Source organism: Gavia stellata, chromosome 22 (assembly GCF_030936135.1).
Source record: "Gavia stellata isolate bGavSte3 chromosome 22, bGavSte3.hap2, whole genome shotgun sequence".
Taxonomy (NCBI): domain Eukaryota; kingdom Metazoa; phylum Chordata; class Aves; order Gaviiformes; family Gaviidae; genus Gavia; species Gavia stellata.
In genome coordinates, this window is record NC_082615.1 from 9,183,078 (window position 1) to 9,327,256 (window position 144,179).

At 39.5% G+C, this 144,179-nt stretch overlaps 2 protein-coding genes across 3 annotated transcripts; both read left to right on the top strand.

The window, feature by feature from the left end:
• Positions 1 to 34,162: 34,162 nt before the first annotated feature.
• On the top strand, positions 34,163 to 103,716 carry ANKFN1 (ankyrin repeat and fibronectin type III domain containing 1). Of its 2 annotated transcripts, XM_059828311.1 has the most exons (17): positions 40,464 to 40,649; positions 47,907 to 48,117; positions 52,662 to 52,856; positions 54,331 to 54,444; positions 68,711 to 68,808; positions 70,352 to 70,442; positions 74,236 to 74,343; positions 80,935 to 81,034; positions 82,960 to 83,092; positions 83,711 to 83,827; positions 87,562 to 87,777; positions 89,908 to 90,074; positions 91,480 to 91,630; positions 93,422 to 93,590; positions 97,062 to 97,228; positions 100,554 to 100,773; positions 102,920 to 103,716. In XM_059828311.1, exons 1-17 carry the CDS (start codon positions 40,464 to 40,466, stop codon positions 103,714 to 103,716), a joined length of 3,240 nt encoding a protein of 1,079 aa, XP_059684294.1. The 2 variants fall into 2 exon arrangements, with proteins under 2 accessions (XP_059684295.1, XP_059684294.1); XM_059828312.1 differs by lacking the exons at positions 97,062 to 97,228; positions 100,554 to 100,773; positions 102,920 to 103,716 and adding an exon at positions 34,163 to 34,266 and having other exon boundaries at positions 40,448 to 40,649; positions 93,422 to 93,613.
• Positions 103,717 to 132,999: 29,283 nt separating this feature from the next.
• NOG (noggin) lies at positions 133,000 to 133,859 on the top strand. Its single transcript, XM_059828304.1, has one exon. The coding sequence runs from the start codon at positions 133,000 to 133,002 to the stop codon at positions 133,669 to 133,671; it is 672 nt and encodes a 223-aa protein (XP_059684287.1). The 3' UTR covers positions 133,672 to 133,859.
• The last annotated feature ends 10,320 nt before the right edge of the window (positions 133,860 to 144,179 follow it).

The following is a 144,179-nucleotide window of genomic DNA, read 5'->3' on the forward strand; positions in this document are numbered from 1 at the left end:
TCATAAACACCTTGTTACATTTCCCTTTGAAATTTTATTTTGATTTTGATTTTGAAATTTAATGATCAAACACAGCAATCTGAAATCTCATAGGCTCCTTTGCAAAATCTTGGCCTTTGAACAACAGTGAAATATATGGGTTATTTCCTGGTCTGACTTTTGGCAATGGCATAGTAGTATATTTTTGCAAAGTGAGATGTTTCTCCCCAAATTTGAGCACCTAGTAACATCAGTCTTCAGTGATCCTCACAGGCTGGCAGGAAACACATAGTGTCACAAATGTGTCCTGGTCATAAACATAACAGCATTTGCCTGTGCATACTGTGCAGGTTTATCTGGATTCATCAACTCTAGTGAATTGGAGAAAAAGAGGTCTTACTCACCTATGCCTGCTTCTGCACCAGGTAAGGTTAATATTGCAAGACAAAAATTGTTCTAGCAAAAGAAAAAGGAATGCTTTCCATTGCAAAATTGGAAACATCAAGAGAGAAGAGAAAAAGGGAAATAACCAAATAGACTAGACTTGTTACCAGTCCTCTGCATGAAGGAAAGACAAAGGAATCTTTCTACCCCTCTTCCCCAGTTAGGTAAGACAGATCAACCAACATTTGTTTTTTATCTTGTTATCTAATGAAGTTCTATAGGGACATGTCTTTAAATGGAGCTGGGAAACAGGCAGTTCATCGATGGGTTCAGTACCATCAGGTGACACTAATCCATGACTCATAAATGCTACCACGCTATTACTACTAATAATAGCTTCTACATAGCGTGTCAACCTGAGCATCCCTGTAGTCATCCCCAGCTCCATCTCCTTGGAAATCTCTTTGCAGCACTTCTTGTTGAAGAGGGGAAGCTAACTTGGAGTTAACTCCGTTTATCAGGAATGGGGTAGTGCCCCTTCATTAGGTCATGCAACAAACTCATAAAGAAATAAAAATAAATCTGATTTTCATTCCTAGTTTGTTCCAGACAGCTTCTTTTGTATAGATGAATGTTGTGGTTCTTTTTCCAAGAATGATGTGGCTTGATGGGATGGAGAATGGTATCTTTTTAGTTTACATGGAAATTGCCAAGAAAAAGACAAAACAAAAAATGTATTTTCTTAATTTAGAAGTCACTCCAGGAGGCTGATTTCTGAAGAGCATAAACCTCTGCCACATCACTTTACTGTGCTTTTCACAACTGATTAGAGAAGATAATGCCAGAGAACTTTAAAGAAAAAGTAAGAAAAACACAAAGTCATGAACTGGAATAAGAATGAAAGCTTGTCTGTCATCTGTAAATAAATTATCTTAATAGTGGAGTGTTCCTACCATCCTTTTCTCTTTCAGGGCAAAACTTAATTCAACATTGCTATTTTCCCAGTTTTCTCCCTTGAAAAGTTGAGCTCTGAATCTGGCTAATACCACAAAATCTTTTTTAAATTACATCTCTGATGTTGTATTTAAAGCTCTTCCCCTTTCAGGTGTCATCTGTCCAAGATACTTCAGCCCATGCCTAAATATAAGCAGACGAATTAATTGTGCTGAAATGGCTGTGTGAATTCCCATTCATAAAGAAAGACTCATGCTTTCAAGTATCTTTTTTAACTGCATCTAAAATCCTCAACCATTATCAAGAAATCTGCATTTCATAAAATATATTTAAGTATGAAAAGATTGTTCCAAATTTGTTTTCAGAAATACCTGTGAATTCATGGTTCAGCCCTTTGGACTTCACTACAGAAGGTATTTGCACCACTTAGCTTAGGTGGAAAAATGGGGGGCCCAGACACACCTCATTGGAGGTACGTGACATCCAAATTTAACCAGTCTCAGTTACTCTGAGATGCTTGCCTCACTGCTTTGACAACAGAGGAAGCATTTACTACTGATGTAGATACTTAAATTGAAGGCAGGGTGACTGTCTTTTCCTCACTATGTCTTCCAACAGAGCTAACAGCATGGCATTTTGATTAAAGGATTATCTGACTCTCAGGTAAGTACTTGTTACACTTTAAACTTTTATGTCATTGACAGAAAGACTCTGCCTGATTAAACTTAAGTGCATACTTTAACATTTTACTGCATAGAAGGAAAAATGTCTTTCCATACTGACTGAATGCAATAGGAAATCCTAATGTTGTGTTACTAACTGCTGTGGTGATGCTCACCTACTCGATCTACGAAATCAGGATCTGGGTCAAATTTTGTCAAAGTTTTATAGCCTAGATTTTCACAGTTTGCAAATGGTGGAAATCTGTTGCTCTGAAACGTCTAGCTTGTTTTTCAGGCTGTCAAAGCTTGGAAGTTCAGACAGACATTTGGCTGAGAACCCAAAACCTGAATTTTTCGCCAAACTGGAAAATGAATTGAGTTTTACTTGTCACTGTGTATAATCCTGATACTGACATTTACAGCAGAAAATATTCTTTTCCTAGCTAGAATTGTAAAGCTTTTAAAATAAGGTTCTTCAACTTAAATACCGTGACGTCTGTGAACTTCTGCCAATTTTTAACAGCAAAATCATTGGTTCTCTGGAAATAAATAGTACAGGCTTCTTGATAAACCACTTTTGACTCAGAAATTTCCAACTTCCTCATTGTGATCAATAAAGGATTCTTCAACTGGCAGAATAACTTCCCGTTATATATATGCTTTCTTTACACACAGATTTTGTTGACATTAGTGGACTTTGTATGTGAAACAATACTAATATACAGTGGAGAAATGTCCTGAACAGCAAGAACAATTTTTCAGTAATTGAGTTTGCATATAGAGTAGTGGAGAATTTGCATGGTTACAGATGTTGTAGAAGGTTAAATATAAAGGGACTGTTACCTGCAGGAATGAAATCTTGTCAGCTAGTTGGAAGACTCATGAGAAGGAATTTCCTGTTGTGGCCAATTTCATCTCTCCTTCCTCCGCCCCCATTACGTCTTTGCTGTGCCTGCTTCTTCAGCTCTATCCGAATATATTTTCACTACGGCACATTTAGTTATCAATCAACGGGAATCTCAGCTGCTGTTGTGCTTGGTGGACAAACTGTTCTTTCTTTACACTAACAAGGAATGCCTGAAATAGCCAGACACACAGCACTGATTGATGCAGCTACAGTTTATACACCTAGATTCAGACAGTCTGAAACTGCCAGAATTAATGGCTTATTATTAGAAAAATACTTCTGCTAGACTTCTAATTTAAAACCATTTAAATGTCTCAGGCATAATCACTGAAGTTTTAGCTCATAGCTTGATGGTATGAATTAGACACAGGTCTGCCTGTCTCAGGTGCGTTTTCTCTTAATGTTTTTGTTGTTTTAAGGTTTTCCTGTATTTCTAGGATGTGATATCTGCGATTATCAAGATTGATGCACAACTTTCTATAGATTACATTATGTGTCTGACTTACATCGCTGAGCAAAAGAGAAAACTGTCCCTCTTCCACTGAGTCAAGCCTAGTCCAAGCAGGGTCTGGATCTCCTGTAGAATACAGCTCCCACTTTTCATTTCTTGTAGATAGCAATGTTCTGGTGTTAACTTCAAAGAGGGAAGAATAATTAAAAAGTGAAATGCAAACTTCCCCACTCCATAAGCTACAAAGAAGGGGAAGAAAAGGACATAGCAAACAGCATCAGAGATGTGAGCTGTTTCTTGCTTATCACACTAGTGAAAAGCATTTAAAGGCTCTTGCGATGAGCATGGTTCTAACAGGCTGACAGTATAAAACAACCAAACTTCAAATCAGGTAGAATTTTTAAAGCATATTAACAGTCTGATTTGTGGGAAATTACAAGAAAGATTATGGGATCCCAAAAGTTTAGGACTGTAAAATGTTGTTGCACAAACAGAAAATGACCATACATTTTCAGTTACAATCTTGAACTATCTGGTTAGCTCAACTCAGTGAGTGCCCACTGCTCAGGGAAACACCAAGCGGCCACCCCCTAAAAGGAATCTACATTTGCTGTAGTGTTGGCAAAAGCAACAACTGCTTCTGCTCCTGGACTTATACTATGACATATAACAGAATTAAGGGCTTCGAAGAGAATGTGTTGGAAATGAAAGGAAGGTACTGAGTAAGATGTGAGAGGAGTAAGATACCAGACAAACAGGGACACATTCTTACTGCCTTTGACTGTGACTCTTAACCTAATGGTTAGCCTTTCTGGTTTATATATGAGAGTTTAAGTTTGTGACTGGCTTTCGTAATGAAAATGAACCATGATTTAAAGCTCAGGCAGCACAAAATGCAGAATATTGAGCTATGGGAAAACTGTCCAAAGGCTGTATTAGTACTGAGTGCTCAAGAACAGTGCATGGGCTGCCCAGTTAAGTGAAATCAGAAAACATGAGGAACTAAAAGAGGATTGTGGGTCTAACTGAGATTCAAAGCATAAGGCTCTGTGTTGTCTAAGCAACAGTCTGCACTCAAAATAAGCTATCAAACAGACCTGGATATTCTCATCACTGAGTGTGTTTTGTAATGTGCAATACAAAGCACCAGGATGCCTAAGCAAGGACAGTCTCTTACCTTTTGCTGAACTGTAAATGACTATAGCTTTGCCACCTGTGTTAATACAATACTCTTCCTTTGTGTTACTGTGTAAAATTGTAAAAGCAAAATTATCAACACACTTAAGGAAGCTTTTAAGTGATGGAGTTCTAGTAACTAACTACAGTAACTTTTCTGGGAATACTCAGCATTTCAAAATATTTATGAAGGCTGATGCAAATACTTATTTATATATCACCTGCTAGATATATTTTTATCTCTTCTGTTGTAGCCTAGTCAATCAGAACATCTAGTGCTTAAATCAGGTCAAGCTTTTTGTGAATTGATAAACTAAAAAAGGTGGTGTATGCTGAAAAGCATATTTTTTTCATTAAAAAGTTTATGCTTTAACAACCATCAGTGCTGTTAGTTTAGCAGTCATCTTTTAAAAGACACTCTTTTTCATGGTCCGCTATCACATTCTCTAAGTCATCAGTAAAAAAAAAAGGTTTAAGCACTATTACATTTTCCCTTTTGAACTAAATATGTGCTATTCATCAGCTTTCAAAGAGAGGAAGGACTTAGAGGCTAGCTAGGGGGGAATCGGGACGCTTCTATGTAACCTTGAGAACATGTGAGGCTGCATCCAGGGTTGCCTGTGTACTGTGGACACACAATGTCAGCCTGCCAGCTTGGTTGGAAAAACAGATTTTTTTCTTGCTCTTGCAAAGGGCATCTTTTTTTTTTCCAAGCTAGACTCCTGGTAGCTGAGCTCAATGTGTTAGTCTGCAGAGCACAACAGCAGTCTTCGAACACTGGTTGTTATGCCAGACCATTGTTCCTTGGTTTGTCAGAGCACTAAGTCACTCTGTAAATATACATGGGGTGTTAAGTATATGTCTGTTCTCCTTCTACAAGAGCTGCTTCTAAAAAGGGTTTTTTAGCTTGAGCAGTGGCAGCAAAAACACAGTTAGTATTGATTTCGCAGGTTATCCAAGGCAAAGTCTTGTTTTGCTTTCTCTGGATAATTTGAGGCATCCTTTATAACCATAACTTTCAGACATCCCTCAGAAAAGAAAGAATTTTAGAGCCTTTTTTCCTTGCTTTTTTATAAAGTGAATTCAAATATAAGTCCTTTATATTTAGCCCTTCTTGGTGAATCTCAATATACATGCTGTATTTAAATAAAACATAGCTTTCTTTTCTATTTATTTACATTTCTTTTGTTTCAGGAATAAATTCATAATATAGTCAGTTACAATACCAGAGTACTTTTTTTTTATCTGGCTCTGGGTAGTTAATATACTTTTATACAAATTAGGGCTAAATTAATTATATGTTTGCACTAGGAACACTAGGACCATTTGCACTCTCATTGCACTAGGAAGGTCATGCAAGGACATATTTCTTATTTTTATTTAACATCCCAAATTTTATTGACTCAGAGGCTTAAGGTTAATAGGCATATTTATAAATATACCCACATCAATCTATATTGTGGCTCTCAGTAAGTGCTAGAGAGGAGTTGTTTGCACAGGAAGTTAAGATAAATTAACTAAAGATATGATTTTAAAGTATATTAGTTAAAGTGCATTAAAGCTTGGTGTGAATGTTCTCATTCAGAAGTAAAGTGACTGTAGTTCACTTTACCTTAATGCACTTTAAATTCACACCTTTCAGCTAATTTAGCTTTACTTCCTGTGTGGACAAGCCTTAAGATTGTTCCCATTAAATGGCTGTGCTGAGCTTTATTTTCTACTTCTTAAATGCAAACATGTAAAATAGTCTTATGTTCTAAAGAGACTACGTTTTAAAAAGACATTTTGTTATGAGTTTTCCAGTTATGACATTTGCTTGAATGGGGTATTTAGTGGTAAATTTTAGGATAAAGTATAATATTTTTTTTTTTTTAATTTCAGGTATGAGATTAGTGAGAGATAGAAGGTATTTATCCAAACAAAAACCGTAAGACACTATGAGCAGCACATGAAACTATGACAACTCTTACTCAGTGAGTCTGAATTATTTTCACTTGGGAATCTATTGGAGCAGAATAAAGATAGTTTTAACTATTTTTTCAGGATTTCTGAACTTTCAAAGCTCTGGAGAAAAGATGCTGTACGTAGGCAAATCAACTCACCAGCCCATACATAGTGACTTTGATGCTTTGAGGATGTGTGAAACTTGCAGTGGGGAGACATACACACATAGAGCTCTGCCCTGGAAACCTTGTCACTAACATGGCAGTGCACAGACATCTTCTGTTTAAAAAACCCTATTTCATCTCACTATTTAGCAGTAATTTTGGTATAGGTATTCCCTTTTAAAGATGGATGTTTGATGATTATTCATTAGAGTGTCTTTGTGTATTTTTGGGTACTTAAGGTATATAAACTAATCACCCTATTACTCAGCATAGATTTTTCATTCATTTAGATTTAGGTTTGTATCCTTTTATCCTCATGTTTATTATCAGATAAAAGATAATTGTTCTTCTCAGTTCTATTAAAAGCTGTATATTTCAAGAAACTGAGGTCTTCACACAAAAGCTTTTGGTTTCCAAATTGTTTAATGTTATTTGACATGTTAGGCTCTTACTAATGTTGCATATTTATAATATCAGGGATATAAGCACAATTGACCTAACTAGAACTAACTGAAGTCTAACCCCTATTATGTGAATTTATCCAGTCTACTTGTAGCAATATTTACCCTTCACAGAACTAGTGCTTCTGCAGTTACCTGTAGGTTGTTGTCAAGCACTGTACAGAGCTGGGTGATCTAAATGCATTCAACTGAAAACAAGGATGTGAATTCGTGGTTGGATCTGCAAAGTGTTTTGGTCCCAATCCAGCAGCCTACCTGAGTTTCCACTTAATTTTTAAGTACTTAAGTGGTCTCATTGTTTTCAGTGAAACTACTTAGACTTCTGAGGGGTTAAAGAAAATCATGTGCTTAATGCTTTCCAGGGTTAAGACCAGAATGCTAAACACATTTTAGGGTTTAGTGCTATGCATTTTACTCTGTCGATGACATGAACTTTAACCAGGGAGTGTGTGTTACATTTGCCAGCTGTTATCCGTGGTGTTCTACAGTTTGATCAGAGCTGGCATGTAGCTCAAAAAAGACTGTATGGCAGCTGATAGTTAAGTATGTGTGTAATAAAAATTGTATTTTTTGGTCTTCAGATAATGGTGAAAAAGCTCCAATTCTCTTTCATACTCTTTTCCTCATTTGTCTTATCGTTCACATTTTTTAGGAAGTGGTAATACAATTTTTAGATTGGTCTTTATTCACTGTATTCACTTTGAACATAACTTCTGTTACCTTTTGGCATTGTTGATAAAAGTTACAAATTGTTTGAGAAAATTAAACTCTCAAGTACCAGTAATTCCTGATGGCCTATTCCATAAAAATCAAACCCTATGTGAAATAGAAGAATAATATATGAAATGGTAGGTTTAAAAAATGGGTAAAGAATAGTAGATAGATATAGCAGTGAGATACACTGCCAGAGACCAACTTTTCCACACACTTCAATAAGTAAGATAAAATATATTAATTGGTGCTTGAAAATATATTTGTATCTGATAAGTACTAGAAGATTTACAGAGTACAAAGGAAACAAAAAGCCTTTGGCGTCATTAATGGTTCACATATTTGTAAGACTGTTTTGCCACTGGGAATTATGATAATAATGTCTTCTGTGAGTTTGACAGTTATATGTTGCCATCTCTTGAATCATAAACATAGAATATCATGGAGGGAACAGGTTTTAATAAACATAGGCAAGAAGCATTGTACAGATATTATTTGTGTTACAGGATCACTCACCTACAGGCCCTATTTTATTAGGTATTGCATGTAAGAAAGCAAGCTTGCTGTGCAGACAAATGATAGATGAGGGTGGAAGGGGTCAGAGAAACAGGAAGCGACTTGGTCATGGTCATATAACAAGAATAGAAACGAAGTCTCCTCACTCCCAAACCCAGCATGTTATCCAGTATTCCACACTGCTTCTCCATCTATATGCTTAGTTATGTCTTAAGCTCAACCACTGCTTGAAATTTGAGCCCACCTACCCTGGATGTGACAATAAGCACCAGGTTTTAAGTAGGTAAGTTGAACATGCAGGTATAGTAAATTACTTAGCAAGTGTATTATCAGGTTTCTAGTTATTTCATCTGCAGAGACCATCATTCCAGTTGTATTTGAGCACCAAAATAGCACATTAGGCAAAATTAATTTGGCACAAATAGTGAGTTTATCATCTCTTTGTTTCCTCTGTACGCATGATAGGTTCAAAGTTGCACTTCTGGTTGCTTCACAGACCAAAGTGTTGTGTGTGGTAAGGACTGTAAACTAGTGGTCTCTGCAGCCAAGCTTTTAGATTTAGGAATGATTGTCAAAGGAAGCCTCTTTTCAAGCTGTTTTAGCTTCAGGAAGAATAATTAACTTGTACCAGCTTTTAAGCTTAAATCATAAGCTCTGTGGACTCTTTTCCCTGGTATGCCATGTTCATCTTACAGTAAGTTGTCTTTTTTGTAAAAAACGGAAAGTCAATCATATTGTTCTGAATTAAACATGCAATTCTATGGCAAGGCTGAATCCCTTCTGTAGGGAGAGGAGGAGGAGTGAGATTGCTTCCTTTATGCTGCAGTGGGAGTGTAGCAAAGGATACAGGGAGAGAGATGAAGTATCCCACAGCTACAAGAAACATTGTCCATGTTGTATATATATGCATTATCTCACAATTCCAGTATGAGAATGTTTAGCTTGTTGTGCTTTGGTCATACATCAGACTAGATACAATTGACAAGTTTTAACGTTGTAGTCATTACAGTGACTCAAGAATTTCAATTGGGAAACAATTCTTCACACTGGAGTTTACTGAAGAAGACATATGGGATACCACACCTCCAGATTTTCCTCCTTCTGGATAAAAACTTTAGCTTCAAAGATTTTGCCATATTCAAACATTTATCTAGGATTTCTGGTAACACAGCAGGCCGACTGGAGCATCAGTGACTGTGATCCATGCGGCTGTTGTAGTAAGCTGGTTCTTTCAAAAAATGTTTGAGTAAGTGCACATGCACTACACAGTTGCTGTCTGCCTGCAATAGATCTGACACTTTCCGGAAGTTTTGGACAGACCTGCCCTACCACACATGTGCTTTCAATTCAGGCTGCACTCACTCAGTAAGTCAAGTCTTTCAGGAAGCATCTGACCTGCTCCACAAGCTCTGTATATTTTTTCCCTGCATGCACAGATTTGCTCTGTTACTCATGTGCACAACAATTATACCTCATACAGTAGGTCTGACATGATGTTTTCAAGGTGTTGAGCTGGCTGCGCAGGTGTTGCACGGCACATCTGTAAGTATTTCAATCTGGACTTATTAAAGAAACCCCAGAAGGTTATGTCTTATGTTTAGCTGAAACAGTTGCAATAACAAATAATTGCCATGGCAGAACACAGGGGACTGAATTGTTACTGTATGGACGGAACTAGAGATGAGGGAGGGTAGAAACACCCCAAGTCAACTCTGCTGTCAGAGAAAGTGCTTCTGGTACTCCAGCCTTTATGTGCCTGTGCCGTACAGTAACTTCAAGCATGCATATTAATCCAACGTATTTCATCAGACTAGGCGATCTGATCAGGAACAGTCTATGCAGCACTTGTGCACTAGGTCTGATGACTTGCAGAAGTGTTAGTCTTACCCTGTATGTGATACACAGATCATATTTGCACAGGGCAGCCCTGAGTATAGACTCATTCATAGGCTGTAGGAACACAAATCATAATCATGCTCTACAGCCATAGTGGCTTTGAATATTTGGAGGAGAGTTGCAACTTGTTCTTCAGTTGCAGTTTTGTTTAAAAATTACTTTTCTTCTGAAATGCAGAAGAAAATTTGCTCCTGAATTTCCATAGAAGAAGAAAGATGACCTTTATAAGTATGGTAGATTATTTTAATAATTGACAGAAATAAATTGCATTGTTTAGTCACTCCTATGCGTGGTTTGTTCATACTGCATGTCCTATCAACGTATCAACTCAACTAAATTTTCTGTCTACAAAAAGAGTATGGCCAATATGTTCAGATGTGGCTGGTTTTTACTTGTTTAAAACTTCATTGTCTGCCCTTTCAAGAATTCATTTGCATTAGAAATTACACTTTTGTGCAAATTGTTGGCAGATAATAATTACAGCTTAAACTGTCAGAGAAAATACACCAAAGCTATGGTTCTCATATTTGCATTCTGTATACCTTCACTGTCCACCAAAGCAAATTAATTACACTGTGTTTCTTTTGTAAGTCAGCAGGAGGTAAATTGGTATGGTAGAAATGAAAGGGAAGAGTCTAAAAGAAAATTGCCAACCAATTTATTAAGTTTTCATTTCTCCTTGCTGCATTGTTTTGCAATATCAAAGCCTGAAAATTAAATGCTTGCCATTGCTTTGGGCATTGTCCTAGTGCTGCTGGCACGGGAACTGTTGGTGGTAAGTGAAAATGTCAGATGGCTTTTTGAATGGCAGCTAAAGGGTATGATGAGGACTTAAAAAATCTGTTTCCTTTAATTTCTAATGGGCTTCATAATTCATTATATTTAAGAGATATTGAATATCATGGCCTTGATTTACTTTTTTGAGGCTTCTGGTATCTTGGCCTTTGCACGTGGGGGGAATCCATACAAATTCTTTCTTTAAATAAAATCCTTTCTTTTGCGAAAGTCTGTACTCCATAGAAATAACCTGGGACACCTTCCATCATATTCAAGGGACTTTAGGCTTGGGTTTATATATATATAAAAAGTGCAATGTTGTAAGTGCATGTATCGCTCCTACTCTTTACACCTGTCTTTAGATTAGAGAAGCTGAAGAAACTCATTACCGAAGGATGAGGAAGCAGCATAGTATCTATATACCGAGAGTGATCCAGTCCCTTACCCACATCCTCCCCTCAATTCCTTATTTATTACACCTCTCTTGGCTCACTCGGTTATGATTTACCAGAGTTCACAGATCTGTGAGAATACAGGTTATCAGTAATGCAGCTGCAATCTTGCAGGTTAAATATCGTATCAACATCCTACCAATGCTTCTACCTCTAGAAATTCACCTGGAAATTAAGTTTTGTGCACCACTAACCGGTCTGTGAGCCTTTGTTGATAAAATTCAGGTGACCTGTTTTTCTCTATTTTGAATCATATGGTCTCTAGTCCCAGTGAGAAAAATAAGAATAGTGACATCTCCTATTATTATATATACAGCAAAAAAATAATAGCACTTGCTTCAAAATTCCTGGGGTAACACAAGCAACAGGTCATCTTGAATGGTATAAGAATTTTTAGAGGTGAATAATTGATTTTGAATTGAATCTTGTCTAATATAGAAAAAAAACACACCCAAACTGGAAGGTCTTGGAGCATTTCAAAAACATTTTGTTCCAATATTTCTAAATTTGAAAGTAGAGGGGAAATATATTTTTATTTTCAACCCATTGTGTAACAGGTATAACAGTAAATATGAACTTTTCATAAGAACTTTCACTGAAATTTGATATTTCAAAGAAAAAGAAAATTAAAATCATCAATACAGCTAAACATTTTTCTGTGCTTGAGTAGCTTTAAACAATAACACTCAAAACCAACCATTTTAATCTCTATAGTGTTGACTTTCAATTATATTATTTCAGTTTGCTGAGCAGATGGTGTGCAGTAATAAAAGGGGAGTGACACAAGGGTTGAAAGGAGCTGCAAATATTAGTAAAGCATTTTATTTTATTTTATTTTATTTTATTTTATTTTATTTTATTTTATTTTATTTTAAGGGGCAAGTCTGTGGAGTTCACAAAAGTCAGGTATGTTGGTTCCCTTGTATGCAATAATTCCGGTTCCTTCGTTGAAGGGGTTAAAGATCTGACTCTGATCTGAACCTTCAACACAAGTGCAAATTGAAAGATGTAAATCTGGTCTCACAAGTCTAGACATAACTGTCAGCTACTTTCAGCCATTGTTCTGTATTGATTTTTTATGTTCTTAGTTTTATTTAATGAACAGGTTATTTTTCCCTTCCTCTGTAATTCTGACCTTATTCAGCAGAATCTCACTCTGCAACTCCCCTTTAACTTTCAAAAAAATCTCTTCCATAACAGGTTCAGAAAGCAGTTTCCTGAGAATTTTTATGAGGATGTTATGAAAATTAGGGTTGCATTTTTGACCCCATTTAATCTCCAAGCATCTGGCTTGCACTGTTCTGTTTGGTGATGTTTCTTTCCCCCAATATGACTTTGATAAATACTTTTGGTAGGCTGCTTACCCTTTGCAATTCAAAGCATTAGAGTTATTTACTACGCTCCTGCAAACTTTCCTATTGTTTCCACTGTCCTTTGTATCAAATAAGTTGGAGACCAGCACCAGCTTTGTAGCAGATTGATTATGTGGCTGTTGATGGCTGCTTCTTTTGGTAGTTTTGAATTTCAGTTCAGAGTAAGAAAAACTGTGCAAGTACTATAAAATTATATCTTTCTTGCTTTTATTTTCCCTTTGCACATGATGCTTTTATTAAGATGATATACTATTTTTATTTGCCATGAAATCTTAGTTCTACAAAACTAATTTAGTTCAGATGGCAATACTTGACATACGAATTTTTAAGAACTTTGATGTCCTACAGGACAAAATTCTTTTCATGCACCTTTAGTCGATGAGCAGTATTTTTACTGTCAGTAATATTTTCTTTTTTTTTTTTGTAGCATAGTAGTACCCCACTGTGAGCAGATACCCATTGTAGTAGGCACTAAACCAACATTTATTAACAGAATTCTTGCCCTGAAGAATTTACAGTCTGAACATGAACATATAGAGGAGAGGAAGGGAAGGACTGTTTATTCTTCTTTTACAGAGGAAAAACTTGAATGCAGGAACATGAAGGCTCAGATCCACAGAGATATTTAACTGCTGTTGAAATCAACTAATTGATTCAAGGTCCATGATCACTCTCTGTATAAGTATCAAGAGGGAAGACACCAAAGTTGGATATACACTTCCAAATAAAAATACTGGAAAAAAATCAAGATAATATAAACTAGCCACAAATATATATGTTTACATATGGTAAATCAAGATGTTTCCATCTATTGGTGGAAAATATTCTTCCAGCATGAGTATTGGCAGTAAGAAACCCCGTTACATTCATGGAAACAGTGCTCTGATTATCAGAGAAAATTAAGAGGCGTCTCAGGTATCTAGTCAGTGAGATCTTGGAGTTCTTTCTCCTTGAACATTAGAGGCTTCAAAGTTCATTGACACAGACTCATGATTGAGTGGAGGCTTTGTTTGTTCTATTACAGAGTTATAAACACATAGTTTCTAATACTTTTGTTTAACATGGGAAATACCCATTAGAAGCACAGAAGCTGTATGACATGTACTGTGTTTGCTTGCAACGAAACCTCTTGCTGATCTGCTAGAGCTCTTCGGGTTTTGATCTCTACTCAGTGGATGCCCCAAAACCAGAAGATAGCCTGTAGGACTATAAAAATAAAATTCTGAAGTTTATCTAGGGACTTGTATAAAAAGCCCTTTTGACTGAGTAATCTTAGAAGAAGACTTAGAGAAGACTCATTGAAACTATACACTCGAGATGACAGGAATACTTGGGAACCTGGTAATCTATCTGGTTATGCCAGCCAAAAAACCAGGTCAAATACAATGCTTGAAAAACAAAAAATATGTATAAGCTTTGTTGTTTGCTGTGCCACTTACTAGCAGCCAAACTGATATAAGCGAGCTTATTCTCTGTAAAACAACACTAAAATTGAAATGGCATCATTTCATTGAACTATCCAAGGAAATGCTGTATTTTTAAGAAAATTAAATGCTTCATAATTTGTGAGAAAATTAACTTTTATTATTCACTTGACATGGATTATGGCATAAAAATAATTAGATAATTTGAAGATCTGTGCAAAATCTTAGAAGTTAAAGTTTTCCTAATAGCAGTTCACTTAAGACATATATCTATATTTAGCTTACAGATAGTTCTGTTTCAAAGTTAGGCGAGGGACTGCTTTTACATTGTCTCACTCGATAACAGAAAATCCCCAATAATTAATGCCAGATCCTCAGCTCTCACAGTTTCATTGAAACCGTTAGGTCTATGCCAGTTTACATCATTTGAAGATCTGACCCAGCAGGTATAAAAACGAAAATGGCAAGGCAAAAAAATATGAGCAATTTGATATCAATAAAAATGTGCATGAGGTCAATGGGGACAGAGCCTTTTCAAGTTTTCCTTTGACTTTTTTATCCTAAAGAAGAACTTTTTTTTTCAGTCATTGAGCAAGGTACTGTACAGCAAATGATAAATTACAAAAGAAAATAATCTGTTCTAATAAAACCTGGGCAGAGGCCCAAGTATTTGTTCCTAAAATATTTATTTTTCCCCAGCTGTATTTATGCTTGAATACAGTGATGTTTCTAAAGCAAGTATTAAAAAATGTAACATCTTTTGAGTAAGAAACTGGTTTTAGTTATGCACATTTCCAAAAAAAAGTTCTCCTTTTTCAAAATTTGAACTTTGACCTTTCTGAAATCTCACTATCCCAACTGACAAATTCCAACTGTTTTCGTTTGACAATGTTTGCAGAAAAAGAAGTATCAGTTCAGAAGTCTGAATCAAATTTCTGACACAGAAAGTTAATCATTTGTCCAGAAAAGAAACTGTAATAGATCAGAGGACAAGTTAGTTTCTCACTTTGAATAGCAAATACATTCAATAGCTTGTATTGAAATTATTGTAACTATAACTTATGTCTGGAAAAGATATATTAATAATTATTTACCAAAGAAAAATTAAATCAGAGACAAATATAAAATTTGCTGTTAACTCAAAGAGGGGATGTTTTCTTTTTATTTCACTGTAGCACTGGTAGAAAACCTCAATAAAAAATTGTTGTAAGGAAAATTACAGTTTAAATAATGAGGTTAGTGAAAAAAAAAAAGCTCAGACCTGAGACCTGAATGTAGAAAATGTAAAGTTTGAATTTTACTGAGCCACAGGGAGAGAATATTGTATTAAGGAGTTGGGTGTGTAGCCCCACATGTGATTAATTAGCTGCACCCAGGTGGTGAGATAAAAGAACAACAAGCAGCTTAACTGAGAGAGAGCTGTAGGGAATAGGGGGCTACTGTAGAAGTGCTGGGTCAGGGAAAGGGGCTTGCTCTACCAGCTAGATGAAAGGCCTTGCTGGGTACACCTGCTGTGTAGACAGCAGCAGAAGCCCTTGGAAACAGAGGTCTTAAGAGAGGCCAGACAGCAGGATTTCGTTTATCTGTTTTCTTTATTGATGACCTGTGTTTGAACAGTAAATATGTTGCTTAGAGGAGGATACAGTGACGCTAAAGATGCTTCATTAAAAAGTGTGACTGGCTTATACCAGAGTGGGGAAACTGAGGCAGGAATGTTGGAAGGTGGAGCTGTTGCTTGTATTGCAGTGAAGTACTGTTTGGTTCTGCTAAGTCTGTTTCTGACTACCCCCTCCAGCTTTGCTTTGCCTTTGGAGTGTGTTGTGAGCAGCAGAACAACCTGGAATGTTCTTCAGGTCTCTTACTGAAGGTGAATAACAATGATAATACCGGCTCGTAAAGAGCTGCCCAGAGCATCTGGGAACAGAGAGTACAATAAGTGGCTCCTATGGAGGAGAAGTTCCTTGTCCAGAGTGGTTTGGGTGTATGCTGGGGCCTAGCCTTGTTATAATGAATGGAATACACGGAATCAAAGTGAAATTCTATATGGGACAAGAAATGGGGTGGTCTTTATAGCAGGGTGGTCTTAAACTGAGGTTTAATGTATGTACAATATACAAACATTTTTGACAGACCATTAACACCTATAATCTTGTAAATATTTGCAATTTTCTAGATCATAAATATAGCTGCATAAGCAGTTCTTTCAGGACATCATTTATACTCCATTAAAGGTTAATTTACAAGTTAGTACCTTATAGAAAGAAGATATGTGTACTTTTATGTTAACTTTCTGTAAAGGGAGACTGGTGTCTCCAGCAGCAATTTGTAATTCTCCTGTGACGCTCCCAGTGGCACTATTCAAAGCGCTATTTGAATTCTTTTCATCAGCTCATGTTCACAGCAAACTTAATCTTCTGTTTTGAAGACAGAGAGGGAAAGAAAAAGAAAAAAGAGCAAGATCTTAGGTCTTCTGTCTGCGTTCCCAAGCATCCAACTGTTTGTTTAAACAGTCTCCCCTGACACACATTCTCATTTGTCACAGTGCTGATGATACCTGCTGCTGTATCTTAGCCCAACTTAACTAGCTTGGTTGTGCTAGAGTCTTGGTTGTGAAGGGGGGCAGGGAGGAAGGAGGTAAATAGAAGGGGATTGACTCTGTGGGCTATGACTTTATTCACTGTAATGGCATTTGTGCTTTCAAAAGATCAAAGGCCAGAAAAAGGGTGGGGGCAGGGGGGGAGAAAGAAAATTGTTCACTGTAGACCTAGTCAGGAGATTTCAGAAGTGCCTGTGAGAAATTAGGTGCCTCCCTGTACATTTGATCATCTAACTTTGAAATCCTGATGAGAGAGCTTAGAGTAAGATCTGAAGAGAAGGGAGAATAACCACTCATAAGTTAGGACTATCGGGGAAGAATGAACAAGGAAGGTGCCAAATTTAACTGATTTTCATTTATTTTATTTTTCTAAATTACAACTTTCCTTGTTGAGCCTGGTAGTTAAACAAACGAGTGGCTTTAAAATTGCAGTTAGCTGCAGATATACAGGAAAAAAAGAAATCTGTTGTAAATGAATATACATCATTGTCAGTTATTGGGATAAAAGAAAGCTTTCTCAAATGGTATGGCATGAGTTCCTACAATGGTCTCTGTGGGTTTATTCACCTTCCATAGGATTTCCCACAAGGAGAGATGAAAGCTTTATGCTTGTTCCTCACTGTGTAGTATATGTTTATCTTGTTATTCATATCTTAATAGCATAAAGATTTCAGCAGCATTTTTCTCCTGTGTCAAGCTACTGTGCACATTGCAGAATGTTCCAAGCTTCTGTTTTTCATATATTGAGATTCTTTCAGTTGGTTTCGTACACAAACTGAAGGATGGTCGTTACGGTGCATTCACAACACACTAAATAGGAGCTAATTGGGTATTCTTATTGTACTGTTTTCACTGGAAAGCTCTTTATAAAAATTGAAGCTTTTATCAAAGCAGAATGATATCAACACTTGGGTAATTTTCTCAGGCTCAGGACTGAATTTCTGAGTAAGGTTTGCAAGAACTGGAAGCTTTGACCATTGCACATTAAATTTGTGATTTTTCCAATCCATACTTACATTTTCTTCTCTGAAAGAGGTAGATCAAGGAGTTATTTAAAAACTTGCAGACTGGCGAGGAGAAGATGGAACAAGCTTCCTTCTTACCAGGTTAGTGATCTAATTGCAACACTATTGACTCAGTCCAATCTATCAGAAGTGCTCCACTTGTTTTGAACAATTGCTTGTTGTCTCAGAGATGAACTTTCTGAGGTACTGCTTGTAACTTCAAACCAGTTTTTCTCTAGTTTTAAAAACATGTCCTTATTAACCCAGTTGTACCTCCAGTGTTGAATGAAGTAACTGCCTTCTTGAGGCCTGAAGGAATTCACATGCATTTTAGTATTAAATTCAGCAGAAGGACTTCTAACGTAAATGTAGCTGGAGCTGTACCTGGCTCTAGGAGATATCTGGTATGCCAGTGACACTGCTTTGAGTCCTAGTGTCATACACATGCTTGGAAATCACTGCATTTTGCATGACCAAGGAGACATCTTTAACTGTTTTAACAGGAACATCGATCTTGATGCCGAAGAGCAACTGTGTGGTATGACATTGCTGATTAATGCCATGTGCTGCGTGGCACAGGAATCCCAACAAGAGGTTGGAGAGGGGCATATTAAAATGGCAGAATGACATAGGTCAGTCACAAGTCCAGTCAGTGCCCTTATGAGGCACAGAGACGGTTGGTTGCTCTATTAAGTGGAGTGCTGGGTTTGCATATACATATAAAAAAAGTGGGTTTAATTTATCTTGTAGTAGTTACCATAAATAGCCTTATTATAGTTGAGGTTGTAAGTGGGTAGGCAAAACAAGTAATCATAAAGAAAAGTCTAAAATGTCTCATTCACTAGGGAACTCATCAAAGAACTGTTTCTTCCTACAATCACTAGTAAAGTGGCTGTGGTGAAAGAACATGAGATTTAATGGCTGTGTAAGTGCTTTAATATAATTTAGCCTTAGAAATCAGTTAGCCTCAGTGTGTGTAAATCCCTTCACTATTTTTTGGTATTGGGCCTGCTTGTAGGTCTATAGCTGGCCATGGCACACTTGAGGCAGCTTAAAGAAATATTTATCTACATTAAGAAGTAGTACAAGTATTTCATGAGGGCATGTGCCACTCATCTTGCAATCTGTGAAAGGACTGTCTTAATTGTTTTTCATACCTCCTGAGATAACTACCCTCATACTCTTCAGAAATAGGAAAATCTTCTGAAGAAATCCTTTCTACTACCCTTTTCCCATCCCTGCCTTTAGCTCTAGAAATGTGCAGTCCCCACCATACTAGTTGTGACCCTGCCCTTAACTCAGAGGGTCTTACTTCATCTTACTCTGTCCTGTGCACAGCTGAGGGATGGCTGTGACTGTAAGCTTTGCTCCTGTAGCAGCTCTGTTCATGCATATAAAGTGAAGCGTGTGCTTGTGAGTTTGTGGGATCAAGCCCAACACGTTTGCTGTTGGCCTTCATCTCCCACATCTCATATATAAATTTACACAGTGGAAGCTAGATTTTACAAAAAATTCATGAATAAGTAAATATATGATTGTCTCAGTATGTGAAATCTTCCTGAATTCTTTGGGTTGAATCCAGATTTGCACAAGTGCAGAGCTCAGTGAGAATGTAGGCCTCGCTGATTATAATGCCTACTCATTTAGCTGCTCAAATAACATTTACCTCTCTAAATTTTACAATAATTTGTGGAGCCTTTAGGGTCCTCTAGAAATATTAATTTAACCAAAATTTTAAGGTTATAAAAGCCTAAAAATGTAGATAAAGCAGGATTCAGTCTATTAATTTTGTTTCCTATAATGGAAGCAATTTCAGCTACCTTAGAAACTTAAAGGAGTATCTGTTAATTATTAAATTCACAGTATAAAATTTTAGCAGACTTGCTTAGAATTGCATGAAAACCTGTTTTGTTATGTAAATTGGTGCAAAAATATGTTCAGTTGCCTAATCTTTGAAGTAGCGATATGTCACACAGTTATTCAGGAAGCTTTACAGAAGGTTACTTGAGGACACCATTAATGTGTAACATCTTTCTGCTGATAATTTTGTATGTTTTTTTCATGAATGTGGCTCTTACATTTATCAGACTAATATCTTTTTCCCTTTTCATTTAAAGGGTGGTGAATGGACATAAAAGAACAGGTTTTATTTTCTGTTATGAGGGAAGGGAAATGTGCCAATGCTTATGAAGTTACTGTGTTATGGTTTGTTTATGACATAATTAAGTAAAAAAAAATTAATGTTTTTATCTAGACATTGATCAGAAAGGCTTTATTCCTGCAGTAGCAAAGTTAATGAGATATTAACCAGCACTTTGCAGTTTGATCAGAGCTGTCATTCCACAGTACTATTTTGCCAATCCTCCAAATTACTACTTTTATAGTAGAGTGTTAGTGTGAAAGACGACTTTCATGTTTTCCTGTCACTTCTAAAAATGCTTTGTTATAATTCCAAATACAAGAAAGAGACTTCATTATTGCAATCAATTTCTGGGTATAATAAGTTGTCATTATATTGTTTTGCTTTAACTAGCTTGTTGCAAATTGACAGTACAATATTTTTCTGGGTAACAGTCACTTTATTTTCTGAATAATAGTTTGCATGAATTGAAAATACCGACAATGCTTGCTGAATGCACCAAGCTTCTGATCTTTCAATATAAAGCATAAATAAAAGGAAGAGCTACCAGAGCAGTTTATCTCCAATCCCTCTCTGAAGCTGTGTATTTCACAGGATTATTGTCATGAAGGTAACCATCAAAGCAGTGAGAAAACCAAGATCCTGGTTTTTCTAAGAGTGAAACAATCTAACAGTTATCTAAATATTTGCTTTAGGAAGTCTGATGCAACTTTTAAGAGTCTTCTATTACCTTATAACCAGACAGCACAGAGGTAATATACTGGAGCATCTTTAGATTGTAATAAATTGTTGCTAAATGGCAACAGAAAACTAAGTTGAACTGTTGCACAGATTTCTATTTTATAAAATCTTTTTATTAGTCAAAAGCTACTCTTTGTCCATCCATGTATAATACTTCAGCCAAATGACTGAGATTTTGAAGGCTTTCCAGAAAGGCAAAATGCCTGGTATATATACATACTCTAGCAGAGATCCTATGTTGTTTATTTATACTTTCAAGATCCAATAAATCAGAGTGTTGCTTTCATTGTTACATAAAGTCTTTGTAATTGTGCTTCATTTAGCTTTAGGAAAAGCAAATTCCTATTTCCTCTGTCACAGAATATACCTAATGGGGATGGTGTCCTATTTTTTCAGCTGTTTACAAACTGCTACTGTAATTGAAGAACTATGATCAGGAGTTGCTCTTAGAAGTCCTGTGTATGTTTTCCTTTCCCAGACCCTGTCACAAACCCATTCTATAAAGATAAGCATTAACTTATCCTGGACCATTTCTTCTTTTAAAGTTTTCACATTGAATGACTCAGATGCACATCTATTGGGACTTTTAAAATGATTTACCACAATAGTCTCTCTTTCTTCTACTGACTGATATTGTAACAGTTTAAACTGGTGAGAATTATTTATCTAAGAGTATAACTACTCATAAGACAAGGGATTATTCCATCACTGAAACTACATTTTCATCTATTTTAGTTTCACTATAACCTATTGTTTGTCTATCTTTTGGTACCAAATTAATTTTCAGTGTGTCTTCCTGCCTTGGCCTTTATCTTGGAAGACTGCTGTAGATGCAGTAGTAATTTCCTATAAGACTTCTAAGCATCTGCAATTTTTAAACAAAATGTGTTTCAAGATTTTAAAAAAAAAAAAAACCCTGTCTCCAAAACAGTAATAGGTGGATGCTGCATGTTTTGATTCCCTGACAGCTGCTTATTGTTGCTACAATGGTAACAGTGGAAGTTAAAAGACCCTTTCCACTTTGGTGTCCAGATTTCATAACAGATGCCAATAAAAGAACATAGACAGATGAGTTGTGGTTAATAGGAAAAAGTTGCAGAATGTTCAACCTCTAGTTAAGAAAAGCCTTCCATGTCTTCTGTGCTGTCCAGCAAAAGAATTAAGCCAATCAAAATAGACTCTTGAAGCAATTGATTGGCCCAAGTCCTGTTGCAGTTAACAGTGGTCAGTAGCTTTGGATGGTAATTTATGATCCATTTGTCATTTGCTGAGGCTTTTTTGAAGGTATTTTTTGCATCATTCATTCTTAATATAGTATTATTTTCAGAACAGTGCAGATAATGGAAATGGCATTTTTTGACCTCTTTTAATCATGACCTGTCAATTGTAAAGAAAGGTGATATTTTTTTTTCCATTTGTTCCTGGATTAATAACAGTGTTCCTGTGTTATCTGAAATAGGTGAAATTGTACATCAGTGCGCTGCCTTGTCTTCTTGGAGGCAGAGGTGAAAATGAGTTAATATCTTTTTATATAGAACTAGTGGAATAAAATTCCTTTGTAATTACTTTCAGGCTTCACTGACTTTCATATTTCACTCATAAGCTTAATTTTCTCACCCATCTGTGTATGTTAGTCAGTTGTATTAATTATTGCATATTGAAAGACGCTGCTTGATAATTAGTTGGTTGTGTAATTTGAAGCAAATGCTGTAGTGAATTTTGTCTTTATTCAGAAATCATCAGCAAGCAGTTTTCTCAAAAGTACTATTTACAGAAAATTACTTACCTGGTAGTTATACTTGAGGAAATACAGTTATTCTCTAATCAAGTCTAAAAAGCTCCTTGTATGTATCTAATATTTTTTTAATATATTCTGACTCTCTTGGTTGCTTTTTATTAGATGGACACATACTGTACTGAAAATTACTATATCAATAATCCACTTTCTGCATTGCTTTTCAAGGAAAGGAAAAGTTTGAGTTTTCTCTGAGAAGTCATCTACTTTTATTTTATTGTTTGCTTGGAAATACAGTTCTGATGCTTCTTTGGATAGACAGATAGATGAAAGAAATCAAAAAGAATTTACTCTGCTTTGGAGCATGCATTCTCAAAACCACGTCTTGCAGGCAGACAACTTTTACTGCAAATTCAAAACATACCACTGCAATCCTAACTATTTCATTTTCTTGCATACTTGTGATCAATCATTTATTTCCCACTTCACATTTCAAATATATTTCTGATATGCAAGTGGCATTTAATTTTTACACTGTCATCTACTGTAAGCACCATATGCACAATTGGAAATATTGTCTGAGCTTAGAAATAGCTTTCTTCTACATTTTGACAACTGATTGACAATGTAGAACAGCAGTAGCTCAGTACTGCCAAAGCTTGTTAGGATTGGTGTTTCTGTTGTGATTATCGGCTTTTAATAGTTGAATCTAGGGTTGAAGGAAGTAGATATTTCTCATATGCAGTGAGGTTTCATATCTGTAACCTATTGAGAGACTCTCCCTATCCAAACCTACAATCAAAGAGCTAAGGAAGCTTAGAAACCATCAGATCTTTAGAAGATATCCAAAAGGCATTAACTTAGAGGGGTGGTTATTGTTTACTAGCAAAAATAGGAGCCCTCATTATGGAATGAAGATCGTATTTCATGGAGCTGTGGAATGTCACTTAAAATTAGAGAAGATTCATTTCACTCTAAAGCCTGAAGTCATTTTTTGAGGGCTGTATAAATGATTCTGGCTACAGTAACCAGTTGTATTATTCTTCTTACTATTGTCAAAAGCCTACTGAACAAGATGCTGCATATTAAAATCACATTCAGTTGTTCATAATAAGTTTTTGGAAAAACTCTGACCAAAATTTCTATTCTTAACAGTGTATAACTATGACTGCATTATTTCTTTAAAGTCATATTAGAACTATCTGGAATTCTATGAATCATGTTTTTTCTATTACTTATATTTAAAAAGTTAAATTCTGGTATAAATAGAGGAAAACCTAGGCAATCTTTGTGGTGGGCTGGTACTATTAAGCTTGTATCTGTGGTTTTTCCAATGCTAGAAAACATAGCTGCTTCACTTGTCTTTTTGTATTCTCCCAGCACAACTTGTATCTGATGTATCAGAGCATTCAATTTCTAGATTGCCTATCAGTTTGTATTCTCAGGAGGCTGGTAGTTAGTCGTGGATTTCTCACCCTTCTAAAGAATCATTCTTTAAGGACTGAACTTGTTTGAACATGCTTTTTAAGTGTCTGGATGTTTTTCAGAAAACAGGAAGTTGTGTTTAAACTGTGAAATTGTGATATAATAATGGGCTCAGTAATCAAACTTTGATACTTTAGCTTGTTGCTGAAGTACAGGTTCACTTCTTAGTGTTAAGCTGGTTTTAATATAGCCTTATTTAAAGAAAAAGATGGCATCATTCACTGGCCACTAACTTTATTCTAATTTTATGATGTAATCTAATCTATGGGCTTTTCTAACACAAGTATCAGTGTAGCATGTCAGTAATTTTAAAATTCAGTTCCATGGTAATTTTTTGAAGTGGGGGGTTTAAGTCAGATGAGCCAAGCTTGGACAAAACTCCAGCATTTCTGTTAAGCCATATGATAAGGTATTAATAGACATAGGAACAATATTAATGTCCAATTCTAGCTCTGCCACAAGTACACTAAGTAACCATTGGACAAATCACTCTCCCTACTTTCCTTTTCCTGTCCTGTCTATTTGCTATCCATTGACCTTTGAAGTATTGGTACTTACAACAAAACATACATTTTTCACACTGACTTCAGTACAGAAATGTATCTGATTTTTCTGACAGAATATTGTAAAAGGGATTACTCTGTCATTGAATGCTTCTTTTTTAAAAATTTAAAATGGAATTTTTATGGTTTTTTATGGTTGCTCTTAATCTATGATTCAAGGTTGAAGTACTTCTTACTGGCTTGACTTTTTCCCTACTCTGTAGTTCAGTATTTCTCAAGAAAATTCACCTTATTTGTATTGAACAGTAGGCAACAGAGCCATCTGCACCAGCAATTCCAGAAAAGAATGTTATGATTCATGTTTAACACTGCTTCTTATGAAGTGCAGCTGGAATAATCAATTAGACCTTCTGTTTTTCAGCAAATTCATCTGAAAGATGAAGCAAGACAGCAAATTCATCCTGCATACTGATAGTGGGTAATTCTCAATTTCTTTCTAATTGGGGCCCCTAATTAAAACCAAAATATGTAGCTTTATTATAAAGTACAGGCAATAGAAAAGATCAGGTGCTCCAAAGTATTAGAGCACAAGATTTTCTGTTAGAGGACTGAATAGAATAAACTATCGTCCATCTGAGAATCTCTTAATACTTGACAAATATTGGTGATTTAAGCTTCACAATTACCTATCAGCTGTATATTTAATAGATCAGAAGCTGAGGAAAGAAAATTGTAACATATCTAGGACACAGTGAGGTGTCCATATTCATATTAAAACTGGTACTGCTGTCTGGGCTTCTTGAAACTTCAACTTGTTCATTAATCTTCAGGACTTCCTTTCTCTTCTTTAAGAAACAGGTTATTCTACCTAAAAAGCTGTTGCTATCAACTTTTAAATTAATATACCATAACAGAGTAGAAATGGTTTTGGTTAATAGCACCATAACACATGATTGTGGTCATATTTTAGGAGATCAACAACATGCCACCAAAACACAGGAAAAATAAGTGCTCAGTTTCTGACCAGGGTATGCATATTTGCCAATACTGCTCAAATAAGTGCAAAACCAAAACTGATCACAAAGCAAACTTCATTGCAAATACATGGCTTTGTTGCTAGCTGAGTAGCAACACCGGATGTTGTATGGAATCTGTTGCAATAATGCCTATTTGGAAAAGCAGGTAGAGGCCCAGAGGCAGCACTTTACCCAGAATGGTATCTTCAAAGAGGCAAATTATGTTATCAGTTGCAATCATTTGAAAGATTGGCATTGAGTGAAACAGTGCAGAATATGATCTAAAGCATATTATCTACCAATCAGAAAAAAGTCACAGGAAAGAAATTCAAAACTATTCATCGGTGTGATAAAACCGCATGGTTTTGTGTTCGCTTTTTTCTTTATGGTCAAGAAGAACACCTGAATTAAAACCTGTGGGCATTTTTTCTGTACAAGGGCTCAGGTGTCATATTGATCAGTGATATTTGAAGGGTTATTCTCTTACCAGCACTTAAATATCTGTAAGATTTCAGTTGGACCCAGTGTTGCCTATAGGAGAGACTCACTGCATTACCATATAAGATACTACTTTTGTGCAGGTTTGTAGGTTACTCATATACAAGTTATCTATGAAATACATGCATACAAATCATGTCCCTTTAAAAAAAAAAGCAGAGAAAAGGCACTCAGTAAGAGGTTTCACATTGTGTGAATTCAGTTAATTTTTCCTTATAGCACCTCATAATTTTTCTGAACAGAGATCATTAATCATTCCAAAGTGTGTAGAAGTTTGTGCGATAGCTGTAAGACCACCAAACTCTGACCCTGGAGGAAATTAATTCCTAAAGGTGAAAAGCAAGTGTTTTCTTAATTAAGCCACCTAAGCTGCCTGGTTTTGCAAATATTTATTAACTCAATTCAGATGAAGTCAGATTAGCACTTCTAGCTGCAGAGAATGTTGTTTCATTGGACCACAAGTCCTTGTTTTCAAATCAATAGTCAAGCTTTTAACACAACAGCAAATTATTCTCCCCATCTGCCTCCTGTGACAACTGTAACAAACATTAATATCTGGATGGTGATGTACAAACACTTTCTAATGACTTCATTTATAAAAATATAGGTAGTAGTTATTTATAATAGGCTGTTGGCGTGTTGGGTTTTTACACTTTTTGAAGTTAATTTTTAATATTCTTTTCAGTTTGCTGCATGTAACTGAAACATAAGTGAACATGTAGATAACAAAACAGTCTTGATATAGTAAGCTTGTAGGGTATGTGAGCTTGGTATGACAAAGGCTTTCCCAGCCAATGTCTATGTACTCTAGAACTAAAAGTGGTTTCGTATGAGTTGAAGAACAAAAGATACTTTGAAACTTGTCCCAGTGGGAGACTGAACCAGCTCAGAGTGTGACTTAGAGCCGGCCATGCCAGTGGTACTACTTAGGGTGGATCCAGGTACTTGCCAGAGTGCTGTTGTGTGTTGTAGGCACCTTCTGCCCTGAGATTAACCAGCACTGTTCTTCCTGATTTAAGGATGAGTGAGAATGAGTAAAGCATGTCCCAGATGGCTTATTAACAAGATGGAAGTTCAGAGACTTTCGCTAAGATATCATGATTTGGCCTATACCACAATCCCTCATGAAGAGGGATTGGTTTTTTAGTCCTGAAAGGAATAATAATTGGCTTGAAGGCTGCATGCCAAGTACTTTGCTAAGTCAGAATTTGAATGTGGGAAATAAAACCAAGAATCTCATGGTCTGAATCAGATCCTCTTTGACCTGCTGGAAAACAGAATAATGCTTGCTGCAGCCTGCCATGAAAAGTAGGAATTTACTTCAGATTCATTTCTCACCTTTGGTGCTGATTGATGCATTAGTTAAGACATGAGGAAGATGGAGGAATGGAAAGAAGCTGTGAACTAAATACATCCACAAAAGTATGTGCTCATTAGAGAGCAATGATCACTTTCTATTCTGTTCTCATTTGTGGTGGTGGAGATTGGACTGGTGGCAACAAAGTGAGGACTAGTAATAATGTTTATTGCTTACTGAGAGGCTGACATAACTAATTGAAAGGAAACAGATTCATCAGTTTTTAGGGCTTAAGGAAAGTGATGAGAGGATATTTTTGTGAACTGCTATTCTAACTGCTACATATTTTAAAAGCCTCCACTGCAATAAAAAAGTAATGATTTTTGGCAAAGTATGTTACAGATCCCCTATATTCTACACAGGAAATATTTGGTTGCATTTTCTGCACTTTAATTTTACTTTCATTGAAATGTTGGACTTCAGGAAAGAACAATCACATATTTTGAGTTTTGCCACTGATTTTTCTGTGCTTCATACCCCTTGTAAAGTATACATAATCATATGTTCTTGTCTCTGTAAATTATAAAATAGTTTTTTGTTAAAGCCTTTTTATGTCCATGTACATTGCCTCTGTAGCAAACCTTGGATCTTCAGGATTTGAAAGCTATCATAAATGCTCAGCAAAAATGAATGCTTAAATGTGCTTTTTAACTCAATGTGAAACAGAATTGCACTGGAAAGCCTGGAGTTACTTCACAGCAATCACTTCTATTCCGTTTAGGTTTTTGTATTGCTCTTGTGAGACACTGGTTTGCAACTCCTCAGAGTTATTTTCATTTTAACTAAAATGTAAATGAACAGTCACATCAGACCAAATGATTGCAGCATGAATTCCAGCCTGTGTAAAACCTATCATAGCCAGGAGAAGAGATGACCCATGGGGCTGTTCACAAAAGCTGGTCTAGTGAGACAGCTCTCTTTGTGGTTCTTCCTCTGATAATGCAGGCAAATAGGCTCTTGTTTTGAATTTTTGTTACCTAGAATAGTCTGTCTCTATCAGGATCTGGAAAAAGTATTCTCCCCAGGTAAATGTTAGCCTTAGAAAATAGTCCCCCTCTTCCTACTCCTTACCCTCAGTATCAAAGTTTTTCTGAAATGGTACTTTATTCTTGTTTTTGAAATGCTTGATTTTAATCACTATAAAATATTTGCTAAAGAGAAATCATTGCCCTTAAACAGATTTCTGCTTTTATCAAGGCAAACAAGCTGCTCTTTAAGGAATATCTGTTTAGTGAAATAAACACTGCTTGGGGTTCACAGAATAGTAAGAAGCTGTTCTTCTATTATCAAAGTTGTTTCTCTGCTCAGTATGAAAAACAATGACACTTGTTAAGAGCATCTATTATAAAGCACTAATGCATCAACTTTTGAAGAAAAAGGAGATTCACCTTCAGAAGTAGGCCTTATATTAGCAAGTACATTGTTAAGTACTGTAATCATACAAAAGTTGCAATGACACCTATCTATATATTTATATTTATATATTTTTAATGACCATGTCACAACCCTAAAAATTGTTCTGGTCTTTGAAGACAGCATCACTTTATAGCTATAGTTAAAAAAAAAAGTGCTCCTCTGGAATCGTGCATGTCTGCCTCTGTCCAGCTTTGTTCCATGCTCAATTTTGGTAAATCCTATTTCTCCTTTTTTCTTTCCTAATCTAGAAATTGCCAGCTATGAAAAGCTTGTTAATTTCTGTTTGTAAAATGTTCTGCTGTAACTTGGATTAAATGCAGTGCAGCTGGGAGTAGTCATGGCCAAACAATACATGGCATAAATTATCTCTGTATGGAGTGTCTGACTAGATAGCATAATCAACATCATACTGACAAAACAACACAGTTGCGCTGTTGCTGCTGACAGCTTCATTATTTCTATGATGTTCAGCTGGGTAATTTGTTTCTGAAGAACAGCAATATCTTCAGATATGTCTAATGGCCTTTATGTACTTCTATAAGCTTTCTGAAGATGGATGTGTTTGCACAAGTTTAGTTTTTTCCTAATATGGAGAACAATTGCAGGAACCATTAGCAAAGAGCATTCTGCTCTACATTGGTTTTGGGATAGGGCAGCATTTCTGTCAAGCAAAGTTGGTGAGCACTTCTTCATATGTATGCGGATCACTTAGGGTAACAACAGTTGCTCTTTGATTCCTTGTTTCAAACAGTCATGGCTTTAAGGATCTGATGAACTTGTACTAAGGTCTTTCTGTTTACTGTAACTTACACTCCAAATGACTAAGCAGTGTTTTGTGGCTCAAACACTCCAGGCCTGATTCTATTCCACTGCAGCCAGGGATGATTATTCTCAGGAATTTTCCAATTAAAAAGGCTAGGGGGAAAAAAGCTAATTTGCCAAAAACAAACTGTACAAAAAACATGCCATCTTTACGAATTCTGACCAAACAGTTCCGGTTTCCTGCTCGTTCATCTAAAACCATACTCTGAAATATAAGCAACGAGGATCCGCAGCTCCAAGGCACTGCTGCCTTACAGGCTGCCACAAAGCTGGAGAACTCCTGGCCTCCGTGTCCCTTCCTGTGGAAGTGGGAGCCTGCAAGCCCCAGGCACTGGCGTATCTGCCAGCTTCAGCCCTGCAGCAGAGTTGCGGTGTGTTGAAATCCAGGTTGTGCTGAGAGGACTGTAGATTAGGAACCATGGCTAAGGCAGGAAGCCTGGAGAAGCTGGAGCTGCCAAGCTCAGTTTCTTTTAGTCGCTTACATCACAGGTGTCTTAAATATTTCAAAACACTTGGGAAAATTATTTCACTGGGAAATTTTCTAAACTTAGTCCAAACACAATTATTATTTCTTCACTCATAATTTCAGAATTTCTTGAGTTTGATCATGTCTATGACTGATGAACTGGGAAATATTTGTCTTTTTATGAATATACTGAATACTTCTGTGTCTCTGTGGATAATAGGTTATTTGCTATGGATTTGGATCAAGAACATTGGCTAAAGGAACTAGTGAAACAGTAAGACTCAGATCAATGTCCTTGAGGAAACACAAGAAACCAGGGAATAGGACAGAGAATTAACAAATTGGCAAAAAGGTATGTGTGAAAGATGATAGGTAAACAAGGAGCCAGAGAGGCAGAAATTGCCAAAACCAGAGTTGGAATTTACTACAGTAGCTTTTATATATATTTTTTATTTTTACATACATATAAGTTTGCAAGAAAGAATAAGTGTGGGGACAAAGAAAGGTACACTTTTATAGGCTTGCTAGGGTTTTTTGGCTTCGGTTTTTTTACCTTTCCCACCCCAATACACCCAAAACCACCCCAATATCTTGTTTCAAGGAGCAGAGTCAGTTTAACCACCTTTCTAGTCATGTATTTCCAAAATGAGAGGGCATACAGATGCCAAACAGAATTGGCCTGACCATGCTACTTTGGGAGGGAGGCTGGAGATCTCATTTCCAGGTATCTGAGCTGCCTGGCTACATTGTCCGATCAGATCTGATGCTTGAGCAGTATGTGTTCTTTTAGGGGGATTATGAACAGCCTAAAATACAGCGTCGTCTCTAATGATGATGACAGCTTTGCCATTGACTGATTGAGAAGTAAAGTCAGGCTCCATGTGAAGTTTTCAAATTCCAAATGTTTGAGCGAGTCTCTTTGCTCCAAACTTCCCACCCCGTTTCCAGACTACTGCTCTACTGAGCATTTTTCACAAACTCGGTGTATGCTTAGCGCTGAAATACAAGGCGATATAGAACATAGGAACGTTAGCTTCTGTATGTGGAGGACGTGCTTGCTACTGAAATACCATCTGCAGTGACGGGTTGGACATTGTGTACTTGGGACAATCTAAAACCTCTGTGTGGCTGCGGCTCCATGGACCACATCAGGCTCTGGAAGAGCTGGGTGAACACTGCCACCTATTGATTGACGAAATGGAAATGAAGGTCTCCAGCTACCCTGGGATTTTACACAGAACAGCTTCCTCAGCTTCTCATCCTCCGCATGAGAACAGCCTCCCTCATCCCAGAAATGTTACTGTGTCCAGAAGAAACAAACAGAATTTGCTAAATGGAATTAATGGCCAATACAATGTGCTGCTTGGCTGCTAAAAATATCTGTGGTGTATAAAGCTGAGAACAATACAGGGTAAATATTTTGGTAAATGTGTCAGTTAATCAGCCAACTTGGGTGGCCTCTTTAAATGAAATGTACTGCTAAACATACATCTTCATAAAAATGTGCAGCTTTAGCAGTAGTAATAATAATAGCTGTGGAATCAGCTCATGATGTGTGCTGCAGGTAGGTAACTTTGAGAGTTGAGCAAACATGGAATGAAAATCTGTTGCAATAGGTTAAGTAGTGTAAGTAGAGCAAACAACATATTCTGTTCAACTAATAAGTATGAAATATAGGCAAGTGAAATAATAAATGGCTGACATCTTTGAGCAATATAATGGAATCATCAAAGGCTAAGAACACGCAGGTTTCTGTACAAGATCAGACTAACAGATCTGCTTGCATGTGTTTTATCATAAACCCAGGTTTTTGGTTTTTGTAGGTCTTTTAGTCTTCTCCATTTCCAGAACTAGATATAGCTGCCTCTCACACTTATTTACACACATTCATTCATCATTTTTAGTAATTAATTTCATGTTTTTATCACTTGGTAAAATTATTATTATGTCTTTTACCATAGTGTTTTTTTATGTCTTCTGGCTTTTGAACAGCTTAATAAGGAACTTAAATTCATATGACAGGAAGATTAGAAATATGTTTACTTGATATAAAAAACCTAATTATCTTTCATAGAACTAGCTTGGACAAGAAAACATCTTGTCTTTTGCTATTCTAGTAAATAACATTTGGGTAGCGATAGAGAAGTACTAAGCATTATGAAAATTGAAATGGCAACTGCAAAAGGTCTACTTTCCACCATGCTGAAGGGAGAAAGCAAAGGAGAGAAGGTGGAGTATCGACCCACAATGAGAAATTGCTAGAAAATGTGTAAGAATAGACTAGTTTCAGCAAACTCACTTTAGCATTTTCCCCTGAAAACAGCCCGAAACTGAGAACTCCATCACAAGTGAGTTCCATAGATGGGGTCTATATAGACCCAAAAAACTTAATCAGGGATTTTGACTCAGAAGAATCATCCCTAGTCAGCACAACACTGAAAATTGAGTTTTTATGCTTACATTTAGTTTTTAACTAATTTAGACATTTCAGATTTTCAGCATGATTTTTTCCAGATAGTATCCCAGTGTTAGAGAGGTATTTGGTGGTTTTCAAAAGATTTCCAATCTTCCTCCTGTTGGCAAGGGGCAGTGACCTCAGTCAGCTGTCCTGCAGCCTTCTGACTAATGATCCTTAGAAGTAGTAGAACAAAAAAGGGAATCCTATACACGTATAGCCTGTGATTTTCATGGTATAGGAGAAAGAATGTTGTGCATAGCATATTGTCATAGCACTTTGTAATTCTCTGCTGCAGCAAAACATGCCAGTAGTTGCATTTGATATTCTTGTTATGTCAAAAAATGGTTTGGTCCATATCCAGATTGATTTTAAAAGTATAGAATAAGTTCAAGTCCCATGACATACAAATGCCCTAGGCCCAGGACTAGATTTTATCTTCAGTTACTTTGGCAGAAGGATGCTATTTGGTATGAGGTCCAGTACCCTTAACTGAGTTTTGAAGGGTGGGAGAATCAGACTGGTCACCAGCTTTTGGGAGATTTACAACATTTTCCAAAAATCAAGCATCATATCTGAATAAAGGCAATGAAATTTTTTCAGCGGATTGTAACAGTAGCTCTGGTATCCCTTTAAAAATAATAAAAAACTTTTTCTGTAGATATTAATGATCATTGGCTATGACAGACCCAGGAATTAGTGTGTTTTAATTTTTTTCTATTGCCAAATGTTACACAGGAGTGTTCTGGTTACATGAATTTAACCCAGTGGACTGTCCAGGAAGGATAATGATTTTCTAGTGTTGTTTATCTTTGTTTATTGCTGGCACTATTTTTAGAATTCTAAGGCTGTGTATGGTTATTCCATATTCTGACTTTGTACCATCTTTGTGGGTTTCTGTGGGAACCAGCATTTGCGGGTTTTGCCCTATAGTAAAAAAAATTATATTCTGAAATATCACTGTCCTACTATTTTGGAAGCTCTTAATGCAGACATTACAGGATCTGTTCTAGCTGAAACATAGGCATCAATAAGATATGTTTTTCTTATTCATTTAATAATCTTTTTTTAAGCATAACCTGTTCAGGCTGGGAGCTTTCAAATGATCTTGCAGATGTCCCATAGCTATGGATATGGTTGCTGCTTTTGTTGCTATGATTGCAGACAGCTGTAGTGATAGCTTGCTTGAAGAAAGAAGAAACAATACATCACATGCAACATGCATTACTGGACTGAGTGTAGGACTGTGATTTTTTTTTTTCTTCCCCTTTTATTGGTTTAACATAAAACTAACTGCTTTAAGATGGCTGCATTAATGTCTTTTTGCTCATACTTCATGGCAAATTAATTACAATCGCAGTTTTGTTTACTCTGGCAGTAATTATTTTTTCTACTTGCACGCTGTGCTGCTGATCAGTTTTAAGGGATACAACAAGCTAAAAGCATACAGAAGTCATGGCATCTTTGACTACGGAGGCAAGAGCTTTATGTATTAGTCATTCCTATAGCTGCACAGGTAACTAGTATAGAGTTAAGGCACCGAATATTTTACCTGTGATACAACACTATTTGCTTTACATACTGTTTTGCTCTAAGATCTTATCAGTTATCTTGGACTTCAGTAATTGCTAGTAATAAGCTTTTTCATATCTGATCATTCATGCAGTATAAGGAAGAGGTTTACTCACTCTGCCCAGAGGCTGAACCGGCAGGGACAGCAAAGCCAATGTGATTCATTGAATGAAGACAGTGGACGATTACCAGCAACTTGTTCATATTTTGCCTTGGATAGCCTAAGCTGGTAAGTCAAATTTAACTCTTTAATGCATATATTCTTAATTATTAGTTTCAAGTATAAAATTGTTTCATAAACATATTTAAGAACACGTATAGTGTTGAGTGGTTTCTTGGCTGTTGTGTTTTCCTAAAATCTGAAGGTAATGCATTTATAGCTATGCTGTGTCCTACTAGTGCACCTGTCTATACAGTGCAGCATATATGTGCCACATATAACAGACAGTGTTCTATAATTTAGATTTTTTTTTTCTCTTTCTCTGCAATATGTTTTTAAAAGGACATGACTATTAGGTCAGTGTTTGCCAATTAAAAATAAAAAAAGCTTTTATAAGGGTAACTAATTTATATTCATTTATATTCAAATTTGACACCCTGCTGTTGGGGAATAAAACTGTTACTTCAGCGTTTAGAAGCACAAGTAGAAATCTGATCACAAAGATCAAGCTATGGTATGTGCAGCATGAAATGTGTGTTGGAAGACTTCGATCAGTGTTATGGTACATGCTATAGCAGGGTGATAGTCGCACAAACCAGGCTGGTTTGGTGGTTATTTCCACAGTAGTGCAGTAACTGTTTCCCCAGAGAACTGCCATAAGAATTTAATTTTGTGTTTTTTAACTCTTGGAAATGCAAACTACTGTTAATTTTGACTAGTTATAAGGGGAGCTGCTGTTGTTATTCTGTCTAGTTCTGCCTTTTACTGAGAAACCTTGTAACATGCTGCTTGTTATAGTTCTTGACTTGCTGTGAGAATGCTAGTTAGTCAGATCACACAGGGTTACCTTGAAGCATATTGAGAGCTCCTTATCGTTTCATTCTGACCTATGCTAGATATGTGCAGAGGCTTCCATAGGTGAAAATCTCAAAGGGATCGGTTCTGGACATCACCTGTTTCTAAACTGTTAGTCTTTGATATACTATAACAATTTTAGTTGTGACAATGATACATCCTCAAGCTAAGTGCATTTCAGTTGTGGGATTTGTTATTTCAATCAAGACAATGCACATTTCAGGGTTTCACCTGATCAGTGAGGTGAGAACATGGTTGTAAAAACCCCAAAATGAACGACTTAAAAGGAGCCTAAAACCACTCTTACAAAATAGTTTGTCTGTAAAAATAAAATGCCAACATCCAATAAAATACAATAAGTTTTCAATCACAGAATCATGTGAATTGAGCTGCCTGTTTTCCTTATTTCTTATTATACATTTTACCCATGATTTTGTCTGATCTCATTTCCATTGCTCTCCCGGGAGTCATTTCTACAGCCTAATAAGATCACACTTCCAGAAAGTTTTCCAGAATATGCAGCTTACCTTTACCTTTTCTTTCTCATACCTTGTATGTGACTAGAAAACATGCTAAGTACGATAATCTTCAGTAGCATTTGGATCTTACTGTTTCAGCACATTGGTAAAAAATGCTGTTCATTTGCATTATATTATTCTAGCTGTTGCTTTATTGTTCCACACTTACTCCATGCACTATTTCAGGATATTGATGGTTAGTACACAGGAAACATAAATGTTTCAAGTCATTTGTGATGCACTGATTCTGTGTGGATAGCAAAGATGCCATCTGTTTTGTTGAATAGCTGCAATTTTTACAGTGTTTACTTAGCAGGTAAGTCTATAGAGAAGTTCTTGACTTAAGAGAAACTTTCATGAGATTATAAAAGATTCTGTCTTCTTCTTACATTAATGTTAGTCTTGGGCGTCTGCTCCAGCTGTATGCTGGAAAAGCTTCCATGTGTATTATGGACACCCTATTGTTACTGTCCTCGGAAGTCATTGTTTAGACAGTTAGTAACACACCATTGTTTTCTTCTGAATGTATAAATCCTGTTTCATTGACCAGATCAAGGTGGGAAGGACTCCAGAAACCCCTAGGAACTAATAGCTGGAGTCAAACTATGTTTAGATACAGTCCATATGAACAGTAACCCACGCCATGGGGAACAGGCCTGAGCAGACTTGGTATTAAACTGCTGCTAGGCTTTTCTGGATTGGAGATGTAGGCTAAATTTGCTTTGGTCCTGAGACTACACCAGCACCTTAGAGTGCTGTTAGAGTGCTGTAACATATTTAGAGAACCTAGTTTCTTTTTACAGTGTATATATTGAAATAGAGAGAACTGACCTGCAAACTGTCTGAGTTTTGAATGTGTTTTGGGAGATGTGTGACTAGAACAACTCTACCAAACACTCAGATTTCCTGGAAAACTGTTCAGAAACTGAGAGGTGCTTCTCCTGTACTTGCTCAGGTTAATATCTCCTCATAAAAGAAAATGTTGCTGTCAAGCTGTTCTGTAAAAAGTTGGGATTCTGAAAATAACTTCTCAAGAAAAGCTTGAACTTGACTTTCAAGACATTCTGTGAAAGACATCTGGGCAACTGAGTTTAAGGAGATGGATATAAATATACTTCCTGCATTAGTGAAGGCTGGAGAAGAGATTGGGTTTTTTTAGGAGTCAGGCTGGCAAAATTCCTTTTGTAGTAATTATTTTAATCCTCGAGAGTATTGTCACAATACTAATTCTATGAACTAGAAGCACTACAGCTTCTGTAAGCATGACTTTAAGTATAAATAAATGCCTCTTCACATCAACACCAAAAATCTCCAGCCAAGATCAGCTCTTCTTCAATGGCTGTCCTCTCCACAGATAACTTAAGGGACCTGAAGTCAACAGCAGGTAGTTTGGTCTAGCGAGATGGAAGGAGGACTTTATCAGCCTAGGGAGAACTGATAAAGGCATAATCCATGTTAGCTTTAATAACAGCTCTTCTTGTTCGGTTGTAATAATACCACAATAGGTATGAGAAGTCCTACTAAGTAGAGATGCCTATTTTTTTTTAATGTAACCTTACTAAATGTCTACACAGCTTCTCAGTAAGTTTCCATATTGGTATACGGGCTTAGTGAAGCTTGGAATCTCTCCATAACGTAATTTTGTGCCACTCAGAGGTGCTGAGCCTGTTGCTTTTCATATTAAAAAAATATAATCCCAAAGTAAACACAGTGGAGTATGCTGAGCTACCTTTCAATTAAATGTTGGATGGGTCTACTCTTCTTTTTGTCCTCACCTTGATGATGTTTAGGTTTGTGTGATAAATGCAAATTGTTCTCTCCCTACTGTGTGGTATTTGGTATTCAATGACTGTACTTTTGGAATCAAATTATTTGGGGAAATTAAAACTTCCTTCACAAACATGCCTATGACATTTATTGGCCTATTTTTATCCACAATTTGGGACTGATTCTTGACCCATACTTCTTTGCAAGGAAGAAATTCTTTACAATGGAGGTAAAAGGAGAAATTTATGTGTGATAATCTGTAGCTGTATATACTAATAAAAACGGTGGAAGTGTTACTCTAAGTAACTGCGAATTAAATTATTATTATTACTATATTTGGTAAATTGCTGAGTTTCTTTAAAATACTAAAAACATGGAACAGTGGAAGATGGGTAATAGGCTTTGGGGGTAATCGGCTATTTCTTAAGCTTATTTTTAATAAGTGTCTGAAAATAAACTGAACTGTTAAAGCTATGCTAAACACAGACAGATGTGAATGAAATCTTTTGACCACCTTAAAGAATTTTACTTCACATTCATACTCCCGAACGGCTTCACGGATGCATCTGTAAAACAAAAGGCTGTCTTCTAAGTTTGTCCAATATTAAAACTCAACACTTACCAGCAACTTCTGTACAGTAAAGCCTAACCCACACTGATTCCAGCACAAGGTTCCAAATAATTCTCGTAAGTCTGGAACATTTGTGAGTTGGCATTGCTGATCATACTTTTAGTGTTATGCTCTAGTCTGACATTAACAAGCAATTTCTCCTGACAGAGACTTTGATTAAACATATTTTGCTATGTTCCTTGGTTTCCACTCAGCCTTTCTATCTAGTCTGTGCAAGCTTGCTGTTCAGGGTGGAGAATAAAATGCTTCATCTGAGGAGACAGTGGTTTCAGTTAGTCCTTGTAGGCACTGCTGAAATGCATGTAGTAATTAAAAGGCAGGATGAATTTCTTGTGTGAGTCTCACTTTACCTTTATTCCATAAGCTCAGAGAAATGCAGTACAAAATCATTGTAGTATTGTTGCTCCCTGCATCCTAGAGAGCTCATTTCTTATCATACCCACTTTTGCACATTAGTTTCAGTGATGCAGCTCACAATTCCCTTCTTCTGATTGCACACACTGTTGTTCTAATTTAACGGTCTTCTCATCACATATGACAATTATGTTGACTCTGTCTCTCTTCAGAAACTTGGTCTCTCTTCAGTACCCAATGAGCTTGGAGAATATGTGAGATTACTTATAATCAGATACTTTTGCGCTCAGGATGTCTGCTTCACCACAATTTACAAATGAGAAAGGAAGCTGTAGACAGCTTAGAGACCTGGGTGGTGTCTTTAAACTTAGGGACCAATTCATGCCAATGAGCAGCCTCAACAGCAGGGTGAGTGTTTAGTAAAGAATGGGTTTTTTATGATTGTAAATAGTTATTAGAGTCTGGTCCTGCAGTCTGATTTGCTTAGATGCAGGCTGAGACCACGAGAACAGAAAGCTACAGGATTTGTATCATAGCACAAAGAATTTAAAGCTTATTTCCAGGAACAGATAGTCTGAAAGGGTAGCCAGATCTACTACTATAACTGTGAGGTCTTCTAGAGAGACATTCTGTCTTATAAATGTACACACACTCTTGGCAGGGGAAAAAGGAAATGTGAAGAAATTGTACATTTTCGTCACCTCTTCACTTAAAGACCCCTGGGTATAGTTTCCTGTGCCTGCAGTTGGGTCAAATCTGATTCTTAGTTTCCCTTCAGAAAGGCAAAAGTATTCCCACATAAAGTATTTCCAGAGAGTTAAATACTAATTCACATTTTCCTAATATGGAAAAATTACTGTAATCATAGAGCATAGAAAGTATTGTTTAATTATGAGATAATATGGAAATCCTATTAGGCTAGGCAGTCTTAGAGAGAGGAGGCAGTCCCTCTTGGAAGAGTTTGTAGTCCAAAGGGACAAGGCAACCACAGAGCAGGATAAAGTTATATAATATATAGACAAAACCAGTGCCTGTCCACTAACTGGGAACAAACTACTCAGTGTGAAACTGTAAACAGCAACAGTTAGAAACACAGATTATTTTAACTGTAAAACACAGAGTGTAATGACTTTGTTTGCAATAACCTGGACACTAGTTGGCCATAGGTAGTTTAAACTAAAAATGCACATATGCCTCATTACGCCTACCACAGAGCCTAAACAGGTTTTCTGTGTTTCAGATGTTATTTGCTAAAACATAATGCCTTAGGAGTCTTGGTCACAGAGCAGGTTCCCTCCCTGCCAAATGCTCCTCAAAACTCTAACAAAAAAACCATTCTCTGTAGTAATGGACCTTCATTTGGATGATAACATGTCAGCATTTGATGCAAACTAAATGTAAGTTCATGTGTTATTTCTGTAGTAGCTTGTGATGGGTTCAGAGATTAAAAAGTATTTTGAATCCAGCCATACTTCCTGAGTGAGAAATACTGCTTTGAGTCTCTAGAGAAAGAGAATCCACGTACACAACTGAAAACACCACATGCTTTTGGAGCACACAGTTTGCTAGCAGATAGTAATGTGGGAAATAAAGCACGTCTTGCCACAGTTGTGCTTGTGTCAAACTTAAGTCACTTGACCAGTTAAAAAATTCAGTCCTGCATTGTGTTCTGTAATCTGTTAGGTTTTTTCCTCTCAATTGCTTCAGTTTTGTTTTAAGAAACCATTGTACTGTCAAAACGTAGATTATGTACATGTTATCCAAATTGTATAGTAACATTTACATTAGGGTGTCATTTTTTTTGACAACTGCATTACCAAACTCACTCTGTCAAAAGGCCATTTCCCTCATTAAATGAAACCCCTTTAGCAAATATTTCTGAAGTGGTCTGTTTTATTTTTCCATCCTTAATTCTCCCTCCCCATAGATATCTCTGGGAATAATTCCATAAAAAGCAATTTGTCCTTGAAAAAGCCCAAAAATGTGCTTCTGAGTGTTCAAAAACTGTGTGTGTGAAAGTAATTTTTGCCACAGAAGTCTTGCAATGTGTGTTTCAATGATACAGTTCTGATCAATGATGTTAGTGTAGCAAAACCTTGTTAAACAGCTGTTGTTTTTCTTCTAGAAACCACTAGCTGAAAATGACACAGCAAATGCATAACTTAAGTCTCCTCCAGACTAAAAAGAACAGCATGCCATCCTCTCCAAATGCTGCAAAGCGGTTATATCGGAACCTGTCAGAGAAGCTTAAGGGGAGTCATACATCCTTTGATGAAGCATATTTCAGAGCTCGATCTGACCGGCTCAGTCTCCGTAAGACCTCAATGGTAATTACTTGATATTTATCAAATTGCCACTTTACTGTCTATTAATCTCCTTAATCAGTTTGCTTTTAATCTGTACAATTTTCATCATCTCACTTTGTCTGTTCCCTGACCAGTGCTGTACGTTCTTCCCAGACTTACCATTTATGATCCTGTGTCAAAATAAATTCGGACCTTCCTGAAGGCTAAAGAAAAGCTACCTTACTCAAGTGATGATGCTTTATTTTAGGAGTAAGGTCATAACTTGGCATTAATGTGAAAAAATGTAGATTAAATATATACACCCAAGTGTTTCTCTTACAAGAAATGAAGTAGTAGTATTTTGAGAAAACTGAAGATTACTTTAATAGAAGTTCCCATTTTTCCAAACAGCGCAAGTGGAACTTACATGCTGTGACAGATAAATGCAAGGTTGGTCACAGACTGTGATGGTCACTAGATAAGACCATGGAAAAAGATCACACAGGAAACAGTCTGGCCTGGGTACCCTACCCTAGTTGCAGAACACAGCCGAGCACTCTGGTGCCAGTACAGGAAAGCATATAAGCACCTGCTGGACTTAACACTCACAAGTGCTCCTATTTATGCCAGTGCTGGTGAAGTTACACAACCTCCAGCACATACATTCTGGAGAATGGACTGTGTCCCTGAAGTAATAGCACAGTGTAAGATCAGTGCACAGCAGAATCTTTCATATTTCCTGGAGGAAGATGAACCCGCTGTTGATATTGCCAAAACAAACTAAATTCCCCTTTTCCGTAAGTAGGAAGAATAGACACATCCTTCATTCTCTCCTCTGAATTATTTTGATGGAAAGAGTTCCTCTCCACTTCTGAAGAGCAATGACTTATGACAGTGTCTGTGAATGTGCCAGGAGACACCTCTTGGAACCATTACTCTGCTGCACTAAAGCAGATGCTTAGTGCAGTGCAGGACTAAACTCTGAATATGGTTGGGCCAGATAATAAAAATATTACATTTACCAGAAGAAAAAGCACACTCTAGATTCTTTTAACACTCCCAAATTTTTATTACGTATGAGACAAATTATACGAATCAATGCAAGAATTGAAAATAATTTTAAAATCAATTCAATGATCCTATCCCCTAGGATCACTCCTTTCTTTAAGTCAGAGGACCCATGCGTGCCCCATGGAAGAGCTAAGCTGAAATGTAGCTCTAGTGTACTGGAAAGTCAAGAGACTCTCGTCTCTCTCCTGTGAAGAAAGACTATGACCTGAAGGAAGCAGGGGATCATGGCTCCTTCCTCTCAGCTCTGCCAGAGCCAATAGATTTTGTTTTACAGGAGAAGCCTGAAACTCAAACAGGGCTTGACAGCTGGAGAACAGCCTTTGCATAGTAGCCAACAGCTGTGCTTTTGAGGCAGTGGGCTTCCAGATACTTTCAGTTTGTAGGGATCATTTGAATTTGTGCCTGTAAGTATGAGCTGTGGGAGAAGATTCTTTAGATGAGTTTTTTACCCACTAGCTTTTCTTGCTTTTTTCTTGCCTTTTTCTTTTCAATTGCAAGCTTGCGTGTGACTAAGCGAGTGAAAGAGAAGAGGATAAAGTAGTGCTGGGGACCACGCCAGAGCAGACTGACATGTAGACTGAATGAATGCCAGTCTCTTAGCATATCTTCTGACCGGTGTTTTTCTAAATATATACTACAAATTACATGTTCCTTCAAATATGGGGTCTTCTATCATACTTAACTAATGAGAAGAGAAAGGGCAAATGAGCATAGCCCAAAGATTGAGGAACAGTGTACTGCTGCTGAGGCTAAAGTCCTCTGCTATCCACAGAGCTAATTACTGACATTCTCACTTCTCTCCCTTTTCAGTCCAGATCTGTCAGGCGGTGGGAGTGCCTATTCAATCAGTAATCGTAACTAGGAGACTTGATGTTACGCTATGATGGGGACGGTGGCTTAATGGGATATAGACTTGTGTTAGCTTTGTTTTCCCCAACCCACTACACTGCCATGGGAGCGATGTAGCTTTTGTCACTGCTGACCTACACTGAGCATAAGTACCTCTAGGTATTACCAGTCTGGGCTCTGAGCTGGTGTCCATAACAGTCAGTGAATAGACTCCCACTGAGCTCAAAAGGCTTTGGGCCTTATTCTATCCATTCCACCTGTTGTTTTCACAGTTTTCCCTAGAAATAAAGAGCAAGGAAACCATCAGTGAAGGGGTGGAAATATTCCAGGTCAAGTTGCTAGCTGATGTATTTTCTAATCATTGAGTTTCTGTACTATAGAGCTAAGTCAATTACTAAAATCATGTCTCCAGCCAAGTGAACAACATTTGTTAGAATGTGTTTTCTTTCAGCTTTGGCTAGTGAAGAGTTTTCTTTCCATTCTCTCTTGCTGTGCAACACTTTCCATTCAGTAAATTGTTGTCTTGCTGCAGACATAGCAATGTCCCAAAATAGCTTTATTCCTGAACTCATGTTTATCAAAACAAGTCTTTGCAGAAACTACTTTAATGTTTTTTCCAACTCCAGTAGCACATAGTGGACTTTTTCAGTCAAACCTAGAGCAAATATCTTGAAAGGAGCACTTCATTTTAATTAAGCTACATAAGATTACATTTCTAAACACTCCAGCACTGAATCACTTACTGGAACATGGTTATTACTTACTGCAAAGCCATACTGTAGTCCTTTTCAGTATATACATTTGTGCATCAGAGTAACACCTAAATAAATTAATCACATAGCACAGCTGCCTACCTAATGATTAGAGGCTGCAGGACTGAGTCAAGGCAAAAGCAATGTAAAAACTGCCCCTAAACTTTACCTGATCACTTGTAAATGTGATTCAGTTTCTCTTTGAATTCAATGGTTTCGTCTTTTCAGAGCAGAAGAAAGTTATCTAGTAAATGTAAATGAAGGCAGAAATCAGAAGGCTTTTGTTAGTATTTATGACAATACCAGCTGGACCAAAATTGAGCATATGGGTCTAAAGATACTACGTCTTACCCCTGTTTGAAGTTCTTACCCCTGAGTTGCAGATGTCTGAATAACGCTGCGATACTAGAGAATATTTTACATAGAATATGATCAGCTTTTTGCAGAAAACTATATATTTCTGTTTTCTGTGTGAAAGCAAATAGTTGGGGAAAAGTTGGTTAGGTGTGTAGAATGTTTTTCTGGACTTGGAGAGCTGGGCTCGATGCAGACTTCCAAATGGGGTAATTCACTGGCATGGCTGAAAATGTGGTAGATATTTTGCTGTCTCCAGGATATTTTTTGACTGAAACAGATATAGCATGGTTAGATACGCACTGCTATGTGGATGAGGGATGCATACGTGCCCAGTTAAAAGCCCATATCACAGTTCCCATGTTTTTACACTCTTTGAAGTTACAAGACCTGCCAACATATTTCAGCCTATTGCTTGTGTCTGAATTGTTCATTTGGAAAACCTGGTATTTGCAATTTGGTCTCATAATTGTTTGGATTGGATGAAGTAGCTTATAAAATTCATGCTCTGTTTCTTGTTTAAATCAGTGCAGCTTTTTCAATCAGATTTCTAATGAAATGAAGAAATAGAAATTTGCTTTTATTTTTTCCCTTTTGTGGAAACGTTCTTGCCAACAGATTAGCTGGCAAGAGCGTTTATGAGGAATTAACTTAAGCATGTGCTTAAATTCTGTTCAGCAACTTACTTAAGGCCAAAATTTCACAAACACTTTAAGTATTTCATTTGGCAAGCAAAAACCCAAAGATGCATTTTCAAAGGCATCTAGGCAGGTCTAAATCTTGAAAACTGAATCCAAAAATAACAATTCAAATCAAAGCTTTTAAAATAATTCAACAATAATCATTCAGGTAGGTTAAATCTGTTGTTGAAGTGTGTGTATATGTATTTGAAAAGGGCCAAATGCTTTTGTCAGCCGCATCTTGGGTTAATTTCAGCTGTAATACAGAAGTTAGCTATCTTTTATTATGTAACAGGGATTTTTTTGTTTTTATATGACACAAGAAACTCCTGAAATGTAGTACAAGATTTACTGAGTTTCACACAAAATTTTAATTAAAGCCAAATAATGGTATTGAGCACTTAGCATTTGTAGAGTGCTACCCTAACTTATTTAACATTTTTGCACATACACAAAGTCAATTAAAAGAGAATGACTATTATGATTTCAAAAAGGGGGATAACCATGTATGTACCCTGTGCCACAGAAGTGGAAATGTGAACAAAGAAATATCTAGTTTCCCATCCTAAATGAGCACCACAAGCCTGTCATTGAGTAATGTCATCAGCTGTACCTTTTTGTTCTGCTCTCTGACTGTTAGCTGGCATTTCCTAAAATGAACTTAACTAAAAGAAATGGAAATTAATATAGTCATTCAGTTTACTTCAACCAATTCCCTTTATAGTAAGCTCTTTATTAATTCATGGTTAAATAAGTAGATTTTCCTAGCTGTGATCAGTTACAAGAGTAATATGATTTTGTTTGTTTTCTGATTGGATCAAAATGCAGATGCTTCTGAAGCATAATTACCCTTTATTTCCATAAACAACAGTATAGAGGAAGTTCAAAAAATCAGTAGAAAAAGAATTTGAATTGGGTGTAAAGTGCAATGAAATCAATGCTTTTTAGAATGCTGATATATATTTTTGGAGAACTGGTAAATATATTTTGCATTTCTAATAATTTATATGAAAAAACAGTCTATCAGTTCACAGTTCTGCATTCATAATAATGAAGTTTCAAAGACTGAAGGAGCACAGCTTTTTTTTTTCCCTCTTTAGGTGGAACATCAATGGTCTATTTATGTTAATTTTGAGTACATAGCACAGTGACATACAGCTGTTAAATGCGTATCATTGAATTGAGTGGGAGCTGATGACATATTGCATGTATCAGAATCATACCATTAATTAAAATATTTTGTAATTATAATTAAAATAAATTAAAATTCTTTTAATTTCTAGCCAGAACACTTCATCCCTTCAGGGTAGGGGCAAAACACCAGCATAAGAGTAAGATCTCTGATTTCAGGATGGTAAGGTATTATATAAGCAAGACAGCAGATGTGTGACGCTACTAGAATGAAAAGAAATATTACTGCATTGCAGTAAAAATTTCTGTCATTTTTAAGTTTTACCTTATAATAAGAGAAATATGTGCTGGCCTGTTTTCTAAAATTTTCTGGAGATGTGCCCTCTCTAATGACAGTATATGTCCTTAAAGACAGTTTTTTGCCTTGAACAGAGGGGTGGATAAAGAATGATAAATCTAGCTGCTTACCATTCAACTGTTCCTTTTTCTGAGATTTTTCTCTTACACATAACACTGAAGTATGATCTAAGTATTTGTTAACAAAATTAAATCTGAATCTTACAATCTAGAGAAGAAACTGAAACCAAGAATTTGAGACACCCATTTTGGTGAAGCACTTGTTTAAGTAGTGTCTTTTATTCTGCACGGAAATCTACAGAAAAAGTATTTCTCCAGCATGAGCTATCTTTTGTACTTAAGTATATAAAAGTAGATTCCCAAGTCGGCACTACTCTCCTGGATTTGCTTTATTGCTGCATAGTTCATCTCATCCTTAGACAGTCATCTAATGTAAGTATATTATTTCTCTATATTGACAATTTTGGGTAAAAATCGTCTTATGTACATCTGTCTTCTTGTTCTGCTGATCCCTAATATTCAGCATAGGTGAGGTCCATATTAAAACTTTAAGATGACATCATCTTCACAATTTCTTAGTGTGGTACCAATACTTCACATGCAAAACAGTAGACCAGAAGATCTCTGTCAGGCCTGAGAATTCCTGAAGACACTTTTAACTTCAAGCACAACTGAAAAAAAACCGTAGAACAGATCAAATTCCAAGGTGTAGCTGTGTACTCTAGTTTTCAGAACTGCTTGCAAACTGTTAGTCTATGCATTTTAGGAGGAGACAAAAGATGTTCCAGCAGATCAGTGCTCTTTCAGAAAGTGTTGTTCCACTGAGAGCAAGACTTGGACAGGGATATGCCAAATAAAACTACAGCAATTTAAAAAAGAAAACCAAGTTTGATGTGACTGAAATGTTAATTTCTAATCACAGTAGAAGACGGTTTCAATTCAATAATTTATTCCATATCATAAAGAATACATTATTATATAAGATTTTTCTCTGTGTTTCCTCCATGTGGATTTCAGGACACAGGAAGCTTGTTTACATCATGTATCTGGATCGCTTGCTCTCTTATGTATGCATTTCTTTAGTATGCCCATTGGCACAATACGTCTATGTAGATCTCAGTTCCTTTATGTGACCACATGCTGAGCCCTCCTTGCTTAGCTGGGCCTCTTGCTTCTACTAATTCATTCTTAAGAGGGAAAAAAGCCTATTGGGTAATTATAGCAATGGGACACTGGGAGAGAATTTAAAGAATCTTGGCAAATAACGTGTCATTACTGTAGGCTCCAGAAGGATGTTCCTGTAACAGAAACCTGCAGGCCATGCTAGTCTCCTGCACCTGCTTCTCCCCAGCTCAATTAAGATATGATAGGTTTCTTTGTATTATAATATTCTTTTATTTTTATCTCCTTGACATGGGTAAGGAAAAGGTTCAGTGGTTCTCCCTGCTTGAAAGTCGGTGCCACGTATGTTCTTGGTTTTGGCTGCTTGTGTTCTCTGCTGTTCAGACACATTACTTTCTGGACATGCACTCTGGACAGTCAATTTTTTCAGTCTCATTTTTACTTCTTTATTTAAGGACTATACATTTCAAAGCTGCTTCTAGTTACAAGTTAAATGCAAAAATATGAACACCTAGAAATGACTGAAGTGTTTGAATGAACAGTACATATAACTAGCTCACACTGGAGCTGTGAAGGTTTTCCTCCAGAATAGCTTGTTTGATTTGGATTTTGATCACCTGAGTTTGTAGATTTTTACTTTAAATTTTGAGTTTGAAAAACTCAGTAGTCCAAGACTCTGCCAAAATCAGTTTTTCATCCAGTTTCACGCTGAAAACATATAATATTGCTCATATTGTTTTGTATGGGTTTGAATCTCACTTGAATCTTCCCACAGACCTGAAGCAAGTTCAAGCACACAAGTCCAGAAGCAGACCAAGCTCAGTTTTGCTGCAAACAATTTCCATGTTTCTAGCCGAACCTAAGCTGGGACTGGAGGATCAATATTTTATAGCAATCTCACAAAACACGAATTTTCTCAATTTATTTTTAAAACACTGACATTTGAAAAGTTTTACTGAACTTCTGTTTTTATTGATATACAGAATTTCCAGTGCAATGAAGCTATGTTTGAGGCCGTAGAACAGCAAGATCTGGATGCTGTTCAGATTCTTCTTTATCAATACACACTGGAGGAACTGGACCTGAACACACCAAACAGTGAGGGACTAACTCCTTTGGATATTGCCATTTTGACAAACAACATCCCTATTGCTAGGACCCTTCTACACGTTGGGGCAAAGGAAAGCCCACACTGTAAGTAAAGAACATAAATTGAATTGACTTAGATAATTGCCTGTAGGAGATTAGGTTAGCTGCTGTTTTGGGAAATTAATTACACTACACACAAAAATTGACTGGTTTTATCCTAAAGAGGATTATAGCAGCAATAGTACCACAGTGCTGGAGGACATTTGCAGCAATATCTGCTTGATGAATGCATGCTCAGTAGATCTTTTTGTTCTCTAAGTCAGATACACCAACTGATGAATCAGGTTGAGCTTCTAATGTGATTAACACTGGGGCAGCTGAGTTAATACCAATACTGAGAAAAAAAATCTTTAAAAATATGGAAACAGGAATTGAGTGAGTGATTCAAAGACCATGGTCTGAAATATGGAGTTTGTCATCAAAAATGAAAGGACGATGGGTTGTCTAGACTTTGGTTTATTTTGATTATCCTTTAGATTTTGGCTATGCTGCCTTCAGGAGACAGGTTGTGTTGCAATCTATCATTTCCATTACCCAAAGACTCCTCACTCCTAGTCTTCAAATGGCCTAAAATCCCACTTACATGAGAATTTCAAAGTTCTACAGAACCAGAGAAAATCTGAACACAAAACAGACCTTCTCACTTTACTGAAATACCAATATTGCTTATAACTACATATTGTAGTTATAAAACTCCTTTGTATTCCTTCATGGGCATTTTTATGCACAATTTGTGCGTTGGAGGGTGACTTACCAACCCAATTAATCAACCGTATACCATGACACAAACTCTGACGCCTTACTTGTGTCTAAAAATACACCAATGTATGCGAATTTGTTTTAAACCGTCAATGCCTATATTTAGGACATTCCCAGCAAGGCTATAATGAGACTGTGTTTGAGGGGTTCGGCCACTGCAGACTCTGCCATTAATTTGAAGTTAGTTAAATTAACAACATTTAGTGCTGGCATGTCAATCTCAGTGCTCCAGGAAATTACACCTTGAGGCTACTAACATTGCCAGTTTTTTCACTGGAGAGTGTGTGTGCATGTGCGTGTGTGTGTTGAGTTTTTTTGCCAGACCCTCAGTGTTGGTACACCTTTATTGCTTTTCTATGTCCACAGCACTTATATTATCATTTATTCTGGCCTCCTTTAACCTTCCCTGGAGATTTTTGCATAGTGTAGCTGCTCAGTGAAAAGAGTTTTTTAGTTTTATATTTATTTGTTTATTTTTCTGTCATGGTTCATGACTGAGGCTTTAAAAAAAAGTGTGACAGCATTTAGAGTACATGATTGACTGCTGAAGCAACATTCATTAACCATGACAAATCTAGAGGAAAACACAGTCTTGAGTGTTCTAAACAGCAGTAAAAAAGACTAAACTAATTTTTCATTGACCTCATCTGTAAATAAATGCAGTCTGATGGCGAGCAGGGGCAATCATAAATTAGTATTCATTTCCTGTAATTAATGCAAACATGCCTATGAACACAGAGAATATGAATATATAACCACCTCATTTCCATTTCAAAATATACCCACCAAATTTCCACTTCACTTATCTTGATTTTTAGTTTTTCTGATTGAAATAATGGATGAAGCATTCTCAGTAAAAAACAAATGATTGTTTGTTTTGGGTTTTTTTTACCTTAAGGGTTTACAGTTGCTACTTGAGAGCAAAATGCAAAAAGTTATTTTCAGCACTCAAAACAAAGGTTCACAGCATGTTTGTATGAGGCTTCACTCTTGTGGAACTGATAGCAGTCACTTTCTATTTTCTCTAGGCTTTCTGCTTTGCTTTCTGTACTTAACCAAAGCTGTTAGAATGAAATCCATTCTGTTTGTATGATCTCAGGGCTGCAAGAACATGATCCAGCACCCAGTGGGAGCATTTTTCATTTCTCTATGGTGGGCAGTTGAACAAGACTTCCCCAGGCTGAGTGGGAGGGGAGGGGTTTTCAAGGTAGAATTCTGACTCGCCCCAATTTTGGGACAGGACATAAGCATTTCTTAATCTGATTGGAAGTGTATAGGACAGATGCACAGATCTGCGAGACTGCAAGGTAAAGGAATTCCCCATTCCAAGTGCACACAGAAACCTTCCTACAGAGAAAACTCTTGCTCTTCCAATATATTAGCCATAGTGATCCAGCTGAAATCTCATTATAGCCCCTAACCTAATGCTGTAGAAAAGAGGATCTGGAGGACAGATAGCTTCCATCTGTATCACCTGGATTTCTGCCTGGAATAGGAAGAACAGCAGATAAAGCAATAGAAAGTAAAACTATGATCTTCATTTCCACATGGAACTCAGACTGTATAAATCTTAACAGGAACCCAACATCTCTTAAACATAAAGTAAGAAAGATCAGAGAGTACAGCATTTAAAATATTAATTTAGTTGGGGAGGAGGCAAAGTCCACTGTGTTATCTTTTCAGTTACTCTTATTCATCATATACTCGTGGTTTGGCTTGGCTTGTTCTTGCGAACCCAGATAAAAGTAAGATTAAAATTTCCAGTGGCTGATTGGACATGTTTCCAAGACCTGACAATTGTGGATCAGAATCTTGATAAACAGATAGAGCCAGATCCTTAGTGAGAACTTGAACCAATGCCAATTCTCAATCACCTGAAGTTCTGGCACATAAAATCTCCTTTCTCAGTCCTGTTGTGCTATCAGATGTGTTGCATGCTTATCGTAGGCATGGATCCAGGAAACCATATCACCTTTGGCCTCCCAGTAAACAGGCAGTTCTGAGGATACCAGCAGATTCCAGTAAGCCTGGCCATATGTCTCTGATGTCCATATGAAGAATGATCAAACTTCAAGAAGGATGGCTTCAAGCCAGCTTCTGAAAGCAAAGTCTTAGAGACAAACATTCTTCAAAAACAACCTTTTGGATGTCAGAGGCGTTGAGTAAGTCTTTGCTCTCCTCCTGTGGCTTTAAAGATCCCTTGGCACTTTTACGTTAGTATATAGGCTTATTCTTAGATTCCGCTGAACTTCGACTGTGTTATTGCTATGAGATACAGAGGGCAAAAGTTAAAATGAAAGGTTCAGACTGGATAAAACAAACACTTTTTTCACCATAAGGACAGTAAAGCAGTGGAACAGGTTGCCTAGAGTCATTGTAAAGCCTCCATCCTGGGAAGTTTTCAAGACCCTCGGTAACTTGATCTGACCTCATAGCTGACCCTGTTTTTAACAAGAAGGTTGTCCTAGAGAAGGTCCTTTCTGATCTGATTTGTCCCATAATCCTATGATTCCAGCTTAGGAGTAACACATTCATATGCACAGACACCTTCACTCATGTGGTGTTTTGACGTCAAAAACCTGTCAGAGTCTTGGTCCTTTCCATGGTACAGTTTGATGTTTTCAGAAATGTCTACTGCTTGTGGTTTATGCAAGTGAATGATCGGTGCATCCCATGCAAGACTCATGCTGTTCCTCTAAAAACTGTAGGGAAACCAAGAGCCTGGCTGTCCCTACATAGCAGCTCCCCATTGTTGCTAAGAGTAGCTGCTTGTGCTAGGACAGTGTTTTCGGTAAATAGGGGCCTTTTAAATTAAGACTACCTCAGAGCTCTTCTGCAAAAATACCAGACACCAGAGAAAAGTTACTTTCTGTGATCTCAGAATTCCTTCTCTTGTACACTATTCCCTGCATATTGAACATCAGATCAGTGGTTGCATTTCTTTTCAGATTAAACACCTGTACAAGTCCTATTTTCTAAACTGCAAATAGTTTGAACAATTTCAGTCTAAGAGCACTTCTGAAAATAGGGCTTGATTCACCACATTTCACTATATAATCAAGGGGCTAGTTTAGGCTAGTCTTGTGCACTTGGGCTAAAATCAAACCTATTTTAGTTTGTAACCTATGTGATCTTCATTTTCACCTTTATGTAGCACACAGTAGTTCATACAGGCAATCTGAACTGCTAAATGTCAAATTAAAATTATTCTGAGCACTGGAGAAAAACAAAATCTCCATGTGTCAAGCTGCTGGCTATCTGTCCAGTCTGTCAGAGGACTAATTAGATACTACATGGGCAAAACAGCGGCACAAAGAAAACCCAGAGAGATCCATTCTATACCACCCATGGCCCTTAGGCACAAAACTCTCATTCTTAAGTTTGCCAATTAGATCTCTCTTCGCTTGTAGAGAGTTATATATTGTATGTGTTTATAACCAGTACAACCTTCTTTTTTTTCTATGAAAGCTTGTGATATTACAGCAAAGTAGCGGTTGGATAGAAACCAAATGCTTTATTATTTTAGTTTGTTTCTAATATTCCACCAATTTAAAACACATATGCAATTTCAGCAATTAAGACATTTTTAAGCATATGAGAAACATTGGAAGATAGAATTTGCACAATTTATGTCGTTAATCCCATTTAAGTGGCCACATCCTTAAGTGGTATAAATTGGCATGCCGTAATCCACTTGATGACAAGATAACTACTGAAAGGCAGAGTGTTCAAGGATTTGACCTTACATATGTTATATCAGAATGTGTAAGGCCAGAATTTTGTCACTTAAGTCCACCAAGCAATTACTTACTTTTCCCTTTTCTTGGTAGTTGTTAACATGGAAAGCAGGTCAGTGCATCTGAGTACGTTGGTCCAGGAAGCACAGCAGCGAGTTACTGAATTGTCTGCACAAGTGATGAATGAAGGCCTTGGTACAGACAACACAGAAAAAGAGAAGCAACTAAAAGCATGGGAATGGAGATACAGGTTATACAAGCGCATGAAGGCAGGCTACGAGCATGCTAGTAAGTAGAAGAAAGTAGTTGCAAAATTCAAAACAAGAACTCTACAACTGAGAACGCCCTGCCTTTGTTCAGCAAAGATGCTCTCACTGATTCTCACAGCACTGCTTGAAGCAGACGAATGTTACAGTGGGAAAACTGATGCATATGACTAAATGGCCTTCCCAAGAATGAGAGGGAAATGGATGTTAGAACAATAGAGGACCAACTATCTGAGAGCAACAAGCACATAGCTCCTTTAGGAGTGGGCTGCATAAAATTGAGACCTCCAAATTCTTGGTTGAGGATCTAATGATTCTGTCCTGCTTATTTCTCTTCATGTTTACTCCTGGATTTCATTTAATGCGCTGAGTTTAAAATAGGATGATCAGAAAAGAGTATATGAATAGGGAAGAAGAGGGATGGGACATCGGCCTTTATTCTGTTGTAATTTGTTTTTAAAAAAAAAAAATCTGTTTTAAAAGAATGGAGTTGTTCTAAACATGTAATCAAACAATGGACTTTCATTTTACACATAAAAATTGTGAAAATTTAATCTTAATTTTTGCATCCACGTATAACATTTCATCAGCGTAGTCACAGATTGGGTCACTTTAAACAGTTGTACAATTCTGTACCCAAAGTAAATGTGAATTTGGAAGGAGTAAACAGGACTGAATTGTTTCACATGTAGATCTTTTAGCTGTATCCTATTCAATGAAATACAATCATTGCCATTAACATTTTTACAACTATCTTTATATACATGTACTTACAAATAATTTTCTCAAATTTATTGTATTCTAAGATTACTCTTCAAGACAGATGTAGTGCTCCTTGTATTAGATACTAAATACAGGAAATACAGCAGTAGTGTAAGTGAATATAATGATTTTTTAAATCAGTCCCTGCAGTAAGTCATGACATTTTGTGTTTGATTTCTGAATTGAGTCTGATTGATATTCTGTGAACGAAGCTTTTTTTTTAAAAAAAGAAAAAAAAAAATGTTAGGCCTCAACTGACAACTGTATTTTGGAACTACTACACCAAAACATCTGTGGCACTTGCAATTTCTGAGTCACAATAATGTAAAAATGTTTTCTGTTATTTAATAAATTTAAGTTTGTTAGTGAAACCATAAAGGTTTAATTAGCGCTTTGTGGTTTTGTCCTTTCTCTCTCCTCCTACCCACCCCAAGAGATTTATAGGGGCTTTTCATTGACATAATTAGCATGAATCTGTTTTATTGGGTTACATATATGCAGGAAGATATTTTTAACCGAAAGGAGCCAAAAACCATGATAGAAACAAATGGTGTCTGCAGGATATTGTTAGCAGGGGCACTAATTAAAATGCCCAAAAGGCAGAGAACACAAACACCTACAACCCAAAGCTCACAATTGCAGGGTGATTTTCAGTGGGTTCTTTGAAGACTCAGAAACATTGTTTGAATAGGATTTGTTGTGCTGAAGAGCTGATGTTTTCTCTTCTCTCCCAGGAGCCCCTGAGGCGCCAACCAATGTCTGTCTCATGGTAACAAGCAGTACATCACTCACTGTCACCTTCCAAGAACCTCTGAGTGTCAACTCAGCTGTGGTGACCAAGTATAAAGGTACTGGATTTAGACATCTTTCATTTACCTTAACAATGTAAAAAAATTTGAGGGCTAAGTGGCAAAGGTATTTATCTACAAGAGATTATATTACAATGCTAATGTTTGAATTTAATTATTTTCCCAGTTAATAGCTCTAGAAGTGGATTTTTCTTAAAGGATTATCCAAAGACAAAATTTTTATTAAAAAAAGAAAAATAAATTAACCAAAAGCTTTCTCCATGAGTGCTTTGAAGAAGTTTGCTTGACTCACTGTGGTTAGGACATCAGCTCAATGACTGGGTTGAGATGAGCAGTTATAAAACACAAGCTAACTTTTGGTGCCTGTGGGTTCCTGAAACCATGCGTATCCTTGTAAATGCCAAACCCACACCACCATTCCTTAAAGAAATGCCTCTGGAAGCTGAAACTTTTGGCAGAGGCATCATACAGCCCAACTAATTAGCTATTCCAGGGCTGCCACATCATTCTTGGAAGAGCAATACATTTGGGGTGGCACCAGTTAGTTGCAAAGTAGAATGAATAGGAAAATGCTTCCATCTGAATAGCGCTGTTGAATAGAAATGGTTTTACAACAGAATTTCTGTTCCACAAGAAATTCCAACATTAAAAAAAGTTTTATTGAAGATTAGAACAGAAATGAGAAATTTTAAAATTTCCTGTTAAAAGGAATTTCCAGGTTTTCCAAAATGTTTGGAACAGTAAGTTCTTCAGTGTTAAGTGCAGCAATCTGCAGCCTCCATCTTCCGGTGGGAGCCTGCGTCCTTCCACAGGGCAAGGGACTGAAAAGCACTGCTCTGAAGATCTGAGGCCTTCTTTGCCCACCCCAGAGGAGTCAAGGAGTGGGGAGCCTGAAAGTCCTCTTAGTTAATTCCCACTATGTCTCTCTTAATGTTCCCTGTTGTGTTTGTTTCTTTGCATTAATAATTAAAAACTCATTTGAGAGGTACTTGAATATTGGATTTCCATACACATAGCAAGAACCACAATGGCTGTGTTGTGGGGCAGTCTGTTTCATGTTTCTGTGTGTGGGTGTCACAGGGATTGCTTCAACAGGAGAGACTCGGAAAGACCCAGTCCACCGAGGGCCCAAGGAGCTCTTCTGAAGGTGGGACGTGCCGGTGCACAGGCTCCACTGGCATCAAGCACAAGCACCCAAAGGACTGCAGGAGTTTGTTTTGGAAAAGGCAGATTCTATTTTTCTTTCCTCCCCCTGCTTCTGGTCAGAGATTCCAGTCATCACTGGCTATGCCCAGTGAAAAAATTTTTTACAGTATAAGAAAAAAAACCAACCTCCCAGACATCACTAAAGCCATCAAAGTGAATCCATTCCTGATAGCCTCAGTAGAAGGGTAAATTACTGTATTACACCTAGTCAGCTGTGCAGTGCTGCAGGAAGTGTGATTTTCAAAAACATCAAAGCCCTTTAGAAGCCTAAATCTAATTTTCAGCAATGGGTTGGGTTGCCAGGAAACTAAATTTCATTTAAGGGCTTCTTACTGCCTGATTTACTTGTGAAAATAATACTTGGGCTCCTAAAACACTTAAGTTATCTTGAAAATATCAGCCTGCTCTTTGTAATATGCATATTTTAAACAACCTTGAAATACCGTCCACACTCTAATTATAATGATCATTGATATTTTCACAGTAAAGCAAATTCCCATATAGAATTTATTTTTTTAAATAATTTTCTAAAGGTTGTAGTATTTTTCTCTTGTGTGTTCATTTGGGTTGAGTCTGTTTTGTACAATGTCAATTCTGTCCTTGGTAAGCACAACAGTCAGAGAAATTTCCTCCAACCTGACCTAACTTTCTAATCAGACTACGTAGCATTGGTGTCGTATTTTGAATTACCCTCACTGGTGATCATTTTACGCTTTATCAACTTGACAGTTAGTTTTGCCAGCATGTTCTTTTTAAATCCTTTATCCCAGGAGACTTGCATATTTATGGTTAGATAAAAAGAAAGATCATTAATAGCTCCTTTTGGTGACTTTCGGGAATTAATTAAGCACTGGTTGTAGAATTGTTTATTACATTATGGAGTGAGATTCTTTGTGTTAGTTTGAGGGGTCATAAAATGAACCTTTCAAATGATCACTTGCAAGAATGATTAGAACCAGCTAGCAATTACTAGCCCTTGAAGGAGAGCTTGATAACACTGTGTGAGGATCTTTTTAGTCACATATATAAACCTCCTATCCAGAAAATCATCTAAGCATTTTGCTAATTCAGGGACAAAAATAAGCTGTTAGGGTTTTTTTCCCCCTCAGTACTTTACCATTTCTTTTTCTAAGCAAATTAAAATTCAGGCACATTTGCAGCAGTGTTTAGGGAATACCTGCTCATTAACAGAAGCTAATAATGTTCTTTTCTCTGGACCTGAATTATAGGGGATAAAAACTGACATCACTTCTGTTCAGTTTAGTTTAGTTCCCTAAAAACAGTGAGAAACTGCCAATTCCTTTTTTCTGTGTCCTCTTTTTTTAACTTATTTTTTCCAAAGCTTTATTTGCCCAAATGTCATTTAGAAACTGGGTTTGGAACATTATCTAACTGTCTGCTATTTTCCTGTGTGTGATCTTTTCCCTTGTTAGCTGTATAACTTACAAATAATAATACAGGAGAATAATACTTTGCACTCACTCTCTAACCACTAAAACCATCTCACTTCATTAGGAGATTTAATTTTAACCACACACGGTGAATGTGTATTGACTTTGGTGTCCCAGCTGGATGGCAGTTCAGTGACTGCATTCTGTTGAGCCATTGCTTTAAGGAGCCAGAGTATTCTTTACTTCCTCTCCTGGATTGTTGTTTAATGTTGCAGGCACCATCCTAATGGCTCCCTTCAGTTTCCCTCCGGAGAAGGCTACAGCGTGGTGGTGGCTGACGTGAAATGATTCCTATGTATATTGTAACTTAGTAAAGTGTTTTGAGGCTGGAAGCAGACAGGCATGACATAAATCAATAATAATAGTAATAATCTGCTCCATGCTAGAGGAAGATTCACAGCCAGAGACACCTCACCCCAGCCAGTTTTAGGAAGGATGTGAAGCATCACTCTAATATTGAGAAGAAAAACCCCTGCCCTTGGCTAATCATGCCCTAAAGTCAAACTTCACATCCCATCATGGAAATGCTTAAGAGCTGCTTTAGTTTTACATCTTTGAAAACACAATCGAAACGTTCCACACTAATATGCAAAATAACTTGCCAGAGTTTGAAGCTAGGGTGAACCTTCTGTTTACACTGCCATATTGTTACTGCATGATGTATTTTTGTCCTAGAGCTACACTACTGTAACTATCCTGATGCAAAAAATCCCAGCAGCAACATAGTCCAGATAGGCACCACTTGACTCCTGGGAACATTCCCAATAGAGCCGAGTGGTAAGTGCTTGTAAGCCTTTTAAGAACTGTTGTCTTTCACTAATTAGCCTTTCTAGGGTTCGCATGTTCCACACAACACATACACATAACGAAAGAACAAAATTGTAAGTAATGTAAGTAAATTTGTTGCACTTATTTTCTGTGTATTTTAAACCTGATTATTACTTTGCTTTTACAGTGCATAAGTACAGGTAATCCTCCTCTTATGGCATAATTTTTTTCATCCATTTCCCATCGTAAGTAGTCATAATAATGCTGTGATCCCCAAGTATAGGATAAGGAAGAAAAATGGACATAGCGCTGATGATGACCTACTGGAAAGGATCACTATGCAATGGAAAATCTCTGTTTATATTTTATTTACAGTTTTTAAACAAACATCTATATTCCCTTTTGGAGAAAAAATGAAACAGCTTGTATAATCAAAGTCGAGCTAATTTATTTAAAAGCCTGGAACTATTTATGTTTGAAGATAGAGGAAAAGAGAAAAAAATCCGAGCCATGTTTGAGGTAGCAAACAGAGCTGATCTTCTCTCTGTTTGGATGTAGCTGTGGACTTGGATGCCAAGTTATTTTCCAGATAGTGATGCTAAGCTGTCTAGGCTACTTTAGCCCTTGTTACTTTTTTGTTTAGTTTGTTATTTTAGCAGAATATTTCATGTTTGTTAGGACTGCCCAGCTGCCTTCTAGGATTTCTGTTGGATGGAGAGAAGATTTTTTTTTTTTTATTTTCTATGTCAGTGTAGCTCTTTAGAAAAAAAAAACCACAGCAGCTTAGATCAGGAAAAAAGGAGTTATGTCTTGCTTAAATTTTAACAAAAAGTCATCCCTGCCTCCTTTCTTCCAAGGCAATTTGTGGTTCATTTCAGAATTTTTTGCATGAGAATAATTTAAATTTTCTTGAAATCACTGGTTCAGTCCTAGCTAGATATGCAGTAGCCACAGTATGTTGCTATCACATGGCTGCCCGAAATGGGTTGGTTATAGGCAAGTACCTTTGTCCAGGAGAGGTGTTATCATTGGAAGTCTCAACTAAAGGATGAACAGAGCTGCCTTTTCATTAAGGGTAAGCACCTGAGATCATGGGATGAGGAAGCCTGCCAGGTTGGGCCTGTATGATATATGTTCTGTAGCTCAAAAAAAACCTGTATTTGAGAGTCTCAGTTGACATCTCACTGTGTCAATGGAAATTTTTCATTGAAAATTTCAGCGTGAAAAACCTCAAAGATTTTACAAAAACTATCTAGAAATTTTGTGCGATTCTGCATGTTTTACCCTCAGGGGTAATCCTTTCAAAACCAAATAATCTTACCATTTTGCGTGGGCTTCTGCTTGTCACTGTGAGCACGTACAAACAGCATATACCATATGTTTTGTAATTATGTATTTGATTTGTCTATCAATAGTTGACTTGCCATGTTTGATCAAATTTGGATTTGTTCCATAGCAGGCTTCCTGCAGTGATCCTTCCAGTACTGTACAGTGGGTTTGACTGCAGATTTGGCTAGTCTAATAGGTAGAGCTTACACAAAGACCTAAATACATATATATATGTATGACACCTCCAGCTTTTTATCCCACTTTGGTGGCAACTAACTGTTCACATAGCGGTTTCAGAGTAGAAAACAGCAAGCCTGTGCTTTCTGTGATTTCTGGAAGAACCCTGGTTATAGAAACGAATGCTTGTAGACCTGAATCTCAGGTATGAAAATGTGGTGCTTTAATATTAAATACCTATGCGTCTTTCTAAAGTAAACGCTATGTCATTGCTTGATCCTGTTCCAGTCTATAGTGGAATTAAGTAGCATTCTGCATTCAACTTAATCTTGAAACCCTTTTCACTTATTATTCAAAGTTTCTTTGTATATTTTGAAACTCATTCTTTCTTTCCCAAAACAGTTCTTACTCCATAAAAAGGAAAGAGAATACATTTCTTTGTAAGACATTTGAATTTATCCTGCTGAATAGGTGTGGTCTGATATTTTTTACAGTAGTTCATTTATGGCATTTTATTAGGTCTCCTGGGCACTTTATTTGCACATTACATTTTGGTAGCTAACAGGACTGTGCAATTTGACTTCTATTTTTATGCCTAGCAAGTACAGAAATGTATAAATGTTAAAACAAACCTTTCTATTTCTAGCTCCTGTCAATGTCTGTAGTATGTGTTGGACTTAAAAAAATAGAAGTTCTTAAACTTTATGTTAAGTTTGCTATGTATTTAAAGCCACCTTTGAACATGGATCACATATTAAGTGATGGTGCAATTAACTAATGTAGTTGATCAGACACCAGTTACTCAATTCAATCATTCTTTCCTCCTGCTTTGTGTTTTCTACAGATTTTGAACAGCAGCTCAAGATGAATGGCTATGAGAAAACCCAGACGTATAGGCCCTGTTTTTGCCTGCCTTTGGTGTCTAAGAAAAAAGGCTCATATCATGATGTTGCTGAATTTTAGACATTGCTTTACCTTTTACATTTGCTTTGACTTACCACAATTAATAAGTATTTTTAAAAATCATTTGCATGAGGCTAAGTGTTATAGCTTCCAGTTCATAGGTATTGCATAGAAGAGGTGAATTTCTTACAGTCAGTGGCAGGACTGGAACTCAAGACCTTCAGCTTCTGTCTTGAAGGAGGTTCCTGATTTAGCAGATCTTTTGGTTCATGGGTTTGGGAATGCTTCTTCACTGGACACTTAAACAAAACCAGAATGTCTTCAAAGGGATTGTGACAAAGTTTCTCTGCTCACTGCTTTGTATGAAGTCTTCTCTGGTCTATCATGGACTTTTCTGGACCGTTTACAAGCATAAAGGGTCTAAAACGTATCAGTTTGCCTCTCCTGATACTGTTCTAGTAATTACATCTGACGCACAGAACTGATAAATGAATGTAAATTTGGAATCAGGCCTTTGGATCTACTTCAAATTCTTACCTCGTGTACTCAGCATAAATTGCAGGGTTTACTGTTTTCATGCATGAGTGCCCAATTAGTTCATGCATGAACGCTCAATCAATTTATGCATGAGCGCCCAATCAGTTCATGCATGAACGCCCATTTAATTTACTAATGAACACCCAGCTGGTTCACACATGAGCACCCTATTAACTCATGTATGAGCACCCAATGAGTTCACGCATGAGCACCCACTTAGCTCACGCCTGAGTACTGCGTTGGGCATATATGGCAGATTTCAGTAGCCAGGGGCCACAGGTGTGGGAGGAGGTCAGCAGATACTGGGTGCTGCTCGCAGCTGGCCAGGCTAGCTCTAAATGCGATGGAAAACCCCATCGCTGAGTGTAACCCCATGGTGGAGACAAGGGAAGTTGACAGTAGGGAAGGGGGAGGATAGGTGTTTGGCTTAAGTTGAGCCTGGGAAAGGCAGTGGAAAGGTGTTCACCTAAATGCTTGTTTAATTGTTTATGTTTTCTTTCTTCTCACTCTGAATGAGTGATTAGAAGTTTGTGTTAATTGGCAATAAATTAAATTAAGTAAAAACTCCCCAAATCAAGACTGTTTTGCCTGCAACACCTGGCTGCAGTGCTAGGGAAAGGTGAAAGCTCTTTAAGTTACTGTAGGGATTAGTTTATAAAGAAAGAAAAGCCTTCAATATAATTAATTAACATCTATGCAGCGAAGTCCCTCTTTAAAAATATATTACAGGAGAACCAGAGCAAAAGCAGTGGAATCCCATTAAACAGATTACTGGAGTTAGCATTTCTGTATTTACTTTCTTTGTTAACAGTGCTGTGCAGTGTTCTGGTTTGTCTCATACATTGTGATAGGTTACTTTTTTTGTTTGCATTAATTAGATTTCAATGTATTATGTTTTGGGAAGAAGCTGAGCCTAACCCATGCATGCTTCACACAAATGAGTAGCCCCTACGTTCATAAGCTTCCCCACTGGCTTTGGTTACACAGATTACATGAGTAAAACGTACCCGCTGGGAGTGGAATTTTGCAGAATAGAAGCCAAGCCTGTTATACCTTTCTAGGATGTGAAGCCTTTGCATAAGAACCCCATTTATTCTCCAATCCCTTTTCACAGTTCTAACACGTATTTTTTCCCACTTTTCCTTCCACAACCAGAGTGGGATATGTTTGTCATTGCAGGGCTGAGACACAAATCTTGGCTGTTTTTATAATCCATTGTAGCTTTTTAACCACTGGCCCACATTGGAAGGCAATATGCACCCACATGGCACATTTTCTTAGTTATTTATAAAATGTTAGTAAGAAATGTAATTTTCACTAACCGAAAGGAAAAAAAGTTCCTTCTTGTACTGGAATGGCTGACCTTATTACAAACAGATAAAGAATTGTTAGTACTTGGAAAACCCTAATTAAATACTTGAGAAAAAACAGTCTTTTTTTTTTTTTTTTCTCTTGGTGAGAATTTTATTACAATGCAATAAAAATAGTATCCTATAAATCATTTATATAATGTAGATTTGCTATAAGATGGACTAGTGAAATCATGATCAAGCAAAGATGTGTCTTTGGCACCCAGCCTGCTGTCATAATGCTTCCAATAAACATCAAGACATAAAATAGAGTATTCTAGCCTGGGTCAAAGGAACATCCAGCAACAGGGACACAAGAAAGGTTATTTAACATCATCTGTTATTATTAGTGGGTGTAAAAGGTAAAGGAGCCCACAGCTGTTTGGGAAGAAGCTTTACTGCATATAAAGTATTTAATTAAAAAAAATCTCTGAAACAAGTATCATGAAGATTTATAGGCACGGAATTTTCAAATGAAGACGTGCTCTCTAGGAATGGTCTAGGAATGCTCTTCTTGGTACTGTTCTGACTCTTCTGATGAGAGGCCCTTAAACCCATCCATAGCTCTTTCACACTAAAACACAGCCGTGTTTTATTTACTTCAGGTGGACACAGTGCTTTTTGTTTGCATCTTTTTCATTCCTCTTCAGCCTTATTGATGTTGCTACTGACCCAGTACAAAGAGCCTTGACTAAGTTTACAGAAATAACTGGAAATAATAGATAAGATCCAAAATAATGAACACTAGTATTTAGAGCACTTAGGAGCTCAGGCTTTAATTTAAGGAATACCTAGAAATCCTAGTCCCAGGCCATGACTACACTGTTTTAACTTCTGTGTTTGCAGACCAATATGCCCAAGTCCCTTAGGCATTGTAGTAAATCCCAGTTAGAGTCCCTAAACAAACGAACAAATTAAAAGTTCACCTGTCCCTTTTGTAAATGCTGTGGCCCATACCATATTGTCCCTGTCTACACTCTCACTGAGCAGAATGCAACCAATTCCAGACGTTCTAAGTTAGTGTGCATTTATGGATGGATTATACCCTTCACGCAAAAAATCAAATCCATGGAAACATACAAACTCCTTAGTGCCAAATATTCGTTTTTTCCTAATGGAAGCACTATGCTGGGATCTCTATAAGTATTCCCTACAGCTGGTATGACTTGCCTTTCTCCTATCATTCTTTGGAGGATTTCCAAACATGACAGAGGTGTGAACAGAGCCTGAACCCAAATCTGCAAAAATTGGGTTCCTTTCTTAATTCAGGCTAGAAAGAACAGTTCAAGGTAGCTAGGAGGAGCTGACCAAATACTGCAAACAATATTCTCCATCCAAGCTGGTGATGCTGTCTACACCAACAAACTGATTCCTGCTTTTCACTAGTGTTCAATTCTCTTCACTTCTGTTATACTTCTAAATACTTGTTTAGGTACTTTCATCCTGATTTCATGCACACTAATGGCAGGGTTCAATATCCTTAAATCAAGCTGCTAAGACATTATGAGTGTGAATTATTAAAATTATTTCATAGGATCAGCAGGCAGAAAAAGAGGGCGTGTAGTGGTTTCTGGTGTTAGTGCTCTTTTTCAGTTTTACATTTCAAAGGAAGCTATTGAACAATGCAATTATTTGTTTGGAGGCCCTTGGAAACACAACCTGAGATCAGTGTCCGTCAGCCTAGGCCCTGGACGTAGGGAGGAAGGGAAGGAGAGAGAATCTTTGCTGCTTGACTGGGTTAAAAGCCATAGTGGCATAATGCTTTGCCCAAGATCACACAGCAAGTCAGTAGTAGATGCAAGAATAAAACTCAGAATCCCAGCTCAGTACACTATTCTGTAAACCCCATCAACTTAGCAACAGAACTCATGTCCCTCAGTCTAATTAATCTACTCAGCAATTCAGTGAGTAATTTAAGTGCAAGCAAAAACAAATGCCAAGAGAAGTGACAAATTCTACTGTGGCTGAGGCTATTTACTTGACTCAGGAGAAGGTGCTTTGCTGAATTAATCTACAATAGGGTCAGGAGGTGTTTTGTGCCTTCACTTTGTCTCTTCTCTGTCTGTCAATCTCTCTGACAAGCTGTTTAAGGCATGCTCAGTATAAAAGAAAGTGGAAAAGAAACAGGTGAAAATAAACTTCTCCCTTTATTTTAAAGTGCATGAATTGAGTATTAAAAAAAAAAAAAAAACTTGGCCACAAGTAAGTTACATAACCTAAGCCAGTCTAAAATTATGTGCCAGCAATTTACATGAGTTTTATGTAACTGTTTATACTGCTGTTTATTTAAAAATTACTACTTATCTTGGCGACCGCAGCAACACATCGTGCATTTGCTAGCTCTGGAATACAGGGCACCTTCATTAAAACACATAGTCACCAATATATTAAACACACAAAAAACCCCTGCTCTGACATAACGTGAAGTGTCAGATGGAAAGCCGCAACAGCAAAGACATTCAGCGTTCATGACAAAGCAGCCCTTTGGGGTGTTCAGAACAGGACTGGAAAATGCTCCATCCTTAATTCACCCAACAGCTCTCAGGTCCTTTACAGCACACTTGGTACAGTCTACAAGACCAGCTCTTGTTCTTGGGCTCTTATAAAGGACCCTCTTCATCTTCAGGTTTTTATACTTGCGCATTTTTATATTCAACTTTTAAAGTGCTGAGGTTAGCTAGCCTTTTGTTCTTTCTTAAAGTCCCGAGTACTTTAGAGTTACACAAATAGTTGATACTTTTTGCTTACTACCAGAGCAGTCTCTCCCAGCACTCTCTCTCAGAAAGTAGGCAAAGATTTAGCAAAATCTTCATGATGGGTTGCTCACGCATAAAGTTACATAATTTTTAGATCCAGGTTAATCAGAAGGGTAAGACCATGGATGTGTAGCTTTGTATTGGTACCAGAAAGAGCTATATATATCCCACATAGCCAGAAAGCGTGAGCCACACTGGCCTAATAAATGTAATGTAGGTCATAGGAGTTTGTCCATTGTTGTTTTGGGGCCTGCTGAGTGAACAAGATGTTCTACCTCTCCTTGCCTTCATTTTCCCATCTATAAAGTAAGGACACTGTTATTCACATCCTTCTAAAAGGTTTAAAACCCAATGAATGAGTATAGTAGAATATTATGTATTATTTTTAGATGACCATTATGGTAGAAAGCTGAAATCTGTCAATGTATAACAGGAGATATAAATTTAAGCGATAAATTATTTAAGTTGATTTGCATTTATTTAAAACTGTATCATGTCATCCTCTTCTCACTTGAATCACTAAAATCATGAGGGGAAAAAGTTTGTTAAAATCAAAAGTAAGCAAAAAATTCCAAAATTTGTTTTGAGATTCTTTATGACAGATATTATGAGTCAGAGAACAACATTCTGTCAAATATAGCAATGCTTCTGTGTATCCTGTTGATATGTTTTCAGTAGTACTTTGAAACAAGGGGAAAAAGAAGGCACTATTCCAACACAGCTGTTCAAAAAAATATTTATTTTTCAGTTATGGAAATTTTTATTGAAACTGGGGGGCAGAATTTTTTCCAAATGTGAGGTTTTTAAATATATATATTTGAAAATTGAATTTTGAGTAACTTTGTATACTCCATCTTGTTAGGTAAATATCCTTTAAAAGGGGGGTTCTCAATCATAATGATAACCATAACCTGATCCGCAAGCTATCATATGCCTATGTTTTCAATTTCATGGGTCTCAGCCACACCAGGGTAAGCTAAAAAAATACGTGCAAAATGCTGGCATTACTTGGCTGTATAATGAGAAGCACAGCTGAGCCTCAGCCTAGCAGCCAGCGAAGACTCGGCTGGCTGAGGGGATCAGAGTGGTACACAGCCCTTCTCAGTACCTCGTGAAAGGACTAGCAAACTCGGTCGCTCTCCCTAGTGAGTAGTTGTCCTTCAAGGGACTGGGAGATCACAGTGTCACCGAGCAAGTGGATGAGGGTGTTTGCCCTGCACATGGGGTTTCACTAACAACATGAGTTGGGGCAACAGTTTGCCTTAGAACATCAGAGCAAAGCTGTGATTTATTATTTCAAAACCCACTTCCTCAGCTGCTCCTGAGATGGTTTTAAAGGCAATCTCAGCCTTTTCTCCCCTTGGTAACTCAGCTTCTTTCTCTGAACTCAGTAGTCCTTGATTATTTCTGAGAACAAACTGCCATGCTCTTGCTGGTCATACTACTAGTATCATGATGTACACATGCTTGCAAACGTGTAGGATTGCAATCCTGTTTAGTTTAAGGCAGTTAATTCCTCTTCAGGCAGTGTGTTAGGATCTCTAAATATTAGAAGCACTTTTCTAAATGCCGGAATACAAGCAGAAGGGTTGAGAAGGAGACCCACATCAAGAACAGGTCTGCAACGTTTATTTGTGTAAGCTACCGAAATTTAAATATGCCTCTTGAACTACCAGTTTATGTTTGGGCACTTTCCAGTCCATAGAACAGCTAAAAATTTGGGAAGCACAAAAGCAGCTTAAAGCTGCTTATTTCACCCTTGGCTTTTGTTTTTGTGCTGCCTGAAGTGCAACGTTACCACTACCCCTCATGCTGAGAAGCACACTCAGTCACGCCTGGGGATTTCCATGAAGACAGGATTTGTTGGCAGAATCTGTCTAGTGACACTATCTTGCTTTAAATAAATCTTTGAAAAGAAGAATGGTATCTGAGGTGACTGCAAGCCTGTTGATAACATGTTCAGCAGTTTGAACAGGATTTCTCCAATTTATCCTTCTGGAAAACAGACATGTCTAAGTTTGTAGCTTGTATACAACGTTGTCAATAATTTAATACAGTGGAGTCATAAACCCTGAAAATCATGGTTTACAATGGAAACTCTGACAGGCCATCAAATTCAATGGTACATATAGGCATTCCTATAACTAATCTGTCAACAAAAACCTACAACACAGTACCCTAACAGTCTCTACATTTTCATACTAATATACAGAGATAGCTTCCACTAAAGGTGGCAGTAATTAGGTATTTAAAAACCATGGAAAACTAGAAAAATATACACTGAGAATGTTCAAAGACAATAGACAAAACCAATATCCTTTGCAGCAAATACAAAAATGTTGCAGAACATGCTGTGCATTCACAAACTGCAATCACAGAAAAGGAGCAATTAGGAGAGAAAGGAAAAATTAGTTGTGCTATTGATACTTGGCTATTTTAGAAAAATGTGTTGGCAGTTAAACGTTGTATATGCTGAGCAAAAAATTCTGTGAAGCCTTTTTCTTTTAACGTGAAAATACCAGTATGACACAGCCAGAAGATGAAAATTCCACATGCTGAAATTAAAATACCTATACCGTCTGATCTAGTCTAAATTAATGACTCCAACACTAATAAATATGCAAATAAAGTATCTATAAACTATTTTGTGTATCTTAAAGGGGAAGCTTTGGGTTGAATTCTCTACTTTGGTGTAAATCCAGAAAATTGATGGGATTTTCCCATGTCTACAGTAGAATAATTTAAGAGATTAATTTCACTATATTTTGGATAGGTTTTCCTGGAAGTTTGAGTCTGAAGGTACAAGTTACTAAACCCCAGAAGTATGACTCTGGGATTAACCTTAACTCTAACTATGGTACATGTCATTACTAAAGTATAATTTAAGAAAAAGAGGCTGTTGTTCTACATGCAGCCATCAGTTCCCCACTTGCATATATTCTTTTCTTAAAATCATCTAGTAGTTTTTCATGGTCTGTTTGATACTATTTTATGTGCACATTCATTTTTGCAAGTACTGAGGAAGAGTACTGACAGCAGGACTACTGATTTCATAACCCCTTAAGCTGGAGTATGAGTGGTCTGTACAAGTAGATGGGAGCACTTTGGTGAAGGTACCCATTGTAATTTAGGCTGCAGGATGGGTTGGAAGGGATGTGTCAGCCCAGCGCCACTTAATTCACTTCAAAAGTGGATACAACTTAACAGGTCCTTGTGGAACTCTGTAATTTCAGTGACCACAGCAGCATCAGGCTTGGACAAGAGAGCCAGAACCCACTGAAACCAATGAAGAGGCTCTCGTGAGTGTCGGATCTAGTCCAAAGAGGATGTTTCTATACAAATTAGCCAAGGCTAGGTGATGAGAGTTTTGTGGTCCTGTGGAGCCAAAAGGACTCTCTGCCCATCCCTACCTATGCAGATCCAATTGCAAAACAGTATTTTTTGTTGGTTTGGGTGTATAAACTGCCAAATGGCATTAGCAGGTCCATATCCTCTACCTACTCTTTTCCACTACTTCTCTTTCTTTAAAAGGAAATTGTTTAAGTGAGGGCAAATGTTGATTGAATGTAATTTGTATTGCAGTGTATTTTTAAGCATTCTTTCCTGAAAAGCTTTTGAGCAATATTTTGCTTTTCTCTCTCATACACAGAGATATAATTTAATTATTGTGTGAAGTTTTGCTAAACATTATTGCTAAATATTACTTTTGGTATCCACATGGAATGGGAAACTGCTAGGAGAAAAGTTAACCTGTGAGTGATTCAAGTACTTTGATTTCTTTGCTTGGACTGGTATCTGATTTGATTTTCTCCTGCTATTTGTTTCCTAGTGGAATGGAGCTCTTCAGAAGACTTTTCTCCTTTGATTGGTGAAATAATTATGGATAATCTTCAGTCTTTGAGGTGCACCATCACGGGTCTCAGAACGGTAAGTGCCAAATGACTCGTTTAGATCTTGATGCCCTCTGCTGCCCCAGTGATACAAAGAGACTGAGAATTTGCATCCATGCCTGTTGGTAATAACTGTGGAGTGCCTTTCTTCTAGCAACAAATTCCAGTCATTAAGCAGAATACGTCTGGTATCCATAATCTGAAAGTCATGAAGGAATACACAGACAGCATGAACTGTTTTATAAGTTGTCATGCTTAGGGGAGATAGGAAAGGACTGGAGTGAAAGGTGCTCTTTTCTGGATCACCAGATAATGTTAGTACAGATCAAAGGTTCTTGAAAGACCTAGTCCTGACTCTGATGACCAATAACTAAAAACCAAGTTCTTTCTCTTCTACTTCTTCCAGGAACACACATGTTGATGGCAATGATTTTCATTTTTGTTACTTATGTTGGTGTAAATGTTTTACACTGATGAGAACTGGGTCAGTGATGGAGAAAACTGATGAAAATTCGTATGGATTCTTAAGCAGAATAATTTTGACCATGTGCCTGAAAGTCTTTTTCCTACAGGCTGTTCAGGACCACTTGTGCAAGCAAATTTTGATTTACAAAATACTTTATGAAAATAAAGCTTGCTCAAAATACAACTATTTCCACCAGGAACACCATCAGAGGGGCCCAATCCATCATCCACTGAGCTGGAGCCTTTCCACTGAATTCACTGCACACTGAATCAGGCCTACAAAGTTATAGTAGGGGAAGGTATGCATTTGACCCTTGGCCAGTGCCCCAAAACATGGGCTCTCAAAATGGGAGAATTAACTTTAAAGAGTAAGCAATGGGCAGAATATAAAACCCTCTACAGGGATCAGAAAAAAAATACTGTTTTCTTCTAGCCTTTTATCTGAAGAAATCTTTGATTTGAAGCACACTGCCTTCCAGGGAGCTGAGCCACAATATGCATTTACTCTGTTTCTCATTTTCTAACAACAAAACAGAGTAATTGTTCTTAAGTTAAAATCAAGCAAGCTTGCACAGTCACTTCCATAGACACATGTTAACAACGCTTACTGTGTGTTTGAACAATGCTTACTGTGTGTTTGTCTATACTCACCAAAGTATATAACATGTTTAAATTAAAAGTTAGACTTTCAGAAGTGCTCTCCATCAGCCTAGATTTATGCATCAAAATCAGTGATAAAGGTCTGACTGATTTCAGCTGCATCCAAACGAAGCTTCTTCCATTGCTGCGCTGGTAGAGAGACTGTGTTAAATACAACAGGAAAAAGGGGAGTCCCTATTCCTGAAGTCTGATTGTAAGAGTTCCCAGGGTTCAGCTTTGCTAGAATAGATTGCGCTTTGTCAGCTGGAATCGGTGTGCTCTGTTAACCCTCAGCAGATCACCTGTCCTGAAAATGTTGTACCATGTTTCAATCTGTCATGGTGCATCAGTTGATGCTGCTGAAAGCTATTTAAGTTTTTCAAAGAAAACTTCTTTGGGAGGGACTGCTTTCCAGTTATTAGAGCCAAGATTTTGAGTTAAGTGATAGTTTTGACTCCAGTTGTTTCCGTTTGCAGGGCCAGAGGTATTACATCCATGTTTCGGCATACAACATGCGAGGATGGGGACCTCCACGCAAATCTACTCCTGAATATGCTTCTCCTTCAAGTAGGTTGAGTTTTTCTACTCTCCTAGTTTGATTAGTGATGTTGCTTTGTAAGAATTGCTCCTTCTTCAAAGAACAGCAAAAGACAAATATTCTGGAGTTCATGATTTAATTGCCATGTCATCTAGGAGTGAAATAAATAAATAAATAAAACTCCTTCCACCCCCCAAAAATAAGCAAAATAATCATATATGTATATGTATTTGTCTTACCTTTTATTCTTCACCAGTCCTTTGACAGAACATTGTCATCTAGTCACTAACACTTAAGAAAAATGAGAAATATTTTGACATTCATTTCTCTTAATAGAGTTCTGCTATATGGAACCTCATTTGTCAGTACATGAGTGGATCAAAACCTGAATCTGAACTGCTAGAACCAAAACACTTACATTTATCATATGTAATTTTGTATTCTGCCTTGTAGCATTATAGATCCCATTCACTGGACCATTCTTACAGCATCTTGTATGTAAAATACTCTAGTGTGGACATGCACGTTAATACGATCTAGCCCATAAGCACTAAAACATTCCAGACGTGTCCAAAAGCCTTTCTTCGTTTTCAAACCTATGACAGGTTTTCTCAGACTCCATTAGGACTGTGATTTTTCATTTGTCATTTTTAATCTATTATAATCGCACTGTATGGTTAGTTGCTTTTCCAGACGTAGTGTTCACCACCAAACTGCCTCAGCGTATTACAGCTTCCCTTATATTGATTAATGCAATAAAGTGGGACTTTTCATTTTATTGCATTAGCACTTGTTTTTATTAGGCTAATGTAGCAATTTAATAACCTTGCATGCTAATGTGAGAAAATAAAGAAAGCTGTACCTACTCTCAGTAGTCATAATGGAGAGGGTTGGATAAATGAGGCTCTTGCAGTACCATTGTCCCATTTTGCTTCAATTTTGCTCGTTTATCCCAGAATAAAACCAGAACTATGCTAAAGAAATACTCTGTTTGAGAACAAAAATGTGCTACAATCGTGGGACAAAATTCTACTCTTGGCTATGTGGATAACTCACTCCTATGGAGCTGTTTTAAATAACTTAGCGACATGCAATTACCTTGACTATAGCCAGGTATAACTACACAGGATTTGGCCCCACAAACCAAAAATTTACATCAGCTGAGAAACAGACTCTTTTACAGTAGCTGCTAGTTATTCGGCTAAATATCCCCAAAGAACTGGCAAAATAAGACTGTAGCTTTGTATGGTACAAACTTTTGCTTTGAGCATATTGCATCATCTTCCCTGTCTATTTCTTGTCCACTGTTATTAACCTTCTGAAATCTGACAATATGTGCCCCTTCCAAAGCTTTGGGATGTAAGGGAAGTTTTCGTGAAGATTTCAGTGGATCAGCACAAAAAATATGCAGAGAATTAAGTTAACTTCCCTTGTTTAGTGTCTCAGGGATTCTGGGCTTTAGAGTAGCAGAAAGTCCTGAACTTGCTGGCCTTAAGGCCATGTTGTCATGTGCAGCTGCTCAGAACTCAGTGAAGTCACTGCTTCCACGGGTGAGAGCAGTACCATCCATGGGAGTACTACTTCAGTCCCTGGGACAACCATTGTGGGGGTGTTTCTCTGAAAGGCAGCTAAGGTAGAAAAGGAGTCTTTTGGATTTCCCTGTAGGAGAGCAGGAGCATCACTTGATATAGATGGGATTTTTTGTGAGTTTATGGCAAAGAGAAATGTTTCTTCATGGCTACATATGTATGTTTTCTTTGTTGATGAACACAGAAGCATTAGGCAGTCTCAGCTCACTGTATATAGATAGCTGGCAAGAATGTGATATTTTCATTAAGTATCCTTACTGACACATGATTAAGCTTTACAGCAAGTGAGACCATCAGAGCCTAAGTGTAAATTCTTTCATTAAGTAATACTAACATCAGAATTTTAGCTTGAAAGACAAGATGCTATTTACCATTGCAGTTACTGGGGGCAGAACTTCTTTATCCACATGACTGCCTTCACCACTGGTTTTGAAAACTAGCAGATTTGTGCTTGGCAAGAATGCAGCAACCTGAACTTACACCAGTGTCGCATAACAAAATACGGCCCTAAGCTAAAAATTAAATGTGAATACATTAATACTCTACAAAGTTGTCTGTAATGGCAGTCAGAAGAATACGCAGGGAAGATGAAAGCTGCAGGGCTTAATCCTGATCCGTTCCAATCCCAGAGGTTAGTGACATCCTTGGAGATGCATCTGTGTAGCGCGACAGTGAATGCTTGCCACTGTCCTCCTGTTTCCTCCACATACACAGTAGCAGCCTGGAAAGTGGTGGCCAGTGTTGTGCAGCTGGTCTCTGAAATCACAGTAGATAGTAACATTTCTAGGCTTATTAGCATGTGAGTGATGGACAACGAGGGAAGCTAGTCTGATTTCCATGTCATTTTTAAGGTAGTCAGCAATCTGGAGGCTCAAAAATTTTGTAAACCACTGGGATAGAGAAACATAAGGTTGTATGAAACTCTACCAGTTTGATGACACCAAAGCACTTTGCGATTGGTGAGTTCCAGTTGGTTCCTCTTGGCTGCTCACAGGAGACCTAAGAACTGGCCTCCCCACACAGGCTATAAATGCAGCTGACCCTTCATCTCTGCAACAGCACACAACATGCAGGGTAGCCACTCTGCGGCTGTTACAACTGCCCACAGGCTATCAGGATAGCAAATGTCTTCTCTTTCCACCCTTTCACGGGGCTTACTCTAGCTGCTATACTAAATGGCAGCAAATACATATTTATATCCCTGGCATAGTGAGCCCATTGGAAGGTATGCTTGACTCCAAACTTGCACTAGAAACTAGATCTGTGTATTTAGTGAGTAAGCAAACCGTTTGTTGGTGGCTGTGATTACGTACATGGCCTCTATGCCAGCAAGAAGGAAGCATGTCTCCCCTGCAGACGGATCTCTTAATACCTTGAATCTACCATTACTTTGAGTCAGAAAACTGGTGCAACAATTTTTTCTCATTATAATGAAAGTATGAAAATAGTCAAGTCTGGAATTAAAAAGCTCCTCTCTCATACACACAGTTTCATCCTCCTATTTGTGATGAGATTGTCTGTTTTTTAACATCAAGATTGAGATTGTAGCTAGCAGCAAATCAGTGAGAAAAAGTCTTTTGTAGGTTGAAGGTATGTGGGACAGAAACCGCAGCTTCTTGCCTCATGAGTGCAGTGCTGAGCAGACCGTAGACTCTAGGGCAGGAATTGCCAACTTTTGTTCAGGCCTCTGCTGGGAGCAGATTTTCAGAAGTCATTTTACTCAGAGCATGTTTCTCTGGCTACAGAGCTAGCTCTGGACGTAGGAAGATGTTCACTTGCTGCTTTGCACTTGGTTTCCTACCTAACTGTAGGAGAGTCATTTAGCCTCCTGGTGTCTCAACAAAACGCAGAAGGAGCAGTAGTGTGATCTTAGTGAGGTACTGAGAGTGTCAGTACAGTACAGGCTGACAGCAGCTCTGACACTACAGCAGCAGAGGCCACTTATGTACTGAAGAGAAATAGCCATTGTCTAGTCAGTCACTACAGGAGCTTCTAGGAGCTGATTGTGAGCTCTTTGTTAATAATCATTATGATTAATTACCTAGCTGCCACAAGGCAAAGGAAACTTATTGTACAAGTAACAACAGCAGACTTAAAAACAACTGCCATTTTTTCCTGCATGCCCAGATGTAAAAATCCTCTAAAGTCAAGAAGTATCAGAGGCAAGAAAATATTTTAAAACTTTTTCCTGCTCCTTTGTGTTTCATTTCTGTTTATTTCCTGTGTTCAATAGACTGGAAAGACTGCAGTGGAAGAGAACCTCGGCACAAGGGACACACTGAGGCCCTGGAATGTCTCCTTCAGCAGGTTCGAGCAGCTCATCAGCATTATAATTGCAGAGGTAAGGATAAATATCTATGTGGTAGGGCACCAGCTGAAGCCTCTGTGGCGCCTGTAATTTTAGCAGTTTTCTAACTAGGTCATACCTTCTCATTCATCAGGAAAAGAAAGATATTAATATTGGCCCATCTGGAATCACTTTAGAGCACTATCTTGCTCTTAACCCTTGAAATTAGTTGGATGAAAACATCTGAAAGCTAGAATGCACACAAGCACAGACGCACCCTTTCTTCTTCTGTACTCTACACACCTATTGATTTGTTTTTTCCTACAAATAAGTTTCACACAGGATTTCGCTAAAATGTTTCAAGGATCTCTCTTTTACTTTTTCGTATAAAGACATACTTCAGAGAGTTAACAACTGTTTTGGATCAAAAGAGGGGACTTGGCTACCTCCAAATGGGAGACACTAAGTACTCTAGTGGATGTGATGCCAATCTATAATGAAAAATACTTGCACAATGCAGTGGGAAGATAAGATTGCTACATTTTCAAATAGAATGGATCAAAACTAGGAGAGAGTTCAAATCTCAGCCAGCTCTTTGCTCTTCATTCATGAGAAACAGACTGTGCCTTTAATAGCTCAAGAGCCAAGGCAACAGCTTGGCATTCTTTTTAAAGCATATATAAAAACTCCTGTTCTATACGGGTTGTTGAAAAGTACTATGTATTTTCTTAAAATAAACTTCTAACTGGAATAATGCTTCACTGCAAAGGAACTGAAAAGTTGAACTACCATGAAGTTTTAATTTTTCTTCACCTGGTATGACTGCTATGTCAAGCTGCATCAATTGATTTAAAATCATAGAAATACTTAGGGCTAAAATAATCTGGCTGAAATGGAAAGATGCGGCCTTTGTTCTTTACGTGCAAATATGTCACTATCACAATGATCCACAGTCTGCCACAGCCCATTGTAACCATAGCAACTTAAACTATTCAGCTATGATGCTTGGAAAGGGAAAGGAGATATTGCAAGAAAATGTTGTTTCTCTAATTAAAATTCATACAAGCATTATCATTTGCAGGTGGTCTTGGTACTGAAAATACAGATGATGTATTCTATCTCTTACGTAGCTTTTTCATGCTATTAAAGAAGTCTTTTCTCCATAGTACATTTTTTCCTTTCTGAAGTTAGTGCATATCTCAGGTCTTTCAGGCCACCTTCCTAGTCAACAGCGAATAAGTGATGGAATATCTGAGAATATTCTTAGTATAAATTGTTTTACTGACATACCAGACCGGAACAGAAGCAGTTATAAACAACATCCAGAAAATCCCACCTTTTGAGAATCTGACACCAATGCCTGGTTCTTATAAAATTCCACTGCTCCAGAAATTAACCCCAGTCTCAAAGCAAAGCACAGACGACTCTGTTGTTGATTTCCTAACTCCTTTCCCTTAAATAATAAGTAACAACAATATAGAAAATCTGTTTAGCTCAGAACATTTTCTTGCATGTCTGAAAGAGGATGTGGACCCTTACATGTGGCAGTACTACACTCTGGAGTCAGCCTGAGCAACACCCTTGCCTCCAACCAAATAAAAATCTCAGAATTGCTCGTAACGCTAGCATTACACAGCAGTATATTTTGGATAAATCAGGACTGTAACATAATAGGAGAGCCTTTGGAACTTGCCTTAAATGTATGACTGATGTCAATCCCTTGTATTTCAATAATTTGGTAAAGAATCAAGACAAAGATTTTGAAGAAAAAGTAAGAATTACGACATCATTTTTACTCTGAAATTTGATTCTGGTATTTATCAACCTCAGTGAAATCTGAGGCATTTGATCAAGGATCTGAGATAAGCTACAGTATATGACTGACAAGCCCAAATAATGGCTTTCACTTCATATAATACAGAGGCCTGAGCTAGATTCTTAATTAATGTAAATTAGCATGATTTGACTGACATGGATAGAAGTCATCAGGGATATGCTGTTATACATAAGCTGAGGACCTGCCCAGGCATTTATCCATCCTTTACCATGCTTCTTTTTACCACACTTCTCTTTACCACACCCTTCTTTGATTATATGTTAATATTGTAACTTCTGACTTCCTCATTTGTTTTAGAGATGTCAGTAAATAGCTGGACATCATCTGTAGAGTATCCTTGAATCTGGTTACAACCACTGATTTGCTGTGGTTTACAAATGAGAGCAGAATCAAACTCTGCATGAGTTAAAGCTAGGTGAAGACAGAGACAAGGCTCAAACCTGGAGTCTTGGCACCTTGGCTCTTCACTAAGTGATTCCTCTGTGGGATACCACACTCATGATGCTCAGGCTGGCTGAAGGAGAGTGGAGGAGGAGTGCAAGAGAGGTGGAAGAAACTAAGAGGGTAATGGATCTAAAAGGTCTGAGATTGCTTGGATAACAGGCAAACGCCTCGGAATACAGAGGAGCTAGAAGAGCAAGGCTGTGTGCTATTGCTCCAGCATGGTCTGGGAGGGTTAAATTGCCCAGATTCCAGGCAGATCTCTTGCCCAAGTCTGTTCATTCAGGCTTTGCACTGCAGCCTGCATTTTGCCCTATGCTTTGCATTTCAGGGGCTGAAGAAAACAAGCTTACAAAAATACCAGGAAGAATACATTGGAATGTACAGTGAGTTTAAGAGCTTTTGGAATTAGATCAGCTGTTGCTTTTGAACCTGCTCTGTGATACGATGAAATCTCCTAGGGAATTACTTAGGAAGCTTTGCTTTCATATGTTTAATCTTCTGGAAAACCCTGATGATTACAAACAACAGTCATCCATTTGTCTTCATAATACCATGCTACAGACTATCATAACTGAGTTACTACAATTCTATGTCCTGGCAATACTTCAAATGTATTTTTTTAAAGTATTTTTTTCTTGTAGATCATTCTTTCTAGACAATTCTGAGTGGATTAAGTAATTGTGTGATGCTTCATTAAGAAAGAAACCCAGCTCTTCAGTAAAATGCTTACCAGATATTTTCTTTCTGAAATTTAGTTGAAATGTATTTTACTAGACAAGTCAGAGGTGAAATAAAAATGTTCTAATTGTAATTTGATTCACAAGCACAGCACATAGTTCTATTGCATTTAACAAAGAGAAGGATCTCTGATTCCACAGGGCATTTAAAATGTTTAGATTGTGATTATTTGTGAAAATATACAAAAGCAAGCTTGAGAGCCAAGCCATAGACTGAGAAGGTTCAGGTAAGGAATTTAAGAAGTTACAATTTCAGCTGTTGAGCCAGACTTTGTAATCCAAAATATACCACCCAGTAATATGACTGTCATGCCAATAGCTTCTTCATGAGATACAGAATCTTCTTTTGAAAGACATCCCACCTTGAGGTGAGGTAATACAGAATCTATCATGGTCTCAAGCTATTGAGATGTCTGGCCACTACTTACACCCTTAACTTCTGCGTGGAATTATGTCTCCATGCACATTATCCAAGTGTCAGTTGTCTGCACTACTAAAAATGTGCAGCTTTAAATTGAGTTTGAATTTGTCTGGAAGTTTCCAGCTATTTGATGTATTTTCATAAGGTTACACAGTCAGTGAAAACTCTAAAGCCCATTTTATGCCCTCCACTAGGATTTCAGTGGGATCTAGCTCATCTTATGCTAATTTGCTTCCTTATTCAGGGTCACCCTAAATGATATTTAGCTGTTCCACAGACTGTCTGATTTATGGGGCTAAGATCTCAGATAATTTTGCACTGAGGTAATTCCATTTACTTCACATCTGCCCCACTTGAGGAGAGGCACCCGCTTGTCTAGTGATAGGACAAAGAATTCCAGATGATCTCCCTCCTCAGAGAAATGGCATGGCATAACAGACATTCCTCTAGGGCAGAGACCCTAGATGCATACTAGCAGCCTGAGTATGCAACTTTGTTCTTATCCTTCCACAACCGACTTACGTTGCTTTTAAGTATCTGTTGTATTTAAGTGAACTGCAAAGCAACATTTATATATCCTACCTGAAAAGAGAAAAACTGCTGATGTTGTAAATATACCTTTGTAGTTAATTGCCTACTTCAATCCAGGTTTGAATGCTTCTGATCTAAATCTAATCACTGGAAACTCTCTAATCTCGGCCACTATTTGTTTGCTCCTGAGCTCCTATTAAAAGAGCTCACAATTCTATTGCTCTATCATTTAATAATATAAACTTATTTTGTTGTTACTGGTGCTTTTCTATAAAGGTTACTCTATGTTATTTATTAGTTAATTAAATAACAAAGTTCCATTTCCTGTAGATCCAAATTATCCTCTAATCTCAGCTCCACGATTTTTGGCTTCTAGACACACTATACTGTAAAACAAAAGCAAATAGCAATGTAGGAGAGTTTACAGTCTCCATCTAGTTCTACGTTGTTTCTTTTGCTGTTGGCTTCTGCAAAGCTGTGGACTAAACCCAAACCACTGAATAGCCCAATAACATATATTTCACTTGTAATGTGCCCTCTTACTTTAATGCTGCAGTCTCTGCGTGTTTTATACAGAATTATGTTGCTTTGCCTTCAGCAATTTCCTCCTCCATTCCCTCCATCTTTAATATAGAAGAAAATAAAATTTCATAATTAGAATGAAATTTATATTCCTAAATTGGTCTTAACCTTGGAAGAAGGAAACAGTAAGACAGGAGTTTTCATGCAGCATTTGGTTTACATTACTGTGATATACTGAAAAAAGTTCACAGTAAAATAAAAATTATCTGAGGAGATATGGATAGAAAAACAAATTATTTTTTTAAAAGGAAAAGAAAGCAAAGATCAGTTGCATTAAAGGAGCAGTCATGAATTTGGATGAGTCTATTAAAACTAAACTGAACAGCGCATTGGAGAATACGCCATGGAGAACAAGTTTGCACTGGAAAGACAATGGATTTGATGATCTAATAAGTCTCATACATCTGAATTGTATGATTTCACCTCCAATAGAACCTTGTTCTCTTTGTACTTGCTGTTCAGCAGAGTGGTAATTATTGCTAACAATGTCTCTTCTTTCTGTGGTTTTCAATGCACAAATTATGATGCAAATTTATTCATCATTTAAAAATATGTTGAGCACTTCCACAGATGGGGTTTTGACAAGAGCAAATTTAGATGTTCTTCAAATGTTCAAACTTAGAACTCACTAGGGAGACACAGATAGACACCTCCTATTTTGCATTGGAGGTAAGTGGGAAGTAAGTTACTCTGAAAACACCTAAGCAGACTGATAAGCAGCTTTCAGCAAACAGTTCTTCATGAGTCATATTTTTTCCCCCACTGGAGAAGGGTGTCCCTTCAAATGTTTCACGCTCCAGTCCGGATGGGTCTCCTTGCTTCATCCAAATAAACAGTCAGATCCTGGAAAACTGAGATGTAGTTTCACAGTTACATTGTTCTTTTTGTCTTTCTTTTCAGATCACAATAAATATCTGAAGAATTAATTCTTTTTTTAAACTAAATGTTTCTGCTGTTTCTCTTACAACAGCACTAAACAGGAGGGACATCGCAAAAGACAATGCAAATAAACCTCAGTTTTAAGCGCCTGTTCCTCTTAAATGCCATATGTGGACGGCAACAACTGACAATACATTACACATTATACAGTCCTGTATGTTCCTGACTGCCATCTATTGGCATACCCTCTATAAGCTGCTTACAGGTATACAGGTGGACACAGCTGTTTCACAGAGCTTGCGACTTTCAGTTCCCGCTGGAAGATTTTTCTTTGGCTTGCAAGGAAACTCAGGCCATGCGTGAGAGAAGGAAAGGCATTAAGTCAAATTCATGAAAGTGAAAAATAGTACAATGTATAAAAATTTAACCACATTTTTTAGAATATTGGGCAAATATTTGAATTTATACAATTCTTCTATTGAAAGAGCTGGTCCAGAGATCCTTGCAGGCACACAGCAGGTCTCAGCTTTGACATGAAGTGAACAAATGAGTTAAGCACCTCTTCCTTGGATTCCAGATTACTAGGGAGCAAATGTAACTGTGAAAGCTCTGAAGCAATACAGGTGAGTGGAAATTGTTGTGATGGGGAAAAAAAAATATCCAAACAAAAGCACGTGCATTTAATGTGATACAGAGAAAGATGAGGATCAATCTACTTGTTTCCTCAAAGCTTTTACTTAGATTAGAATGGTGATGCTGTGATGTTAGTGATTGCCAGGGCACCAATTATTCAGTTCTTAGAAGCGTAAGGTATCTATGGACAGAAACTGAGGAATTACAACACCCTAAAATGTTGACTGATGGTTTGATTCTCTTCTTGGGTTTTTGAGACCACTTGCAAAATTCATATCAATTCTGAACATTAAAAGTATGTGGTACTGCTTCAAGCTATACTTTGCTTAGGAGCAAAACATTTTTAGCGAGTCTGAGTTTGCTGCAAGTAAGGAAATTGTGTGCTGTCGCGTATCACTAAGATAATGAAAATATAAGCAAAAGATTGTATTTGAGCATGTTTCTAAATGTTGTCTTTTGAAAGGAATTTAGTGGGCACTGACTGAAATTTAGAATTGTGGTTCAGGAGACAAAGGTTCTTTATGACACACTAACTGAAATTTAAGCACTGGGTTTGGTTTGCTTTTTATTTTCCATTTTAGAAAGTTCTAAATTACAGAATGCTGGTCGCAAGCAATCAGTTTCCAGAAGCCTGAAGCACCTTTTCCATTCATCGAACAAGTTTGTGAAGACTCTGAAACGGTTTGTCATTCATTTTATCTCTCAAACATTCTGAGTTTTAGCTAAAAGTTGTTGCTCTTACGTAATAGTGAAAAGCACCTTAGAAATATATGTGAAGATTCCGCTACCAATGAAACAGCAATCAATCAGAATTAACCTGGTAAAATCACATACATGGAAGACTGGTGCAGCTGATAGGGAAATAATGCTCCAGTTCCTACTGAAATCAATAGAATCTTTTCATTGTTACTGTTGAAAATGGATTTGAATTGTAACAGAGTGAAATATTCTGTGCAAACACAAAGTGCAGTTACTGAGGTATTTTGGAAGTACTGCCTCTTGCTGCTCAGTAATGCAACTATGGTATTTATTTCATTCATAATATAAAATGCAGGGCTCAGATAACATGTTTTAATAGTCCACTAACAGAAGGAAAACACATCTAGAATTCTCTAACATCTTTAGCTAGGTTTGCAACCCAGTGTGGCCCAAATAACCCTCAGCCTTCATAATTTGTTTTAGCAAATGGAAGTTGCTTATGCTGGATTATTTCTTCTTTCATTGTCAGGAGTGTTCAGTTTGCTTTTTCTTCTTTGTATTTTGATAAGAGTTTGATTCTTTCAGCAGAACTCTCCAGAGTCTTTAAATCCCCTAAGGCAACTACTTAACGTATGTAACTAATTGCAAGGATAAATATTGAAAGGAATGATCTCTATAAACAGTTTTGCAAATATGCTGGCCACATTACACTCAATTACACTACACCCGCCTGATTTCAATTGAGTTACTTCAGATTTTCTCTGAAGTAAATGGGCGCAGAACTAAGCCCATTAATGATAAAAGGTTTTGGTAAAATTTCTGATATCTAAAGGGCATAAAGCCTCCATTGTGTACTGTTTACTCTGGCAAAACTCTTACTAAAACTGATGTCAGTGGCTTGCACAGATTCATAATTTCTTAGATTCCTGTAGTCTCACATCATCTAAAGTGATAAGCTTCCCAAATATTTTTCAGAATTCACTGGCTGAAGTTGCATGATCTATATAACACAGAAGTTAAGACCAGATGATTCAATTTGTCTCCTCAGAACTTAACAAGGCCAAGTGCCGGGTCCTGCACTTCGGTCACAACAACACCAGGCAACACTACAGGCTTGGGGATGAGTGACTGGAAAGCTGCCCGGTGGAAAAGGACCTGGGGGTGTTGGTTGACAGCCAGCTGAATATGAGCCAGCAGTGTGCCCAGGTGGCCAAGAAGGCCAACGGCATCCTGGCCTGTATCAGAAATAGTGTGGCCAGCAGGAGTAGGGAGGTGATCGTGCCCCTGTACTCGGCGCTGGTGAGGCCGCACCTCGAATACTGTGTTCAGTTTTGGGCCCCTCACTCCAGGAAGGACATAGAGGTGCTGGAGCGTGTCCAGAGAAGGGCGACAAAGCTGGTGAGGGGTCTGGAGCACAAGTCTGATGAGGAGCAGCTGAGGGAGCTGGGGTTGTTCAGTCTGGAGAAGAGGAGGCTGAGGGGAGACCTCATCGCTCTCTACAACTGCCTGAAAGGGGGTTGTGGTGAGGTGGGTGTTGGTCTCTTCTCCCAAGTGACAAGTGATAGGACAAGAGGAAATGGCCTCAAGTTGCTCCAAGGGAGGTTTAGGCTGGATATTAGGAAAAACTTCTTTCCTGAGAGAGTGGTGAATCATTGGAACAGGCTGCCCAGGGAGGTGGTGGAGTCACCATCCCTGGAGGTGTTCAAGGAACGTGTGGATGTGGCACTCCAGGACATGGTTTAAATGGGCATGGTGGGGTTGGGGTGATGGTTGGACTTGATGATCCTACAGGTCTTTTCCAACCTTAATGATTATGTGATTCTGTGATCTATGATTCTTTGACTAAAATTTGGCGTGGATGTGAATACACATGAAAGGTGTTTGACAATGTTTCCTTCTTTCTTTAGGGGACTCTACTTATCTGTTATATTTTTTTACAAAGACAATTTATTAGTAACCAATGAAGATCAAATCCCAATTGTGGAAATTGATGACTCTCACAGTAGTTCAGTTATGCAGGATTTCCTGTGGTTCACAAAGGTAACGGGAGCTTAATTTCATATACTGCTTCTACAAATTTGTTGCCAGCAGTGCATAGGCCTTAGCTCATCATTCTGAATATAAGAAATGACGTCATTAAAAAGCTAAATGATGAAGTGCTTTACCTTTCACTCATGTTAAAATGCAATTTTCACAAACCATTTATATGGGTTAAATTCTGACTGGGTCACTGACAGTGGCACAATTAGCTCTTTTAAATGTATGATCCTACATAAGTGATTGCTACTTGGGTACATAAATGTTTTATGAACGCTTAGAGGAAGAGCCTAAAGTAATAACTAGAAGTTTTAAAGTTGGTATTATGGTTATGCCATCATTCAAGATATCTTCACACTATTTTTATACTCCAAAGAACAGTAAATCAATTTTACACATTAGTCCAAAAAGCAATTGAAATAGGTGCACGATGTTTACAGAACAACTTCTGTGTCTGATTCAGTACCTGTTTCACGTTTATCTAGGCAACTCATTGCCATCCACAGAAACTCAAAATGAGCAATACCTACTGATTTTTCCAAGTCCAAAATGCTTTTATTTCATTTCTGCTTTTCTAAATGCTGAGAACAAAAACTGATTGAACTGGATATATTTTTGCAGTTGTCTTGCATGTGGGATGATATCAGATGGCTAAGGCAGAATATGTCTATATCCGTGTCCTCATCAACAGCACTTCAAGCCAGGCAAAAGATGCTTTCAGCAGCAGCACAGCTACAGGTTGGTTGCATTGCATATTTCTAGCTGTTAATTTAGTGACTTTGTGATCTCTAAGGGATAGTACTGCCAGCTGTCCTATGGTTCACCACCCCCCACTGGCCTGTTCTTCGGAGCAATGTTACCATCTATGGTGAAATGAGCTACTGAGCCTCTGTTGTCAGCTGGAAGGAAGGAGTTACTTTAAAAGTAAAGAGTAGGAAAAAGAAAGGAAAGAAACAATAGTGGCAGACAAAGAAACAAACAGATATGAACCCAGTAAATAATGACCAAAGCCTGTGGGTTAGCAGATTGGGAATTCAAGAGGTATAATCCTAGTATTTGCTGCTCAAAAGCCCCTTAGAAGGCCTATTCCTTATTAGTTATTAATATATTAATGAAGCATTTGAACTCTGGGTAAGATTTAGCACTCTCTTGTGCTATACGGGAACCTGCAGCAGTAGGTAGCTTCTGTCCCCGACAGCAAGGACAAGTAGACTGCTGAAGTTGCCAGAATAGTACTCTTGATTCACCCATGGCTTACAAACTGCTCAAGTACAGCTTCTAGGGCAGAACTACACTGACAAACAGGATGGCTATGCTGTTGTGGATGGTCAGCGGGGAAATAAAAATCAATCTTTCATTAGGTTCTTAATTGAGCTGCCAAAATTTTGTGGTGAAATGTACCTTTGCGCAGAGAACCAGTCAGAGACCTGTATAGACCCTTAAAAACAGAGACTGAGAGAGATTAAGTGGTGCACAGATCTTGTGCTGACCCCTCAGCACAGTGGTAGGGACAACAGCACTTCAAGCACTATTCCTGTCATGTTAAGGCATAGCAGTGACTCTCAGGACTGTTCCATTACAACCTGTGCTACAGATACAACCTGAGTGGTACTGAACAGGCCACTTAATCCTTCTGTGTCTTGGTCCACTATTTGTTACATAAATAGTAATTACACTTTCTCCAGCAGAACATTTATTGTAAAGCTTTTGAAGAATGGGTTTCATGATAACATGAAATCTCTAGTTGGAAGGCAGACACTTTCATAAAATATTTACTTTTGTGGGAAAATACATTTTCAAAAAGATGTGTGCATGATTCTTACAGAAAAAGTACATCCAGGCCTCGTTTTCTCCTACCTTTTGTTTGAATGAAGTCACCAAAGCTTCCCAGAAAAATCTATGGTAGATTCATGGAATTAATGAAGATCTTCATATTGCTTGGCTCATGTATTAGCCACACAGCCATCCCTCTTGTTATTGCCAGTCAATGCAATAAGCTAGGTTTTATAGCAGCTATGAGAGCCAGATACTTTGTGGCCATTATTAAGAATATCCATGTGGGGTTTGTTTTACACCTTTTGGCAAAGCACACTGTGCAGGAGAGTAGCCTTCCTGGGCAACCACCTGTCTTGACTGATTTCCCCAAAGTATCCCGAAATGTATGGAATGCCAGTCTGTTGTACCTTTATTGGAAGACCACCTGTGTTAAGCAGCAGCTGCTTGTCAGTCCTTTGAGCTGTCACTAGAGAAAGTTTTAACTATATCTGCTGAATGTTCCCGCTGGTGTGGTTAGCTCAGCTTAAGTAGCACGTATTCCTTTGGTTAGCTCAGTTTCATTCCCTTTGTGCAGACTGCCTTTAACAGAGCATTGCTAGTATGCAATAGATAACCAAGATTCCTAGTACATTGTGTTATTATTTGCTACCAGAGATGTTAAGAGCAGAGCTTGAAGCACAGAAATACAGCAAATGTGTCCATGTGGTATATTGCTCTGTCGAATTTCTGGCAAATTTATTGTCCTTAATGTTTGTTCTGTTAGCTTGGTCCCCTGATGAACACGGGGATTGTCACCAATCTGCCAACCTCTAACGGTGTGTGGCCTAATGGGATCCACCAATGGAAGGATCTCAATAAAGCTTATACGGTTGAATACATTTTATTGAGGCAGTTAATAGACTGACTCTGCAGGAATCTAGGACAGAATGGAAAGGATCAGTGACAACACAGCTGCTAAGGGACTAGATCAGTAGATTCAGAGACAACAGGGACTGTAATTTTGCCTGTTGTTACCACCAGACAACTAAAGCAAACAAAACACAAGTGATGGGATGCCAAGCTAAGAAGACACAAAACTTTTTTAGTATATGAATTAAGTCACATATTCATATTAGTAGGTACCCCCATTCTCTGTGCTGGAATGCCATTCAGATTATACAGCCAGTGACAGTAAAGAACTGTTTGTTTTCATCTAGGCACATTCATATGTTGCAGTGATTATTAGGACAACTAGATGGCTAACATCTACCTGCAATGATTTGTCTCACCTGTAGACACATGGATTAATACAAAGCACGTACTCAAAACACCCCGTGTTAATCAGTTATGGAAGCTAACCTCAAAGGGCAGAACAGTTTAAAAAAGAAGAGGGGAGGTGCCATGTAGACATCAACAGTATGCCCTGGAGAGGGACGCAGAAAGCTAAAATAGCTAAGTTATGCCACATAAAGGGCAGTAACTGTGCTGACTACCTGGGCTTTATAAACAATTTAATAATACAGTTTATAAGTAAATATTGCCTGCTAAGTACAGATAAATAAATTCAGGATAATCTATCCATTTACAATGTTATTAAGTTACTGTACAGCACTTCCCTAAACATACAATGTGCTACACTGTGAATTCAAGTTTTCATTTTAAACTACCCCCATCCCTACCCAGATTACTGTAGATCTCTTGAAAAGTCACAAAGTAATGAGCATATTTTAAATGTTAGGCATTTTTCTTTAAGACATCTGGGAATCTCTTCAGTGGCTGGTCACTGGATTGAGTGTGTTTGCACCTACAAGCAGATGCCTTACTGTGTGAGGAAAGGGATTTTGACCAAAATATGTATTTTATGTGGAGTCTTTTAAAATTACTTTTCTTTAATCCTCACATATTTTCCTGGAGAGCTTTGCACTGGTAGTTTGTTAGTTTCTGACGGTTTTGTCTAGCACATTCTTGGTATCTGAAGTAAAAGGAAAAGGGTCCACGTCTCTTCAAATTCCTCTGTGTTCCTTCACAAACACACCCCACAGTTTAGCTCCAGAATTATTTACATTGAACACAGATACAAGGGCCTCTTGCTTTTGTTGCTGAAAATAATCTGAATAATTTTAAAACAGAGAACAGAATAATGACCCTAACAGAAAACATTTGAAGTGTCCGATATGAATGATTTGGGGATAGAGGAAGAATTTTGTATCACCTCTGACACTTGGTTATGGGGAGGTTAAGATAAGCACCTAGCTCTTCAGTAAGTTCAAATCAGAAGGGCTTCCTTGATACCAAAGGAATCACCACTAGACCAACACTGAATGCTTTTGAAAATTGCATCCTTTATCTTTACATGACTGGGCAAAATAGGAAGTTCTGTCCAAATAAGTGAATTACTTTGCAGTGTTTCCTTTTACAAAGGCATTGGGCTGTAATAGTGTTTCTGATGTTCTCTATTAAATGTTGTACTAAACACTGCTGGACCAAATAATTCAGAGGATCCACAATTCAATCCACAAACACAACCTAGGGAAAAACTTTTCTGTTTGCCACTGAATGATACGACTGTAGGGCAAGGGTTTGAGAAATACTGTATGTCTAGTTTTTATTGAAGTCAATAGGACTGATGTCAGTGAGCACAAAGTTAAGTTTCCAAAAATACCACTCTCCTGATAGGCGATAAATAACTTTCATTTTATAATTTGCTTGCTTTCCAGAATTTACTGGGAACTCACAACTTAGGCAGAATTTTTTATGAGCCAATCAAGGATCGACATGGCAATATGCTGATAGTTACTATAAGAGAAGTGGAGAGTCTTTACTCATTTTTTAATGGCAAATGGATGCAGGTATCCAAACTACAAAGCCAGAGGAAATCCCTTTCAACTCCAGAGGAGCCAACAGCATTAGACATCTTGCTCATAACAATCCAGGTAGTGCTTTGCTTCTCTTACTGTATGTTATTTGCTTTTGTAAAGCCTATGCCAGAGCCCTGATTTTTGGAAGAGTCTTGTAGAATTTTAGGCCTTAATCCAGTGCCCAATAAAATTAATGGCAAGGCTCCCATCGAAAGCAAAGACTTATATTACTTCCAGTGGGTCTGGGATCAGATCCTTAATATTTAAAATATCCATGAGATTCTAAAGAAATTACTTCAAAGTCCTAGCAGAGAATAGTACAGTTTCTATCAGTTTCGGGAAACCATGCTATAGAATTCTGTAGCAAGGGATATAAAAACCTTTAAAATTCTCTGGGATGTTCTTAAGCACCTATACAGACACTTACAATTTCTACACTCCATAAGATTTTTCCATCCAACCTTGAACACTAAATCCAGGTTTAAAACTTTACTGTTCTACTTAATAAACTTGTTCTGTGGGGTTGAGAGTTCCTTGGAACCTGGTACAGTTGCTAAAGAATTCTTTACTGACCATAACCCCCCTTTAATTTCTGCATAACATGCCCCTAGACTTCACAATTAGAAAAATACCAAGGTAAGGATTGATCTTAGAAGTTGCTTTGCATAGTCAGTTCAGTTAACATCATTGAGAGCCATGGGTTTTCAGGCCTTCAAGAATCAGGGTATCTGTAAACTCATGTTAAAAATAGATAGCTCACATAAGGATTAATACATGTTTTCTGTAGGTAACAGCAACCTATTTCTCACAAAATGTCAGTAGCCAATCTCTCTAAAACTCAGTTGCATAGTTACCCAAAATACTGCAAGACAAATTATTGGCTTAGTTCCTTTTTTAGTAACCTCAACTAGACGATGACTGCTGTGGTTAATTTTTGAATTAGAGGCACTCTCCTGGGCAAAGACTGTGCTTTTCGTACCGGGAACTGACAGGCAATCAAAAGATACATTACCAGGTTTTAGAAATGTTAAAAAATTTCCAAAAGACAATAAAACTTACCTGATCTATGTTAGATTTAATGTATTAAAATGTGTTAAAGGTGTAGAAAAATGTCAATCTGGGCAAAAGTTTTATATTAGGAAACCCAAAATACAGGCCTGATCAGGTTTCCAAAGAGATCCTAGTGGAAAAAATGTTCCCCTAATGGTTTACACATTCCTATCTAATGCCCACCCTTTCTTGTATTACTTGTTTAATCATCGAATGGGTATTTTGTTCATGAAGTGCTTGTGAAAATGAGGGTCTAATTGCATTGGTCAGAGCCAAGCATAGCACTGGCAGATAATTTGATGGTTCCAAAAGTAAAGGCGTAAGGCCAGGTGTCTTAATCCTCACCCATTGCAGAAGCACACATTTCTCAGCATGGCAGCAGACATCATTTTTAGGGTAGTTTTGGGGGACTGCTATACAGAGCCCTAAAAATGTCTCCTGGCTTCAGCAAATATGCCATCATTATTAATTCCGTCTAAGCTCTATTTGTTGATAAAGATATTTGTTCAGAAATCACAGTCATTAATTAAACTTTGCAAACCACCAACCCTCATGCTCATAGAGATCTTCCTGTTGACAGCAGGTGATACAGAACAGGTTTTCGAGAGATGTAGGCTGTGACTCTAGATGCATTTCTTTGGTGACAGTACTGGCTTGTGCAGCCCAGGTGACAGCTTTTTCCCAATGGGGCTTTGCTCCATCTGTGTACCTACACACCAAACATGAGCCAGGGAACTGCTCTGGCTGAAAAATGACTGCTCCTTTTCCTGAGTTGTTTTTCAGCTGAATCAGTTCCCTGACCCAGCTCGCTGCTGAAATGGTCAGACAGGAGTGCAGAGGTGGGTGTCATTTAAGCTAGTTTAAATACTACGGTTGTAGAAGACTGAAACCTCAGTTTTATAGAGCCAATTTCTGCATGACAGGGAGAGCTTAGAGAACCTGTGTATGGCTTTAAGTAAAAAGTTGTCCAAGTGCATCCAAACTACTAGAGATTATTTATATGATTAAGCATGTGCTTAAATGCTTAGCGAAGTGGGCACACTCTTGAAACAAAAAGACGGCTGTAAAAACATTTGTTGCTTTTTGATCCCAAACCCTTCCGCTTATGTGGAAAAAAAATGAGATTTTTATGTAGGACTGATTCTCTTAAAACAGGACATACTTTCCTATCACAAACGAAGTCAGCAACGCCTCCCTCCTGGCTTGTATCTGGGTTACCTTAAACTCTGCAGTTCTGTGGATCAAATCAAAGTGCTTGTGTTGCAGAAGTTGCCTAATGTCCTGTGTCATGTTAAAATCCGAGACAACAGCAATGTCTCCAAGTAAGTGAATATATACATATTTGCACACACATATGTAGAGAGAGAACATTTGTTTTAGGTTTGAAACAACTGACCAAATTTAAACGCTAAGGCAATTTTGCCATTGCAAAATTATAGCTGCCAGCAAAATCTGGCTCAGGTGTGTACCATCACAGAGATCAGCGCTGAGCTAAATGGTGCACCTGTGTGTTTCCAGCGATCTGTAGGCCTATCCAGAACACATACACATGAGCCCATTGGCCTATGGGTGCTCAAGTTCTGCACAGTGGTAATGATCTTCTATGTATCTGTTAGGAAGATCATAGCCTGCAGCCCTGATTCAGCCGCCAGTGAATTCAATGTCACCCCTTCTATTGATTTTGATTGGGATGTTGGTGATTTTTCTGTGCATTCTCTTGTGTAATATCTGGTTTCTCGCTCTAATCCACAGCAAACACAGCAATTGAAAACACATATTCAGACAAATGCCATCAGCCATTGAACTGCTGTGCCCTGGGAAAGCCAATTTCCCCCTTGCCCATTGCTTCCCTTACCTATTGGGCAAGTGCGCTTGTTTGCACTTCCTAGTCCTTGCCTAGTGGGCAACACATTTTACTGGCTTTTTTCTGGAGCTTTTTAATACTGTATCATTTCAACAACCAGCTGATAATTTTGCATGAGGAAAGAGGAACTAGATATCTATACGGATAACAAGGATATCCAGAATGTAGTAGTTAATACTAACAAAAATTTTGGAAGGAATATGAAGCCTAGTGCTCCAGGGTTTATAACAATCCCTGACTCCTGAAGTTTAAGATCAGATCTTTATTTAGGAGCAAACTGTACCACATCTATTACTCATCTTGTAGTGGGGTTTCCTGTACTTTTTTTTCTTGCATGTTTGGTGCTGGCTGCTTTTCAAGTCTGAATACTGGGCAGGGTGAATTAAGGATTTGATCCAGAAAGATGATTCCCATGTTTATTAGGTCTAGAATGGATCTATGTCAAGCAAACCAGGAAGTTCTTTGGCTCCAGTGAGTACAAGATAGTCCGTCACAGAAATGAAACTTCCTGCTAATTGCCTCTGTTGTCATTTCCAATGCATGCTTTTTAAAATATTGTGGTAGATAGGGAATTAAGTATGTGAAAAAGAAAACCCGGAATGAGAAGCCTTAGTGAAATATTTCAAAGGCAGCTGGACTTCCAGAAGTTTGCAAGGAATGTTCAGCCTGATGTACATGTGCTAGAAAAATTAAACTTTTCAAGTTAGATTTTTAACCACAAACAATCAGGATTGCACAAGTTTAGAATGTTTTGGTATATGAGGATTAAACTATCAACAGATCCCAAATGCACATACACTGAATTCCTGCTTGTGCACTGAACTTTTGTTATATTTCTAATTTTAACTTGACTCAACATACAGAGATGAGTGGGAATGGATCCAAACACTTTCTGGCTCAGAATCTGTGGAAAGTATGGATCATACTTCAGACTGCCCTACTCAATTGTTCTTGTATGAGCTCCAGATGGCAGTGAAAGCTCTCCTTAAACAGATCAATCTACCTCTGCATCAGGTATTTTCCTTTGTGGTATTTATCACCTTTTTAAAAACTGATTCTTAAGAACACAACTAAAAGCTGCAAACTGTGTAACTTGCAAGTAGGGATTAAATGTTATGGTTGCAAGAACAGAAAAGCAGAGGAGTTTTTTATTCAATTATTCTAAGGGGGGGGGGGCACACACATCTTCAATAAAACAGTTATTTTCAATAAATTCAAAACAGATTATTTTCAATAATTTCAAAACAGATTTTTCAATTAGCTCCTATTTTTGCATCTGTAAGCATTATTTGTGCAATTTCAGGCAGGTGCAAATAAGCACTTTTGCATGAAACTAGTAGTTGCAAGCACCTTTACCCAGCTGGCAAAGAAAAATAGGTATCCTTCCAGGCAAGCAGGGCAATTGACTATTCTTTTGGAGGTAACAGTGAGGGTGTATGAAAGGCCTGCTGAAGACACAGCATTTTGCTATTCTTTTACACACAGATAAACATAGCACTTCTAAAACACGTAGTTCCAGACCTCCAGATTGCTGTGGGTGAGGAGAGGTATCTGGCTTTTGGCTTTACATTTAGGTACAAGAAATGCACATGTGAATAAATAAAGAAGTCAGGGAGGATAATCCATGATGTGAAAGACCCATGAAAAAATAAGCTAAGGAGTTTGTTTCTTGTTTACATGAATTCCATTTTATTTTGGTTTACAAGGGTAAGAGGGCTTAAAGTAGAAGTAAATCATCTTTACATTCACTTCAAGGTCTGTTTGTGCAGCTAGAAAGATGTGGCCTTAAAATAAATTAATTTGGTTCTACATTTCTTGATTTTGAAGGGTTTAGGCTTTGCTTTTAAAAAGGAATCCATCAGTGCTGCACCTTCTAGCCTGGGAAGAGCCAAGTAAGACTCAAGTAAATCCAAAATTAAGACAGATGGTGTGCTGCCTTGTGGTCAGTCACTCTAATTCAATAGGGCTCTGTACAGGTCTCTATGCTAGTGTATCTTCTTGGAGGTTTTAGCTTTTGTGCATTTTTATTTTTTTTTTAGCTAGGGACTAAAATATTTAAATCACTGTGCAATATGTTCCTTAAGCTGCAGTTCAGCCAAGCATTTAAGCTCTTCTATTGTGCATGAGAGATAAACATGACCTTGCAGTTAAACACAGTTGTAAATGTTTTGATGACTCAGAACCAAACTTCTACATTAATGAATTGAATTTTTAATTCAACAGATTTATTTCTGTATTTTTATTATTTTTGTGGTAAACAGAATCATGGACAGTGACACTGGTGCCTACCCTGGGTAAAATGCAGTGCTGCACACAGCAGTTCTACAGCAGCCTCAGGCCAACTCCTGTGTGTGCCATTTTCTCTTGCTGCAGCACTTGTTAAACCTTTTCAGTGCTGTGTTGAGGGAGAGCTGCATATTTCTCTTAACCAACCCTAAATTGAATCTTAAAGGTTTTTAATTGAATCCATTTTCATGTTTTCACATAATTATGCAATCATAATCTTGAAAAGCACATGGCATGTGATCATTTTCTGCCTAATAAGAAACATAAATGTTGTTTTCAGGGGGGTTGTGCCTGTGTGTGTTGTTTTAATGTGGAACATTGCAGCTTTAAATCTTTATTTTATGTAGTGACATGAACCCACATTTAGGCCCCCCCCCCAAATATTTATGTTTTATAAAAATTCTGAGCTTGATGTTGTGCAAATTTTCTTTAATGTTTTATATCATTTGGGGTGTTGTTTATATAAGTGCCATGTTGTAATTCTCTCCTATTTCTTCCCCCGCGCGTGTCCCTCTACAGGCTAAGCACTTCCGTCTGTATACACAGGAGGTGTTGGAACTGGGTCACAATGTCTCCTTTCTTCTCTTGCTCCCCGCCTCAGACGACGTCTGCACTGCCCCAGGACAGAATAATCCTTACACCCCACACTCAGGATTTCTTAACCTCCCTCTTCAGATGTTTGAACTCGGTATAGTAGCTTGCTTCACCTAGAAATATTAACCCAGTCTCCTTATAATAAAATCACAAAGTTGTATCTGTTTTCCCGCTTGTCCCAGTGGAGAGTCAATAAATCACATGATGGCTTTGGCAACAACACTACCTATAACTGTGTACAAGTTATAGAGGGAGCAGAGCGGTTAAAGCATATACTGTAGCAATCGTTATTGAAATGCAAAGCATAGAGCAAAGCCGACAGTTGTCCAGTATGTGTCTATAAGCTTATTTGGAAGATGATGTTCTTGAAAAAACAGAACCCCAAAATTACACACAACATAGCAAGGTTGAAGTGTGAAAGGAGATGCAAAAATAGATCCCTCTAAATTGTCACAAGACTAATCATCAGTTTTGTAGAGGAGAATTTTTGCAGTTCCTGATTGGAGATAGTCCTACTCAAGGTCTGACTCCCTCACAACTTTGTGAAAGGTCTGAGTGGAGTTTCTCATGTAAGAGTCATCATTTTCCTTCTGATTCCTGGAAAAATGCAGGAGAGACAGTCCTATTGCTGTGGTGCAGGAAAAGCCTGTTGTGAAAAATGCCAAACCACTGGACGTGAATCTGCTTCTCTAGGGAGCACATCCTGTGCTGTAGCAGATTCAGCCCACTTGTTCCACTGCATTGCTGACTGGGTAAGAATTCCCCAAAACAAGAGTTTTCCAGCTGTCTCACAGAAGGCATAAGATGCTTTAGCTTCAAGGTCCTCTATTTCTTATTTCTTTGTCTTTGGTCCACAGAAAAAAGAAAGGTTCCACATAAAAGCAGCTCATAAAGACTTAATAGTTCTTTTTAGAAAGAATATTATAAGTATGGGGACTGCTGAGCCCTACACATTAGTGTCCTCTGTTTCCTTCTGGCCTGTAAATCTGGATATCTTTCCTTCCTCTGCCTTGAAGAAGAGAGAAAGATATGAGCCAAAACTGATGGAGTCAGTACACAAGGAGCCACTACAAAATAAGTCTCTAGTGTCAACTGTGTCCTCAGTGATGTCTCTCTCAGGTGCTTATGTGACACCATTACCAGCACCATCCTATTTCCTATGTATCATTGCTAAGTGCTGTTAGAGTCACTAATGCAGGAGAACAATAATTAGATGTTAACGGAGGGTCTTACCAAGATTAGGTTTCTGCAGACACAAGAGATCCATGACCTACCATCATCCAGCAACACAAATTTCATTTGGATCAGGCAGGAATATATGACTGTGTTTATGCCACATCAGCCAGAGCACACAAAGTGGTGCCTGTGACAACTTTGGTTTTTCATGCTGATTGTGGGAGGACAGATGACAGCTGAGCTACCATAAAATTATGAGTGGTACAGACACACAATACATGAGCTGGTGTAGTCTGCCAAGGAAAAGTTACCCCTTCAAAAGAAAACTAATGTAATTGAACTAGAAGAGTTAGTTCAGTGCTTTGGGTCATATGGCCATGGCTGTAGTGCCCTAAAGCCAGACTTACTATCTTCTTGACATGCAAACCTGAAGTCTACAGTTAGACTCTGTGTATTGAGCATATAATTTCTCCCTATGAGAGACGACTGCTGCATTCACTGTGCAAATTAATGCATGAAGCATATTCATCTCTGGTGAAATTGATCTCCACACTAGAGGTTTTGCAGACTATTTAACTCGCATTACGTGGTACAAAGGCCGAAAGCAGGAGTCATTCTCACTTCTGGGATATAGTTTGCATCAGGCTGACAAAGTAATAGACACTGAAGGGGATGATGTGGTGCAGATGCAAGAGAGTAATCTCTCAAAAGGCATTCTGCATGCAGACCTCTCTGTTTAGCAATGTTGCTGCAGTAGGAAAGCAGTTCATGGTGGAGAAAACAGTCTGGAAAGCTGAAATTTACTTTTGAGTATTTTTTTTTAAGCAAGCAATCATCTGGCCAAAGGCAGATGACATTTCTATATGATTTATTATATATGTATCCCTGATGTTCTATAAAGTGACTGTGATTCACATCTCAAATATTAGAAGCTTCCATTCCCCATTAGCTGGTGGCTACCAACTATATAATTGCATAACCACAAAAGACTACGTTGAAGTAACATTTGTTAAAGTAACATTAAAGGGTCTGACTTAAAACCACAAAGGCTAGAAACTTCAGCACTGAAGCTGAAACCGCGGCTGTAATTCACTCAAGAGTCCACCACATATGGCATATATACTGTAAGACCACACACTATTCAGACTAGATCCCTGCAATATCTAGGCATCATTGAGAAACCAGAAAGTAGAATTCTTTCTTTCACTCTTTTTTGTGGGATTTCTATGTTCATATTTGGCCTTTATTGTTATGCTAATGATGTCTCTGTGATTGGATTTCTTAGTTTGAGAAATTTTTCTTAATTATTCTTATCATGTTGGTTGCAAGGGATAAGTAGACATGTGACACTGTTTTTATTTCTTTTTTAATATTTGTGGTAAGAAGAACATATGCAATTTACACTTGAAATACCCTGAAAAAGACCATGCCACAATCCAGAAAAGTAGCAGTAGTAAGCCAACTGGCATTCGCTGCTATATCAAGATCACACTGTATGCTTGCATTTACTGAAGCACCAATGAGTGGGGAAGTATTTCTGAAAACTCATTCTCCCTCAGCAAGTTTCGGTATGTCTGTACTGTAGTTCGCAGAGATAACTGGTAAGTTTTGCCTGAGCAATTGCAGGTTCTGGAATAACGTAGCTTTAAGGGGCCAGGTAAATTAACATCCGTGAAGCTCCACGGCACTGTAGCTGTTCTGTCTTTGTTAACTAGTTACCTCTTTCAGAGGTAGCTCAGATAGCTCTGTGCTACTCTGAAGTCAAATTACACAAAACAAGAGGTCATGTCTGAACTTTCTGTGTCACCCTTCTGCATAAGAGTTCAGAGGATTATGTGTGATAACACCTAAAAGAGTTTTAATTGTTTCACCCAAACTGTGATATCACTGAAACGCTTTTACTGCTGAGTCATTTACATTGAAGTTACTGATTTAAGCTAGTCTAGCCCAAGAGAAAATTATCATCCTTCGAAATGATACTTTCTTTCTGAAACACTCAATTAAAAAAAAATAAAAGATTAGTTCCATTTTCCAGTCATGTCACTACTTTCTTGATAAAAGAAATGATGAGCTATAAAAGCCTCAGAAACAGCCTTTCTGATTAAAGCTATCAAGGGCAAGATAGCCTCTGGAGCTGCATGCTAAGGACCTGATTATCCCCTCACTTAGATATAAATTAGAAATGACTCTTTTGAAATCAGTGAAGTTACAGGGTAAATCCAGTGTAAATGAGAGGAGAATCAGAGCCTGTATTATTTATCTCTAGCTTAAAGTAACCCATCCAGGGTTAGTAATTATATTTAATAAAATTTGTGTTCTGAAAGCTAAGGATTTCATATTTCATAACCAGAATATAACAATGTTTCCTTTGCACTTGGTCTTTTCACAGTTCATTTTTGCTGTTACAAGGAAAAATTTATAAGCCTGTATTGCCGCCTTTCCGCTGTCATAGAGCTGGACTCTCTGAAAACCCAGCAATCCCTAAGGGAAGCAATTTCAGACAGTGAAGTCGCTGCAGCCAAACAAAGACACCAGCAAGTTATAGACTACATACAGGTAATAGTCTGTTTCTGACTATTCCAAGGAGATTTTAAGGTGGCTTTCTTAAAAATTGCGTAGGGCTGTAATTTGAAATCTAAATGGAGAATTATTCACAGACATCATAAAAAGAGCAGTTGTATCAAAAGTGCAATTCTGTTTTTATGAAATTCAAACCCAGAACATTATTTCCTTAGTTGTTGCTTTTATACAAGGATTTTTATGGGCAAAATCAAATGACAGTTATACTAGACTGTTATAAAGAAATGTGTCAGTCTGCCTGTAAAACTCACTCTCATCTAATGTGAGGTAACCTAGTACCATGCTTGGGCATTCATTTGTGCAATAGTTTTTCTGTGTCTTTGTGAATTGAGGGCATTTTTCACCATGATAAATTGCCAACTAAAAAAATTAAAATGAAAATTCAGACTAGGTTGTGGAGACAATCTTCATCAACAGTATCACAGTGAAGAAAGCACCTCTGCGTTTAAGATGGCAGGCTAGCCCCAAAAGCATCTGTCAGTCTGTCCAGCACCATGCAGCGATACTGCTTCAGTCCCCCAGTGCAGAAGGATCACAAATGTCATCATACGTGTCTAATTTGCTTATTCTCTGTCTCTCACACTGATTTTCCTGTACCGTTCCCGGATCAGGACTTTACCTATTCAACACAGGGATCTTCAAACTACACCCCATTGTGCAGCGTAGCAAGGCCTGTCCTTTTGCAAACCATTTTGGCAATTGGTTATTTATAGATAAAACTCATGACCTTTGCAGAGTGCATCTATGGACATGGTTGATCCTTCTACAAGTGAGGTGCAGATAAGTTTACAGCTCTATATTCTTAATATTCTTAATATTCAAGCAATCTTCTGTTGGAATAGGGGCCAAGACAACCATTTATCGCATTGTTAATATGTTTGGCCCTCCATAATTATGAACAATATGATAACATTTCTGTTCCTCTTGGCTCTGCATTCTGATCCCCTTTGCCTTGTCCACTTTGGAGCTTTTGGCAACCTGCAGTGGGGCAGAGAGGAATGTTCCATTGTACCTTCACTGCTCAATCATCTCCTTCATTCTCATCTTCCCATTCTCACACTCAGAAAATCTAACTTTTTCCCAGTGTGCAGGAGAATTTGGAGAATTTTTATCCTTCACATCAAAAATAAGTATATGTATATTAATAAGCATGCACTGTATAGACAGTCCTGCATTCCTCTTCTCCGAAGTGTGTGAGTCACATATATGGGAAAATATGGGAGAACATTTTAAACTTCGGTGTTTTGTGCTGAATTATTGTGACAGTGTATTAGCCTTGTCAGGTTTCCTCTCAAATGAAAACCAGCTGTATTCCACCTACTGGCAAAAATATCTCAGCCCACCACATACCGCAATCTTCAGTGGTGACCACAAAACCGCAAGAGCATTTGTGTGATCCTAGATCTAAGACAGTGTTGAAGTCACTACACAAACCAAACATTGTAAAGAGCAAGGGAGTCTATATAAATGCAGTTCTGAAAAGGAGTCAGAGGGCAACTGAAAAGTAAAAATTAAAAAAAAACCCAACAACCAGCAGATAAGGTACTTGGAGTCTTTACCAGAATGTTACACAGCAAGAAAAAAAATCTACAGACACTGAAACTAAAACTGAAGTTAAGCTGTTATTTATACAGTGTAATGCTTCAAACATTCCTAAACTGTAATAGAACCGCAGTTCGTTAAAATGACTGGTCCATTATCCCAGGAGACACTGCAGAATGGCATCAGGGAGAAAACCAACCGAATTTGCATTTTATTAAACTGCATGCAGTATGATTTTTGTTTGGGGTTGAGGGAGGATCACAGAAAGGAAATATAAAACCTCCAAAATCAAATAGGTGAGACGTTTGCTAACTGGCATTCCCTTCATGGAGCTACACTGAAGTCTTGAATGATGTAGAATTATGAATTAATCTCTGAACCATTTGCTATTCTTATCAGTGTATATTCTTAGCCGAAATTAACTCAGTGGCAAGGCTTGCACTGACATCATTGGAGTCAGGATTTCACCTTTACATAAAAATGGCCATACTAGATCAAAACAAAGATCCATCTATCCAGCTATCCTGTCTCCAACACGGCTCATCAGGAGCTACCCTAGCTAATCTGGCATCTACAGTATCCTTTGGCAATAAATTTCACACTTTGAATGTGCATTTTGTGAAGAAGTATCTCCAGCTAAGAGTATGTGCTTGAGAACTTGTCTTAGAATGTATCAGTCTGCAGACTCCTTTTCACTGATCCTTCTGTACTTCCCTATTTGATAACACTCACTGCACAAAGTACCATGCGCTTTTGCCTATCCATTTACTGACCCAGGGCTCTCATTCTGCATTCTTGCAGAATGTAGCTTGTGTAACTGCAAAGCAGTTTCCCAGAAACACTGCAATATTAATATGAAGGCTCACTTCTTTAAATGCAGAGTCTTCTGTAGGAAGAGAAGTACAAGGGAAGTTCTAGAAAGGATACTGCAGCAGAAGGGTATTACACTCACAGCTACTGTCGTTTGCTGGTTGCAGCAACATTTGCTCAGTCATCAAAGATCTTGAATTGCTTGAAGATGTTTAAAGTGTTCCATTATCAAAAGACTCTCAAGACCCACATTAAACAGCATCTTCCTCTCTGCATAGATACTTAAAGCTATATCCTGCTATTGATTTAGGCACTTGTCTCTTATTGCCATCAACAGGCATATGTTAGAACTGTCTTATTGTAGATTTATACTATTAAAATGCATGCAGACCAAAATTATGATAAGGGAGAAAACCTGCAGTTTGGCTCATAGCTGTGCTTCAACCCTCCATGTATGTATATTCTTCCACATGTATGTATATTCTTGTGTTAAAAACTGGGTTGGATCTGAGGACTCTGCTTTTGAACTCAGTCCTGGGTTTGCAAGGATGCTCAAGAAGTCTTGCTTTCATTCCAATACAGAATGAAACCAACTTTCAAGTATGCTCCAAAATTGATCAAATTTTTTACTCCACCAAAAGACAATTTTCATCTTCTTTCCATGTCAAAGTTTAGGCCTGGATTCACCCCTCCTAACTACAGGTTTTTAATTGAGGTACCTAATCTGAGAGTCTGGTGGCCCCACGCAGTCTCTGCAGTGGTGGAGGAGAAGAAGCACCTAACCAAAGGCCGCTCAGATCACCTAAATCTGAAGTGTCCTGTCAGGGGAGCCTGCTTCTCTCTGTTGGCAATCACTACACACCTACTTGGGCACCTGAAGAAAGTACACACTTAGGAAAAAATAATACGCAGACTTAACTGTACTTTTTCACCATATTTTTCTCTACAGCAAATTGATGAGATCTGGAGGGAAATGAGATGGATCACAGAAGCACTGCAGTATGCAAGATACAAGCAGCCAGCAGCTGGCCTACCCATAAAGAAGCTTGTGGATCTTTCAGAAGAACTCTCTCAAAAGAAAATCAGTTCAACCTCTTCACATCTAGATTGTCTTCCTTCACCTCCCCCTTCACCCCAGGCTAGAATTCAGAGGAGAAAAGCTGTGAGTGGTAAGAGAATTTTTCTTTGTTCACCAAGTGAAATTTTTGAACTCACTTTTAACTGTAACAGTTCTTGTATGTCTTTTTATAAAAGGAGTACATTTCTTCCCATACCTGCCAAGGTATTTTAACAATCATTTTACCAATCATTTGCCACTCAATATCCTGAGATCCTTCTGCAAGCTTTACAATATTTTTTTGGTTTCAACTGCTTAGAATAATTGCTCATCATCAGCCAACTTTGTCACCTCACTGTTCCATATCATTTAATGAACAGGTTGGAAGGGACAAGTGCTGTCACTGACTTCTCCATGATGTCCACAATTAGTAAAATCCATCCACAGTGAAAGCTGACTACTTCATTTGTTGTCTACACCAACAATCTGCTATTAATATATGGTGGGAGCTTTCTCTTTATCTCAATTACAGCTTCATTGCTTCAGAACTTGTGGTAAAGAACCTTGTCAACAGCTCTTCAGAAATCTAAGGATGCCTGTGTATTAATTGTGCACATGTTCAGAGTTTTATTAGACTGGTGAGACATGAGTTACTAAGCAAAAGCTATTGACCCTTTCTCATCACTCATGCATCTATCTATTCGTCACCATAGTTTCTAATAATTTGTCCGGAATCTAAGTCAGACTTTTCCATAGTCTCCATTTGTCACCTTCTGTTTCTCTGATATTACAGGTATTTTCTTTCCATGCTTCCTCTGCTTAGGAGCAATTCTTTCTTATGCTCCTCTTGCTTTGTTTTGATAGAGCAAATTTTAGTGCCAGTAGTCCAGTTTAACAGTCATTTTCACATACCTCAGTGTTCTCAGTGTTTTAGACAAGCACTTTAAAACACAGAATTACACAAATAAGTACCCACCTCATTGACCATTACTGCTTCTCTGAACAGCTGGAAAATTGAACCGATGAAAGAAATGGATCACAGCAGATAAAGCTGAAGCAAATTAAACAGTAACACTAATTTGCTAACAGAATAAGGACTTTGAAGAAAAATGTAAACCATCATTCTGCTGAGCTGTCTTTAAGGAATCAGTAAATGAAACAGTAGAAACAAAAGAAACAGATGCTGTCTTAAACAACTGCCATGACCATTTTGGTAATAATAATTTGTTTTTTCAAATTGGCAGTTTTATACACTTAAGAAAAATGAATAAATCTACTCTGATTAGATTAGGTTGAAAGAAAAGAAACCCAAAGACGACGGTGCTTTGATTCGCTCCACTACACAGTGGTGTTCTTTCTCAGCATCTCTCCCTGAGCTGATTTTTTCCCTGTATGACAGACCATGAATGCAGAATAATCCTTAGCTCTGGCACCATGTAACCTAGAGCATTATCTTGTCCTGCATGGCTTGATTCATTATTGCTGTGCTATATCGTAATTTATACTAGGTCAAAGTGAATAGTCAGCACTGTATAAAATCTACATTTTTTTCCTTGGATCTAATATATAAACTATCCAGGGCAGTGGAGCATCAATCCATTCTATCACATATGCCACTATTTATTATGTTATTGATCCTTATGTAGCCAAAAGGCAACAGTGATTTCAGTGCCAGTGTGAGTTTTGGTCAACAGATTCACATTTGAATTAAGTGTGTCTGCTTTGGATTTGAACATGCATAATGCACCTGATGGGCAAAAGGGTAGTTTTTGTTCATCTACCTCCATGTCTTGTCTCAAGCCTCTTACTCACACATACGGTTACACCCTACTCACAGTTACAGAGGTATAAATCTGGAGTAACTCAACTGACATCTTTAATAAAAACGGAACCTGGATTAGAGTTTTTCTCTCTCCCAAATCTCCATCTTTATGAAATTTGGTGAAAACAAGATAAAAGAAAACAGATCTTTTCAGAACTTAGTCCCAATTCATATTTAAATTCTTCCCTGTACTTAGTATAATAAATTAATCCTTTTTGGTTTTCCTAATTCTACCACCACCTCTCTAACACATCTGTAAATCCTCCCTAACTGCTGTCTTTGTTGTCACCGAGGCCCACGGATAATTCCCCAGAGGAAACAAACATACATTTTCAGAATTGTAGATCTGATTCTAAATTAAGAAAAAAAAAACCCATAAATGACAGTTAAGCAATTTCTTCCCTGTGCTTGTCTTCTTAATCAGTTCTCTTTGCAGATTCCCAGCCCTGCTCAGATGAAGAAGGCTGCTCTGAAGTATTCCTTCCAACCGACAGTGACTATGACTCCAGTGATGCATTAAGCCCCAGAGAATTAGACCTGATTTACTCCTCCTCACATGACATATCCCAGCAGGCAGGCAGTGGCCTGGGTGGCAGTGCACCTGATGTTCTCCAGGTCCACGACATGAAGCCTTGCCTGACAATGAAAGAAGGCCTGACAGAGTGTAGTGCCTTTGATACTAATGCTGAATGTTGCACAGAGTATATGAGCAATCTAACAATGTCAGGGCTTACATCGAAAAGCATAGACAAGTGCTCTAGCTCCAAGCAGTCATTGAGCTTTTTGGGGAAAAAAAGGCTAGGGAAACATCAACATTACAACTACTTCAGCCGGCATCATCGTTGGCTGCGTGTGCACAGTGAGACACAGTCTGGCTCTCTGTCTGAAGGTGTGTATACTCAGCATCTCATGAGATCTTCAGATTTGTCTCAAGAACCTACCTCCACTGAGCAGTTAAAGATTCCCATCGATGGGTCTCGGAGCACTTTCTTACCTCATGCCTCCAGCCTTCCAGCAGATGGGAAAGGCAAGTATGAGGAATCAAGGCAGAATGTCCATAGGACACATGTGGAGCCTTATAAAACAACACTTCTGGGTGAAGAGGGCAAGTCTTGGGCAATGAGCACACAGTCTGTAGAACATAAGGATGTGCACAATACTATGCAACAGATAATGGATCCAGATGACCAGTCGGGTTCTGCTGTCTCGGAAGTCTTCAGCAGCACACTTTAACCCCAGACTTCTGCATTGCTTCCCATTGCTCCACAATGAGATAGTGAGCATTATGCATACAGGGCCATACTTTCAAAACCACTTGTAAAAATCCGGCTCCTGAAATGGCAACTCCTGCCACTCAAAAGAATCCTAATCTTTTGACTTCACCACCAGATTTCTGGTCTTACAGGGGAATCTGTCATGATGCAAGCATTATTACTGGCATCTGCAGTTTTGCAGGTAGAGTCGTAACAGTCACCACATAACAGAACAATCTGTGGCTGCAAATCTACTAATCAGGTTTTGCAGTTCTCTTGATTTCCATATATCTCTGAGCATGCAAAATTTTAAGCATGAGTGGTTCTGCCTGCAGGTTAGCAGAAACTGTAACATCCTTGGTGTGGTCATGTTAGGACTGTGTCCTAAACTTCTATTAACCTGTTTTCCACCATCTCCTATAAATTTTTCTACTTCTCAGCCTTCTTGAATGGGTTTAGGTTGCATACAACTGAAGTGCTAACTGGTCTAGTAACACAGTTAACCCAGAGTTTATGGCCACTTACAGAGAAATTAAAATTCTTTCAATGTCTAGAAAATGCAGTCAACACCATCTCTGAATGCTATCAGAGCCTGATATAATTATCACTCTTTTTTTTTCAGGAGCTTAGATTTCAAATTATAAAAGCAGCAAGTTTTTTTAAAAGCTTAGGAGGTGAACCTTTGAGGTCAAGAGCAGGCAGAATGAGGCCAAGTTCTGAAGGAATAATATGCAGGGTCTAAGTGAGATTGAAGCAAACCTTGGTCTTTTCTTCTGCCCACCACACAAGAGTGCATTTCTTTATGTTGGCGGTACTCTCATACACCCATTGGAAAGAAATGCCCCTACTTTTGTTCCTGAATATTCACTGTACACTTCAGAGGTATTTCATCGCCATGTCTGAAATTGGGATATTCTAGCCATTCAGATTAGGGCAATTTGGGCTGCAGTTTGAATCTAAGATTTTTTATATGGGGCAATAATAAATATTAGTATCATAAGGAGGGTGGGAGGTGGTGTTTTAGCACACTGTATTTGTCTAAAGGCAGATCACAGTGAGTCATGATTTTGTCCTTTGCAACCAAGTAAGACTTACAGTACTACAGAAGATGATCTCAAAAATGAAATCTGTATTAATGAGAACCATAACATTTGAGTCACTAAGAAATGAACTAATGTGGAGAGAAGCCCCAGCTGTTGCACAAGCTTTAATTTTTCTTAAACAGTTCTTGAAGTTTAATTTTATGGGCCACATTCCTGCTGGTTAAATTCCCTCACTCCATGTTTGCGCAGCCTTCTACCTTTCAATTTTTCAGCCTCCAGGTGGATACATTCTAAGGCCTCCAATAAAGAGATTTGAGTTAAATAGTTGAGTTTACAAGTCCTTGAGGTAAAGGTAAGGATTTGGGCCCATGATCTGTGGTCCTTATTAAAATAGCACTTCCATAACCCCAGTGCTATTAAAATCCCTGTGAACTCAATCCATAAATTCAAAAATAAATGTTATTCACTATTTTATGCTTGGTCAGTATGTGGAAGCCAAGAAGAGTCTTTGCAGTGATATAAGGGCAAAAACTTTCTATAAGGGATTTACATTTGTAACTTCTCTTTTTGGGAGAGGGAAGTTAACTTTTTGCACCAAAAATATTCATTCATTACCTGATCCAAAGCTCAGTGAGGATGGAAAGACTTCCATTCACTTCCACAGGCTTTGAATGAGACCCATACTGAAAATTCCTGTGGGTGAGAAGATGCCGGGGGGGAGCAGAAGGGTCAGTGCCAATTTGCAGCTAGAAGGACATACATTGTATGTTTTATGCCACATGGAACTGCAGGGGGAAAACCTGACTCACACACCATAGAACCAAACAGTGATGTTTTACTGTCACTGAAGGCACTAACAGCTTGTTACATTAGATTATGTTCATTAGCAGACAGCTTTTCACCAGGGAGAGACAGAACAATGTAACACTCATATACAGAAGTCAAAATAATTTACATTGTTTTCTAGTATACAGCACCTAGCCCAGGCTGCCCTAATCTGTTTAGCCTCTTAACTAGAACTGCCATAAAACTGTCTATTAAAGAATAAAAATAACAATACGCTGAGGCCACATGTTTTTGCAGGAAGCGACGAGATAAAACAAGATGTTCCTCAATGAAACCCACCTTGCTTTGCTTTGGCTCTTCAGGAACAGTGAGGGCAAGAAGTAGCAAAATCTACAGCAGAGCAAGTACACACTGCTGGTTAGATAAGGGTGTAAAAATCTCTGTTAGCTACTCCTGCTGCTGGACTTTTCCAGAAGTAGTCATATATCTAATAAAGAGCTGGATTCTTTACTGGTAGAAAGGGCTTGATTTCATCATAATCTTCCGTGCTAAGATGGAATTTTACTCTAGGTGTGCAAATACCAGCCAATATCTACCCCATCTTGATTTTAACCTTGTTATATGGCAGTGGTGTTTACGTGATGGCCAATGGGGCATACTTCCTTGATCTTATTACCTCTAGATTGAGGTTCTTCCACATACTTTAATAGTCAAAGTAGTAATTGATAGTTCCGATTTTAAATACTTCTGGTTATAAAGCACTGAATTATCTTTTGGTAGAAATAGGTATTCTTTGTTCAAAATTGCTATCCCTACCTATTCAGTGGGTGACTGAGTAAAGCAGCTCCTTAAAAGAATAGTAATGAACACCCAGAGATAAATAAAGAGTAGAAAGCGGTGCTTTTCAAGTACTGCCATAATACTAATCGTAATACTTCTGTGGTTCTCTTAGGATGATCACTCACACATTTCATAAACAACTATAGCAATTCAGAAGAATCCTGCAAAATAAACCACTGTTACCCCCACTCCTTAAAGGCACGAATGACTCTTCTGAGTAGAGCTTAGAGTAAAAGCTCACAGTCAGGAATCAAATTAAAATTAGGAACTCAGACCTTTGCTTTAATTACTAGGAACCCTTTCTCCAGGTTGAGCTAGAGTGCCCCTCCAAGGATTCTTGCACAGAAATGGGAAATGCTGTGGCTCAGAGCCCGCAGCATACTAGAATTTCATTAGCCAGCAGACAGCTCAATTCAAATGAGTCTGTACCCACTTTCTATCAGTTGAAGCTCTGCTCTAAAACAGGTACTTAGGCTTTGCAAACTTCTGGATGTCTCTCTCTCTTACTCATATATCTTGCCACAGTACCTTCATCCTGCATTTTCCAGGGACTATATTTTCACCTGGGCTGAACCCGGTCTCTCCTATTTCTAGGCATGACTTGGACTGGCCAGAAAAGAATATACTGCTTTAATATGATGACTCCACAAAAAAAAAAAACCAAAAAAACCCCAAAAAACGTGGACCATATCTCCTATGGTCTAAAACTTTCCTGTTTCTGCTGGTAGGAAGCGAGATATAGGTAAACTGCAAGGTTTACACTCAAAATTCCTTGCATTCTCAAGAAGGCAGTCTGCCCATGGACAGTTTGCCTCAAGAAACCTCGAGCATTTATTTCCCATGCTTGTATTATTTTTTTTTCTTTGCTTTTAGACATTAATTAACAATTGGATTTTCTATACAGTAAGAGCACACACAGAGAAATCTACAAATTAATATTTTTAAATATAAACATTTAAGGGGGATGGGGAAGATGGAATATTTTATCCTGAACATTTATGTTTAGAGTGTTTTGAAAAGAGATGGTGCATCTTTAAATTCTCTATGGTATAAAGAAATGCATTAAGTTGCTGGTCAACTCTTTTAAGGTGTTTAAATGCATGGCTCATGACTGTTATCCAAAACTTCAATACAGCCTTACAAACAACAAGGTTATAGTGTATTTGAAAATATGGTATACAGCTTGGAAACTTACTCTGAATTTCTCTGAGGTGTTGAACTTTGCCATCAGCAAAAAGTATTTTTAGTAAGGAGGCCTTGAATTTTCAGACAACGGAGATTTCATCAGGTTGGGTCTCTGATTTTTCCATTACAGAAAAACGTTAAATAGCTAGAATACTTTATTTGTAAGTATAATTTATCTTCTGATTCCATGAAGTAGAATTCATAAGGCTAAATCATGCCCAGAAGTGAGAAGTGGAGCTGTTGGCCTAGTATATTCTTTGCAAAAACCAAGGGCAACGTTCCCCAAGGTGGGCTGAGAGATATACTTTGTAAGCATGCTTTGGCCAGTAGTTCATCCCTCTTCTGTGCAGACACCAACTACAGCCCTCTCTTCTGCTAAGTAAGCTTGTGCAAAGCCATTAAGAGTAATTTTGTTGATGTGAGTGGGCTTTGGAGCAGGCCCCGTGTATTGTTGAAAGCTGCACAGATTCTACCACCTCTCTGCCAGATCATCTCTCCTCGGTACTGATGTTGATGAGCTCTTACCCAGCCGGCTGTCTCTCACACTGGGCTTTTTGGGTGAAATAAGAGCCAGGCTAGAATACCTTCCTCAGCCTTTCCGTACCACAGCATCTGGGGCAAGATTTAGCCTTTAAACCAGTCATCCTATAATAAGGTAATGTGTTACTAAGCTTGTCTGTCACTAAGCTACAGAAAACCTCCTATTTTGCTGGTCAAATAATAAGAATAGGTTTTTTATGTTTATTGTTATTTTCATTTTCTTTCTTGGAAAAGCTATGTGCAATTGATCCAACATTAGAGAAAGTGATTGGTGTAGCACTAATCTACCTTATTACTGTGAACTGTAGTAATTTATTAAGCAGACTTCAAGCTAAACGCACAGATATTTTGTCTTTTACTTTATATAAAGGTCAGTTGGGGCCCAATCCTGCTGTCCTTGGACCTCATTCGAGGTTCTTTTGCACCAGTGTAAATCAAGAGTAGTTCCACTGAAGCTGAGTCAGGTATTACCTTCTATAAATCAGCGTACCTCCACTCGCTCACAAGGCTGGCTCAATACCAGCTGAGGATCTGGATCAGTGAAATTGTGAAAACAACACATTCATGCTGGTGTAAAAAATTATACGTGTAAGGAAGACAAAAGGGGGTTTATCTCATGGAATATTCCCCTAGAGGTCACAGGGACCGTTGTCGGAGCCGGGCTCGGAAAGCGACCCCACCATGCTGCTGTGTTACCAGTTGTACTGGGGGGAACGCACATACTGCGTAATATATTGCTACATTTTATAATAGGGACCAAATTTCTCTCCCATATTATGCAAATGAATCCCCTATGGAATGCAATGGGAGTTCCAGTTATTTCGCTGATAAAAATGAAGACTGTTTAGGGTTATTGGGGACTTGGGGGAGGGGAAGAGGGGCTGTTTGTTTTTTTCCCCTCAGAGAAAAAGTAATTTAAGTGAAATGTGCAAGGCAGTGTTTAATTGCTTCCTGCCTTGTTTGTACATAGCAATTTGGCTGTTTATTGGTTGTCTTTGTTCAGATTTTTATTGTAACTTGTTGCTATATATGCAACCAAGCGTATGCTAAAGTTTAAACTTTGGTACATAATAATGCACAATTTTATGTGCTTTAAAACTTTGTAAATATATAGATGAACAATGTCTGCTGTGCTAACTGTGATCTTGGGACTTGACACAACAATACCTTCATGCATATGTACCTGCAAATGGTTTGAAAATAGCAAAATATATATTGAAGATGGCCATGAGCCAAGAATAAATGAGTGCCGTATGACTCATGCTTCTTTAATAATTCCTGAAAGAGGCATGTATAGTACATAAAATAGACAATAAAAATAATTTTCAAGACTACAAATATTTTTTATAACTTCAGATATTAAATACTATTTTAGAAAAAAGATTGGTTGGTAAAAGAAATCTTAGGTTTATTCAAGTGAATCATTGTCATAAAAATGTTCTTAACATAGATTTTTTTGTTTGATCTAATATCATAGAAACCTAGCTCTTTTAAGATTTAGAAGACTTGAAGTGCTCTTGCATTCTTACAGTTCCTGTGATCTTCTAAAATTATGTACTTCAAGTCGTCTCCCTCATTAATGAAAAAATGCTAGTGTATACATTCACGTAATCCTAAATACCATGTGTACTTGTGTATAATCTTTAAACTGTATTTTCTGAAATAGGTTCTATCTGACCACCATCAGGTACCCACGTATGTGAGCTTTACAATCCATGGAAATCTGAATGTAGTTTGTGTTTTTCTCTGAAATCCTTTATTTTTATTGGAAAGTGACTTTTTCTAAGGCCAAGCTTTCATATATGGTCTCCAAATTTTGATTTTGGTCTACATAGTCAGAAACCTAAATGAAATAGGCATGGCTTCCAGAGTTTGTGGGTAAAAATAACCTCCCATCAAAGTCAACAGAAATTGAAATTCAATTTATACAAATGCAAATGCCTTAAAACAGAAGTGCTATCTGGGTAATCAGTTTTGAAGTGACATCTTTCTAATCTATGTGTTACAACTGCAGAAGTTGCTGGCATACAAGCATCTTTGCATCAAAGCGGTGAACAGCAAAAAAATCTTGCAGGCTGACGGACTGAGCCCTTTCTCCAAGCCTGGGGGCTGTCACAGAGGCTCTGCAGCTTTCAGCTCTGTATTTACCATGACAGCCAGACAGAATCCGCTGTGCATTTCTGGTGTGAATCCGTGCTTTTAAGCCACATTGTAAACATACTGTATTGCGGGTATGTGTAATCTGCTTGTAGTCGAGAAACACCCCAGATATTACCTACTGAGGGAATTACCTTATAAAAGTGAAACACAGTCTTCTGTTAAGATTCCTCTGTTTTTCACATGTTCTTGTACACAGAAAAGGAAAGCATGGCAACATTTCTAATGCAGTATAAAATTGCATTACTGTATTTAAGCAAGAGAAACAAGAACAACTCCATTTTGAATGCTGACGTGAAACTGGAAGGATTCTGCTCTGGGTGACTGTTTACCTTGTTGCAAAGATGTACAGGTTGCTAAATGTATTTTAACTATCATACTGTCTGAGCCTCTCAACGGTTCATGTACTGTTCTCCCTTTTGTACAGACAATGCTGTAACTGGAATAAGTGACATGCCCAAGGTCACACAGAGAGCTTGTGACAGAGCAGGGACACAATTTCTGGCTAGCGTCCTTACACCACCATCAATTATCCATAGCTTGTGCACAAGTATATATGGTAATGTAAATGTTGACAAATGTCTGTATTTCAGCCATGACGTGCCAACTCATTGCAAGCTTCAGAATAACAGCATCTTACTGGAATATCTGTGGATATTTTCACACACGGAAAGTATTTTAACCAAAACGCAGCCGCAGTGGAGTTAAGCAGCAGAGCAAAATAATTCTTAAAATGTAAGATAAAATGTGACTGTCAGTCATTTCTGCTTCCTTGATTTTTAATTTCAAAACATTAAGATTGCTACCACATTTACTAAGTTAGTAAAAGAAAAAAAACAAATGCAAGTAATTAGTCATGTAGAGTAACCTAAGAAGTCAACTACAAAAAACACCGCAAGACAAAGAAGGATTTTTGTGTGCATGTACTTAAATTACTTTGGTGCATTTCTGCATGTACCATGCATTTTTTTAGGGCCTGGCTGCTCGTATGTTTTGCTTGCCCTAAGCTGAGATTTCTTCTTTATATAAGAAGATAAGCAGGTGAACAGTGCAATTCTTACAGACCTTTATAAGAAGTTTGCCATGGTTTCTTGAAGGACAGTGCTGTTTTATAATTGCCTCTGTGTTCTATGCTGGTTTACTGAAATGCTTTTAAACCAACTGGAAAGAAGTTAACGAACTCTTACAGGCATGTTTTTGACTTGTTCTTCTGACAGCAAAAGATAACCTTTTCGCTGTTCTATTCAAATGTATTAACTTATATAAACTGTCATCTCTCTGAGCAAACTATTATTTTTTAATTCTGTCTTTAAATAAAAGCTTTGGGTTTGATTTGGGTTTTTTGTTCGTTTTGCAAACACACAAAAAATCTTTATTAATAAGCTTCACCGTTCTCTTCCCCAGACTGCTGTTTTCAAACTCTCTTTTCAAACAAATGTATGTTAATTTAGAAATGGGTTCTTAAAAATGTTTCTATGTTCTTAGCGGTTTTAATTAATATTAATTAGTCCTAATTAATCAGTAGGACTTCTGCTCCTCACCTGTGTGAATAACAGATCGAATTATTCTGATTTTCCAGTTCATCTTTATTATAGCAAACATGCATGAAAAAAATTCAGGTAGAATCCTCCCCTCTGCTACTCATATACCCACTCAGATAGAGAAAAAATGGTAAACTGAGCAGCAATTTTTTAGCTTTATAAACTAGTATTAAAGTCAATTTAAAGACAATTTAAAAACAACCTTTTATACCAGTGAATATAAATGCTTTGTTTTGGAAATATCAAAATAAAATCACTGAATTTGGTGATATGGGCATTTTTTTGAAATTAAAATTAAATTCTTTTAAAACGTCAACAAAAATTCATTTTTCAGGGGAAAAAAGGCAATACCAAAATGTTTTGTCCAGCACTGTTTGTAATCACTTTCTAAAATGCTGAAGCAAAACATTTCAAGTTTGGATGCCTTCATTAAGTGGTGACAAATAAATCCGTAATAGATGACTGGGCCGAAACACCCTTCTATAAGAAATGCCGACATCTGCCACTGCTGTTGATTTTAGTGGTACTTGGGAGTGCTCCTCACTTCTGAAAATCAGGCATTTTGTTTAAGCACTTAATATTAGTCAAACACGTATGAGAATGTGGCTCCGGTTCCCCTCCACTGTGATCATTTCTGGACCACAAAAGATTTTGCCACCTATGTGGAGGTTCTTCACAAGAACCTGCATGACCTCCGCCTTTTCCCATATTGCTTTTTAAAATGTTTGGGAAAGGAAAATGTTGCTCTTTTCTTTGCTTCTCTTCTCCTGAAATGGTCGCAGAAAGGAGCTGAATCAGAACTTGGGCTTGAATAGTTTAACGCGCGATTCTCATAGCTACACATGCTTTGAACCCAGCCCCAGCAGAACAAGGATTTTTTCAAGCTTTCTTCTGGGGCACACTTGCTCCTTCCCCCTTCTGTGCCCTGTGGTTTCGTTCTGATCCCCTGCTCTCTCGTGGCTCCATCCTGATCCCTCTCTTCCTCGAGTCTGAGTCACAAGAGCAATAACCCTGCCTGCTTCGACCTACTCAGTGCCTCAGCTGTTAGGGTAAAGCCCACGCTCCCGAGGGACTCACGTTTGAGTACAACCCCAGGATTGTCAGGGCTCTGGCTGGCAGTGCTGCCGAGGGGACAGTCTAAGGCTCTATTTTAATCTTCTGGAGTCCGGCCAAACACTGGAACGGAGCTGCCAGCACGAGGGGGGCCCTCCTGCTCACTGCGCCTGACCTCCCATCAGGAGAGGTGCTGGTGTGTTCCTTCTCAAACTACTAGGGCTCTTTCATTGCGCCTGACCTCCCATCATGAGTGCTACCAGGGATCCAGCTTCGACTACTGGGGGCTTAACCCTGGCACAGGTCCAGCACACGAGCTACACGCTGCTTGTCTCCAGATGTAAGATGCACCAAGTGTAAATTCACGCGCCACAGGCTCAGCTGGAGGGGGCTGTTTCAGGTACTTTGTAAAAGCAGCCACGGAGTGCCGCCGACTCCTCGCCCTGTCTTAGGGAGGTGGACATATGCCTGCACGGTTTTCAGCTGCTCCTTATCTTTTTATTCAGGTAGATGTGTGTAACCGGCATTTTCGGCGTGTTCGTGGTCCTAGCCACGATCCGCACTCCTGCAGCTGACTCTGCAGTTTGACTACGGATACAGGCTCCTGTCTGGAGCGGTATCATCTCCACAGCCTGTCCCCACAGACAGTAATTAGGGAAACAAGACCCGGCTGTGCCGTGGGCCTCGGGGAGGAAGCCCATAAACAACTGCCAAGCACAGAGTATGCCCTACCCTCTCTGAGATACCCAGATGTGAGTTTTACAAAAGACCACTGCAGAGGTTAGCAGTTCAGCTAAGGCATGCCGGTTTTTGCTGCTCAGCTTTGCAGATCTCTCCTTCAACGCTGGCAGCGAACACAGCGGCGCTCTCCTCCTGCCCCGTACTCCCGGTTTGCTCAGAGCGCCAGGACATCGGCCGAAGCCCGTCCTGCGCACCGACAGCTTTTCCCTGATGCCAGCAAGCTCTGAGCTGGGATCTTATGTACTAGCAGCCTCCTACCCTATTTGTTTACATTTGCTGCATATCATAAATAACCACACCACTCTCCATGCCAATCTAACACTCCTTGCAACACTACGGAGTATTTTTCATTGAGAGAGAGATGTATTTTCACCAGCCTAGGTATGTCCGTATGAACTTCATTAGCTTGCGACTGAACAGGCCCATCGGGTCAGCTCCAGCGAGTTACGCAGGTTCACACCTCCGCAGCCTCCGGTGCTGCTCTGGTGACAGCGCGCGCAGCGGCGGGAAAAACCTTTGTCCTCCGCAGGGTCCGCTGGGGCTCTCGGTACCCGCCACAGGCTGGCGCTGCCCCGCGCCCCTCGCCTTGCTGCCCGCATGTCCCGTCCGTGCCCGGCCTGGGGCCGGGGCCGGGGCCCGCTGCGCTGCTGGCACGGCACGGCACGGCACGGCACGGCACGGCACGGCACGGCACGGCGCTCCGCGCGCTGCCCGCACACAGCCGGGCCGGGCCGGGCCCCGCTGCCCGCCGCGCCTCTCCTCACCTCACGCCCGCCCAAAATGGCGTCCCCGGCGAGCCGCGCGGCGCCCTCTCCTGGGCAGCCTGAGGTAATGGCGGCTGCCCGGCTGGGCTTGGGGTGCCCTGCGTTAGACGTAATGCCCTACGGGCTCCACGGGCTTTGCGGGGCGCGGGAGGGGGGAATTATCCAAGGATCCATGGACGAGTGGGATGAAAAAAACCCTCTGCTGTTTTCCACAGCCCCTGGGTCCTTAGCTCTGAAGTTCCAGCAGGTCCATGCTCCAGATACGGCGCCCGTGTTGCTAAAGCTCAGCCTGCGTGGATCGCTACCCCCACACCAACCTTCAATGGCCGCTGCCGCCGCCCCTCAGGTATTTATCGTTTTCGGGGCTCTGAGGTGACCGGAGGGCCCCTGGGGACCATGGGGTCTGTGAGACAAGTGGGGTGAGGCGGCCTTGGGCCCCCCTGAACCTCCCAGGCAACGGCAACCTGCCGCCGTCACCACCAGCCTTGAACTCACTGGACAGGGATCTGCATCGTGCCTTAAAAATCATGTAAATCAAATCAAAAGAGATTGAAAAGCTCTGCTCGAAGTCACTAGGAAACGCCTGATGTGCGAAAACATTGAGGCGTGGGTCCGCATGGATGAGGTATTTCGAAAGCCAAGGGCAGCTTGTGTGTCATCCGCGCTGGATGGGTCCCTGGAAGACGGTTTGCACATGCATTCTTGGCAAAGTTAAACTCATAAAGATTACTCTGTTTGAGTGATTGCATCACCACAGGTTTCTGAGAGACTCCAAAGTCAAGATGCATATTTTAAATCTCCCCTGCTGTTCCTGATAATTTGTTCCATATTTACCATATTACTTAGTACTTGCAAATAGGGTTTTTTTTAGAACGTAAATGTTAATTAAATTAGATAGCCGTAGCCACAGCAGGCCAAACTCATCTCTGACCCTTAATGCCATTTCAGTCCATGGTTTTAACATTCAGGATGAATTTAGCGCTATTGACTTTCCCCCTACATTAATCCATTGTACTTCAAAAGAAATGGAGCTTTCTCTTCTGTGTAAGCTCAGATGGCAACTATTTCTATGTCGAGCTTCGTGCTGGTGTTGGGTCCTAAAGGTTTTCAAAGGATGAGGCTACTGAAACTATATTGCTTGTTAAAATATAAATAGGTGATGAATATATACAATTCTGGACTTATTCAAAGACCACAGTTCTAATATCTGCATCTGTCAAGGTAGGATTTGGTTAGGAATGTAGGTAAAATAAAAGGCTTAATGCAACAAGCTTTTAAAACCACATTTACTCAGCTGCAGTTTTTATGGCAATATTTTTCCTTAAAGTAAATCGGCGAACTCCCACAATATCAGAGAAAAGGGCAACTCAGAAGAGAACTATCTCATACACAGGTCTCCTACGTTCTGTAGGATTGCATCCAGTGTCCAGTATTGCATTTTTAAAATCCATTGAATAAAATTATATTTAAGGCAACGTAGTTACCATTTATGAATAGAATATCCTTTATGCGCTTGATGATAGCTTTCACTTTAGAGCAAGTATGAAGTAAACGAGATCCATGCTGTTGGGCCCACTAATATGCAAGCTGATGAGAGGTCCGTTGTTTTTGTGACAGCTTTATTATTTCACTTTCAACATGTTCTACATTATTTGCTAAATCAGTTTACAGAAAATCAGTTCAACCAATGCTGAGGAAAAAAATATTTCAGTTTTGGCAGTTAATTTTAAAAACAAACTGAAGATTCATTTCAGCATCCACTGAAGCCATGAAACCTGGAGAGAATGCAGCTGTACTGAGCATCAGCTACCTGATTACATTCCAAGTAGTCAATAATCTAGTTCTGAGCTTCCGTGCTAAAAATCTCATTTGAAGTGACAAACTAATGTCTTTCACTGGTATTTTTCTTGCTAAATGTCTCCTCTATTTGTGGTTTAACCAATTATTTTAACTTTAATTCTTTGCCAAATGACCAGATTTACCGCATACAGATCTATATTAAGACATATTAATACAAGTAGTAAAGTATTTCATTCTGTTCTGGTAGTCAGACTTCGGAAAGATTCAGAAGGATCAGTAGAGATTTATAAGAATGATTCAGGGATTCAAAAACAGACCTTAAAGCAAGATACCTAGGCAGCTCTTTCTAGTTGGTTTAACCAAGAGGTGACTAAGAGCTATTAGCTCCTGTTCAGCTTGTATGTTCATGGGAAGGATAGTTCTGATTGTAAAGGTGTCCCAACATTGAAAAGAAACTGCATTGCGAGACCCAGTGTCTGGGTACTGGAGAAGTTTTCAGTAGAAATAGGGAGTACAATTAACTTTTGGAGAAACTTGCTGAAGATTGACTTGCCCTTTCCACTGAACTGCCTCTCTAAATTCACATTTCTTATTGGCTGGGGAAAAAAAAAGACATTATTTGCCTCCCAATACCTTTTGTTAAGTAAGGAAAAGCAAAAAATGTGACTTAAGATGAACTCTAAAAGTAGATCTAATACATATGCTATAAGATACATATACCACAGCATGTACTCCCATGAAAAATTTTAGGAGGAGCTGTGCTCTCAAAATAGTTTGTATTTGCCCCTACGCATGCATTATTCATGTGCATACATAATTTCTGTGAAAGTTGAGGGAAATGAATAAAGATTAAGTCATTAAAAGAAAAATCAGTTCAGGTGGTCACACTTTAGCCCAAATTGTGTGCCCAAGGTCTGTTTTGGAGTTTTTTTAAGGCTATGTGCAAAGTTCTAAGAAAAACTGAAGAATGGATTGAACTTTGCCCCTGGAAAATATCTCTTTTATTGGGGTACTCTTTATATTAAAAAATATCTCTTGAATACTTTTTCATGCTGGATGGTACAAGATAGCAATTCCCCTCTTTAAGGTGAAATCTGTGGAAAAAGAACCAACTGTCCCCATTCCCTTCTAACTTCACCATGTACATTTGGTGTACGTATTTGCAGCATAATTTAGCTAGTCCTGCTGGTGTAACAGTTAATGTCTCCCATGCTTTAATCCATACAGGAATTATTTTGGTCTGCATTGCTAACTAGTCTAAATAGCCTGCATGTTAGCAGCCACTGAAATGAAGCATAGTTTTAGACTCCACGTGATGCTTAGCAGTTTATTATTCACTTTGTATTTTGTGGACTTCCACAAGACACAGTCACTGCCCTTTTGTAATAAAAATCAACAGCTGTGGGAAAAATGGTGCAGTTGGGCTGTACCTGTTCCTCTACGGCCTTTCTGTCCCTGTCCTAATCCGCTGAGCCCTGCTGGAGAATGCAAAGAGCCCTAAGCAGTAGTGCACTAATACCTCTGTGCTGCTTAACCAGTTTGGGGAACGAGTAGGTAGTCTGATCGGTTGGGTTGTCGCCAGTCAGGAGTGAATATTGCACAGACGGTGACCTTGCTGGCTGTGCAGTGCCCGCCTGGGTGTGGGAGCATCTCCTTCAGCTCTTGGTGCTGACTCTGCCCCAATCTACGTCTGGCGAACTTGTCATTCCACTGAGACCTCTGGGAAGGATGTTGGAGGACTATTGGCAGTGTGAGTGATCATAACTTAAATCTTCCAGCCCGAGCAAATTTACAGCTCTGGCTCTACCCTGTACCCTCCAGGCTGGCAAGAAGGCAAGGGTTGAGAGTGCAAATTAGCATACTTTGAAGATTGTTTTGGTGTGAATTGATGGGGGCAGGCAAAAACACTTGTAGGAGCGCTGAGGCTACAGAATAAATAAATTGGGACTTTGTGCATCCAGTTTTACTGGAAATGAAGTTGAGACAGAACTTCACTTTTTTGAAAAAAGTGAAGGATACTGGAAGTTGAATGGCCCCAATAAGAGTGTTGGTTCTGGGAGATGAACACAGGCCAGACCTGCCTTTTTGGCTGCAGTCTGGCAGGAGTGAAAGTTGGCAGAGCTAAGCAGACAGCGAGTGCTTTAAAAATCCCATCCTTGCCCTTTTAGTTCTCTGGGTAATACGTTCCCTCGGGCTGTGTGACTGTACACAGCAACACACCTTTAAGTACTTCCGTGCTGGTTTTGAGTACTGGCTCATGCTCTTCTTTGGTTGCCTGTAGGCAGGTGTATAAATTATCTGCTGAGGCTTATTTTCCTTATGCGATTTCTTGAAACATTCTTAAACTTAGAAGATATTTAGTCAGCTTCTTTGTCTCTTTAAAGACATTCTGCTATAATACGTTGCTCTTACTATTAGCTTTTGGGTTTCACAGAAACTCATAAAAGCCTCTTGACCAGCAGATCTGTGGTAAAGGTCTGCCTGCCATAAAGACCGCCCGCCTGCTTGCTAACCGTGTTCTGTTTGTCAGGGTGCCTCTTCTCCCCTATTTCAAGTTCATCAACTGAACTTTGTTGGCAACAGTAAACAGTTGAGTAGCTAAATGTCTATTCAATGAGTGGCCTGCCAAGTTACCAATGCAAGCATATTTTTGTAAAGAAATATGCAGCTCAACTTGTGGTGGCCATTGAGAAGCTGAGCTGCAAAAACATCAACACCACAAGGACACAATATTTTTCTCCTGATTACAACACGCTCATTTATTTTGGAATTCTTATGCCAGCTGAGGACTACAGGGCAGTGACAGTAGAAGAGTTGTCCAGATGCCAAGGAAAAGAGAGAACTGTATATGTACTCCTGTCCTGAAATGGTAGAGGGTAGGGAGAAAGGCTGGTAATGATTTGAAAGAATACATTTCCATAAACTTTTTCCAGGGAGTCCGCAGATTGATCCCACAGCAGATACCTGCAATACTTTGAAAATATGTATAAAATCCAGCTGATTGCTAAATTCTCAGGTCTGCTTGTTCACCTGAAGGGAATGCAGAGATCAGCAGATTCAGAAAAACTTTTCTTTTAAAATTAAGATAAATTACTACCTTTCAAATTAGCTGGGAAAGCCATCACATAATAAGGTACTTGTGTGGGAGCAATCCCTATAGTATGTATTCCTAGGGCCTGAGAGATAGAGAGCTCTAACATCTGACTGGCTTGGTCAGGCAGCAGTAAAAACAATAACTATAATAAGGACTTTGTTTTGGTTTATGTGGAAAACTCAAATTGCTGTGTCTTTCTATAGTGTCTGTAGACAGGTTTTTTACCTCTTAATGTGTGATCATTTCTGTGTGAAGGCAACCTCTCAGCACTCGGAATTATTTAAAACTTTCAGATTCACTGGCAGTTCACAGCACTGACGTTTTGAAAGAGACTATGTTCATCAAAATGTATGGAGCACAGGCTGTATAGCCTAGTGCGTAGGCTGTACAGAATTTTTTTTCTGGGTCTTACCACAGTATCTGAACTTTTTTAAGCCTTCTTTTAAAAGCCTTTTTTTCTGCTTTATCTGAAAAAAAGAATTGAGCATAGGTGCTGAAGCACAGGTGTGCTGAAGCAAACCATCAGACAGTACTGTTCCATTGTCTTTCTTCTGTCATACCATCTGTTACCTCATGGTTTTAACTTATGCTGTAAGCTTTTGTGGGAGCAGGGATGCCTTTTTCTTAACGCATTTGTACAATACCAACCATGGTTGGTCCATGTCCAAGCTTTTAGTTACTATGATAATATGAATAATAAATCTTTGAAAGGCTGTATTTTTTATCTTCCTAGTACCGTCATGAGCGTGATACCATTTTATGGCTGGAGAACCAAGACTTAGATGATCTACAGTCAAAATTATCGAGTGGGTGTGCTTATTGAAGTCACCTAAGAGCTGATATTTCATATCAGGACTTTACATGTTCAAAGCACAGTTCCAGTTGGCTTGAATTGCAGCTGTTGTGAATACACGCCCTGCTATGAATGGAGTCCCAACTGGGGCTGCATAGCTTGAGCATTGTCGAAAATGAGACATATACATTAAGTGGCCACCTGTGAAAAGTTTTCAGTTGCTTATGTGCTGCTGCACTGAGATTCTTTGGCAGAACACAGGGAGAGGATGCAATTTTCTGTGATGATGTTCAGTTCCTGCAAGTGTTGCCTTTATCTTCTTGCAATCTTCTGTTTCATTCACTACTTAGCATCTAATTACTGTAACAAATCAGAGTCCCATTGCTGCAACAGCCTCCTTTCATTGCACATCCATTGTCAGGTGCATGATCAGTGAGCTCCAAAGATGAAAAAGAAAGTCCGCACACTGCCTATAGAAAGAAATACATAGGGAACAAATGGCATTTGCTCAAGTAGTGAAAATCTGTAGCATGAAGTGTGAGAACAATTCAGGGCTGTTTCTCAGACACTAATGGCACATGATGGAACATGGTTCATTATCAAAAATGTGTTTCCTCCACACGAAGGCCCTCCAGCTTCATTCCTTTATATATCACGCTTTTGACTGAACGTGGTTGAAGGTCCTCTCTCCCCAGGACTGGTATTTGAGAAACATTGACTATTCAGATAAAATAGTGAGAAGCCCTATAAAAGCAACAATTACATTAAATTTAGAAGGCTGCTTCTAAACAAAATTTTGTCTATGTAGTATTTCCTTGCTGTGAGGATTACTTTGAGAAGTTGTGCAGAGAGCAACCGGTATTTCACACACTGCACAAGTGTTCCCTGTAGCTACAGTTCTTATTCTATCATGTTCATTGCCAGTTGATAAGGCCACTGTTAGCAGCTCTGTGGAGTTTTGTTGTTGCCTTTCATGCAGCTGTGATTTGGATCCTCCTTTCTAATTGATGACTAACTTCCACCCTAATGAAATCAGAAGATGCTATGAAATCCATGAAGCCCTGTGGCCTATCCCTGCCAACATGCTACTCTTGTGAAAGGCAAGAACCAGTCCTAAGCAGGGGAAGTGGAGCCGCCTTCTCAGTTTTGCTGTTTTGTGACCTTGGGCAAGCCAGTTCTGTACTTTGTGGGCTTTTATCTTCTCACCTTTTATCTGTGCCATCTATCAAGATGATCCAGAATTCAGACCCTGACCTGCCGTTCAACACATGCACAATGCCTACTGCAAAGGGATCCTGATTACACTGCACTAACATTCACCTGATACATTTAGCTGAAAAAGCAAAGTGAACAACTGACAGAAGCAGCTGAACTCAACAAAATAATCACTGAGCAAGTGCTGAGTACACATAGCATGGTGCAGAAAATGTGTACCGGTTTGTATGAAATCTCTTGGATACCCTTCTCAAAGTCTCTGATAAATCTCTTTACGAAACCAGAGCTGCCCTTTTATACTACTGTATACGTGTTCTTGAGGTTTTGAAAATTTTCAAAGCAGCCTTTCAACAAGGAGCCATTATTTTCCTACGTTCTTAGTCCGTGATACAATAGTCTTATCTCCTTGTACAAAATGGCTTCTTTGCCCAGTGAATGATGTAGTTTGAGCCAATCAAATCACAGTCAAGTTTCATTATAAGCAGCATCGTGTGTGGCACAGCAGGGTTTTAAAGCACTGTCTGGGCTTTCAGAGCTCGGAGTTCAGTTTTCGGTTCTGTCATATGTTCATGCGACCGTCTCTGCTCAGGTGGTGACCGGCTGCACCTGCGTCAGGAATGGGCCCGCAGCCCAGCTGGAGAGCAGTCAGGCCAGCGCGGGCCTTGGGTGGGGGAGTGAGACGGGTCCTCAAGCTAACCAGCCCCTGGTGCTCCCTTCCAGCTGTTCGGTATCCCAGCTCAGCACCCGGCTCTTCCCCCTGCACACACTGTGCGTTTGCCACTGGTTTGAGCAAGCATTCCCGCTTGGGTCCAGTTCCTACTGACTTAATAAACGTGACCTGTGCCAGGACAGTGATTCCGTGACAGGAATCTGGAAGGAAGCTGTTCTCTGAGGGGTTGTTCCTGTTGGAGACCGGCATTCCTTGGCGCTCGGTGGCAGCTTCCCTTCTCGGGATACCTGCGTGTGCGAGTGCTCACGCTCACGTCTGCTGCCTTTGGCTATGCTTTTTCAGCAGCTAAACAAACAGGGATGTAAGGGAATCAAGAGGCTTGATGGCTCCTTACTGCTGTCTTTTGGAAGGCTCTGTTGCCCGTTAAAATCCATGTGAACTTTTTTGGTCACTTCACAGGCTTCTTGAATGACACCCTTTCCAGTATCAGGATCTAGGCTGCAGGATGAGGCTCTTACCTTGAAAATCTGTGCATTAAGCGCCTCGTATCTTATCTGTATGGCTGTTGAACTAATCAATGAACACTCCGCTCGTTACATTTATCCTCCCAAGCTGAGGGATCACGCACCACTGGCATTGAAAAGGCTGAATGATTTGCCCCGGTTCATGCTTTTGAATAAAATTGACAGCTATGAGATGGAAACGTTCAGCTCTTTTTTTCATTTGCTGCAGGAAAGATTTATCAGACAGAGGTGAAGTCTTTGACCCAGTTTTGTCCCGCTGGGGTCTCTGAACGCCTTCACAAGCTACCGAGGGAAAGGAGTCGTCCCGAGCGCTGGTATTCCCAGGTACCCCTTACTCTCCCAGTTACAGCCGCGATAGCCCGGCGAGGCGGTGGGGTTTTAGGACGCCTCACTGGCTCTGCCCTGCGGCCCGAGCAGCGCCTTTGCAGGGCTGGTCGGAGATCGCCGCAGAGCGGGGCGGGGGGCGCGCTCCCCGCCGGCCGGCAGCAGGGGCAGGCCGGGCACCGCCGGGTGCCACATCCACTCGCGAGGAGCAGTCGGGGGGGAGAGGAGCGCTGGGGGTGCTGCCGCCAGCCGCAGCTTGCAGGGCTCCGCCGGCTCCAGGGGCGGCTCGCGGGGACCCCCGCTGGGGGGAAGCGCGGGATGGGACGGGGGCTGGCGGGGCCCGGGGGGCTGGCGGGGCCCGGGGGGGTGGCGGGGCCCGGGGGCTGGCGGGGCCCGGGGGGGTGGCGGGGCCCGGGGGCTGGCGGGCCGGCAGGCCCAGCCGGGAGGGCTGGGTTCGGCCCAGCCCAGGGCTGCGCTCCTCGCAGGGTGCCGGCCGTCCGCCGGCCTGGGGGCAGGGCGGCTGTCTATTTTTAGTGAGGGTTTTATAGAGTGGATCCCTGCGGTCTGGCTCCACACTGAAATATTGTCCTAGTCTCAATGACATAAACACAGGGCCAGCCTGTGATCCTGGCGCCAGCTTCAGCTTAGGGAATGTGAATGAAAGTACCAGTGGGGTCCAGGCAAGAAGGAGAAGAAAAAAATCCCGACTGTAATTACAAATAAATCCCAAACCCTTTCGCTCTCATGGCTCACTTAGTACAGCAAATAGCCTCTGATTCTCTACAAATAAGTCCCAGCTTAGTTACTGACAGATCTACCAAGAGGCAGTTAATGGAATAATGACTAAGGGAAGCTTAGGGTAATTTACAAACGGTTCCCAGTGTTGGAGGGCGATTGCCCCCACCTCACCCCCCGCCCTGCTCCCTTCAGGTCCTGCAGCAGTAAGCCACTGGGCAAGACCTCAGCCCAGGCACACAAGGGCCCTCTTCGGCTGGTGGGGGAAGGCTGCTTATTTATTTGTTTGTTGAAGAGATCTAACACAGAATGATGACAGGCAGATTCTGATATCTGGAGGTGAATTGTCCCCCTGGAGAGAGTCACTTATTTAGGTTAGGGTCTCCAGAGCAAGGTTATTCCTACCTTCTTTTTTGATGAGAAAAGTGGGAAGAGCTTAAGTGAAAGTGGCGTAAAGAGCCATCTCTGCCATGAGACATTTCCAATGCAGCAGTGTTCCTTTTGCTTCTTTTTCTGTTACAAAGGCATGTCTTCTTTTAATCCGTTGTCCAAGTCTGTTTTAATACCTAATATTTGAGTTGAAGTGCTCAGTTTGCTTACAAAAGTTAACCTTCATGTTCAAAGTATGGACAACTCTTGTGGAACTTCTGCGGTGGCCGGGGCAATTCTGTTTTTTGTTTGGTTTCAATCTTTTTGTAAGTAAAAACAGAATAGTGTTCCAAAGACATGTTATCCTATCAAGAATGGGAGTAATGAAAAGGCTGTTCCTACATGGGAACAATTGCACATACATGCATTCACACACACACTTGCACAGACACACGTATATATAGAGAGAGAACAAATCCAAATAATAGTTAAAATTTATGCCATTGTGTCTGGCATCTTATTGAACTGCTGATGTGTTTATTATGAAAAGGTGATGTGGCTTCAGAAGGCATGCTGAATAGCAAGGATATTCAGTTGAAGTGTCATTATTTCAATCTTGCTGAAAGAAAATGATCCTAAGACCAAGGTGTATGTGGGAAAGTCTAGCTGATAGTCCTTTGCTGGGTTGTTTCTTCTTACTGTGCCATCTTAGACTTTCCAAGCATCTGTATTAAAAGGAGGATGGTAATAGTCACTTGGTAATACTTTTTAATGAAAAAATAAACCAAAGTCCTTATTCAGGCTTATCAAAGGAAGTTGACTATACATAAGCAATGGTTTGCTGTGAGCAAAGTAGTAATTTGTGACCATTTCTTTCTTTGCTGTGGAGACGTTTGCTGTGGGGCTGTTCGTCTCGTATTCCTACTATACCCTACTATACCCTGTGTCAATTCTCTTTTAGCAGTGGTGGTGGTGTGGGATGTTGCGTTATGCCCAAGAATGGCTCTAAAAGCTTTTAACTCTATCCTGTAATTGGTGTGTTGTGTAAACTGCAGTAAAGAAAGGATATTAAAAAAGGGGGGGAGAACAACATATTTAATGAGGATGAGTAAACACACCCAAGATGTAACTGTAGATATAAGAAAAATAAAAGCAGCTGGGGGGCTTCTGAGACATTGTTTGTCTTGAAAGTGATGAGAAGAGGCACCATCAAAAGACTTGTTTTACTACAGTCATGCTTCATTATGGGGAAGGCGAGTGTGGGGAAGGGGAGGGGTGGGGGTTCCCTACGTGACCAGGTTGCCAGAAGAGAGAACCTAACTCGTTTGCATGGCCTAATTAATCCCTGAACCCAGTCAAAGCCTGAGTCAGAGGGAGAGAGCAAATGTCAGATCTGTGTCTGGGAAGCCTAGATTCATTATTTTACTCGCCTGGGTCCCTTTGCCTTCACAGGCAAAGACTTGAAACTCCCGAGCCAAAGCAACGCATCCCAGAGATTCATACTGAACATGAGCAGGCTTGGAATCAGTCTCCTTTGTGTCTGTTTCTGTATGTGAATTAATCCTATACCCCCATGTGTGTGTCTGTTTCATGACTTGTGAGAGAAAGTGGAAATCATTCCATTTGCCACTAAAGGTACAAGTTTCTTTGAAAAGTATCCTATTGAACATACAGCTTTTCACAGCCAACCCAGTCACTGTGAGTTTGTATTTCATGACATTTTGTAGCCGCTGCAAAGATAATGTTATGCACACAACTCCGGCTGATCATTGTGATCTCCTTCTTTTTGAAGAGATCAGATTCCCTAAAGGGATAAAGCATAAGAAGCAGGAAAAAAGTGGTAAATACAAAATGCTGGGGAAAGACGCGCAGTTTAATCGTTTTCTAGTTATTAAAACTCCTTCATCCTTGCAGATTTTCTAGCCAGAGCAAATCTAAAGAACATCTAGTAAAGCACCGGTTCCCAGTTTGTGGGACCTTCCTCTGCTGCATTTATTCTTGAGGCAAAACTGTAGTCAGGAGTTGTTTTATATATTGGGCTAAATTCTGCTCTTTTATTACCCTGTAGCCAAAACACTTCTTGTGAGCACAAAGTGCAGCCATTCTACATTTGGTCCAGGGTTTCTGAGTTAGATATATTTGTAATCCTGCTCCCCTTGGCTCTCTGGTCAGGATTAGACCCTGCCTTTGGGATTTTGTGCTTCCACAAAACCCGTTAGTCTCTCGAAACATTTTGCCCCAGCATCTGAGGCAGCATTTACTGAGTGCAGGAGACCTGGGGGTTCAGGACTTAGTTGATAGAAGTACTTTTAAAATAAGTTTAATTTTCCTTCATTCATAACCAACAGGCTAAATATGATGTAATCGGATTTATTTTTTCCTCTTCACCCCCACTGGAGCCAGGAAAATGAAGTAGTTGAGAGAAAAGGGGTTGTCATTTTCAGTCAAGCAGCCATTCATCACGTAGCATTAGACAATTAGCAATAAAACATTTGAAGGGCTCCATTGGTGCTAAAAAGGGCGAGGAGGTCTTTTTAAATATCAGAGGTGGGAAATGTTATGTATCGGGGTTATTCAGTAGCTGCCATCAATGAATCACTCACATGCACACAGGGCTTGATTGGGGGGGTTGCTGTATTTTTCACTTCATTGAATCTCTGTCATTCACTTGTCCTTAGTGTTTTATAAAAAAGGAATAATAAAAAAATGGTTTATCTCAACACATGTTTATCTTAATAAGCAGGCTGGCAAAAAAAGGATAAATACATTCCTACTTGTCATGTGTGTATATATGTAATATATGCTGCTACAGGGAGTTTGTTTGGATAAACAATGTTGCCTGTGTGGAAATACAAATCCCTGTCAGGAGCCATTCCTTGTAAATATAAGTGTCATTTTTTAACATAAAAAATGCCTTGGTTCCTGTTCCATCTTTGCCAATTCTCCCACTGGCCTCTCCATAATGAATTGGTCTGCAAACCGTGAGACGCTCAACTGGCTCTGGTCTCTTCTCTTGACTGCTGAGATGTTAGTATTTGGCACAAAAAGTAGGCTGCTTAGGTGGGGTAGAGGAGGGGGAGGATTTAGAAGAACTTTGGGTTTCCTCTGTTGCAAACCTTTTGCGTGAATAAATAAATAAATAAATAAATACCACTTTAATTCCTCCAAGTGGGGTTGCAGCCAAGAAAACTCTGTTGTGAGAGATTCAGATTTACGGCAGAAGACACTGCTGAGAGAGAAAGCGAGAAACAGAGACAGTGGAGTTCCACCTCCCATGATATATAGAGCCAAGGGGAGGTATAAATACCCATCACTTCCCGGACCCTCTTTTAAAAAAAAAGACAAACACCCAGGATCCTGTCTCTGGCTGGCTTGCAGCAAGGCGCCCTCATAAAAGCTAAGATAAACAGTTTATCAGCAGATGAATGCACAAGCTCAGTTCTAAAGACAAAAGTCTATACCTTAGGAAAAATGCAGGAGCAGGAGGAGAGTGGGCAGAGAATCAAGGAGGCACAGTGTTTTAGGAGCAAGAATGACATGGAATTAGAAAAATAGAGCAATGCTTTAAGGACGTTGCAAGATTTTAGTCTCTTCTTTTACAGCCTTCTCTCTCTCTCTTTTTTTTTTTTTTTAAGGCAATGGATACATCTCTTTACATATAGCTGTACTTAAAGACTAAGAAATAACTTGGTTTATTTGGGGGGGGGTGTCTCCTTTTTTTTTTTGCTTTTTTCATTGCTTGAATGCATCAGACATCTTAGGATTTACTCCACTGTAAAACATTCATCCCAGAGCTTAGTTTCAAAATATATTATTTATACATCATTTATCACTGCAGATACAGGTTCTTAGCCAAACGTATCCTTCCCTGTCTCCATTCTGTTGGGATTTCAAAGTAGAAATTTGGTCTCAAAAAATGTTTACCTTCCAAAGTATGTGATTCATAACTGTTTTCTTTCAGAGCAGCTGATCACCTGCTAACATTGTGTAGCCCATTAACACAATCCTTATTCTGTGGCCCTTTCTGTGAATCAGGAAAGGGGCAGGGAAATGGATGAGGTACCTTGAGACGCAGCACCACATTTTCGAAGTGCAGCAAGATCTCCCTGAACCTTTCCAGACTAAAGAATATCGCTTGAAAGCAGTAGAACAGTGACTTTCTACCTGTGGTGCATGGATTCCTGGGTGAGGTCATACACGACCTTTGATAGCTGATAATGTAGATCAGGTAGATTGTCATATGGCATATATGAAGTATGTAAAATGTCTGAAAGCTGTGCATCTCCTTTAGAAATTCTTTGGAGATTCACAGTTTAAAAAAGGGTAGAAAATTAATCTGTAAGGAGTTTCCTACAAAATTTATAGGGGTGTGACCAAGGAAGAGGGAGCTGGTCTAGCAGCTCACTAGGACATAAGACTAAAATTTAAGTGATTTTAATTCAGTTGTCTGCTCTGTCAATCACAGGTTGCTCTGTAATTTTAGCAAAACTCTGGACTCTTCCCTCTGCATTGATACAGATTTACTGTAGCATCTAATCAAACTCTCCAACATCTCCATGAACAAGGCAAGGATTAGCATTCCTGCTCTACAAATAAGGAAAGCACAAAGCTATGAAATTTATTGCCCAAAGCCATATGAGAAATTTGCGTGAGAGCTGGGCAGAGGACTCATTTGGTTATGCTGTTGGTTTTTCTTTCTTTAACGAACAAGCATTGTTTCATGCCAATGGATTTTTAAAAATAAGATGTGAAAGGCAACGAGATCATGAATGAGATGATGATTTAAATAATCTGTAAGTGTAAGGGAAACAAGAATAGTTGTAGGGAAGCCGCCACTCCTAAGGAAGGCACAGCTCTTTAGAGCCCACCTGGCATAGTTCTTCCTCATCCCAGTTTTGTAGTGGTTTATTACTTTCTGTGAAAATCCCTCTGTGTTTTAAAGTGATGCGTGCATCGAGCTCAAGACCATTGCTCATAGATCCAGACTGCTTCAACAACATGGGCTGAATTCAGTGTAATGTCCCTGAGCACAGGGTTGGGTGAACTAGGTCAGGCCATTTTCTGTTAGTAGATTTAATGGGAAACAAACCTATTCTGAATTCTTTCTGTGCATCCTTGCTGTTGTGGACTGAAATCAGATCCTTACATAATGTGTTTTCAGAGCTATGCCTCCAGAGTCATAAGCAGAGAAGAGCAGGCTGCATACCTCTTCTCTCCTCATCAGAGATGTGACCCTGCAGAAGTGGCATCTTACTCTTGCCCACATTGGCTTCCTGTGTGCCTTGAAGGTTGTATTTGCTTTGTCTACTGAAAAACCACATTTTTACTACCGACAGCACTCCAGAACCAATAAAGCTGAGACGAAGGGAGTTGTTTTCTCCTCTGCTTCATGCACCGTTGCCAGGAGAGTGACCAGCTAAGGCCTCTGTGAGCTGCTGGCCTCTCTCCCTATCCCAGGAAGGGCTGGCATCATACACAGAGCCTGGATCAGGCCCTTTACCTCCAGGTTTCATTTACTGCTGTTTTCAGCAAACCCTGAAATAAACCAGTTTGATCTGAATCCAAATCTCTTTTCGCTCTGACCCAGAGGCTTCTGGCAGAGCTGTTACTGGCAGCTCTTCCCCCGTCCTGCTATCAGCCATTCCACCAGGAAATTCTTGGGCCACAAGTGACTTCTGTCACTTCTGCATCCCTCGAGCTTTCACAGCCTTGCCAGGAGCCCGGCACACCCCAGGCAGACACCTGCGCTTGAGGAATTACCGAACCCCAGCCTGCTCTGCTCAGAACAAATCTCGGTACCTTAAAGAGGCAGTCCATCTGAACCAGCCTCATTCCAGAAAACATTTCCTCCTTCAGGTAACTCAGTTCAGGAGAGAAAGGTCTTTGAGTGCTTCCTTAGGATCATGGTTTTGAAGGTAGAGTCTTAAACACACACCTGGTGTGAAATAGACAGGACGTAGGCCTTATAGGCTTTAATTTTAGACTTAGAGACTGGTGGTTAAAGAATTGTTTTCAAATTCCAGCTGAGTAAAACTGGATTTTTTATTAAAGAAGAACTACAAGACATTAGGTGTAACTTCTGAATTTTTGCTTTCTGTTCGAAACACTTATTTTAGCCTAGTATTGTTATTTGTGCCTTTGTGTTTAAACAAGGTGGTTTAAAAGCAAATGCAAAAGTTATTTGCAGTGAGTTACAGGTGACTTATTGGCTGCAGGTAGAAAGATGAGAGAGGAAAGAGAGAAAGAGACAGACAGGCGCTCCCAAAAAAACCATTAACACCTTGCTAGGATTCATCAGCCGTCCTCACAACTGCTCTCTCCTGAAACCAGTCATGTCAACCCTTCCCCGAAGCAGTGGGTCAGCTGATGAGCTTTGAGTGCGGGCTTATGCTCCTGTGTGTCAAGAAGCATTTTGTCCCACAGGGTGGGCAAAAAACCCCTGGTGTCTGTGGGAATAAAGAAGGGATGAACAGATCCTCCCAGCTCAGCTCAGAGGCAGAGGAGCAGCGTCTGCAGGCTAAATCCCAGGAGGCAGGAGTAGAACCGTGGTGTGAACAGGCCAAGACCTCGGTGAGAACCTGAGCCAGAAGCAGCTTGTGTTTGAGCTCGCCCGCTGGCTCTGTGCAAAGCGTAGCACCTCTGTGTCCTGCTCATACTCAGTTCAGCACCAAAGTCATAGCCAGTTAAGTCCTAAATTCAGCAGAATGTCTGTCTTCAGTTCCTGATTAAGTTTCTACTCCTTGAATTTTGGGGAATTTTATTTTGAAAGATAAGAGGTGTGGCTTCTCACTTATTTCCAGGGACAACTTGTACGCCAGGTTTCAGCAATGGAAGTTTATCACGGTCTGGATGAAGGTAGAGACCTAAACTTCCAGGTGAAAAAACACCTAATAAAACTGCAGCAGATCCTTGACGGACATCGTAGTAGCAAGTGTCATTGTGAGGCTCCTTTTACAGCGTAGAGCCAGGGTCAGTTTTCCGTCTTTTTCATGTCACTTATTTCAGTTACGTATTATTTATAAAACGCCCTAAGTGCTCAGGAATAAAGCAAAATAAGAGTTGTTTTGAATTTAACTTAGGGAGTGAAAATAGTTGAAAAAATAGTTAATTTTTAGAAAAAACATTCAACCTGGGTAATACAATCTACGTATTACTTTCATAATGAACCTAAATTTGAAGGTTAACATTTAAACAAACGCGTAAATAATTTAGGTGAAATGGCTAAGCTTCAGTCCCATTAAACTTAGGCTGCTAAGTGCCTAAATAGCCTGCAGGAATGGGATTCGAGCACTTCGGGAAATTTTACTCAAACCTTAATAGACTGTTCACCTCCCCTTAGAGCGTGCTGCCTGCCGTGCCTGGCGAGTGCTCTTTGTGAAGCGGTACTTCTGCAATGGAAGTGGCATTTAGTATCAATTTTTCAGGCTGTTCTGTTTGCTATTGAGGTAGACTTTCCGTCTTCTCCGTACGCACCGGGGGCATAACTGCAAAGGGTGTTTCTGGTGGAGAAGCCTCGGAGAACTCCCTAGAAAAACGCCGAGGCAGCGCTCAGAGGACCGCAGCGGAGCCTCGCAGCCCGCCGGAGCGATCCGCAGTGGGAGCGGAGCCACCGGGCTCCTCGCGGGGGACCTCAGGCTCCGTACCGAGGGTCTCGCTCGCCGGTCGCCCCCGGGGTCCGAGCACTGTCCGCGGGAACCTCCCGCTCCCGCCCCGCGGTACCGCACACAGGGCTGGCTCGCCGTTCTTTCTGCCCGCCTCCGCCAGCGCGCCACGGGAAGCGTATTCCGGGGGCTTCCCCCAGCCCCTACAAACGCGCCGGCCGCGCCGGCCGCCCCGCTCTCCCCGTGCCCACCGCCCGCCCGCGGGCAGCTGCCGGCCCCGGGTCCCGGCCGGCCCGCGGCGCGGCGCCGCCAGCAGAGGGCTCGCTCCGCCCGGGAAGGCGGCCGGCGGCTGCCGCGCGGCGCCGGGGCCGCGGCTGGGCGCGGGCAGAGGAGGTGTCTGCGGCGGCCCCGCGGGCGGGCGGGCGGCCAGCCGGGCGCGGTGGGCAGCGCATCGCGGGCCCATGTGCGGAGCCGGGCACGCAGCCCCCAGCGGCCGGGGAGCGCCGGCCGGGGCGGGCGGGCGCGGGAGAGCCAGCGCGGAAGCCTGCGCACCGCGGGGCGCGCCGCCGCCCTGGGCGGGCCGCCGGGCCGCGCTGCCGCGCGGGGCGAGCGGGAGAGGCCGCGCTCCGCCGCCGCGCGGGCTGCACCCATGGGGTGACCGGCGCTGCGGCGGCGAGGCCGAGTGCGGAGCGTGCCCCGTGCGGCGGGGCGGGCGCAGCGGGCCGGCCGGCGGCTGCCCCGGCGGGAGCAGCATCTCTCGGGGCGCGGCGGGCTGGCGTGAGCGGCGGCGTGCGGAAGGCGGGGGGAGGCAGCGGCGGCTCCCGCCTCAGCCTTCCCCGCCAGAGGGTGCCTGCTGGGTGGGAAGGGGGAAGCCGCGCGCGCCTGGACTTTTGTGGGAGTGGGGGTTGTGTGGTGTGTGTGGGTTTTTTTAAGGGGGGTGGGGTGGGTTAGGAGAGAGTCTGTGGTTTCCATGGAGATGAAGCTGAAAGTGCAGGAAATTTAAAGGCTTTGGGTCCTTGCAAAGCAGACAAACTGGTGCCAACGTGCGTGGCTGCTGTTGCTGCTGAGGAGGCTGCTTTGCAATCGGCGGAGAGGAGCGGGGAGGGAGAATCGGCAGCAACTTCTTCCACACGCACGGGCAGACAGCGAGGAGCAGCAGCGGCAAGCAGAATTTGCGACAAAAAGAGGCATCTCCCTTGCCCGGGGAGGGTGAAAAGAAGCGGCGGCGGCGGCAGAATTTTGGAGCGGCTCCACCAGGAGAAATTTTATAGAGCAGCCTGCAAGAGAGGGTGTTTGCAGGGGGCTTGTTCTCCGGGCTTATTAGGGGGCTGTCTTTGCTGGTGGCGCGGGGAGTGGAGGTGATCCCCCTTAAAGACAAGCTATTTTGGATATCCCCGTACAAGTTTTCTGATGTATTTGCTTGCACCTTCTTCCCCTGCTGTTTGGTGAACCCAGCCCCCCTCTCCCCCCCCCACCGGTCTCCCAAGGATGGATCATTCCCAGTGCCTTGTGACTATATACGCCGTGGTGGTTCTGCTGGGTCTCCGGCTAGAGCAGGGCGCCTGCCAGCACTATCTGCACATCCGACCGGCTCCCAGCGACAACCTGCCCTTGGTGGATCTAATCGAGCACCCGGACCCTATCTTTGACCCCAAGGAGAAGGATCTTAACGAGACCTTGCTAAGGAACCTCATGGGCGGGCACTTCGACCCTAACTTTATGGCCGTTTCCTTGCCCGAGGACCGGCTCGGAGTGGACGATCTAGCTGAGCTGGACTTGCTGCTCAGGCAGAGACCCTCGGGAGCGATGCCCAGCGAAATCAAAGGGCTGGAGTTTTACGACGGGCTGCAGCCGGGCAAGAAGCACAGGCTGAGCAAGAAGCTGCGCAGGAAGCTGCAGATGTGGCTCTGGTCCCAGACCTTCTGCCCGGTCCTATACACGTGGAACGATCTCGGCAGCCGCTTTTGGCCCCGGTATGTCAAAGTGGGCAGCTGCTACAGTAAAAGGTCTTGTTCAGTCCCAGAAGGCATGGTTTGCAAACCTGCCAAGTCCGTGCATTTAACGATCCTGAGGTGGAGGTGCCAGCGCCGGGGGGGGCAGAGGTGCACATGGATACCCATCCAGTACCCCATCATTTCGGAGTGCAAGTGCTCCTGCTAGGGCTTGCACTTGCCTTGGCTCGCCCCTTCTCCGGCGGACTCACGTGGACCTTGGCTGCAACACAAATAAAAGACATTGGCTTTCTGGTTAACGTTGTAATGCACTGTAACGTGTAGGAGAATGTATATTGTGTGTATATATGGCACCGTTTTAATATACTATTAAAAGGTCAGTATTATACGTGAAATAATCAGCGTCTACTGTATTTTTAAGACTATTACCCTGATCGTTGCTAATGTATCTTTTTTTTTTTTTTTTTTTTGTATTTATATTCCAGAGAGAAGTTGCTTCGCTTTGGCGAAGTAGGTTTTTTGTTGGTTTTTTGTTTTTCTTTTTTTTTTTAATAAAAGGATTAAAAAATACAAACCAAACTTTTTGATAAGAAAACGTTTTAAAGCTATTTTCCATTATTCGGAAAGCGTGTGTGTGGGGTTGTGTTGTTTATTTTTTTTCTTTTTCCTTATGGACTTTAGATTTAAAATAAAAAAGAATAAACGCCTAGAGCACAATGTTATTGTAAATAGAGAGAACAGTTTGAATGACTTAATCCTATGTAAATGAAGAGTATCTGCTATTTATTCTTTATATCCTTGTAGTAAAAGCGCAGTGCAGAATTAAAGTCAACCACTAAAACACGAGCCGTTTGGATTCTGTTTGCTTTTTGGTTTGGCCGCCTTCGGGGGGGCTTTCTTCTCTCTCCTCCTCGTTCTCCACGCTCAGCAGGACGTCTGGTGGTGGCAGGGGGAGGTGGGAACCTGCTCACGACTCTGTTAGAAGGGAATCTTCCGCACCTACACCACGGGAGCGCCCCGGGGGTCCGGCCCCGCGTGTGGGGCCGGCGAGGAGCGGCTGCGCGGGGGGGTCCCCGCCGGCCCCGCGCTGCGCCCCCCCCCCCGCCCCGCGGAGCCGCTCCGCCGCTGCCGCGCAGGCAGGGCGCGCTCGGTGGCAGCTGGTTTGGGTTTTTTTTCTAGCCGCTTGACATTTCATTTACAGCGGGACACGTGTCTTTCACACCTACCATTGTGGTGGGACACTGCTGAAACTTGACCCTGGGGCTCCGGGGGTTTTCAGCGCAGACACGTTGTTATTAGCCTGAGCCGGTGACAGCCCCGCGCACCCGCCCTGCCCGGCCGCAGGCGCCCCTCGCCGCCCGGTTAACTCTTCGGGCTCCCGGAGCCGGCCTCCCCTCCCCGGGCGGGGCAGCGCAGGGAGCACCGCGCCCGCCCGCGGCGCGGCAGCCCGCCGAGCCCGAGCCCGCCGCTGCCCCGGAGTGCCCGGTGTCCCGCAGCCGCCCTCTCCCCGGCCCGCGGGGCCGCGCCCGCCGGCCCCGGCGCTGCCCGCCCCCCGCCCAGGGCAGCCTGCGGGGCTGCGCTCCAGCGCCCGCGCTCCGCTCCGCGCTCCGCTCCGGGGAGCGGGGCAGCAGCGGTGGGCAGCGGCTCCGGCCCGCGGGGCGCGTAACTGTCCCGGGCTCGGTAGGGACCCGTCGCAATTAACGAAGTATTTGACTTCTACGTGCTGGGAGACCCGACGGTTGGTATCTCATAGATACCAACTGCAAAAACAAACCCTCCACGTGTTCTTCAAAGGCGCCCTGACAGTGCAGAAAGCCTTTTCCTTATTTATCTTGGAATCAAAAAACTTCCCCCCCCCCCCCCCAAACTCTGAGGGAATCTATGCTAATTATTTTAAACCCGTGGGTCTTCCATTGACACAACCCCGACTGGCACAACCCCTGCTTTCTCTAACGTTTAGTTCGCCTATCTCCGAATGCATATTCATCCCCTCTCTCGCTCTCTCGGTGCGTTTTACCACCCGTCTCTTTGCTTCTAATTTCAATAGTTCGGGGGGAAAAAAAAAAAATCAGATCTTGGGACATTTAGGGTATTCATTAACCTAGTGAAGAGGAACAGAGGCATTATTACTCACATAGAAGGCACCCTGCCCCCATGTCTATCTAAGGGTTCATTGTAAAAGGATTAAAAGTTAAAGACCTTCATCTTATGATTCTTTCATTTAATCTTCGTGGCGCCTGAAAGACATGCTGGATGGATGATCACATTTAAAATATTCCTAATGTCGGCTACCTTAGGACTCCAGGCAGGGCAAACAAACGTAATTTATTTCTAGAAGAAAGGGGATATTGAGATGTTTAAGTTTATGAACCACCATTACCATGTATATTTGTTAGGTTCTGACAAATACCCAAATAACATTAAAATCAGCCATTCATCACATATGAATTTATGCAAAACCTTCTATGCCTGGGGCCAATATTTTTTTAGACAGAGTTTCACTTGCAAAAAAAAAAAAGTTTATTTAAAAAAAAAAAAACCAAAAGCAAGAGTTTTTCATGACTGGTAAACACGAGAATTATGTGAACAGAAACTATTTCATGCTGGGATGGCAGCCAGGGACTCGGGAATGTCAACAAAAGTTCTCCGAAGGTTGAAAATGTCACCGGATTACAATACAAGGTCCTTTGCCCCATTAGCAAACTTTACTAAAGTGATATTCCCACTACTTAGCGAGGGGACTCACCCAGTGATTTATCTGTCTGTGATCCGAGCAATGGGGCAAACAGAGACTTCGTCTGGAAACCACCTCTGACTGTTTGCTTAAAGATTTTAAATTTTTATGTGTGCAGAGAGGTGTGTGTATTTGTGAGTGTTATGTGAGTGTAAAATAAGTGTGTTGTTAATGTAGTTCTAAATATCTATCACCATATCTGTCTTATTTTTAATCTGATAGCCATTGTAATCAGTAAGACACATGCACATACATGCTTTCTCAGCTAATAACACCCCGTTACTAATAAATTTACAAGAATATTTGGGGTTAAAAAAATCAAGTTTCACCATCCGCAAGGCCCGTGATTTTTTTTTTAAATAAATAACTAAATTTTGTCAGCTGGTAGAGCAAAAATAAACTAGTAGTTCTCACTGTTGTTTCTGGTCAGGTTCACTTTCTGGTCCTCCTGCCCTAGTGTTGAAATGTTTGGCTTGTAGTGGAAGTGTTTCAAGCCAAACAAATAAAATATCTTTCTGATGAATGTTTCTATGCAAATCTTTTTAATATTAGATTTTGTAATATGTTTTTAAAGCAAAATTGAATTATGGCTCTTTTAAATTGAAATCAATTCATAACACAGCCAATTTTTGTTTGCTGACCTTCGTAGTGGCATCGTAAGACCTCACAGAGACCACTGCGGGGAAGAAATAAGAAGGGAAAGGTTGAAAGTTTGCTTTTAGTTACTCTTCAGTTTCTTCTTTTGCAATTTTAGTGTCTTTAAGTGTAATATTGGAAATTTAAATTCATTTCTACCTCTGCTATAGGCTGCGTAACCTCGGTTGAGTCTTTTAACCTATGTGCTGCAGTTCCTTATGAGGAGTACAGGACTTCATCTTCTTTGTCAGCGTAGTTAGTCTTTTTCCAGAATAATTTGTTCTCTCACACCACGTGTTTGTTCGAAATCTAGTGAAGTTAAGGCCCGGTGTTCAAGGGGGGTTCCTTGGTGGTATTTGATTTAGTGTCCAAGCCATTATTTTTGCCAGTGCAGAACAGTATCTTACGTAGCATTCTCAGATGCTTTATACTTCTGTTTATCAGGAAAAGCGTGTGACTTTTAAAGAAAGTTGTGATGTGGTAGGCTAATTTGAAAGTGCTAAGAGTAATACAGTTGATAAAATGATAAAAAAAGTAGACCAGAGTAAGTTACAAACGTCCAAGCGTTTGTAATAAGCTCATTCAAAATTAGTCCAGATAGTGTGAAGAAAAAGAACCAACTAGGAAAATGTTGTTACACATACCATTAAAGTGTGTCCTCACACGCATACTTAACTGAAAACATATATTTGATTCATTTTACCCTTTTCAAAATACCGCCACAAAGATAAATTCTGGAGATTGCATGAGTACATGATGGAGTCATCACAAAAATAACCACAGCTAGAAATTAGAGCAGTAGTGTTTGTACAAATACTGGACAAGTTTTTCCTCTTCCATAGTTTTAACAGAGAAATAATCTTAATTTAGGAACATCAACAGCTGTTAAAAAAATTCCTAGCAGTTCACCTTCCTTGGGTTGTGTTATATAAATGTAATCTGCACCAGGTTGGCTGGATCTTGGATCCATTAAAAAGAAGATATTCCAGCTCGGAGATTTGCCAGGAATCTTCATTGAAAGTTGAAATAAATATAATGATGTCATCATAAAATATAACATCATAGCTTTCAAGGTAAGCCAAACCAAAGGTATGTTGGCAGGGGAGTGCTGCCACCTGGTAGATCCACGCTAGGAATAGATACGATTCTCTCATCCAGCGGGGAGGAGAAGAGCCACCCTCTTCCTGGAGTGCCCACAGGATCCTGCAGTCTTTCTGTGTGCGCGAGTCCTCTGGGAGTCTTACTGCACGCGAGAGCTGCAGAATCTGTGTCAATGCTCTCTTTTAAGAGAGCAGCTCCAGCAAATTTGAAGAGACCCTTTCATTCCCTCTTCCTTGCTCCCAGACCAAGCAAGAAGCTCCAATGGTTAAAAGGAAGGGAATGAATACATTCGCTTGCAACAACTGTTGGAATGGTTCAGAGGGGAACAGAAATATTCAGCAATCAACATTAAAGACTTTAAATCCTTAGAGGTGTTACTGCAGGATCAGCAGCTTACAGCCCTCTTTCGTGAAGGCTGGGTACCAATGTATTGCTGTTAAGTCTCCTGCAGCTAGTTCTCTGTGGGGAAAAGCAGCTGCTCTGTGTGATGTGCTTTCTGAAGAGTCTGCGAGAAAAGATGCTGGGAGGGAACTCTGCACGGGTATAACGTCACAGTGAGTCACTTTTCTCTGCTGAACTGGAGGACAGGAGCTGCAGAGATGGCACGATTTAGCCTCTAAGTTAGGTGGATAGTTTAGATGGAAACCAGTTGAGAACAGATGCTGCGGGTGCTCGCCGGTTCTATCTTCTGCCCTCTCCAGGGGTATATTTGTGCTGCCATTAAGCATGGTTCTGAGCCAATACTCGAGACCAGACCAACCTGTGTGTGCTCTTGGGCCCGGTGAGCCTGCAGATATCCCGGAAAGCTTAGCAGCCGGCCCTGTGAGGGCCTCTCGTGTGCGCGGGTGCTCCTGTGCGAGAGCTACCACCAAGCAAAAGGCAGCACTACTGACTGAAGGTGCACAAATCTCAGCACTGACTACCAGGCTGGAGCTACTCTTCACCTAAGACAGACATTCCCCAGGACTCATGTCTCTCCCTTAGAGAATCCAAGAGTACTAGCTGCATCAGATAATCATAACAGAGTTTCAAAATAGGTTTCACACTCCCTCCTAGGCTTTTTTTTTTCCCCCTCATGAGAGGGGGAGTGGCAAGACTCCCATCACAAAGAACGTTACTCAGAACCAGAACAGATCTTAAGGCACAACACTAAAAACCTGTATGCAATGGAGAAGGACTGGGTGGCTCGGGGGATTGGTAATGGTATAAAGAGCTTTTCACCACTAGGCTTCTGGCTTCAATCCAGAGGTAGTAACTGAAAGCCACAGTCATCTGATGCCTGCATAGTGGGCTGTGTAGAATGAGTTGTTGGTCTCTGCGTAGATCCTACCAAGCAGGATCCAGATCACAAAGCCACCACCAGAACTGACATGCTTGCAAGGATTCTCAATCCAAAGAGCAAAATGAAACAGGAATGAGGATGTTTGATCTGTGTTTGTGATTTAGTAGCAATAAGGGTATATGGTTGTCGGGGGTTTTTTGTTTGTTTTGTGGGGGAGGGGTTAATATCGGAGAATATAACCAGTATAGTCCCTTGTATAGATACAACGCTAATAGTATTTTCCTTCTGGCATAGAATATCTTTATATTTGACCTCCCCCCAGCAACTTATTACCTGGCTTGGATGCAAAAGTGTGGTCCAGAGGAAGATGCAGCAAATGCAAGGGGCATCCTCTGCTGTATTAATCGGAAGTGCCTGCTGCACTGTGCGGTGCAAATTACTTTACAGTAAATTCATCTTATGCCTACCAGTGGAAATACATGCTGCTCGCTGGGTTGGTCTGCTTTAGTTAAGGCAGTGCAACTTCCCGGGGCCCAGGTTAGAGGTTACCCTTTCATAGGACCCCAATCACGCAGCTCTGAACACACATTTCTCCGAACAAAGGATGGAACAGGCTGTGATTCAGAATACGCTTGCCAAGCTGCTGTGTTTACTTGTGCAATAAAAAAATCCAGCACCTTTTCTCAGCAATAAATAAGTTGATGTTAACTTCAAATATTAGGAAAAAGAAGTACATAAACCCAATACATATTTATATAAGGGCCAGTGTAAACATCACTCCTGTGTTTCAAAATGAACCTTCTGGTATTCCAAGCACTTCATAATATTGTCTGTGAGTGAAAATGGACAGAAAATAATTTGCCTTCACTCCCCCTCCTAGTTTGCTTTGGGCATTTAGAGATACTGCATATCTAGTCAGTTTTATTTTGTCCTTTGCATAGAATTGTTCTTCCAAGGGCACTCTATTTCTTTCATACAGCAACAGAATACTGGAAAATATTGCATAAATATTATTGCAAACATGCATAAATTAGTAGAGAGACTTTATAGCCCGGTGAGAGAAGCTGAAATACTATCTTTTAAAATTGCGTGGACTTCCAAGTTCATCATGTCCTTTCGGAATAAGTGGATAAAATTTTGTTTTGTAGGTAACGCTTGCACAATAAATGAGGTCATTGACTTGAACCTTGAAGGTCTTGTAAATAAGTCTTACTGTCTTAATCAACCTTAAATGAAGTCTCAGTGCTACATTAGAAATCTTTCTCGTGGCCTTAGAAACCCGTAGGTATCTCCCCTCATCTTGCTGTACATGCTCGTATGCTGTTGGCTTCAGAAGGGTGTGAAGAGCCCCGTTTCACCAAGTGGTTTACTGGATCCGGATCTCATGTTGTGTATATACACAGTGGAGTATTCTAGTTAGCTGGGTAGTCCAATAAAGTTCACAAAGAACTACAGGAAGAAGGCATTAAGGCTGGACCACCAGGTCAGGGATAGTTACGCTGTACTCAGGCTGTCTTCAGAGGTGCAGAGCATTCTGGTCTGAGCCAAGAAAACTCATGCAAAAGCACATACTCAACCTGGGCTTCATGAGCACCTCCACAGAAGGACTGCTGACCTGACTGAAGTATAAAACGTGTACGTAGGTTCTCCCCTGGACCAGGCCGAAATGCTCAGCACCCTGTATCAGAGTCCCGAGGGAACCGAGCGCAGCTTGGGTGTTCAGGGGAGGGCTGTTTTACCTAACCAGGAACAGCTGAGTGTTGTGGTTTGTATAAACTGTTTGCCATGTATGTGTGGCATGTGGCAGTAAATGAAACACTTACTTTAAAACTTATTGAAGTTCTTTCAGCAAAAAAATTAATGTGGGGTTGGCTTTTATGCGTTGTTTCAAATGAAGCAGAGATTTATACACCTTATTATCCTAATTTTTTTCCAGACACTGCCCTGAATATCTCTCATATCTTATGGGAAATTAAATATCAGAGTTTTTAGAGAGATCATTTTTAATTTCCCATCTATGGTACGAACAAAAAAATGAGTAAGTCTAATGAAGTGGCATGTAGTCAAATGTTCAGACTGTAATCATCCACAAAATATTTAAAGCAATCTGAATGAAACTTTTCAGACAGCCAGACTAGGTTCCTCTTACTTCTAAGCTTCTGAGAGATGCCAACAGACTTTAAGGTTAACATTTTCAGGCCTGGGTGCCTAAGATTAGGCATCTTGTTCAACAATGGGAAACCTATTGGGGAAAAAACCTATGTTTTGAGTTTTGGATGCAGAAATTCACAGCTCCCAGTGGGAAACAATGATAATACGCCACACAGTGAAAAGCAGCGATTGTAGCCTTACCGCTTCAGTTTGCATCTGATACTGTGAATTCTAGAATAGGTTATAGTAAGATTGATTTATTTTTTCCCCAAAAAAGAGCTAATAGATGCACATTAAAAAAGAAGTGGGATTTAGGTACATAACTTTCCTAGGAGATGCAGAAAATCCCATTTCCAAATCTGCTCCCTCTGAAGTCATGAAAAAAAGAAGAGGACTTAAGAGTTTCTCACAGGCAAGAGAAATCCTAAAGCAAAATGATTAGATTCTAAGCCATATCTTCGACCAGGGTGGATTTGTAGGGAAAAAGGGAGGATGGGGGAGGTAGAGCTAAAACAGCATTTCCCTCTCTTCACTTGTTTCCCTCCTCCGGGCTCCCACCAGCGTGGTTGATGCTGTCACATGCTGAAGGAGTGGCTGCGTCCCCTCCCTCCTTCGTTTCAGCTCTCCCTCAGCCCCTGCAGAGGTAGTGGGTATTGACTTCAGTATGCCAATTGACTTTTATGCCAATCGAAGATCTTAAACTGCTTGTAAGATAAATTAAGCCTTCTCAGAAGTCTCTTTTTCTATTACTTGTTGCCTAAAGTCTTTCTGCCTTTGGCACAGTAATTAGCTGTCACTGAAGTTTCGCTTTGTCTGTTAGTGTTTTTTCCCTGAAGGTGGTCATAATATTGTGATTAAAATATTTTTTGACCAAATAGTAGATGTTTTATGAAATTGCACATTTTCTTTTGCAAGTTTCGCTGTGTGGAATTTCTTTAGCTTCCTATAAAAACAACGCAAAACATGGGCTTTTTTATCACCCCTTTTTTCTCTTTAAAATAAATGGATTCTGAAGCTATACTGCCCACTCTTGAGGAGCTCATGAGAAACTTCCAGTATAGCCTTTGCAATTTTGCTGGAGTTAAGATGAAAGTCTGCAATTAAATGGACTCCTTTGGTCACTTCATAGTGCAAAGCAGTAGTGCTGAGGGGCAGAGCATAAAAGTTATTCCACTGTTAGGTAGAATATCTGGTGAAATAATCCCTGTCAGCATCTTGCAGGATCTTTAGTGTCTGCGCAGAGACGGCTCCCGCTGGACCTGAAGAAAGCTGTTAGCTGGCAGCAGTAGGAGGCTTCTGTAGTCTGTGCAGACTTACCTTCGCAAAAGAATACAGGATACGTATTTTGCAAGCGCGCTAGATATCTTCCTGTGTTCAAGTTTGGGACAGCTACTACTGCAACCTCTAGTGACCTGCTGTGCTGCTCGTTGGAAACAATAATTTGAACACTGAGGGGAAATTGCAATATTTATAATATGTTAAGCCATGGAACATGTGAAACCTGGTTTCCTGTGGATTTATGTCTTGAAAGTGAATTTCTGGAGCTCATTTGCCAAATGTATCGGGAGCCAAACCTGGACAGCACTAACCTGACCCTCCCATTTCTGGGGAGCGTTGTGCCTGTGCGCTGCAAGCCCGGTGACATCAACTTTGAATAAGCCGAGCGGCACTCTGAGAGACATGACCTGAATCCCGGTCTGTCCGTCTGTCCCACTGGGTGAGGCCTTGTGTTGGTGCCTTGGTTTTTAATTACAGCTGAGCTTATGCTTCAGCTTACCTTCGTAGTGGGAGCTACTAGATCTCTCTTCCCAACATAGCTTTTGTCAGGGATTGAATATTCTATAACTGAGAGAGCATATAAACACATACACAGCACAGTCCAATAAACCTAATTTCCTTTGAAAACAAAAAAATTTTTAAAAATCACTGTGGCACTGAATAATAGATCTGATTCCCCTGAATCTGTGAGTAGCTCTGCTGCAAGTATTAAATAGCCCTATTGCAAACCATCCCCAAATCTTCTCCTGCCTCAGATGCTCTTAAGCATCATTTCTGCTATGGCACCTGCAATGTGTGAGTCAAATAGGTTATTTATGTCAAAGGATTTTGCTGCCTTCTAGCCTTACTGAGCAATTCTATAGTTTATTCTGTAACCCTTGTCCCTCTTCTTAGTATTTTGGATCCATTTCATTGTACTGCAAATGAAACTAGATTAAAAGTCCCTTTGAGAAAATGTCCCTGTTTCTGTATTTCTGCTGTAAATTGCTCAGAATAGTTTAGCTTCTGTTAAAACAGTAAATACTCCTGGCCCTACTTGTGCAAATTGTCTTACTGAGGTCAATAGGTTTATCTAGTTGTACAGCTGAGAAAAATATTTTAGCAGTTTTTCTGGGGCAAAAATGGTGACTCAGTGGCAGTGTAACATTTTACAGATTCACATCAGCTGAAAAATGTGGCCACTTTCCACCTTTGAAAACATTAAACAATTTTTTTTTTAATAAAATATTTTGTGCTGATATTTTCAGAGTAATAACTATTGATTTTTTAATTTCAAATTTTTTTTTCGTTTTGAAAGTCCTCATTCAATTCTGTTACAAAAAATCCATTCCTTTTTAACCTATGGAAGCCAAAATCCCATCTCAATCAAAATTAAACTCTTTAAGATTGAACAGAGCATTTTGTGTGATTCTGAGCCAGTGTTTCTTACTTCTCAGCTCACCAAAAATTTTGAAAATGTATTATTTTTGGTGAGCTCCAAGCATATATTTAAATTATTCACCAGAGCTGCAAGGAATGGAAAAATTAGATTGTC

Excerpts from the sequence above, each read along its gene's own strand:
- NOG (XM_059828304.1), top strand. The coding sequence starts at position 133,000 with ATGGATCATTCCCAGTGCCTTGTGACTATATACGCCGTGGTGGTTCTG.
- ANKFN1 (XM_059828311.1), top strand. The coding sequence starts at position 40,464 with ATGACACAGCAAATGCATAACTTAAGTCTCCTCCAGACTAAAAAGAAC. Across the intron at positions 52,857-54,330 it reads GGCAGGCTACGAGCATGCTA|GAGCCCCTGAGGCGCCAACC; the intron begins GTAAGTAGAAGA and ends CTTCTCTCCCAG. Across the intron at positions 91,631-93,421 it reads TCAATCTACCTCTGCATCAG|GCTAAGCACTTCCGTCTGTA; the intron begins GTATTTTCCTTT and ends GTCCCTCTACAG.